The 123,673-nt window shown below is 56.3% G+C and overlaps 5 protein-coding genes across 16 annotated transcripts; 4 read left to right on the forward strand and 1 right to left on the reverse strand.

The window, feature by feature from the left end:
* Positions 1 to 3,432: 3,432 nt before the first annotated feature.
* PFKL (phosphofructokinase, liver type) lies at positions 3,433 to 31,056 on the forward strand. The gene is made up of 22 exons (XM_027961052.2): positions 3,433 to 3,568; positions 8,853 to 8,926; positions 10,915 to 10,992; positions 13,705 to 13,894; positions 14,528 to 14,693; positions 15,259 to 15,303; positions 15,561 to 15,669; positions 17,386 to 17,481; positions 20,462 to 20,554; positions 21,767 to 21,892; positions 22,906 to 22,970; positions 23,581 to 23,644; positions 25,485 to 25,631; positions 25,990 to 26,060; positions 26,493 to 26,580; positions 27,044 to 27,196; positions 28,223 to 28,387; positions 28,843 to 28,904; positions 29,112 to 29,223; positions 29,794 to 29,893; positions 29,981 to 30,086; positions 30,464 to 31,056. Exons 1-22 carry the CDS (start codon positions 3,484 to 3,486, stop codon positions 30,609 to 30,611), a joined length of 2,343 nt encoding a protein of 780 aa, XP_027816853.1. The 5' UTR covers positions 3,433 to 3,483; the 3' UTR covers positions 30,612 to 31,056.
* Positions 31,057 to 31,162: 106 nt separating this feature from the next.
* Positions 31,163 to 40,996, forward strand: LOC132658595 (uncharacterized). Its single transcript, XM_060406128.1, has 2 exons — positions 31,163 to 36,148; positions 37,801 to 40,996. The coding sequence occupies exon 2, from the start codon at positions 38,837 to 38,839 to the stop codon at positions 40,340 to 40,342; it is 1,506 nt and encodes a 501-aa protein (XP_060262111.1). The 5' UTR covers positions 31,163 to 36,148; positions 37,801 to 38,836; the 3' UTR covers positions 40,343 to 40,996.
* A 10,886-nt stretch (positions 40,997 to 51,882) lies between these two features.
* Positions 51,883 to 62,494, reverse strand: CFAP410 (cilia and flagella associated protein 410). 4 transcript variants are annotated; one of them, XM_027961062.2, is made up of 7 exons: positions 62,334 to 62,494; positions 60,525 to 60,543; positions 59,208 to 59,254; positions 56,436 to 56,665; positions 56,093 to 56,264; positions 55,128 to 55,218; positions 51,883 to 53,026 (listed from the first exon to the last, which is right to left on the reverse strand). In XM_027961062.2, exons 1-7 carry the CDS (start codon positions 62,408 to 62,410, stop codon positions 52,895 to 52,897), a joined length of 768 nt encoding a protein of 255 aa, XP_027816863.1. In that variant the 5' UTR covers positions 62,411 to 62,494; the 3' UTR covers positions 51,883 to 52,894. The 4 variants fall into 4 exon arrangements, with proteins under 4 accessions (XP_027816863.1, XP_060262134.1, XP_027816858.1 ...); XM_060406151.1 differs by having other exon boundaries at positions 51,883 to 54,267; XM_027961057.2 differs by having other exon boundaries at positions 55,128 to 55,221.
* Positions 62,495 to 62,679: 185 nt separating this feature from the next.
* Positions 62,680 to 64,133, forward strand: LOC106990810 (UDP-N-acetylglucosamine transferase subunit ALG13 homolog). The gene is made up of 2 exons (XM_042244045.2): positions 62,680 to 62,839; positions 63,601 to 64,133. The coding sequence occupies exons 1-2, from the start codon at positions 62,680 to 62,682 to the stop codon at positions 64,095 to 64,097; spliced, it is 657 nt and encodes a 218-aa protein (XP_042099979.1). The 3' UTR covers positions 64,098 to 64,133.
* A 5,974-nt stretch (positions 64,134 to 70,107) lies between these two features.
* TRPM2 (transient receptor potential cation channel subfamily M member 2) lies at positions 70,108 to 121,586 on the forward strand. Of its 9 annotated transcripts, none has more exons than XM_027961066.3 (33): positions 70,108 to 70,301; positions 80,729 to 80,988; positions 81,655 to 81,743; positions 86,219 to 86,375; positions 87,514 to 87,694; positions 88,216 to 88,376; positions 89,904 to 90,084; positions 90,612 to 90,673; positions 92,565 to 92,765; positions 96,688 to 96,790; positions 98,633 to 98,754; positions 98,925 to 99,260; positions 102,368 to 102,505; positions 103,765 to 103,894; positions 104,063 to 104,208; positions 105,031 to 105,143; positions 105,517 to 105,730; positions 106,211 to 106,329; positions 107,384 to 107,516; positions 107,977 to 108,148; positions 110,115 to 110,298; positions 111,340 to 111,521; positions 111,742 to 111,874; positions 112,554 to 112,641; positions 112,803 to 112,890; positions 113,495 to 113,652; positions 114,262 to 114,338; positions 114,522 to 114,623; positions 116,255 to 116,341; positions 116,772 to 116,877; positions 118,282 to 118,383; positions 119,548 to 119,664; positions 120,312 to 121,586. In XM_027961066.3, the coding sequence occupies exons 2-33, from the start codon at positions 80,815 to 80,817 to the stop codon at positions 120,435 to 120,437; spliced, it is 4,482 nt and encodes a 1,493-aa protein (XP_027816867.1). In that variant the 5' UTR covers positions 70,108 to 70,301; positions 80,729 to 80,814; the 3' UTR covers positions 120,438 to 121,586. The 9 variants fall into 9 exon arrangements, 8 of the variants coding, with proteins under 8 accessions (XP_027816867.1, XP_042093593.1, XP_060262164.1 ...); XM_042237659.2 differs by lacking the exon at positions 70,108 to 70,301 and adding an exon at positions 70,787 to 70,908; XM_060406181.1 differs by lacking the exon at positions 70,108 to 70,301 and having other exon boundaries at positions 70,787 to 80,988; positions 92,694 to 92,765.
* The last annotated feature ends 2,087 nt before the right edge of the window (positions 121,587 to 123,673 follow it).

Here is a 123,673-nt window from a genome sequence, read left to right on the forward strand (position 1 = left end):
TTTACCATCTGAGCCACCAGGGAAGCCCCCCCCCGCCCCCCGCCGCCAAATATACTATATGTACATATTTATTTTTTCCCAGCGCTAAGTCAAATTCTTTACTTCTTTGGTTCCCATTAGTGATGGCTAAATGGAGGAAGGAGAGGGCAAGAAGAGGAAGACAGACAGAGGGAGGTGATGGGAAGGGAGGGGACAGTAAACCACTGTTCTGTGAAGTCTCAGGAGGCCAGTGCTCAGGGTGAGAAAGAGACCTGGAGAACTGTCCGCAGCTTCAGGGAGCATCGCGGTTTCCTTCTGTGCATAAGTCCTTGGGCTGCCACTGCACCAGGCAGGGAGGCGGTCCCTTCGCCAGGGGCCGATCACTTACCCTCGTTGCCACACTGGTGCACTGGTGGACTTTGTACTTTATTGCCTCTGCCATGCACTTGGCCCAGGCTTCACCTCTACATGTTAATACCTCATCTTCCGTCTTCTACTTCTTGGCTACTCCCCCCAGATGAAAAAAATTTTTTTGACATGTACACACTGCTATATTATATTTTTGGCTGTGCTAGGTCTCTGTGGCTGCACGCAGGCTTTCTCTAGTTGCGTTGAGCGGGGGCTACTCTCTAGTTGAGGTGTGAGGCTTCTCATTGTGGCGGCTTCTTTTGTCGCTGAGCACGGGCTCTAAGGCGAGCAGGCTTCAGTAGTTGCAGCTCAGGGGCTCAGTGGTTGTGGCATACGGGCACAGCTGCTCCTCGGCCTGTGGGATCTTCCTGGACCAGGGATTGAACCCCTGCCTCCTGCAGTGGCTGGTGGACTCTTATCCACTGCGCCACCAGGGACGTCTGCTCTTCCTGTCTTGAGGGCTAGTTTGTCCCCATCTCTGTGCTTGCCCACGGAGCTCAGTGTAGGGCCCGGGCCCCACTTCCTCTTCGGATCCCCAGGCCTGTTGGTGGTGGTCGGCTGTTCCGGTTGCTACTGTGGGCCTGGACAGCCCCTCCGGCCTCTGGTGCTGCTCCTCCACCTTCCGAGTGAACAACTCCGGGAAGCTGAAGTTACTGGAGAGCAAGTTCATGCCCCCCCAACACGGGACTCGAACCAGCACCAGACACTTCATCATCCCTGCTCTTGGTCAGTGTTCAGGTCCCGACTCAGCCCCATTGCCTCCCGGCCCGGAGGCCCAGAGTATATGTATTTAGATGTGTATATGTATGTGTGTACATATGTGCATAGATACAGACACGTGTGTGTATAGAGGGAAACGCTGGAAGATGAAACTGAAAAGATGGAGACAGTTGCGTGAAAAGGCGAGTATAGAGATTTTTCCTTTGTAAACTATCCTGTCACCCTGATTAATTTTTAGATAACTTAAAAAGTACGATTTACAAAAGGCACAGCCGCTCCCCGTGTGTCCTCGCGTCCCAACCTACATGGGCTGGTGCTACAGGTGGCCAGGCTGTGCTCTCTGTGACTGGGTAGTGGCCCCCCATCCCCGCCCCCGCCCTGAGCCCAGGCTGCCCAGCTCTGGCTCCACGGTTCCCTGCCCAGTGGATGCATGAAAGCCAAGGGCTTCCTCCTCCCATGTGTTGAAGGGCAGCGCGCTCTCCTGTGGAGGCAGAGCTCCTGGGGCCTTGTTCCCTGTGAACAGCTGTCATCCCAGGGCAGCGGACATTACTTTGAGGGGTGATCGAGGGCAGCCCTGGGATGCGACAGGAGGGGCAGTGTGCTGCCAGAGCAAAAGGGGTGCCTGGGAGGGCAGAGCACCCGGGGAAGAGGATCTCCAGCCCTGGCTGCCCCTCCATTCTGCAACCCCCTCCTCAGCCCCACCCATGCCCAAACTCTCCTGCTGAACCACCCTCCCTCCCCAGACATCTCACAGACCGGTCCCCTCTCCACTGGAATAGCCGTCACTGCTCTGGCCCCTAAACACTCCCCTCCTTCCATCTTCCACCCAGAGTCATTTTTCTGAAGTGTGGACACTGTCCTGAATGGACCCTTGGAGGGGGAGGGGCTGGAGAGAGGGGCTTGGGACCATCTTACTGCTCTCTCAACCCAGGGGCACGGTTGGATCCTCCACAGCAAAATGGAAGAGCAAGCCAACAAAACCCAGACCACAGACCTTCGAGGCTCTCCCTAGATGCCAAGGGATGATTGGAACACTTACTCTGCTCCAGACAGGTCTGCCCTGCCTCCGTGCCTGGAGGAGCCAACCTGAGCATTCACAGTCAATGCCCCCCCACCTCCCCAGGGCAGTGACCCCCTCACCTCCCAGGGCGGCGGCCCCCTCACCTCCTGGAGCAGCACCCCCTCACCTCCCAGGGCAGCCCTCCCTTCTGGGGCAGACACCCCCACCTCCCCAGGGCAGGGCCCCCACCACCTCCCAAGGGCAGTGCCCCCTTATCTCCCAGGGCAGTGCTCCCCAGTGCCCCCCTCCACTTCCCGGAGCACTGCCCTCTCCACCTCCCTGGGGCAGTAAGCCCCTCATCTCTAGGGGCAGTGCTCCCCACCTTCTGGTGCAGACACCCCCACACCTCTCTAGGGCAGTGCCCCCCCCACCTTCCCAGACAGGGGCCCCTCCCCACCTCTCTTTCCAACTCTGTACCTCATGTTCAGCACCTATGTGACCTGGGCCCACAGACCATGAGCCTGGAGCAGGCAGACAAGGCTTGTGGTGGGAGCCCCGGGTGTCCCCGTGGTTGATGCGCCAGGGTCTAGGGGTGCGGACAACCAGTCTGGGCCAGTTCAGGACGGGCAGGGGTCCAGTCTGTTCTGGTGACTGGCTGGATCCCCACCCTGGGGGGAAAGGCTGGATCAGGGGAGGGGCTTCGTGGCTCCCAAGGTGGAGTCCACTGTCCTGACCCATGAAAGTGCTGCCTGGGGTGCAAGTTTTCCAAGGGTCCAGCTAACATTTCCTGTAACTGGATAGGTGAATGAATGAACGCTGGCCGGTTTTCCTCTTAATTCTCCGCGCCTTAGGCTTGTTCCCCTCCAAGTGGGGGCGTGCCCTTAGGTGGGGTAGGACTCTCTCGACTCCTGCAATGAACAAACTTGAAACAGACGGGCGCCCAGAATTACAAATTCCTGTGAGAAGCAGGGCAGGCAGCGATTAGCAAAAGGACACGTGGGGCTTCCCTCAACGTGCTTGACCAGCTTTGCCGCAGGTGGTGAGCAACAGATCTGGACGGCCACCGTCCGCCCCCCGTCCGCCCCCCTCAATAAACGCGCTCGGTGTTAGACTGAACAGGTTTAAAACTTGATCGGAAAAGACACCCGTCGCTCCGCCCGGACTAGGGGTGGTGCAGAGCGCGCCGGGACCGGAGACATCCGCACGGGCACGTCGGCCCCGCCCCCGCCTCGACCGCCCCGCCCCCCTCCCCGGCCGGGCCCGGCGTGGACTGCGGTGACCTCACACGGCGCGGGGCGGAGCGCAGGGCGCGGGGCGGGCTCGGCGACAGCGGCGGCGCGGGGCAGGAGAGTGAGCGCGGCAGAGTCGGCGCCACCATGGCCAGCGTGGATCTGGAGAAGCTGCGGACCTCCGGGGCCGGCAAGGCCATCGGCGTGCTGACCAGCGGCGGCGATGCGCAAGGTGGGCGCGGGCCCACGGCGGGTCGCTGGCGGGCGGGGATTCTGCTGTCCCCGGATCCCTGCGGCGTGCCCGCCACCTCGGCCCGGATCTGCTGCGTGCGGTCGGCAGGTCCCCCCAGCCCAGATCCCTGTCCCTGTCCTGGATCTCCCCCGGCGCGCCGGGTACCCGCGTACGTGCCGCCCACCACGGCATCTGCGCCCCACCCGCCTGCCCCCGCCCCCGGGGGCGTGTCTGCGCGGCCGGCTGTGGCCGGCGACCCGGAGCTCTCCCCGCTCTCTCCGCCCCAGGCGGTCCCGGCACCCCTTCCCGTTCACGTGTGTCAGGAGCCCCATTTCCTGGAATGCACGCTGAGCGGAGGCGGCCGAGGGCAGGGCAGTCACCGCAGGCCTGGAGAACCCGTCTCTTCCTGGTTCTGAAACACGACCCGAGGGCTCAGCGCTTCCCCCAAACACCACTTTCAGGGCGGGTCTGGGGCATTTCTTTAGTGCAGGCCTGTCCTCAACGCCGCGTATCTAAGACGGTGGCCTTCCTGGGGGACCTGCCCAGCATCCCGCAGCCAGGACCTGGCAGAGCCAGGCTATTGCCCTTCCTGGGGGTCTATCTTGGCAGCCCCCTCCTGGCACCCTGGTCCTGTCCTGACGGCTGCTCTGCAGGACCAATGGCTTGGGATGGCTAGTCCTGTGGGGCTTGGCCACTTGGCTACACCACACGCCTTGAACCCCAGGAGAGACTTTAAGTGGCCCAGGAAGCGGGAGGGATGGAGCCAGCACCCTCAGGCTGCACAGTGAGCCTGGTGTGCCTCCTTCTGGATCAGAAAGTCTAGACACTTAATTTGTCTCTGCCTCAGACCCCTGACTCCTGGCTCCCCGGTCAGACAGACGCAGGGGAGAGCACGGAGGAGGGGAGGAGGGGCCTTTCATGAGGGAGCCAGATCAGGTCGGCAGAGGGATCAGCGGCTGTCTGCACCCCCGCCTGCACAGGCCTTTCGCGGGTTTGGCTGAGCCCTCCATTTCTGAACTGGTGGCGGGCAGTGTGCTCTGCTGCACGTCTGCAGCCCTGCGTGGCCAGAGCGGTTGCCTGTTGCTGGGCAGTGGCAGCTGGCGCCCTCTTAGAGCAAGGCTGGTGGGCTGGGGCCGGGCAGGAGAGTGGGCTTGAAGGGTGGTCTTGGGGAAGCATCATCCTGTGAGACTGGACCACGGGAAGGGCCAGGTGTGTGGAGGGCAGACACATCGCCAGAGGGCTGACCCTTCCTCTGTGAGGTCTGGTGCCGGTGCGGGGGTCTCCACCCAGGCTCCTGTTGCACCGTGGTGACAGCGGCACTGCAGGGAGGGCTGGGGAGGATAAATGAGGTACACTAAGGCAGGGGAGCTGAGCTCGGCGGCTGCACAGACAAAATAGGACGTGGGGCTGGAAGGAAGGGACCCTGGCAGAAGGGTGCTGCTGGCCCGGGCAGGCAGGCCGGCCAACTGAGGGCAAAGCCCGTTTGACTGAAGGTCTCCTCTTGGCCAGTCCAGCCCTGGTGCCCCACACGTAACGGGGAGTGCTCCCTGAATGCCCTGGAGTGTAGCCACCCGTGCGCCGCTGGCCAGGCTGACCGTTGGCCCCTCACCTCATGCCCTATCCTCACTCTCCTAGACGCCTTGCTGTGACATGGTTTTATGGTTGAGGCTGTGAGAGGGCTTTCCGCAGACTTCCCTGATTAGGGCTCAGGCTGATGCCCGGGGGAGGATGTGGGCCAGCTGGCTCTCTGCAGGGCAGAGCCTTTCTGCTCTGTAAGTTCTGGGAGCCCGCCCAGGGCTGTCTGCCTGAGGCTGCTCCTTCTTGCTAGCGCTGCTCCAGAGAACTGGCTTTAGGCAGTGGCTCCTCAGTTTTCCCTTGGGGACCCCTACCACTGCCTTCCAAACAGAGGCTGACCTCTGGGGACCTGATGGTGTCACTTGGCCCTCCCCACGTGCCCTCCCGTGTGGGGTAGGGCTGACAGCCACATGGAGAACGGGCCTCCACCCTGACCTGCATTTGACTCCTAGATGCTTAAGTCTGCTCTTGTTGGGGTGAATGGAGGCCAGCCTTGCGATGGGGAGCCAGCCTTGACCAGCTCTGTGACTTGACCGGAGCCCAACCCTGGGGCCTCAGTTTCCCTCAGCTGTTCAGTCCAGCTCCTTATCCTCACATCGACTGATAAATAAACATGGGTCCGCTGGGCCCCGTGTTCCCCCAGGATCAGATCACCTCTTTCTTGTACATTTTGTTTTTCTGGAAGCTAATTATGATGAAAAGTCACCTTCGGAACAGATGCTTTCACCTCTGACATCAGTTTGGTTGGTGTCCATTTCCTCCAATAGGAAGTGATCGGTAGCAGTCTCCCTGGCCCTCTCTAGGGTGGAGGGTGGGGGAGGTTGGGGTGAAAGGTCAAGCAAGGGTCCAGGGCTGGCTCATCAGCAGTGGATGCAGCTGCTCTCCTTGCTTCTCTGACCCTGGGGCTCGTGGCTGCCATCCTTGGTTTATTTTGAGAAAGAAAAGCAGCTTAAAGAGCAATTAAAAAGGCCCTCTTAGGAAGGCAGTTTACTGTGAGATTTACAGGGAAGCCCACACCCTTGGGCCTCCGTCTCCATGGCAGCTGGCACAATCCCATTTGAAGAGTCAAGAGTTTTCCTGTAATAGGTCATTTGTTCTCCTCTGCAAGACTGAGAACAGTACTCTAAGAATGGGGTCTTTTGCAGTCCCTTGGGGTGCAGATAAGCCCACCAGGCTGGCTAGGGAGATGCCCATGACCTCTGAGTTGGATGGTGGCCTGGTTTCCAGCCACTGCCCTCCCCCCAGCCCCAATCCAGAACTGCTGGTCTCCCTCCTGCCACCAGAGGTGGGGCTTGGACCTTGAGCCTGCAGCGAGGCCACAGTGGGCTTACCCCAGCGGGGGTGACCAGGGAGGCAGATGCCTGAGAGTGGAAAGCCTGGGCTGGCTGAGGCCCCAGAGGCGGCCAAGCGCTTCTGCAGGACCTAGGGCCTGCTGGGGGCAGGCGGGGCAGCTTTGCAGCTGTCTGAGCTCCCTCCCCACCTCCACCAGCCCCACAGCTCGCAGCCCTTGGCCTCCAGCAGCAGGCCTGTTGGCCTTCATATCCGGTTCCTGGAGCAGCCTGGGTGTGTGTGTGGTGGGGGGCTACGCTCCCTGGGCTCCTATTGCTAACTTCACTGTCACCACTTCCATACATTACAGGAAAGTGTGACTTACGATTTCTTTAGGAACGGAGTTCTCTTGATAAAGGCAGGTGTGTAAACCATGATTGTGGCTGGTTCAGGGCTGCCTGGCCTCTGTGCCCTGCCGGCTGTGATGTCCAAGCACCCCTGCCTGGGGAGTCCCTCCGGTCATCAGATAGCAGAAGCTTCAGCAGCTGGGTGGGGATGGGGCAGCTTGCTGTGCCCAAGGTGGGGGTTACAGGGTGTCTCCAGGCACTGCCCGCACCAGCAAGGGTCCCAGCAGTCCCCCTCCCTTCCTCTGGGACCCCAGCTTACCATCTGGAGAGTGACCTTTGTGCTGACCTCCTCCGAGCCCAGTGCCAGGGCAGGCTCTGCCCACAAGGCTCTTCCTGAGGTACTGTATGCTGTCTAAGCCTCATGGTCCTCCCACAAGATTCCCAAGCTGATGGGCACTGCCCCTCCACCAGCTCTTGGGCCTGGAGGGCAGAGCTCCTGGGCCCTCAGTCACATTCCAGCTGGTGCCCCGCCTTTCCAGGAAAAAGCTTTCACAGCCTAGGGACAGATCACGGGATGTGCATGTGCTCTGAGCCAGGACCACCAGGAAGAAGGCCGGGGAAGCAGGGGTGGTCCTGGGGTCAGACCCGGCGTCACCTTTGTGACCCGGTCCCCAGACCCAGTGTCACAGGCTGGAACCCAGGGCAAGTGACTGGCCAATTTTCTTCCTCTCCAAGGACGTGGGGCCACCCCGCCTGTTCCCAATGCTGATATCTTTTGTGACAGGCAAGAAGGTTTGAGGCAAATTGCCTACAGCCACTGATTCCAGGCTCCTGCTCCCAAGCCCCGAGCACGGAGCCCATCAGCCGTCCGTGTGCCCCAGCCCTGGCTACCGCCAGGTGGCAGTCAGTGTGGGGGCTGGGCCCTCCCTGGGTGCCTACACAGGGCCACGGACCCGGTACCTGACCTGACCTGTCCAGGCCTGCAACAGCTGCAGCCCTGCCACTGGGCCACTTGGAGGCCTGCTCCCTGGGCGGGGCCGCGTCCCACCCTCAGACAGCAGCAGGGCCACCACCTGGGGCCACTGCTGGTGCTCAAGCCTCTCGGGGGCTCCCTCAAGTCGTGCTAGTGAACCTGACTGTGTATGAGACCCCAGGAAGACAGTGAGCGGTCCTCCATGGAAGAACCTTAGGGCCACGATGAGTCCCCACAGGGACCTCAGGGACCCCTTTGCCTTCTGTGGGTCTCAGTCTCAGGACTGACCGTGAGGGAAGGGGACCGGGGTTCCTCTGAGATCCTCTGAGCATTTCCTACGAGCTGTCTGCTCCTCCTCCCCATGAACATCTGTCTTTCCATGAAGTCGGTGCTGCAGGGTAGCTGCTGTAGACAGGGGTGAGGGGATGGGAGACTGGGGGGTTGGGCCTGGGGGACAGGGAAGAGAGGTGATCCGCCGAGCCTGGTGGTCCCGGTGTGCAGTGCAGGTTGGGGGCAGAGGCATCAGCCGAGTTAGCTACACTGCCTGAGGCCCCCCAGACCCCCAATAGCCAGACCTTGACTCTCGGGGGCACTGCCCGCCTCTCCTGGCTCACAGAGGCCCCTATGGGCCTCATGGCCCCAGGGCCACAGGCACGGAGCTTTGTGTGGTGGTCTGAGACCCTGGCAGAGGATGACAGAGTTTGAAAGATGGTTGTCTTCTGTCCCACCAGCCCCTTCTTTCATCTTGGGGCCAAGTCCCCAATCTGCTGAGATTCCCCCAGGTCAGAGCCTTGAGGGCCAGGGAGAGGGCTGTGCCGAGCAGCAGAGGCTGCAGGTGAGCACTGGGTGAGGATGTGGCCGGAAAGGATGTGGCTGGTCTGCAGGTGCCCGTGCAGAGTCAGGAGTGCAGGCTCAGGAGTTGGCCCGGTGGGGGCCTTCCCGGCGTAACTCTGGGGGTGGCATATTTCCAGATGCGAAGCTGAAACAACCTTAGCGGTTCACCCCGGGCTGGGCGTGAACCAGATGCTTGGCTGGGCTCCCTGAGATGTGGGGAGGGGTGGTCCCGGGTTCCCCCACACTCTGTGTCTCCACTGATAGGCGTCTCCCTGACCCCTTGCAGGCATGAATGCCGCTGTCAGAGCCGTGACTCGTATGGGCATTTACGTGGGGGCCAAGGTCTTCCTCATCTACGAGGTAAGGTGCAGGGTTTCTTGCCCCAAACTCTGGTGGGTGGGCCCTGTGCTCTGGCGGGCGGGGAACATTGTGGGGAGGGGGAAGGGAGGAGGGATGCAGGAGCCTGTTCTGTCAGGGTCACTGGTCCTTGTTCAGCCTCTGAGGGCCAGGCCCAGAGAGAGGCTGGTCAGGACAGTGGATGGGGCGGGGCCCCGGCTCTGAGCTGTGGGTGGGGAGCCTGCCTTCAGGCTGGGTTCTTGGGCGCGGGTGTGTCCTTTGAGAGAGAGGAGGGCATGAAGCTGTGGTCCTCCTCTGAGGCCAAGACCTCACCCCACCGTCCTCTGACCCCCAGCTCTCCTGCACCCTCCTCGCCTAACCTGAGCTTGAGTCACCCTAGCAAACAGCCTCCCTGTGCAAAGCAACAGAGAATCATTGTTCTGCTTTGCTCTGGCAGAAGCTGGGGCTCCCCTTTGTTCCACCCTCCCCATTCCTATCCCCCTGAGTCCCCGTTTCAGAGACACAGACACATGTGGGCAGCCCTGGAATTCCCTCACACCGTGTTAGTTTGTTTTCACTCTTTACTAGGATGCAGGAACCCCTGCCTGCTCTGCTCTCCCCAGAGCTTCCTCCTCCCACCTTGGGCCTGTCTGCGTCCCTGTCCCTTCGCCCTGACCCAGGTCAGGCCTGACTTCCCAGCCTTGGCTGTACGGGGCCATCTGAATGGACACATGGGCAGGCACTTCTGCAGGCCTGTCCCTCCTGTGGGATCCGGACCCTCAGACCAGGCTCAGAGTCCTCAAAGTCTTCAGTCATGCCTGGGGAGACATCTCCTCAGGGCATCAGGGGCCTGTGGCCTCAGGAGCTGGGCAGGTGGGACCCACGCCCTGATAATGGTCTAGAACCTTCCAAAGAGCAGGGTGAGACTCTTTAGGGAGTGGCCAAGTTTTGTGGACAAGTGCTCTCCAATCAGGGTGGGGTGGGTCCAAGGCCAGGCTCCCTGAGGCTGTACACATGGTGCTTGGTGGTGCTTTGTCTTCTCACCGTTTGTGAAAGCACATGGCCTGGTCCCGACTGTATAGAGCTCCTGCTAATGAGAAGGGCCGACTGTCCAGGCAGCCAGTGGCTTATGAGAAATAACATGGATCGTCAGCGGGTTTTTCAGCAGAGCTCAGAGGAGAACCCACATCAGGGGCCACATGCAGCGTCCGGGATGGAGACCAGCACAGTTTGGCACTGGGGGAGAGGCGCCCAGAGGCCCGCCCTGTCCATGTTGCTGACAGATGAGGTGGCCACAGCATGTGGGGCATTGTGTAGCAGTGCCGTCAGAGGCTGGCCGCACACCTAGTGATACGCAAACATGTTCTTAGCAGCATTATGTCCAATAGTCCCAAACTGGATCCCTCTGGAGGTCCACAAATGGTGAACAGGTCATACCCTGTGGGCCTGCTAGGGGGACTCCCGCATGGCAGTGAGCACAGTCACAGCTGCACATGGTCCTGTGGGGCCACACGGTCACCCAGCTGAGAGAAGGAGGCCAGACAGAGTGGACGCTGTGCCTGTCATTTCTGAATCTAGTTGGCATCCCTGGGAGGCACGGCGGTGGTCACCTCTGGAGGAGAGGGTCCTGGCAGGGCAGAGGGGCCACAGGGTGCTGACTGGTTCTGGTTCTGACCCAAGCGGGTGACCCAGGTGCAGCTCATGGACATGCATCAGAAGGTGTACCTGTGACAGGAGCACTTTGCCGAGCGAGTCACGCTCTGTAATACGCCAGCCTGCAGGCCCTACAGAGGGTGCTGCCAACCCCAGCTTTGTCCCATAACACCCCTGACCCCAGCCGACTCAGCTTCATCCCCCAAGGCCCTGGGAGTGGAGGGGCCTCTGCAGTCAGGACCCCTGGGCCTGCTTCCTGCCAGATGGGGTTTTGGCCGAGGTTCCATGCGTCTTGCTCCTGTGGGCAGTGTTCTCTGCGGCCATGGGCACCCATCTCATGCCTATCCCCTTCCTTTCAGGGCTATGAAGGCCTCGTGGAGGGAGGCGAGAACATCAGGCAGGCCAACTGGCTCAGCGTCTCCAACATCATCCAGCTGGTGAGCCTGTGACCCTCCCTGCTGTGAGCGCATGTGCACGCCGGGACGTGCACACAGGCACATGGAGGAACAATAAGGAGATACACAGGTGCACACACACAGACACACACAGAGACAGACACGCACAGTGACAGACACACACAGGGACAGACACACACAGAGACACACAGCCACACACAGGGGGATACACAGGTGCACACACACGGACACACACACAGACAGACACACACAGAGACACACAGCCACACACAGGGGGATACACAGGTGCACACACACAGACACACACAGAGACAGACACACACAGGGACAGACACACACAGGGACAGACACACACAGGGACAGACACACACAGAGACACACAGCCACACACAGGGGGATACACAGGTGCACACACACAGACACACACAGAGACACACAGACACACACAGAGACAGACACACACAGAGACAGACACACACAGAGACACACAGCCACACACAGGGGGATACACAGGTGCACACACACAGACACACACAGAGACAGACACACACAGGGACAGACACACACAGGGACAGACACACACAGAGACACACAGCCACACACAGGGGGATACACAGGTGCACACACACAGACACACACAGAGACACACAGATACACACAGAGACACAGAGACAGACACACACAGTGACAGACACACACAGAGACAGACACACACAGAGACACACAGCCACACACAGGGGGATACACAGGTGCACACACACAGACACACACACAGACAGACACACACAGAGACACACAGCCACACACAGGGGGATACACAGGTGCACACACACAGACACACACACAGACAGACACACACAGAGACACACAGCCACACACAGGGGGATACACAGGTGCACACACAGACACACACAGTGACAGACACACACAGAGACAGACACACACAGGGACAGACACACACAGGGGGATACACAGGTGCACACACAGACACACAGTGACAGACACACACAGAGACAGACACACACAGAGACACAGGGGGATACACAGGGGGATACACAGGTGCATAGAGACAGACACACACAGAGACAGACACATACAGACACAGACACACACAGAGACACAGAGACACACACAGACACACACAGAGACAGACACACACAGAGACAGACACAGAGACACATAGGCACACAGGGGGACATGCACACTTAGGGACACAGGCTACACACATCCTTCAGGGGATTGGCTCCAGGCTGACTGTGCCATCCAGTCGCCTTGGGGTCGCGGGAGTGGGAGGTCATGGCTTTAAGAGGTCACAGTGGTGGGATGGCCCCAGATGTCTCAGCTTCCAGCTGCGGGCTGAAGAGAGCCCCCTGGAGGAGGCTTACATGGCCTCAGCCTCTCGGTGCCTCCTCCGCCTTCCCCTTCATCATCCTACTTAGTGAGGGCGGGGATTGAGCAGCTCAACGCCCCCCTGGGGTCAGGGATTCCTAGGCAAGGGGGTCTTTAGACCAGGGGTCTATGGGGAGACCCTAGTCCTCCTAAAGAGCAGGGACCTTTGTGGGCGCCTGTCACCTCTGTATCCTGGGCCACCAGCTGACACCTGCTCATTGACCTGCTGTCATCACGAGCCTCACATGGGTCAGCAGAGCAGTGGGTGATGGGCCTGGACCCAGGGTCATCCAGGCATGGCCACCCTGAGGTGCTACCACCCCCTCCTGCCCAGGGTGGACATTCCCAGGGGACTGTGCTCTGTAGGCACCCTTGGGAATGAGCTGGTTTATCAAGGTCTGGTGGGTCCAGCGGGGCACAGGCAAGCCCTGTTCTTGGGCCTCGTCAGACCCCTGTCCCCTGTTCCCCTGCTCTGGAGCCGTGCTCCCTGACCCATCATGGGTGGGGCTGTGGCGGCCTGGGTACCTCGTCCTCCACCCCAGGGGTCCAAGAAGGACAGCCGTCCTGCTTCAGGCCTGGGTCCAGCTGTTGCTCTGCTCCAACCCTGTGTCTGAGGATGGCCGTCCTTCTGTCCTGAGAGAGCACCCAGGGAAGGGGTGTTAGGCCAAGTGTTAGCTGGGAAGTGAAGCTACATGAAAGGTGGGCACTGAGGATGTGGGAGGAGCTGGTATTTGGGGAGGAGTGAGGAGCTGCACAGAGCACAGGGGGTGAGGGGGAGGTGGGAGCAAGGGGAAGGGGGCGCTGACTCGCATTTTCCACGAAGTCTGAAACCAGCCTCATGGTCTTGGGAGCAGCATGGCGTGGCCCGGGCACATTGTCCTCTCCACCTGGCTGAGAGCAGGGGATCCACAGGTGTTCTCGTGGGACAGTCTGGGGAGCCCCGGCCAAGGCTGAGCAGGGAGGGGCCACGTGGATGCTGGCGTGAGCTGCCCAGGCAGGTCCCTGTGTTGGCTCCCCACGTATCCACCAGAGTACACGCATGTGGGTGTGACTGTGCATGGTGCACATGTGCGCATGCGTGTGTGCACGTGTGTGTCCGTGTGCACCTCACAGATCTCGGAGCCTGCTCACCCGTTGCCTTGTTGAGCTCCCTGAGCCTGGTGGTGGACAGCCTCCTCCTCGCACACATGAGGAGACATGCCAGGGAGCAGGGGGACACCTGCCCAGGCTTCTGAGGGAACCCTGGCCTCAGCCCTCTCAGTTCTTTGGGGTCCCCAGATCCCCTGCCCAGTGCCCAGGCTCACGTCATGCCCCATTGGCTCAGGCTCCCCCTCCTCCGTGCAGGGTGGCACCGTCATCGGCAGTGCCCGCTGCAAGGCCTTCACCACTCGGGAGGGGCGCCGGGCGGCCGCCTACAACCTGGTCCAGCGCGGCATCACCAACCTGTGCGTCATTGGTGGGGACGGCAGCCTCACTGGCGCCAACATCTTCCGCAGCGAGTGGGGCAGCCTCCTGGAGGAGCTGGTGAGCGAAGGTGGGTTGCAGCCCAGCCCGGACACAGCAGCTCGAGGGCAGGGAGTGGGCAAGACCAGAGGAGGTGAGAGGCCACCTGGCTGCTGGCCGGGAGGAGGGGCCTGGATGCTCCAGGAGGTGCGGGCCAGGGTGGGGATGCTCCGAGTTTGGCCAGTAGTGAGGCCTCCTGGGGCTGGACGGCAGTTCCCAGGCTGACTTACTTGCGCTTTGAGGTTTGTTCCTGGATGTTGGTTATGGGCTTGTGCTAGTTTGCAGAAACATGGTAGTTAAAATCTGGTAACATAAGATGTAAAGTCCTGGGGATCCCCGATTGGAAAGTGGCCTATTGGAGCTCTGTTGGTTCTGTGCCACTCATGGGGACATGGAAGTGAGGGGTGCACCTTCCAGGATTTCCCTGAGGGTCTCTGGGTAGGGGATGAGTCTGTACTCGATTCTAGTGGTCCAGCCACTGCTCCCCTCCACGCACCTGGGACCCCTGCTGTAGGACCTGGGGAGGGGGAAGCCGAGCCTGAGGGCCTGATCAGGTTGCACTGCAGGTGGGCTGAGGGAGGTGATAGGGATCACTCCCATGTAGTGGCCGCGGGAGCTGGGTGGAGGCACAGAGGCTGCAGCCGGACTGGCCCCTTCTTCCCAGGCAAGATCTCAGAGGGCACGGCTCAGACCTATTCGCACCTGAACATCGCGGGGCTGGTGGGCTCCATCGACAACGACTTCTGCGGCACTGACATGACCATCGGCACAGACTCGGCGCTGCACCGCATCATGGAAGTCATCGATGCCATCACCACCACTGCCCAGAGGTGAGCGAGGCCTCCACCCAGCCAGGCCACAGGGCAAGCAAGCTCGGGATTCCGTCCCCCAGCCAGGGGCGGAGGTGGCTGCTCTGCAGAGTCAACGGCTTGTCAGTGTGATTCCGTCCCTACGGGTCTGTGCTGGCTGCCCTCAGCCCCCAGTTGGAGGGAGATTCACAGTGGGGTGAGCAAAAAGGCCTTTGGGTCTGGTCCCTACCCCTCCAGGTTCCCATACAGGGCTCCTGTGGCCCTGGGCAATGGTGTGTTCCGCAGGCGTCCTCAGCTGCTAGCTAAGATAGCCAAGCCCAGGCCAGGCAAATGGCCTTTAGCCTCAGGAACAGAAGATCAGTGAAAACCTGTCTTACACCGGGCATGAGCCCGACAGAGGTGACTCAGTGCAGACTTGGCTGCCCTGGGAAAGACAAAGGCTGTCCGTCCTTGGCCTGCCCCCGTGTTTTCTGTGTCTCCCAGGCGTGCTCTTGGCTGAGCTGGGGCTGTGGGTGGCGGGACACAGGAGTCCAGGCTGCTCCGCGAGCCTTGGCACTGATACCCTCTGTCCTCTCTGTGCCCACAGCCACCAGAGGACCTTCGTGCTGGAGGTGATGGGACGGCACTGCGGGTAAGGGGCGGTCCCGGTCAGCGGGGGTCCGGGGCTCCTGGGGAGCGGGAGTGGGACGCGAGGCCTCCTCGGTGCCCTGCCCGTGGCGGGTGCTCCCTCAATGCTCTGGGTGTGAGAGCCGGGGTGGGGCCGGGGAGCCCTGACTCTGGGGCTGGCTGCCTCTCGGAGCTGTACCTGCCCTGTAACCCCAGGCCCAGGGTCCGGGATGCTGGGTGGGGGTCCACCCACTGCAGCCCCTCGCCCTCCTGCCCGTGCAGGTACCTGGCCCTGGTGTCTGCCCTGGCCTCGGGGGCTGACTGGCTGTTCATCCCCGAGGCGCCACCTGAGGACGGCTGGGAGAACTTCATGTGTGAGCGGCTCGGGGAGGTGAGCAGCTGAGGGTATTCTCCCAGGGTCCCTGCTGTGAGCACAGCAGGAGCAGGGACACGGTCAAGCTGGCTTCCTGGGGGCCCTGACAGCTGAGCCCAAGTTAGGGGCACAGCCTTGTGAAGACGGCACACAGGGACGTGTGGCAGGGGCTCATGGGGGTGGGAGCAGCAGGGCTGAGGCCTCATCCAGGAGGGGTGAGCAGGGGCGCCTGAGCCGGGGTGCCCAGACGCAGCTCTCTGGCCCCTCAAGATGAAGTTGGGGCCTCTGGCACAGAACAGGCAGATACTCTGGCCTAGGAAGGGATCCCCAAAGCCCCCAACTGGGATAAGCTGGCCGCTTGGCTAGGCCAGGGCTCAGTGGTGGACAGGAGGGCTAGGACAGGGGTGGGAGGTGCCCTTCCATGAGGTGGTGCTCAAGGGCTGTGGTCTGGGTTCAAAACCAGGGAGCCCCTGAGACTGTGCTCCCAGGTTCACCCTCAGGCCCCGTCTGGGACCCTAACGGGCTGTGTCCACCCACAATGTCCTCTGCAAACTGGCCCAAGGGCAGGACGAGCGTGGAGGCTGCCCGGGGCTGGGCCTGCTGTTCCGGCGTCCTGGGGGTGGTCAGAGCCAGGCCCTATGCTTCCCACGTGTCCCTGTCCCCATGTGACCAAGGAGGCGGCCTCACTCCCATCCACTGGTGAATACTCCCCCGCCCCCCCACCCCCACCACCCAGGGCTTTGTGTCCCTGCCCAGGACAGTGGGCGGGGCTGAGGGTCATGATTGCCTTCTGGAACCTTCCCCAGGGAAGGCAAGGGTGGGACTGAACTGAGCCTGGCAGTGAGGCTGGCCAGAGGCCAGTGTCCTTTCCTTGGGTGGAGTCCTTATACCCCCAAGTGGCCGCGTAGCCTCGATGGGTGGAGCACGGCTCTGGGGGTGATGGTCCCTGGCTGACCTTAGCCTTGCCCTTGACCTGCTCGCTGAGAACTGGGGGCTGGTCTTCCTGGAAGTGGCCTGGACTCAGGCTCACACACCCTGCTGCTTTCCTGCTGAGTAAGGCCCTCAGCCTCACCCCAGCCCCATCCCCCAGGGCTTCCCCGAGCCTCAGTTTCCCTACCTGTTACATACAGGTGTCACCCTCTGCCCTGCCCACCTCCTGGGCTGCAGTGAGTGAGGCAGGGAGGTGTGGGCCCTTCTGGCGGCTTCACGTCACGGCACCGCCACCACCTCTGGGCAGCCCTCCATGCCTGGCTCCCCGTCCCCTCTGCACCTATGCCTCGCAGGAGCTACATGCCTGGCTCCCCATCCCCTCTGCACCTGTGCCTCGCAGGAGCTACTCCGATCCTGTCTTTGTCACTTTCTTCTAGTGCTGTGGGGCCAACAGGGGCTGGTGGATCAGAGTGACTCTTACAAATGTTTGTTGAGGAAATAGGTGAAAACCACTTTTAAATACCCCAAGACACTCTCTTTTGCAACAATGAGTGATGCTAATTCATCCTCACCAGCTGAGGCAGGAAGGCTTCCCTCAGCCTGGGGAGTGGGAGGTGGGCAGGAATCCTCCAGTCCCCTAGCCCCCTGCAAGCTCCTCCTCCCTGACCCCCAACCCCAGGTGGGACAGCAGGGTCCTGGTTTGCCCACATGAACCCTGAGGCATGGACCCCAAGGAGGGTTCCAGGTGTCTGGGGACAGGTGTCTGCAGGCTGGTGGCTGAGCCCTGTGGTGTCTCTGACCCAGACTCGGAGCCGAGGATCCCGCCTGAACATCATCATCATTGCTGAGGGCGCCATCGACCGCAACGGGAAGTCCATCTCATCCCGCTACGTGAAGGATGTGAGTGAACCCCTGGGTCATGTGGGATCGGCAGGGCCTCGGGCAGGGGGCTCCCCTTTATCTCCAGTCCCCACGTACTCTTGCTGGGGCCCCAATCCCGGCCCCTGGAGGGAGTGTCCTTGGCCTCAGTGATTGTTAGATGTGGGGTGGGCATGGCTGAGACCCCCTGAGAAGCCCTGGGACCCCAGGCTGAAGTGTGGCCCCACCTGGGAGCCCTGCACCTTCTGGCTTCCAGTCTTCATTCAGCACAGCCCCTCCTCCTAGGAGCCCCGTCCAGTCCCCCAACAGTGTCCTGGTGGCTGAGTCCAGCCCCTGCCAGCCCCTCAGTGACAGAGTGCCCATCGCCCATCCATATCAGATTCATAACAGAACAGCTGGGGCCTTCAGGAATCTTTCCTACCTGTGACCCACACCCACCTGCCTGGTTCTACCCCAGGGCCCTGGGCTCCCATGCTCCAGTGGGGCACAGCCCCTGGGAGCCTCCACGCCCCTCACTTTGGCCACCCACCCTGTCCTCAAGTCCCCAGTCAGGTGCTGCTGGGAACTGGCCCGTCTGCCACTTCAGTGTGCTCCGTGCTTCCCGCTAGTGTCTGACGGGGCCTGACCCACAGGGGCTGGAGGCCATGATGAACTCCTACAACCCGGCATGCATGCGGGAACACACAGAGACACAGCCATGGTGACAGAGACACACGCCTGCACGGTGACACAGAGACACACACAGTCATGGCGACACGGAGACACGCCCCCATGGTGACATGGAGACACAGTCATGGTGACATGGAGACTCGACCCCATGGTGACATGGAGACACATGCCTGCACAGTGACACGGAGACACACACAGTCATGGTGACATGGAGACACGCTCCCATGGTGACATGGAGACACAGCCATGGTGACACGGAGACACATGCCTGCACAGTGACACGGAGACACACACAGTCATGGTGACATGGAGACACGCTCCCATGGTGACATGGAGACACAGCCATGGTGACACGAAGACACACGCCCGCACAGTGACACAGAGACACGCCCACACAGTGACACAGAGACACAGCCATGGTGACATGGAGACACGCCCCCCATGGTGACATGGAGACACGCCCCCCATGGTGACATGGAGACATGCCCACACGGTGACATGGAGACATAGCCACGGTGACACGGAGACACAGCCATGGTGACATGGAGACACGGCCCCATGGTGACATGGAGACATGCCCACACAGTGACACGGAGACACACACAGCCATGGTGACACAGAGACACAGCCATGGTGACATGGAGACATGGCCCCATGGTGACATGGAGACACAGCCATGGTGACACAGAGATACAGCCATGGTGACACAGAGACACGCCCACATGGTGACATGGAGACACACACAGCCGTGGTGACACAGACACATACCCTCATGGTGACACAGAGACACGCCCGCATGGTGACATGGAGACACACACAGCCATGGTGACATGGAGACATGCTCGCACAGTGACACAGAGACACATGCCCCCCCATGGTGACATGGAGACACAGCCATGGTGACACGGAGACACGCCCACATGGTGACATGGAGACACACACAGCCATGGTGACATGGAGACACACCCACACGGTGACATGGAGACACAGCCATGGTGACACGGAGACACACCCACACGGTGACACAGAGATACAGCCATGGTGACATGGAGACACACGCCTGCACAGAGACACGCCCACACAGTGACAGAGACACACACAGCCATGGTGACATGGAGACACGCCCTCATGGTGACATGGAGACACAGCCATGGTGACACAGACACACACGCCTGCACAGTGACATGGAGACACATGCCCCCATGGTGACACGGAGATACACACAGCCATGGTGACACAGAGACACGCCCACATGGTGACACGGAGACACAGCCATGGTGACATGGAGACACACCCACACGGTGACATGGAGACACACACAGCCATGGTGACACAGAGACACGCCCACATGGTGACATGGAGACACACACAGCCATGGTGACATGGAGACACACCCACACGGTGACACGGAGACACACACAGCCATGGTGACATGGAGACACAGCCATGGTGACATGGAGACACGCCCACACGGTGACACGGAGACACACGGCCATGGTGACATGGAGACACACGCCTGCATGGTGACACGGAGACACGCCCCCATGGTGACACAGAGATACAGCCGTGGTGACACAGACACATACCCTCATGGCGACACAGAGACACGCCCGCGTGGTGACATGGAGACACACACAGCCGTGGTGACATGGAGACACACACAGCCGTGGTGACATGGAGACACACACAGCCATAGTGACATGGAGACACACGCCCGCATGGTGACACGGAGACACAGCCATGGTGACATGGAGACACACACAGCCATAGTGACATGGAGACACACCCCCATGGTGACACGGAGACACGCCCGCACGGTGACACAGAGACACACGCCCGCATGGTGACACGGAGACACACGCCCCCCCATGGTGACATGGAGACACAGCCATGGTGACATGGAGACACACGCCCCCCCCCCCATGGTGACATGGAGACACAGCCATGTTGACACAGAGACACACGCCCCCCCCCATGGTGACACAGACACACGCCTGCACAGTGACACGGAGACACACGCCCCCCCCCCATGGTGACATGGAGACACAGCCATGGTGACGCAGACACACGCCCCCACGGTGACACAGATACACACCCACACACACAGGAGCATGCATCCACACACACACATGGAAACAGCCCCCTGCACACTCAGGCTGTAGGAGTGAGCCCGGGGCCAGCTCTGTAGGGTGGCTGGGCTTCTGACACCCTGAAACCCCTGAGGCAGGTGGGGGGCGGGGGAGGGAAGAGCACTGGGGCCATGAGGTGGCCCTGCCCAGTGGGGAAGGTGTGACAAATCCAAGGGCCCCAACTTCTCTGTCCCCACGAGCAGCTGGTGGTCCAGAGGCTGGGCTTCGACACACGTGTGACTGTGCTGGGCCACGTGCAGAGGGGAGGGACCCCCTCGGCGTTCGACCGCATCCTGGTAGGTGGGGCATCACCCTGGTGCTGGGTGTGTGCGCACGGGTGGCGTGGTGTGTGTGCATGCACGGGTGCACGTGTTTTCACTGCCGCCAGTGTTCAGAGTGCGACCGAGGCCTGGCAGCCCAGGCTCCCCAGCCTCCTGGTGATGACTTTGATGGGACCTTGGGGAGGAGGGCTGGGGGAGCAGCGGGTCTGATGTCTGGTTGTTCTGAGTCTGGCCAGTGGCCTGGGTGCCTCAGCCCCAGGGCTCAGGCGCTGGGTCCTGCCCCAAGGGTCATCGGTGTCCTGATCGTTGCTGGTCCTGCCTCACCCTCTACAGGGCGGGAACCCTGCTGCAGCCACAGGGGGACAGGGACTCAGTCAGGGAGGCCCCTGGGTGGTAAAGCACCTGCCTGTGAGGCCCTGGTCACCCTGGGGAGGGGCTGGAGGCCGCAGGGCAGGTGGGAGCTGTGCCTGGGCCTCCAGTTCTACGGATGCTGGTGGAGACACAGGATGCCTGGGAGGGAGCCAAAGGAGGAGCAGCTTGGTGCTGGTCCCCAAGCTCAGGCCCACAGCGGGTTACAGCAGGGGGGCCGGCTTACAGTGCTCCCGAGGGATGCGGGGCCTTCCTTTCCTCCGAGGCTGTTCCTGACACTCACCCGGCCAGTGTGGCAGGCCCGGCGTGGTGCACGCAGGGACATGCTGTTTCACCCAGTGGAGCCACAGGCTTTGCTCCCGACACACTTGTGTGTTCCCGCTGTCTGTGCTGGGACCCAAGTTTGTGGTGTGTCCCCACGGAGGGCAGTCCCTACCTGTTTTAGCTGGTCCAGCCCTCCAGACCACGCCCCCGTTTGCACCCACATCAGAACAGCTTTGACAAATGAGCTGGAAATGAGTAACCTCATCATAGTGGAAAGAATCCCAGAAACCCAGGTCCAGCCCTGCCGCTGTAACCTGGAGTGCAGGGCCCACAGCCTCTAGCAGGGCTGCTGAGACCCGAGAAACGGCGCCGGTGGAGGTGAAAGATGACCACAGGAGTCAGCGTTTCTAGAATAAATGGTGTCACTTATTCTAGAAGCTTCTAGTACACATGTGCGTGCAGGCGTGTGTGTGTGTGTGGTGGGCAGGCTCTGAGGGCTGAGGCCTTGTGGGTCTGCCGAGGGACGTGTGTGGCGTGGGGCTGGCTCCCTCCCAGCTGCACCTGTCTGAGCTTTACCACCCTCTCCCCGTTCAGAGCAGCAAGATGGGCATGGAGGCAGTGATGGCGCTGCTGGAGGCCACGCCCGACACGCCGGCCTGCGTGGTCAGCCTCTCAGGGAACCAGTCCGTGCGGCTGCCCCTCATGGAGTGTGTGCAGATGGTGAGCACTGGCCTGCCCAGGGTGCCCAGGGTGAGGAGTGCCCGGGGCCTTCGTGCTTTGCTGGGCTCTGCTGTGCTCCCCACCACAACCCGGAGCTGCCTGCCCTTCCAGGCCTTTCAGGGCCCAGCCAGCAGGCCTGCTGTGAGGGCCCCCAGCCCGTCCCTCTCGGGGTCCTGCTGCTCCCCCACGTGTGTGCCAGGGAGCAGGCGGTTCATGCAGCACCACCTCCTGGTGGTGCCCACCCCGGTGCGTTGCTGCCCACCTCAGCAGGCCTCAGGGTGTCCAAGGCCTGCAGTCATCCAGGGGGAGGGAGGTGTCAGCTGGTGCCTCAGGTGAGACAAGTCCCAAGAGAGGCGTGGGGGCTGCAGGGAGCCGGGGAGCCTGTGGGGGTCCGGTGAGCTGGAGTTTGCACCACCGTGGGGGGAGCCAAGGTCACTTAGCCTCCCTGAGCCAGTGGCCTGGGACAGGTCTTGCACTGGGCAGGGTGGGGATGAGAGGGTGAAGGGGAAGTGAGAGGCCCAAACCACTGGGACATCTTGTGTTGTCAGAGAAGGCGCCACTGTGGGAGGGGGAGCGGGAGGTGAGGGCAGGAGAGGCTGGGAGGCTGGTGGAAACGTGGGTGCTGGCTCCCCTTCTGCAGCTGGGGGCGGGGTGGGGCCCACCCAGGGGAGGCAGGCTGGAGGCAGAGAGGGGCTGCCCCTGAGCTTCTCCTGGAACACTCTCCTGCAGTGACCTCATGAGGCCTCGCTTTGGGGCAGGCTGGTCATCGGTAGTGTGAGCCTGGGGGCCAGAACTGCCTTGCCTTTCATTCCTAGACCCTGGCTGGCGAGGAGGAGCGAGGCCCAGGTGCCCCTTCCAGGGAGGGGAAGACCCAGCAGGCCGGGTGGGGTCCCCTTGCCCTTAGACCTCCCGATTGCTAGCAATGACGGCTGCCCGGCAAGTCTGGGCCAGGCCCCTCTCAGCTGAGTGTGCCAGACCCCTGCCTCCAGCCTGTGCTTCTTGTTTGCTTTAAGACCAAGGAGGTGCAGAAGGCCATGGACGAGAAGAGGTTTGACGAGGCCATCCAGCTCCGAGGCAGGTGAGGGCCTGGCGGGCCCCACACTGGGCAGTGGTCTGTTCTGTGGGGCCCCCAGCAGACTCTTAGCCGCTCGCCCATGGCCACCCCCTGCCCCTGACACGCGGACCTGCAGAGGTGGCGCTCTGAGCCCCCCTCCTAGGGCGTGCATCATGCAGGAGATGGGGCGTGACGGTCCCTGTGGCCGGGAAGCAGGCAGGCAGCCTGCAAGGCTGGGGGGTATGTGGAACACAGCACAGGTAGGGTCAGGAAGGGGCCTGGGGAGGGGGCAGGGGAAGGGGAGACCGCAGCAGGAAGCGTGGGGGCGGGCCCGGGGCCAGGTCAACTGGACTCACAGGTCTGTTTCCTCCGGGTCCCTTGGCCTTGGAGCTGCAGAGACCATGCCGGCTGAACGCGGGACTTGCTTTGCTGAGGTGGCATTGGGAGCGCGTGTTTAGAGGGGTCTCTGCCGCCCGGCGATGGCACCCAGCCAGGCTCCATGGCGACAAGAGTGGGGAAGTGGGCCATGCCTGTGTGCGGCCCCTTGGAGGCTGCGTGCTGGGCTGGGCTGTGGCTGTGCTGGGCCAGGCTGCTCGGCTGTGGCTGTGCCGTGCATGACCCGCTTCCTTTCCAGGAGCTTTGAGAACAACTGGAACATTTACAAGCTGCTTGCCCACCAGAAGATCTCCAAGGAGAAGGTGAGAGTGGGCTGCGGAGCCCATGCCTGGCTGTGCCTGCGGCCTCCACCTGCCAGCTACCCCCCAACCCAGCTCAGGGAGTAGGGAGCCGCCCCTGCTCAGGGAACTGGGACCCTCCCTCCTATCTGGGGTCTGAACTGCGGGCTGAGAGGGCAGGCTCGGCCTCTGCTTGACCAATAGGTCCCAACAGCCTGTGTCTGGGCCTGGGGATCACACTGGCCTGTCACTTATCAAATGGCTGAAGGTTAAGTCAGGCCCACAGGTTTACCTTGGAGAGCAGGGCTCCAGTGTTAACGTTGTTGTTCAGTTGCTCAGTTGTGTCTGACTCTTTGAGACCCGATGGACAGTAGCACTCCAGGCTTCCCTGTCTTCCACCATCTCCTGGAGTTTGCTCAGATTCATGTCCATTGAGTTGGTGATGCCATCCAACCATCTCATTCTCTGCCGCCCCCTTCACTTTTGCCTTCAGTCTTTCCCAGCATCAGGGTTTTTTCCAGTGAGTCAGCTCTTTGCATCAGGTGGCCAAAGTATTAGAGCTTCAGCTTCAGCATCAGTCCTTCCAATGAATGTTCAGGACTGATTTTCTTTAGAATTGACTGGTTTGATCTTGCTGTCCAAGGGACTCTCAAGAGTATTAAGACATGTTCCCAAACAGCTAAAAACTTCAGGAAATGGTCTCTCTTCCAAATAAGGACAACAGGAGGATCCATCTCTGAAATCATGGGACAAAGAAAGGGTCACACCAAGACAATCTTGGACGGTGGGGTCCTGCGCGCCACTCCCCGCCCCCCCCAACTTATCCCAAGAGCTGGTTGGGGGTGGGCAGCATTCCCAGGCAAGGCAGAGTGGTGTCCACATCTCCTTCCAGAACCCTCTGGGTCATGACCACCTCTGGGGCATCAGGCTGGTGTTACTAGGACCCACCAGAGCCACACAGCCCAGCAGAACCAGTGGCCACACATGGCTGCTGAGTGCTGGGAACGTGGCTGTCCCTAGTGGGGTGCCTGCGTGCCCCCCAGGTGTAGGGTCTGAGGAGCAGCAGGGGAAATGGGTGTGAAAGACCCAATTTCTTACATTGATTCCGAGTTGAGGCAATGATACATTGGTTCTACCAGGTTAAAGCAACCATTGTACCACTATTATTAATATTAAAGGGCTTCCTTGGTGGCTCAGTTGGTAAAGAATCCGCCTGCAATGCAGGAGACTCAGATTCGATTTTTGGGTCAGGAAGATCCCCTGGAGAAGGAAATGGTAACCCACTCCAGTATTCTTGCCTGGGAAATCGCATGGACAGACAAGCCTGGCAGGCTACGGTCCATGCGGTTGCAGAGAGTCAGACATGACTTAGCGACTACACCACCATTAATACGAAATTGGCGTTGCCTGCTTCTTTGCACTTTGTTGTGGCTGCGGTGGCCCCCTTCTCTCCGTGTACCCGTGCTGCTCACCAAGGATATTCTGGGGCGCTGAGCCCTGAGTGCGGGGTGACTGCCACTGGCAGGCACTGACTGTGATCCGAGCTGCACTTGGCTGACAGGGGCTGGAGTCCTGCGCCTGCCTTTGGCCCAGGACTGTGCGGGTTGTAGGTGGGGCTTGCACGGTAGCTCAGGTGGTCTTGAGCTGAGCATCAGGAGGCATCAGCGGGACACAGACCCTCCTGTTATGGCACCAGGAGGACAGGTGTTTGTCATGCCCGGGGGAGTCCAGTCCCTGGATGGTGTCCAGGCTGGCCCGAGGACCAGGACCCCTTCTCTGGAAGCTGCTGTCTGCTGACTTCCGTCTGGGTCAGCGGTCCCCCCAGCCCTGTGCTCACGTGTTTGTCTCTCCCTCTTCTCTGAAGACCAACTTTTCCCTGGCCATCCTGAACGTGGGGGCCCCAGCAGCCGGCATGAACGCGGCAGTGCGCTCAGCGGTGCGTTCTGGCATCTCCCAGGGCCACACGGTATATGTCGTGCACGATGGCTTTGAAGGCCTGGCCAAGAATCAGGTAGGTGCGGCCATGCCCAAGGCTGGGGGGGGACCCAGCCTGTGGTGGTGGGCCTGTTTGCCTTTGGTCAGCTTAGGCTACGTCCCCGGCTGACTTAAAAACACACAAGGACCGAAGGACTCACGATGTGGGTACAAGGGAAAGACTGGGCCTGCTCCCCGGTTGGAGGGGGCACAGCTGAATCCACCTCAGCCTAGACCAGTCCCCGAGACCCTGCTCCGACCTGCGGCTGGAGGGGCAGTCCCTGGCCTGGCCTCTATCCGCCCAAGGACGTGCACTTCTGAGCACAGGCCTGTCATCTGTAGAGAAGTGGGCAGGTGGCCTGGCCTGCTCCCTGAAGCTGTGCCTTCCCCGACAGGTGCAAGAAGTGAGCTGGCATGACGTGGCCGGCTGGCTGGGGCGTGGTGGCTCCATGCTGGGGACAAAGAGGTGAGCAGCTGGCCACCGTGGGCAGTGGGGGGGATGTCAGGGAAACCAGCCCCATGGCCACAGGCTAGATCCTCCCTGGCTGGTGGCCTGTCCAGAGTGGGACACAGACCCTGCTGCCTGGGGCTTCCCTGAGGGCTCCATTGTAGAGGATGGCTATTCAGGTGACCCAGCCTGCAGGAGGCACTCCCTTGGGCAGGAAGTGAGGCTTACAGCCCAGGTGTGGGGAGGGCAGGTGCCAGGCCACCTGTCCTGCTGGTGGTCCCTTCACCCCCACCCACCCATGCCTCACCTCTGCCTCCACCTCTAATGGGGAATAATCGCATCACCAGGTCCCAGGCCCGCCTTCTCCAGCAGTCAGACCGTGTGGACCTGTGTCCCTCCAGCCTGGCATTCTGTGCAAACTCGCGTATCCATCTGATTTATCTTCTGCAGGACGCTGCCCAAGGGCTACATGGAGCAAATTGTGGAAAGCATCCGCCTTCACAACATCCACGCCCTGCTGGTCATCGGGGGCTTTGAGGTGAGGGGGCTGCAGGGGAGCGTGCGGGGGCAGCCTGGGCAGGAGGGCCAAGTGGCTGAGGGCCTCAGTCTCCTGCTGGCGAGGGGCCAGTCCAGAGGGCTCTCAGTGGAGCTCTGAGTAGTGGGGGCATGTCCCTGTGATGCTGGTGCTCGGTTAGCCCCCCTACATGACAGGCATCGACTCCTACCCTCTCCTGGAGGAACCTGAGCGCCTGCAGAATGGGTGGAGTGGGTCGGGGTCAAGGCAGCTGGCCTCCTTCCTGCCCTCCTTGGAGTCCAGTTTCCCTGGGGACGGTGGCTGCAGAGCTCCTGGGTGGGGCCCACCTGGTCTCGGCCCTGAGGGTGGGGGCAGGTGGGCTCAGGTGCCCAGCCCCGCACACATGGCGGGGAGCAGGACCCAGGGGCCCCTTCTCTGGCCTTGGCCAGCCTCTCCAGGGCCGGGCCTGAGCCCCCCACCCCCACAGGCCTACGAGGGGGTGCTGCAGCTGGTGGAGGCCCGTGGGCGCTACGAGGAGCTGTGCATCGTCATGTGCGTCATCCCCGCCACCATCAGCAACAACGTGCCAGGCACTGACTTCAGCCTGGGCTCCGACACGGCCGTCAACGCCGCCATGGAGGTGCGGGCTGGGTGCGGGCGGGGGCTGGCTGGGAGTGGGGAGTGCGCAGAGGGGCTGCCGAGCAGGTGGGACAGGTACGGGTTCCCACCGAGGCTGGTGGCCTGTGTGGGGAGTGGGCAGGACCCGGCTGCCCCCCAAGGCCTCGGGGGGAGTGGCTGTGGGGTGACAGGGTGTGAGGATGATGGTGGGTAGGGCTGCAGCCGATCTAACTGAGCTGCTGTACTGGTGTGGACACCCCGCCATGGTTCTGTCTGGTGAAGCAGCCACATGTGGCTCGGGGGGGTACCCAGGGCTCTGGCTGGGACGTGGGAGGTGGGAGCCTTGTTCCGGGGTTGGGGAGGGTCCCAGCAGCCTTGCCCCACTGAGCTCCCCAAGGGCATCCCCCTGACTCTCTCTCTGCAGACCTTTCCCACCCTATTACTGCTCATGAGCTCGGCTCCCCTGAGGGTCCAGCACCTCCCTTTGGGGGATCAGAGGCTGGAAATGCTGCATGTTATTAGATGAAGAAGAAAACACCAGTGGACTTACTTATCTGTTTGGTTCTCTTTCCTAAGTTCTTTATCCAATACTCTAATTTCCTTGAACCATTCAGAGCTAGGATTGTTATCAGGTGTCACGTTATTGTCAGTGTGTGCAAAGCCCTTACTTCATGTGTTGTCTGGGCCCCTGTTTATGACCTGACATGGCAGGCATGTCTCCCCCTTTGCCAGATTAAGGCCCAGTATGTCCCTGGCCTGAGGTCAGGGAGAGCCTCCTAGCAGCGCCCCTGGCCTCCACCCACCACACACTAGTGACCGCCCCCTCGTCCTGGGGGCAGAATTGCCCAGACTGGGAGTTCAATTCAGTGTGGCCAAGAGGAGGGTTCATGATGAGGGCTGCCAGCACCCTGGCACACAGGGCAGGCACTGTCCCAGCCCCTCCCTGCCTCAGCCTTGGTCCTCAGCTTGGGCCAGAGACCTGAGTCCCTATAGCGTCGTGGGTCCCTGCAGCCTGAAGGGAGGTCTCTGACCGCCCCCTGATCCCCAGAGTTGTGACCGCATCAAGCAGTCGGCCTCCGGGACCAAGCGCCGTGTGTTCATCGTGGAGACCATGGGTGGCTACTGCGGCTACCTGGCCACTGTGACTGGCATTGCTGTGGGGGCCGATGCTGCCTATGTCTTCGAGGATCCCTTCAACATCCAAGACTTAAAGGTGAGCGGAGCCCCCGCCCTTCTCCTGCTGCAGGCCACATGGAGAGGCTGGGACTCCAGCCAAGGAGCCACGGCCCAGCAGGCTGGGGACTCACCACCTTCAAGGGGACCCAGGCCATGATCCCCTGCACTGCTTCCCCCACAGTGCGGTCCCCTCACCTCCACTCTGTGCAGCCCCCCCACCCCCTCGCCCCCACCTCCATGCACGCCCCCTTCCCTGCCCTGTGGCTTTCCCACCCGGCCTCACTGTCCAGCCACGGGCCACACCTGCACCAGCCCTCCTAGTCCTTCAGGGCCTGCAGGACTGGCCTGCCCCCAAAGGCGGACCTGGGTCATGTTGGCCCTGCCTGTCGGGTATTCTGGAACATTCCTTCCTGGACAGCCCTTGCTGGAGGGGGTGGGCAGTGGTGGCTGCTGCACCGACCTCACTCACTGTGGTTGGTCCTCCCTCTGCAGGCCAACGTGGAGCACATGACCGAGAAAATGAAGACGGAAATCCAGCGGGGCCTGGTACTCCGGTAAGGCTGCGGGCGAGCCCACAGGGCCCGGGGCGGGGGGGCTTCCTGACCCCTGGGCTGCAGGTCAGGGCTGCTGAGGGGCAGCTGGGCAGAGAGAGGATGGGGGCTTGGGCAGTGGTGGTGGGGTGGAGCTTTCCTTCGAGCCTGTGGGCCAGCCCAGAGGGGCTCAGCATCCCGCAAGACTCAGGTCCCACATTCCTCTTCCAGGAACGAGAAGTGCCACGAGCACTACACCACCGAGTTCCTGTACAACCTCTACTCCTCCGAGGGCAAGGGCGTGTTTGACTGCAGGACCAACGTCCTGGGCCACCTGCAGCAGGTGTGGGGCGTGGGGACGTGGATTCCGGAAGGCTGCTCCCTGACACCTGTGCCCACGGTCCCAGGGGGCTGCAGCAGAACGAGGACACTTCTCTGTGCCCCTCCTCATGGGGCACCGGGCTGTAGGGGCCACTTCGTCTGCACACCCCTGACCTGAGTGCTCATCACCCACTGCACAGGCAGGAGACCCAGGCTGTGTCTTGGTGAGACCCATGCTGTGGGTTCCCAGCCAGACGTGAGAGCTGTGTGCACCCACAAGGCACCCCTTCCCCAGGGGTCTTTGCCCACTAGTGGTGGGACCTGTCTGCTAGATGCAGGGGCTCACAGAAGCCCCCCAGTTGATGAGTTGGCGAGCCACTACCCGGCCTCTGGAGGTGGCTTTTGGGCCAGATATGGGATGGAGAAAGGGGCTGGGTTGCTGTAGGCCGAGGGGATGGGGTGTCAGAACTCTCCGGGAGGGCTCATGTAGGTCATGGCCAGGCCAGGATGCTGGGCTCAGGCCAGGGCTGGGCTGCCTGTGGCCCCACGGCTCCCCAGGGCCAGAATCTGGCCTCACCCGCTGTGTTTCCAGGGTGGAGCTCCCACCCCCTTTGATCGGAACTATGGTACCAAGCTTGGGGTGAAAGCCATACTCTGGATGTCAGAGAAGCTGCGTGCAGTCTATCGCAACGGTAAGTGGGGGGAGGCAGCAGCCAGCCCAACCTGCCCTCCACTGGCATCCCTGGTGTGGGGCTGCCATCACGCGCCTATGTCCACAGGGCGGGTGTTCGCCAACGCCCCTGACTCGGCCTGCGTGATCGGCCTGCAGAAGAAAGTGGTGGCCTTCAGCCCTGTCACCGAGCTCAAGAAGGACACCGACTTTGAGTGAGTCCCTCCAAAGAGAGGGTGGACCGCAGGGCCCAGACCTGCCTGGGGTGAATGTGCTGGGAGAGGGGTGTGGCCACACTCAGCCCTGACCCCACAGGGTTTGCCCTGTCCACCACCAACAGGGTAGAGGGTGAGGGTGAGAGGGTAGAGGTCAGCGATGGTCAGGTCTGAGGGTGTACTTGGTCTGCTGAGCCCTCCTGGGTGTGGGCCCCAGAGGGACAGGACCCCAACACAGCAGCCAGGTGTCCTGAGGGGACACGCCTGGGAGCTGCCCCTCCCCTGCCTCTGCCCCCTGACCCTGAGCCGGGCTGCTGCAGGCACTGCCGGTCCCGCCCCTGACCCCGCCCTCTGACACTGACCCTGTGCCGCCCCAGGCACCGCATGCCCCGGGAGCAGTGGTGGCTGAACCTGCGGCTCATGCTGAAGATGCTGGCACACTACCGCATCAGCATGGCCGACTACGTGTCCGGGGAGCTGGAGCACGTCACCCGCCGCACCCTCAGCATCGAGACGGGCTTCTGAAGCCGTGTCCACGCCCCGCTCACCCTGCACCCACCGCCCCTGGCTCCACGGGGCCGGGCTGCTGGACCCTGCGGGCGTGCAGGCAGGGGCTGTGGGCCACGGGGCCGTGCAGGCTCCAGGCTTCTCACTGCCCCACTTCCTTCCTGCCACCCTCTTGGCTCTCTCCCGGGACAGAGAACCCTGGGCACCCCCTTCCAGTGCAGGGGCATGTGCTGGCATCGGTGTTTGGACACGGCTGCCCCTCTGCCTCAGCACCCCGTGTGCCCTGGAGCCTCTCTCCTCGGCGGCCCTGCACCCTCACCTGCCCTGGGCCCAAGGCGGTGGGAGGGCATACCCTGTGGACCTCACTGTGACCCTGCTGCTGTTCCTGCTTCTGTGTGCACTGGCCGCCGGGGCTGAGCAGAGCTTGTCACCTTTTCTAGGAATAAAATCACCTGACTGTGGAGTGCTGTCAATCTCTGGAAACCTGGGGAGGGTGGGCGGGCTGGTCGTTGGTCATCCCCCCACGTGTACGCATGAGTCTGAGGTCCTCCTTTGGCCCCTGGGCTGAGGCTGTCTCAGGGACATGCATCCTCTGGGGCCACACCCCTTCCCTGAACCAACAGCCCCTCACCCCTGTCTATGTGGTGACCTGACCCCCATGCCAGTCTTGGAAGGACTTCTGAGTCTGACCTGGAACGTTCCCCAGACTCTGCCTGGGCTGGGGTCTCAGAAGCAGAGCCAAGGACCCTGGGACAGGTGGTGGGGGGTTTGGGGGGCTGAGAGGCAGCTAAACAATTGTCACCACTGGGGACTATGAGTGGGCTGACCCCTGGAAGTCCCTGACTTGTGGGAGTGCCTGGCTCCACAGCAGATGCCGGCACCGAGGTGCCGACAGGAGGACAAGCTGGATGTGGACCACACGGCTGTGCTTGGTGGGTCCCTGTCACCTCTGAGCAGGCTGCCTATCCATATGCTTCCACAGCGGTCACCTGGGCACTTCATCCAGGGCTGCTCTGCCTGCGCTCTTGCCCTTGGCACCCACAGAGGTCAGATGAGGTTTTTTTGGGGAGGCCCTAACCTTGGAAAATTCTGAAAGAGATGGGAATACAGACCACCTGACCTGCCTCTTGAGAAATCTGGATGCAGGTCAGGAAGCAACAGTTAGAACTGGACATGGAACAACAGACTGGTTCCAAATAGGAAAAGGAGTACATCAAGGCTGTATATTGTCACCCTGCTTATTTAACTTATATGCAGAGTACATCATGAGAAACGCTGGACTGGAAGAAGCACAAGCTGGAATCAAGATTGCCAGGAGAAATATCAATAACCTCAGATATGCAGATGACACCACCCTTATGGCAGAAAGTGAAGAGGAACTAAAAAGCCTCTTGATGAAAGTTAAAGAGGAGAGCGAAAAAGTTGGCTTAAAGCTCAACATTCAGAAAATGAAGATCATGGCATCCAGTCCCATCACTTCATGGGAAATAGATGGGAAACAGTGGAAACAGTGGCAGACTTTATTTTTTTGGGCTCCAAAATCACTGCAGATGGTGATTGCAGCCATGAAATTAAAAGACGCTTACTCCTTGAAAGAAAAGTTATGACCAACCTAGACAGCATATTCAAAAGCAGAGACATTACTTTGCCAACTAAGGTCCATCTAGTCAAGGCTATGGTTTTTCCTGTGGTCATGTATGGATGTGAGAGTTGGACTGTGAAGAAGGCTGAGCACTGAAGAATTGATGTATTTGAACTATGGTGTTGGAGAAGACTCTTGAGAGTCCCTTGGACTGCAAGGATATCCAACCAGTCCATCCTAAAGATCAGTCCTGGGTGTTCATTGGAAGGACTGATGTTGAAGCTGAAACTCCAGTACTTTGGCCACCTGATGGAAAGAACTGACTCATTGGAAAAGACCCTGATGCTGGGAGAGATTGGGGGCAGGAAGAGAAGGGGATGACAAAGAATGAGATGGTTGAATGGCATCACCGACTTGATGGACATGGGTTTGGGTGGACTCTGGGAGTTGGTGATGGACAGGGAGGCCTGGCATGCTGCAGTTTATGGGGTCACAAAGAGTCGGACATGACTGAGCGACTGAACTGAACCATTAATTTCGTTCCATTTTATAACCTCAGTCTCTCTGCGCTCAGTCTCTCAGTTGTGTCTGACTCTCTGCCACCCTCTGGTCTGTAGTCCCACCAGGATCCTCTTCCACGGGATTCTCCAGGCAAGAATACTGCACTGGGTTGCCATTACAGTTTATTGTAGTTGATGTATTAGGTATTTGTTCATTTACTAGATTTATATTTTTTACTCTATATGTCCTACACAACTTTTCTCAAATTTATCTTAGTATTTTATGTTTTTGGATAATAAAATTTTTATTGTTAACTATTATATAAAAATATATAGAAGTCTATACATGTCCACACACATACATTTATGTGTATTGGTGTTTGCATCTACTGCCTGTCTCTCTATCCATATCTACCATCTATCCATCTGGATCATCCATCTGGTGTGAGTACCGTTTCTCTGAATTGGCTACATTATAATCCTCAGTTCATGGAGGCTCCATCATCAGCCGTGCTTGGCAGGTATGTTTCATGCACACACACATATGAGTGTACGCTTAGTAACGCAGGAGCCCCTTTAATGTCCCCCATAACGACAGCTTCACTAGTCATCATTTGTGCCCATGCCCTCTCCCCAAGACCTCTTGCTCCCCCTTACTCATAGAACATCATCCTAAACCTACCTCTGAGTTGACTGAATTGTCCCTTTGTGTTTGGACCATCAGTAACATTTCTAGGTTTCTGCTACAACAAGTAATTCTGTAAAATTTCTTTTTTGGTATATCTAGTCCAAAGACTGATTATGTTCCTGGGGAGTGTTCTTATAACTAGAATTTTTATGTTATCAACATCGACGTTCCACGGTCTACAATTCATCTTCCAATATCCACAGTCACTTTCCACCATCCCCCAGTCAATTCCCAAAGCCCACCACCTCTCTCTTCTGCATCCACCATTCACAATTTACTCCTCACTATTCTTTAGCAACCATCAGTCACCACCATCTGCTTTCCACCATCAACATTCCACCTTTCACCACCTCCCACCCATCACCCATGATTCACTTTCTTCATCCCATCCTCCACCACTGGCCATTTGCTTTCCACTTTCAACATTCCGCACTCCACCACACTCGTTTCCCCAGTTACCACCCACCACCCACCCTCCAAAACCCACCACACACCATCTGCCAGCCTCCGTCCACCTCTGACAGTCCACCTTTCACCCACCTTTCACCTCACACATCCACCACCCAACAGCCACCATTCATTTACCACCCAACATCCTCTATCCACAATAGGTCATCCACCTAAAACCCTGTAACCTCACCATCCGTGTCCCACTGTCCACTTCCCACCATCACATACCATTAGTCAAATCCCAGTCTCTCCTATCCTTCCACCACCACCCTTCCACCCTTACTTCACTTTCCACCACCCATCTCCCCTTCCCTACCATCCCCATTCGCCACCTTCTACTGTTGATTTTTCACCTTCCACTGTCCTCCAATGTCCACTCACCTCTCACCACCCACACTTACCACCCACTAGCCACCACACATCACCTAGCACTCACCACCCCAAACTCACTGTACACCATCCAACTATCCACCTGCCACCACTCACCCTGAGCCATCCACCTTCCACTTGTCACCTACAGTCTCAACCTTCCATTGCCCATCTTCCACCTTCCAAAACCCATATTTCACTGTCCATCACATGATACCCACTACTCACATCCACATACGTTTTCAGCTTCACTCAGAAGAATCACCTTCCACTCACTGTATACCTGCCACCAACCCTGCACCAACGCCCTCCACCTTCCACACTTTACCATCCACCTGCCTCCTGTCACCTTCCACCATTCACCTGCCATCAAACACCACTATTTTCCATCACCCCCACCAGCCACTTTCTACCACACACCGTCCACCATGGACCTATTGCATCCCCCCATCCACCTTCTACCATCGGCCAGCCACCACCATCACCCATGGTCCATTCTACCTCCTCCACTCCACCGTGCTCCTCGACTGCTCACAACCCACTTTCCTCTCTTTGGCTTTCCAGCATCTTTTATCCTCTTTGCCTATCCTTCCTTTTCATTTCTTTGTGATTACCAGATTTTACTTATTAATAATATCTCTTGGATTTGTATGTCTTTTTAAATACTCTCAGTTGACAATTATTCAAACCACATAAATGCATACTGGAGAAGGGAAAGGCAACCCACTCCAGTATTCTTGCCTTGAGAATTCCATGGACAGAGGAGCCTGGGGGGGTGACATAACAACACCGATAGGCAACTGATACACAAGAGTGAAAAAACAGGCTTGAAACTCAAAACCTCAACATTCAAAACACTAAGATCATGGCATCCAGTCCCACCACTCCATGGCAAATAGATGGAGAAACAATGGAAACAGTGACAGACTTTACCTTCTTGGGTTCCAAAATCACTCCAGATGGTGACTGCAGCCATGAAATTAAAAGACGTTTCCTCCTTGGAAGAAAAGCTATGACCAACCTAGAAAGCATATTAAAAAGCAGAGATGTTACTTTGCCAACAAAGGTCCATCTAGTCAAGGCTATGGTTTTTCCAGTGGTCATGTATGGATGTGAGAGTTGGACTATAGAGAAACCTAAGCACAGAATTGATGCTTTTGAACTGTGCTGTTGGAGAAGACTCTTGAGAGTACCTTGGACTGCAAGGAGATCCAACCAGTCCATCCTAAAGGAGATCAGTCCTGGGTGTTCATTGGAAGGACTGATGCTGAAGCTGAAACTCCAATATTTTGGTCACCTCATGCAAAGAGTTGACTCATTGGAAAAGACTCTGATGCTGGGAGGGATTGGGGGCAGGAGGAGAAGGGGATGACAGAGAATGAGATGGCTGGATGGCATCACCAACTTGATGGACATGAGTTTGGGTAAACTCCGGGAGTTAGTGATAGACAGGGAGGCCTGGCGTGCTACATGGGGTCGCAGAGTCAGATGTAACTAAGTGACTGAACTGAACTGAAGGGACCGGATGCCATGATCTTAGTTATCTGAATGTTGAGCTTTAAGCCAGCTTTTTCACCCTCCTCTTTCACCTTCATCAAGAGGCTCTAGAGTTCCTCTTCACTTATCTGTCATAAGGGTGGAAGTGAAGTGAAGTGAAGTCGCTCAGTTGTGTCCAACTCTTTGCGACCCCATGGATTGTAGCCCACCAGGCTCCTCGGTCCATGGGAATTTCCAGGCATGAATATTGGAGTGGGTTGCCGTTTCCTTCTCCAGGGGATCTTCCTGACCCAGGGATCGAACCTGGGTCTCTCGCATTGTAGGCTGATGCTTTACCGTCTGAGCTACCAGGGAAGCCCCATGAGGGTGGTGTCATCTGCATATCTGAGGTTATTGATATTTCTCCCTGCAATCTTTATTCCAGCTTGTGCTTCATCCAGTTCGGCATTTCACGTGATGTACTCTACACGTAAGTTAAATAAGCAGCGTGACAAGATACAGCCCTGACGTACTGCTTTCCCGATTTTGAAAGTTTTCAATGTCCGGTTCTACCAGGGTCCAGCCCCAGTGGATCCAGGGAATTTGAAGGTGGGGACAGCATCGGCGTCTTTGGAAAAATACATATTTATACAGATATAGGGAGAGATTAGAAACGGATAGTGTAGTAGGAGATAGTGTAGTGGAGAAAAGGAGGCTGAATCCAGATGGGAATTCAGCCAGAGGAACGGGAGCAAGAAAGAAGCGACATGGAGGAATCAGTCTTTCTGGAAACTGATCCATTTTCTTTATTTTTAGGTTTGCTTATATACCTTTTGTTACACATAGGGATGAATACAGAGTCACGCGGGGGTCAGCAGTCCTGACCTTTATCAGAATCAGGTGCTTCACATAAAAAGGTCTTAGGGATTTTATGATCCTTTCTTTCTGATAACCAAAAAGCTTATTTTTTCCAAGGGTGTTTTTTCTTAAACCAGGCACCACCCTCCAAATAAAGTTACATTCCTATAGGGTGAGGGTGTAGTGAGTTACAATCAAGAAAGGAATTTATTTAACCCAAGGTTAACATGATTAATCTTAAAGGTTAATGCTTATTTCTCCTATATGCTAGTTATATTCATTATAAGGGTAGGGAACATGGAGATTTAGCAGCAAACATCAGCCCAACAAATGAAAATCCTTTCACCAATGCTCCCCTTAAGATCTATTTAGTCTTAAGATAGTGATAAACTTACATTTTTACATAACAAGGACACAGTGATTTATAATAAAGTACAGTGATCTATTACAAAAGAGAAAATTCATTAACTCAAAAAGTCTAGTATTGCTAACCTTAAAAACTACTATATTTCCTTTTCTGTATTCCAAATACATTGATTAATATATTCCCAGGTGCCTAAGTATATGGAGGCCTGGCGGCAATCATTGACTCAACAAGAAGAAAAAGCCCTGTGCTAATTAAGACTTTCAAAATACTCCAAAACTCTCTGTGCTGTTTATGATTGAGAGGTAGTAAACAATCATGTGGCAGGAGTATGGATAATCCTGTCACACAAGCTAGTCTGTCAGCAGAGAGGTTTGACCTGAGACACCCTTGTCCCACCCAGGGAAGGGAATTAGCAGCAATTATTGACACAACAAATGAAAAACCCTTCACCAATATAATTCCTAACCAACCCACTATACTAATAATTTCTAACTCCCCAAAAGAATTTGCCTTTAGTAAGTCTAAAACATCTCGTGCCTCTCAGGTTGGGAGGCTGTAAACAATCACATGTGGCTGGACGAACCTATACAGGCGGGCTAGATAACCTTCAGAGGAGTCCGTAAGCTGAAACACTCTTGTCACGCCCAAGAATTTTTATTGCCTTGGAGCTGCACGTTTATTCCTTCTCCGAGAGAAACGGTTATAGGGAAGAGCCCCCCCGTAAAGTCAGAGGTGTAGGTGAGAGCATAAAACAGACTCTGGTTTTGGGGTTAGATGCTCGGGAACAGGGGGTTTCCTGAGGCTTGATCACGCCTTTGCGTATGCAAGCCTCCTTCCTCATGACCTTTGCCATGGGCGGAGTTCCTCACGCTGGCCCCCGGCACGGTTCTAACTGTTGCTTCCTGACCTTCACACAGGTTTCACAGGAGGCAAGGTGGTCTGGCATTCCCATCTTAAGATTTTCCACAGTTTGGTATGATCCAAACAGTGAAAGCCTTTAGCATCATCAATGAAGCAGATGTTTTTCCGGAACTCTCTTGCTTTTTCTCTGATCCAGCGGATGTTGGCAATATGATCTCTGGTTCCTCTGCCTTTTCTAAGTCCAGCTGAGCAATGGGAGTTCTTGATTCACATACTGTTGAGCCTAGCTTGGATAATTTTGAGCAGTGTCTCCTCATATACTTTACTTCATGACTAAATTTCGGATCACAGGCATTCCCACTCTGGGTCCTGCCTGGGACATTGTGCCCCTGACTTTCAGGCAGACTCGTCCTGCCTCAGACAGCAGCACCAGTGTCTCTCCTGGCGGGAGCCTGTCACCCTGCCCGACAGCTGGTGGATGAGTCCTCAGAGCAGAAGGGACCATCTCTCCCCTGGTTCCTGTTACCCGATCTTCCGCTCCCTAGAGCTGGACCTCTGGGTCCCCTGGCCCATGCACCTGGCTGACCTCTTCATCCTTGGATCCAAGACCCAGGACAATCCTGGGGACACTGGAGGAGCCCCGAGAGGTTAACTGAACAGACAGATGGAAATAACGGCGAACACCCCCAGCCCAAACATAAACTCAGGATTCAGGATACTCAGTGCAACGCTCACTCCAACACACCTGTAGGGATCGTTTGCAGGTGGCTCTGCCCCAAGGCTGCCCTCTGGCCACCTCCCCAGGGCCTGTACCTGATCCAGGGTTTGCTGCGATCCTGGGTGGGACACACTGCCTTCCCCCACGGCCACCTCCCCCAGCCTGGACACGAGCGATCCCTTTCTAATTCAGAGCCTCTCCTGAGAACTGTCTCTTCAACCTGGCGGGCCTCCCCTCCCCAACCTCAGTGACCAGCCCTGGGGGTCAGGCACCTATTCCCCTTGGAGACAGAACACTCCCCAAGGTTCTGAGCGGTTGGTCGTGGCCCAGAGGACACTGGCCCTCGGAGGCAGAGCTGCGGAGCCCTCCCTGCCATGGAGGGCCCCCTGCCTGCGCCTGGGGCCCACAGCCAGCTCACCCTGGAGCCGCTAGGGGGCGCTCTGCTGCTGGCTTCTGAGAGCTTGCCCCGGGTCCCAGGCCTCCCTCTGTTGCCCTGGGGGGCCCTGGTTTGTGTTGTCTGGCTGCGTTGGGTCCTGAGGAGACGGCACATCGTCCGCAGAGGGAAGGTGCCGCGCAGGAGGTGTCCTGCCTGCGATGAGGTCTGTGGACAAAGTAGGGAGACAGGTGGTTCCCCCACGGCACCGGCCGACGGAGCCCCTGGACCGCCCGGCGGGGAACCCGGCCCACCCGTGCGCCACACGCTGTGCCCATCGGCACTGAGCACACACCTGAGTGGGTCCTCTCATCAGGACACCGGGGACTTGGTGGAGAAGGCACTGGGGAGCCGGGAACCTCAACGCCCCCGAGTGACCCATGACAGACCCGGCCGGGGAGCATCCGAGAAGAGTGGAGGGCAGCGCTGCCCGAAAGCTGTGAGCGATTTGAATGAAAACACCCTTGTTGCCGAGTGTCCAGGGCTGCTGGCCCCGGAACTTGTGAGATGGAAGCAGAGAGTCCAGGAGGAGGAGGAGGAAGCGAGGCTGCGGGAGGCGAGCGCACCGCGGCAGCAGGAGCTGGAAGCCCAGGTCTGCCAGGCAGAGGCCCTGGCTGGGCCACTGCTGGGGGTCTTCCCGGTCCCTGGCCTCTCTGGGGGCCTTGGGGGTGATGGGGACGTCGAGCCGGCTGGCCGTGCCCCGGTCCAGCAGCCAAAAGGTGTCCTAAAGAAGGTGGGCGCTGGCGGGGACTTGTGCGTGTCCCTCCCGGGCCTGGAGCCCCAGCCTCAGGGAAGAGCCAGACAGGAGCTGGAAGAAAAGCTGCGCTTCACGAGGCTCATGGGGGAGAAGGTGCGTCTGCAGCGAGAGCACGTGGCCCTGTGGGGAGCAGCCTTTCAGCTGGAGCACGACGTGCAGCTGCTGAAGCACAAGCTGCAGGTGCTGCCGGGACAGCACGCTCGGCTCTTGGCGGAGCTGCAGGAGAGGGAGCTGGAGGCGGAGGCGCGCTGCCTGGAGCTGGAGAGGAGGGTGCCCGCCATGCTGGAGGACATGGCCGCCCAGCAGGAGGCCCGCAGCATCTACCGCGAGATGGCCGAGCACCTGGGCCGTGAGCTGGAGGTCAGCGTCACCTTCCATCGCAAGCAGACCCTCTTCCAGGAGAGGATGGTGTGGGAGAGCTGGATGGCTGCCGAGAAGACCTGGAGGAAGGTCCAGGAGCTCAGGAGCTACAACGCACGCCTCAGGCAGGAGCTGGCCGCTGACCTGGCCCCCTCCCGGCCCTGCTCCAGGAAACCCGGAGCGCCAGCCACTGGCCCAGAGGCTCCCTGGCTGATCGGACCCCCTAGGAGTGGCAGGCTCGGGGGTCCCGGTAGGCAGGCAGGTCTTGACTCGGCTCCAGCATCCAGCCTAACCGCCAGCTCCACACCCAAGACCCACGTGTGTCTGTGAAGGAATCTTCCTTCCTCTCCACACACAGCTCCCATGACTAAACAGATGCCCCAGTGACTCCACATCCCATCATGACTTCTCATGATGATGAAATTCCCCCAGGGAGCCTTAAGAAGTATATTCTATAAGTCATGTGGTTTTGTTTCAATGAGATGCCCACTGTGATCGTGAGCCTCTTCTGTGTGGGCCTTGGTAGAAATGTTTCAGATGATTAGAACTCTTCTGTGACTGGGGCCAGGCCTCAAATTGACCGGAATAAGTTTTCACTGGTTTCTAAAACAGAAGCAGGAAGGCAAACAAGACAAGAAAACCTTAAGGAAAAGCAAACTCCTGGCAGACTACTTATATTTGTATTAGTTTAGTCTTCACTCATAATTTACTCCTACTTCACAGATTAGAAAAAGCTAAGATTTTGCAGCCGCTGTTTCATGCCTAATTTCTTTTTAATCTTTGTTGCTTTAAGATCATATTTTCATTCAACTTTTCTGAATATATGCACTCAAATTCACAAAGTTTATTTTGACGCCATCCTCACGCACACACACACTTCACAAGACAGGTATTAGACCCTGTTCGGTGTGTCACGTACCTGAAAAATGTAAAAGAAAACTTTCGAAAAGTATTTAAAATAAATATGTGTCTGGGAAGAATCGATGACGCATGTGTCATTTCTAGAAATCAGGCCCATCTCGGGTATGCAGAGGGAGGGGTGGATTCCCTGAGACTGTGAGCAGGTTCCAGCGGGACAGCTCCCCACGTGGAGTGCATGAGACCCTGAGCTGAGGCTGTGTCCTGAGCGGTGGCAGGAGGAAGGGAAGGACCAAGGACAGGCCTCCAGGGCTCAACAGGGGAGATGTCCCTGCCCTGGGCATGGTGGGAGGAGGGGAAGAGCTGTGGCTTGATCTGGGGAGGGGCTTGTCAGGAGCATGGAAAGGGCCCCCACCTGGGTGCTGTCCCCACACTGATGCAGGAGCAGTGGATGGTGCCCTAGACCTGGCTGGTGCCGGCAGAGGGGAGCCTTGGCGCAGGCCAGGCCACAGTGGATGCCAGGAGGTGGCGCGGGGAGTGAGCCCCACACTGCAGTGTCCTGGATCAGAGTGTGTGTTTGGGCTGCGGGTGTTCTTTATCCGTCTGTCTGTTCAGTTAACATTCCTGGGCTCCTCCGGTGTCCCCAACACTGTCCTGGGTGTTGGATCGGGGCACAAAAACGTCACCCAGGTGCATGGTCCAGGGGACCAAGGGTCTAGCTCTTGGGAGGAAAGGAACCAGGGGAGAGACGGTCCCATCTGTTCCCCGACTCGTCCACCGGCTGCCCAGCGGGGTGACAAGCTCCCACCAGCGGACTTTGGTGCTGCTGTCCGTCTGAGGCAGGGCGAGGCTGCCTGGAAGTCAGGGGCACAGTGTCCCAGGCAGGCTGCAGGAGTGGGAATGCCTGTGATTCGGTGTCTGGGGCCAGAAATGTGGCAAAGGTGACCTGGGTTAGGGGCAAGCAGGGCCTCTTGCTTCCAGGCAAATCCTCTAGGGCTGAGACCCCACAATGGAGGGGCAGCCCTGGGCAGGGAGTTGAGGGAAGTGGGGTGATGGCTGTTCCCTGCAGACCCCTATGGGGGTGGAAAGAGTGGAATGTAGGGGCAGGAGTGGGGGGAGAGCCCTCTTGGGTCTGCAGGGAATTGCTGGGTGGCCCTTGGGTGGGCATCACGGGATGGAGGAGGAGGCCGGCAGGCGTTGTTGTGTCAGAGGGGAACGGGATGACCCAGAGCTTTCTAAGGGCCCTGTTGTGGGAGGCCTTGGGAAGCCCTGGAGAAGGAGGGGAGGCCCGTGAGAGCTCTTCCTGGGGACAGAGGACAGTGAGCTGGATCTGCCCATCTGGACTCATGGGGCTCCTGCCACCCCGCATCCTGCCATCAGGTCTCACCTCCCAGGACCTCCCACATGGGGCCTCCCAGGGTAGGAGCAGGGGCTGGATGCAGGTGAGGCCTCTGGAGGGGGTTCCCCTGCCCGCTGAGTGCAGCCTGTGTGGCGCTCCTCAGGGTCCAGGGTGGACCAGGCTTCCTCCTGCACTTGCACAGCCTCGGAGCAGACAGACCCAGGCACCCAAGTGTCCTCGAGTGGGCCTGTACCCTTACTGCTGGAACTGCCTGGTTCTTCACCTGTCTGGGCAGTGAAATGGAGGGAGGATTCAGGGAGGGCTCCCTGGAGGGGCTGGCCCGAGCTAGGTAGTGATGGAGGAGCTAGAGTTCTCTGCAGTGCTTACTGCACCGTAGGCCACAGGGACCCCTGGAGAGCTTGTTGCCAAGCAGGTCCTGATTCCCAGGTTCTGGTCTGGGTCTGACCTTTCACTTCTCCCTGGAGACCCTCAGTTTGGGACCAGGCAGGAATAACATGATCTTTAGAAGATAATGGAGCAGGAAGAGGGAATGATGGGCAGGGACATTTCTCCTCAAGGGCAGCCACAAACAGACTGGAGGCAGGAGGAGCCTGGCAGAGCTGGTGTACAAGATGTGCAGGTCAGCCAACCAATATTTCCTCCCAGAATCTCTGCTCTCCCCTGGACCCACATAGTCCCGAGGACACAGCCCATCTCAGAGCAGCATCAGGACTCTGGGATGCGTAGTCATCCTTGGGGAAGCTGGCCTTGGACACTCACTTCTCTCCTGGTGTCTGTGACCAGCAGATGGCTTGGTTTATTTCTGGTTTCTATTGATTCTGTTGATCCCTTTTTTGTCTGTTCTTTTAAACTAACACAGTGCTGTTGTTACTACCATAGCTTTGCATTAAACCTGGAGGTCAGTTAATGTATTATAATTTCTCCAGGTTTGTTCCTTATTAAATTCTATTGGCTATTCTAGGGATTTTGAATTTAATACAATTTTTCAGAAGCTTGTTTGGTGCTTGAGGGTGGCATTCCTTCTACAGGTAAATTTGAAGCAAACTGACATCACAAAAATGTTGTGTCCAATCCTGTAAACTCTAAAGTTCAGTCGCTCAGTCATGTCCAACTCTTTGCGACCCCACGGGCTGCAGCACACCAGGCTTCCCTGTCCTTCACCGGCTCCCGGAGCTTATTCCAAAATTCATGTCCATCAGGTCGGTTATGCCATCCAACCATCTCATCCTGTCGACCCTTCTCTTCCTGAGTTCAATCTTTCTAAGATCAGGGTCTTTTCCAATTAGTTAGTTCTTCACAACAGGTGGCAAAGTATTGGAGCTTCAGCTTCACTTCAGCATAAGTCCTTCCAATGAATACTCCCGGTTAATTTCCTTTGGGACTGACTGGTTTGATCTCCTTGCTGTTCAAGGGACTCTTAAGAGTCTTCTCCAATACTACAATTCAAAAGCGTCGATTTGTAGGTGCTCAGCTTTCTTTATGGCCCAACTCTCACATCCATACAAGACGACTGGAAAAACCATAGCTTTAACTATATGGACCCTTATCAGTAAAGTAATGTTTCTGCTTTTTAATATGCTGTCTAGGTTGGTCATAGGTTTTCTTCCAAGGAGTATGCATCTTTCAATTTAATGGCTGCACTCACCATCTGCAGTGATTTTGGAGCCCAAGAAAATAAAGTCTCTCACTGTTTCCATGGTTTCCCCATCTATTTGCCATGAAGTGATGGGACTGGATACTATGATCTTAGCTTTTTGAATGTTGAGTTTTAAGCCAGCTTTTTCACTCTCCTCTTTCACCTTCATCAAGAGGCTCTTTAGTTCCTCTTTGCTTTCCATCAGAAGGGTGGTGTCATCTGGGTATCTGAGGTTTTGCTATTTCTCCCAGCAATCTTAATTCCAGCTTGTGATTCATCCAGTACGGAATTTCACATGAGGTACTCTGCACAGGAATTAAATATGCAACGTGACAGTATACAGCCTAGATGTATTCCTTTCCCAATTAGGAACCAGTCTGTTGTTCCACATCCCTTCTGTTGATTCTTGATCTGCATACAGACTTCTCAGGAGGCAGATAAGGTGGTCTGGTAGTCCCATCTCTTGAAGAATTTTCCACAGTTTCTTGTGATCCACACAGCTAAAGGCTTTAGCCGAGTCAATGAAACGGAAATGGATGTTTTTCTGGCATTCTCTTACTTTTTCTACTGTCTAGCAGAGGTTGGTAATTTGATCTCTGGTTCCTCTGCCTTTCCTAAATCCAGCTTGAACATCTGGAAGTTCTCAGTTCACGTACTGTTAAAACCTCGCTTGGAGAATTCTGAACATTACTTTGCTAGTGTGTGAGATGTGTGCAATTCTTGGTAGCTTGAAAATTGTTTGGCATTGCCTTTCTTTGGGATTGGAATGAAAACTGACCTTTTCTAGACCTGTTGCCACTGCTGACTTTTCCAAGTTTGCTGGCCTATCGAATGCGGCACTTTAACAGCATCATCTTTTAGGGTTTGCAATAGCTCAGCTGGAATTCCATCACCTCTACTAGCTTTGTTTGTAGTGATGCTTCCTGAGACCCACTACACTTCACACTCGAGGATGTCTGGACATATCTGAATGACCACAACACTGTGGTCATCCACGTCATTAAGATATTTTCTGTATAGTTTTTCTGTGTATTCTTGCCACCTCTTCTTAATATCCTCTGCTTTGGTTAGGTTTATACCATTTCTTTCTTTACTGTGCCCATCTTTGCATGAAATGTTCCCTTGGTATCTCTGGTTTTCTGGAGGAGATTTCTAGTCTTTCCCATTCCATTGTTTTCTTCTATTTCATTGCATTGATCACTTTGGAAGGCTTTCTTATCTTTCCTTGCTGTTCTTTGGAACTCTGCATTCAGATGGATATATCCTTCCTTTTCTCCTTTGCCTTTCACTTCTCTTGTTTTCTCTTATTTGTAAGGCCTCCTCAGAAAACCATTTTGCCTTTTTGCATTTCTTCTTCTTGGGGATGGTTTGGATCACCACCTTGTGTACAATGTTACAAACTGTCCATAGTTCTTCAGGACACTCTATCTATCAGATCTAATCCGTTGAATATATTGTCACTTCCACTGTATAATCGTAAGGGATTTGATTTATGTCATACCTGGTCTAGAGGTTTTCCCTGATCTTCAATTTAATTCTGAATTTTGCAATACGGAGTTCATGATGTAAATACTGTAGATTCCCATTAATGTGGGTCCATTTTATAACCTCAGTCTCTCTGCGCTCAGTCTCCCAGTTGTGTCTGGCTCTCTGCCACCCTCTGGTCTGTAGTCCCGCCAGGCTCCTCTTCCATGGGATTCTCCAGGCAGGAATACTGCACTGGGTTGCCATTACAGTTTATTGTAATTAATGCATTAGGTATTTGTTCATTGACTAGATTCATATTTTTTACTCTATATGCCCTATACAACTTTTCTTAAATTTATCTAAGTACTTTATGTTTTTGGATAATATTATAAAGGGTATTTAAAATTTTTATTGTTAACTATTATATAAAAACATATAGAAGTCTATACATGTCCACACACATACATTTATGTGTATTGGTGTTTGCATCTAGTGCCTGTCTCTCTATCCATATCTACCATCTATCCATCTGGATCATCCGTCTGACGTGAGTACCGTTTCTCTGAATTGGCTACATTATGATCCTCAGTTCATGGAGGTTCCATCATCAGCCGTGCTTGGCAGGTATGTTTCATGCACACACACATATGAGTGTACGCTTAGTAACGCAAGGAGCCCCTTTAATGTCTCCCATAATGACAGCTTCACTAGTCATCATTTGTGCCCATGCCCTCTCCCCAAGACCTCTTGCTCCCCCTTACTCATAGAACATCATCCTAAACCTACCTCTGAATTGACTGAATTGTCCCTTTGTGTTTGGACCTTCGTAACATTTCTAGGTTTCTGCTACAACAAGTAATTCTGTAATAAATATTCTTTTTTGGTATATCTAGTCCAAAGACTGATTATGTTCCTGGGATGTGTTCTTATAACTAGAATTTTTATGTTATCAACATCGACGTCCCACGGTCTACAATTCATCTTCCAATATCCACAGTCACTTTCCACCATCCCCCAGTCAATTCCCAAAGCCCACCACCTCTCACTCTTCTGCATCCACCATCCACAATTTACTCCTTACTATTCTTTAGATTTCAAATCCTGAAAATGATGCTGTGCAAGCGCTGCACTCAATATGCCAGCAAATTTGGAAAACTCAGCAGTGGCCACAGGACTGGAAAAGTCAGTTTTCATTCCAATCCCAAAGAAAGGCAATGCCAAAGAATGCTCAAACTACTGCACAATTGCACTCATCTCACATGCTAGTAAAGTAATGCTCAAAATTCTTCAAGCCAGGCTTCAGCAATACATAAACCGTGAAGTTCCTGATGTTCAAGCTGGTTTTAGAAAAGGCAGAGGAACCAGAGATCAAATTGCCAACATCCGCTGGATCATGAAAAAGCAAGAGAATTCCAGAAAAACATCTATTTCTGTTTTATTGACCATGCCAAAGCCTTTGACTGTGTGGATCACAATAAACTGTGGAGAATGCTGAAAGAGATGGGAATACCAGACCACCTGACCTGCCTCTTGAGAAATTTGTATTCAGGTCAGGAAGCAACAGTTAGAACTGGACATGGAACAACAGACTGGTTCCAAATAGGAAAAGGAGTATGTCAAGGCTGTATATTGTCACCCTGCTTATTTAACTTATATGCAGAGCACATCATGAGAAACGCTGGACTGGAAGAAGCACAAGCTGGAATCAAGATTGCCGGGAGAAATATCAATAACCTCAGATATGCAGATGACACCACCCTTATGACAGAAAGTGAAGAGGAGCTAAAAAGCCTCTTGATGAAAGTGAAAGAGGAGAGTGAAAAAGCTGGCTTAAAGCTCAACATTCAGAAAACGAAGATCATGGCATCCAGTCCCATCACTTCATGGGAAATAGATGGGGAAACAGTGGAAACAGTGGCAGACTTTATTTTGGGGGGCTCCAAAATCACTGCAGATGATGGTTGCAGCCATGAAATTAAAAGACGCTTACTCCTTGGAAGAAAAGTTATGACCAACCTAGATAGCATATTCAAAAGCAGAGACATTACTTTGCTCACTAAGGTCTGTCTAGTCAAGGCTGTGGTTTTTCCAGTAGTCATGTATGGATGTGAGTTGGACTGTGAAGAAAGCTGAACGCCAAAGAATTGATGCTTTTGAACTGTGGTGTTGGAGAAGACTCTTGAGAGTCCCTTGGACTGCAAGGAGATCCAACTAGTCCATTCTGAAGGAGATCAGCCCTGGGATTTCTTTGGAAGGAATGATGCTAAAGCTGAAACTCCAGTACTTTGGCCACCTCATGGGAAGAGTTGACTCATTGGAAAAGACTGTGATGCTGGGAGGGATTGGGGGCAGGAGGAGAAGAGGACGACAGAGGATGAGATGGCTGGATGGCATCACTGACTTGATGGATGTGAGTCTGAGTGAACTCTGGGAGTTGGTGATGGACAGGGAGGCCTGGCGTGCTGTGATTCATGGGGTCGCAAAGAGTCGGACACGACTGAGCGACTGAACTGAACTGAACTGATCTTGGAGGGTCCACAGGCCCAACTGGGAGTCCCCAGGTTGGGGAGCCTCCTGGTCAGGTCTCGACTGGCTGACTGGCTCTAAGGCCGAGGCTGCGGGCCACCTTCTCTGGTTCCTTCATGTCCGCACAGACCCTGGGTTTTTCCAGGGTTTTCGGCTTGGTTTTGCTTAAATGTGCAGTTTGCAGATGCTGGTAAAACCCTGGAATATTGGCCTCACAGGCTCTTTCTCGCTTCTCCACGCTGGGCACTGGGTGTCCTGGGGTGGCCCGGCCACTATCACTGCAGGGGTCAAGGGAAGCTGGGCGGGGGTGAGGCTAACACTGGGCAGTGCCTGGACCAGTGTGGCGTCTTGGCAGGCAGCAGTTGCCTCAGCAGCAGGGGAGGACCCGGCCCCATGCTGGCCTCTGCCAGCTAGGACACTTCCTCCAGGCCTGCCACCTGCCTCCTTGGAGCTGCTCAGCCTCCCTCCCTGGGGCGTGCCAGTGCGAGGCACATAGGGAGCTGCCTCCCAGGCTGAAGGACATCAGCGGTGCCGCTGGCCACCTGACGTGCAGCCGGGAAGCAGAGAGTGAGACTGCAGCAGCCGCAGGAGAGCCTAAGGGTCTGGCCCAACCGCTACTCTGCTCCTCCCCGTCACCCCCTTTCCCCCTCTCAGCCAGCCCTGGGCTCCCCAAGCAAAGGGGCCTCCCTGTTTGGCCATGTGTGGTCTCCCCAGGACCTCAGTGAGCTGCCTGTTGACAGAATTCCAGTGTTTACTGCTCCTGAGCTCAGGGAGGGAGGGACCACAGCCTTCTTAGCCCTGATTTGAGGATGCCTGTCAGGGGGACTGAGGTCACCTGATCAGGGCAAGCCCACCAGGACACTCCCTTTCATTAAGGCAGAGTCACCTGATGAGGAGCTTCCCTGGTGGCTGAGCTGGTAAAGAATCTGCCTGCAATGCAGGAGACCTGGGTTTAATTCCCAGGTTGAGAAGATCCCCTGGAGGAGGGAAAGGCTACCCACTCCAGTATTCTGGCCTGGAGAATCCCATAGACTATATAGTCCATGGGGTCACAAAGAGTTGGACATGACTGAGTGACTCTCACTTTTCACTTTCACCTGATGAGGGCCTTCACTACAGCTGTGAACCTCTTCACCTCGGCCATATAAGGCAGCATATCCACACTCAGACTGCCCTCCCACTTAGGGGTGGGGTCTTGTCTGGCGGACACACCAGGGGTCAGGACCTTGGGGCACCTGAGAATCCCGCCCCCTCCCCCAGACAACAAGCATGGGCCTCACTTGCAGGGGAGTGTGTGTGCTGCAGTTCCTCAGAACAGGGTGGGGTGGTGTGTACGGCCAAGGACACGCCGCAGGGGACACAGCTGATGGAGGAGCTGCGGGCCCAGGAGCAGGGTGAGCCAGAGGTCACGCATCACCCTCTGGCTGCCTGAGGCTGAGGAGGGGCCTGGGAGGGGCTGAGTGAGGTCTGCTGCACGCAGGGGTTCTAGGCAGGTGTCCACGTGGTCCAGAGAGCAGGGGCAATCACCCTACCTGCCTTGGGAAGCAGCCTGAACCCCCGGTGCCCACAACTCCTGCTCAGCCCCCTTGGTCTAGGGCCACCCTGCTGGGAAGGGAGGGGAGCGTTTGAACCCAGAGCCCCTCTCAACACTCACAGCTGCCCCCAGGCCCAGGGCAGCTCTCCACAAGCCACATCCCCTCCCTGAGCCTGGTGCCCACTGGGGACCCCAAGTGCATCGTTTTTCTCTCTCAGCGGTCTCGAACTCTTTCTTACGATGTGAAGACTAGTATTTCAGGCCCTACCAAACCGTGCTATTTCCACGAGGCTTCCAGGGAAGGCAGCCCATGAGTCATTCTTGCGGGGGTGATGGAAATTTGAACAGCATCCACCGAAGTAGACATTTGTGCAGCAAGTTTAACTGGAGCCCTTCTCTGTAATTCTGCCTGAGGCAGGCTCAGCAGGTGCTGGAGCGTTTCTGGATGATCGTTCCAGAGGCTTCTGTGCAGGTGCACTCTGACGGGGCAGTGGGAGGAACCTCCCCTGAGGGCCTAAGTGCAGGGGGCGGGGGAGGCCCTCAGACTCTGTTGCAGGCTCCGGAGAGTCTGGCCAGGGGACATAAAGGCCACAGGCAGTGTCTGCCTCGGTCTGATGGTGGAGTTGGGGTACCCACCAGTCGGGGTCCGCATCTGTCAGCAGTCCCGCCCACTGGGTGTGCGGGGGTGGTGAGTGATAGTCTTGGCTTTCCTACTTGTTGACATCTTGAGGAAGTGTTGATGTAGACACTACACCCCTGGCCTGGCCAAGGTTCACAGGTTTGTCTCTTCAACCCTGCCCCACCCAGCAGTCCCTGAGGAGGGGGAGGGGTATCTGTGGGGCTCCTCAGGCCGAGCCGTGGCCGCCCACCTTTCTTGCATGATGCTGTGATGGGCAGCTTTGCCTTTATGCAGAAACAGTGCTTTTTCCTAAATGTCAAAAGTGACAGTCCTGCAGAAGCAGAAAGACACCGACTTCCCAGGGAGCAGGCCCCTTGTTGAACAAGCATGAAGACTCTCGGGTTGGTGACAGCAGAGTGCAAACCCAGCTCGGGGTCCCACGTGCCCATGTGCCCCAGCTGAGGAGCACAGGGCAGGCGCGACTCTCATACTGGCAGTACTGTTGGCCTCACTCAACCAGGCCACCGTGCACTGCCACTCCCAGCTGGGCTGGCACTCTTCTTGGCCCAAGAAGATGCCACGGTCGCATCTTGCCTGCACGGCATACCCAGGTCCTCCCAGGCTTTGGCGGGTCCCTTTGGAACCACAGGCTTCCCAGGAACACCCTGGAGCCCGTGTCCATTCACAGCACCCTGGAGAACCACTGTCCTGGGAGGATGCTGGCAGCAGGGCCTCTTGTTTCTTGTCTGGTTTCCCAGACAAGATGGGACCTGTGAGTATCCCACAGGCTCAGGGACGGAGGCATCCATGAATGCTGCCTCAGGGAACGACTATCAGAGGGTGGCCCAGCGTCCTCCTGCAAACAGAACAGCTCTGGGCTTGGGGACATGGTGGGTCAGTGGCCCCTGGAAGGCTTGTTCCCTCCTGCTCCTTCTGGAAGGTGCCCCCAGTCAACACGATCAGAGGGCACCCTAAGAGTGTCTCCCCAGAACTCAGAGCTCCCCTTCTGACTTACTGTGGGGGTGGGGCAGGGTAGAGGGAGGGGCTGCAGCTCAAAACTGTGCTGTAGGGGCTCTCGGGGTCCCCACCCACCTGGCAGTCTGAGATGCGGTCCCCTCCATGTGGGAGGCTTTGGTGGGGGGACACCAGCCATCCCCTGGCTCTGGCTGCACTGTGGCCTGGCCCAGTCAGTGCCTTAGCCAGGTCAGGCCCAGGCCCCAGCGGTCCTGCCAGATGAGTGTTGGGCCCTCCATGCAGCATGCTAGCAACTGGCTTGGTGGACCCCGAGGTGGGGTCTGAGATAGTGACTGCCCTCATTCCTCCGCAGCAGCTCACAGGGAGTGCATGGTGTGTGGCTGACCTCCAGCGACACTGACGAGCACTCCAGATGAACGTGCCCTCTTGGGTCTCAGCCCTCCCCTCCATAACTGGGACCCCCAGGATACACACACAGGGTGTAATGCCAACACCTGCTTTGCTCAGAAACCCTGCTCTCAGTGTCACCTGGGGACAAACTCAGAGTAGGGGCTGTGACGTGAACATTACAGATCGGAGGCCTGGAGTCCAGGCCAGGGGTAGAAGCGCTTTGTCCTCAGTCCAGCCTGAGGGCTTCAAAAGGGCACTGAGTAGGCAGGTGGCTGTGAGTGGGACCCAGCGAACTGACGGGAGGCCCTGACTAGGGAGTCAGAGAAGGTGGGATGTGGGGGTGACGAAGAGTCAAGGGGCTGAGGCAGGTATTCATTCCAACCATGGTGCAAGTCAAGGGCCCCCTACTGAGGTGGACCAGGGCGTGGGGCTGGGGTGGTGGGTGTGAGCACTGCTCAGTGGGTGGGAAGAGGGAGGGTGTTAATATCACACAAACACACCCAGCTTGTTCTCACCAGGATGGACTTTATTGGGAGCATCCAACATCTCATAATTATAAGAGAAGCCACATGCACAGCAGAGGCCATCCGTTCTGGATGCCCCCACGTGGTGAGTCCCCACTTCCCAAGGCCAGAGCCCACCCCTGCCCTGAGAACTACAGGGAGCCCCACAGATAAACCACGCCTTCCCCAGGGCTCCCAGGGGAGACGAAGCCTCAGCGGGTGCAGCTCCCTCTTCCCAGAGTCAGGGGTCTTCCAGGTGCTCAGCCAACCCCCCTTGGGTCTGTGCACCCTCAACTCCCACTGGACGCCAGCACCTGCCACTTCCACCCCAGGAAGAACAGGCAGGTGCTCCCTAACAGCTCAGACGGCCCCTCCTCCCCCTGCACTGTGGCCCCAGGACAGCCCCCGGGACTGCGGCTTCCCTGCCAGCGACGCTTCCCAACGGAAGAAAACCTAAGGCGTGGTTTCCAGAAGCTGTCCCTTCCCATACAGCTGCTGCTTCTGACCGGGTCCCCGTCGTCCAGCCCCTCATGCAGGGGCAGCACAGACCCGTGTCGTGTGGGGCTCTCGACAAGGGGCACAAAGTGCTCTGCAGACAAAACGTCCTGGAGGTGGCAGGCGGCCTGTCCCTATGGCTGCCTTCATTCTGGAAGTTCGCTGCGGTTGACAGAAATCCATCCCATGACCGAGTCACAACTGGCATGGAGAAAACACGTGAGCAATGCTGCCACCTTAACAAGAGTGAACCTGTCATGGAGGACACGCCTGCTCCCACACCAGACTTCGGGAGAGCATTTATTAGGAGGACGGCTGCAAAGCCCACCCCGAGGAGGAGCCACACCAAGGTGGTCCTGGGAGACAGGAGGCACCCAGCCACGACTCTCCCAGCAGAGGCACAGGGCGGTCTGCCCGGCAGCCTTTCCTGCCCCTGCTGGGCGCCGTCTGCAACAAGAGTCCGGCTTCCCAAGGATGCAGCCCTGTGCCTGGGCTCAGCAGGGTCCCACTGGACTGGGGTCACTCCATGTCCTCCTGCAGCTCCTGCTTGTGCAGGGCCTGGAGCCGGCTGACCACAGTCTGGTGGACAGCCTCTAGTCCCTCAATGTCCAGCTCTCGCAGCAGCATCAGGATGGCCGTCAGGATGTTGCTCTGGGGACACAGAGAGTCACTGCCTGAGCGCCACACCTGTGACGCTGGGCCACCCACACCACACACACACATATACACATATACACACACACACACAGACACACACAGACACACAGACACACACACACACCCCCACCACCAGAGCACAGCCTTCAGGGGGCAGCCTTCTAGACAGACCTGGGCGGATGGAAGCTGTGGCCATGGCTGGGGTACAGCGCTCGCCGCCTGCAGGGACTTCCTACGAACTCACTCACCTCCTGCTCACAGCCCTGAGGCCCAGAGAGGCTGAGTAAGGGGCCCTCATCACACAGCTGGTCAGCGATGGAGCAGAGACCAGAAGCAGGTGCTCAGGAATGTGTGTTCAAACGCACATGGGCGTAGTGTGTGATGCGCACACACGTCCACACGACCACACCCGAGTCCCATCCGCATTTGAGCAGAGAAACGCCATGTCTACTGGGAAAATCCAGGAAGGATTGTACACGAAGGGGCTATTTGAGCTGAAACTTCTTGTGGGATGACTGGAGGGATGGCCACAAGCCAGAGCACGTGGCCCATGTGGGCACGCTTGGGATGCTGGCCCCCGGCCTCTGCAATGCCCTAAGGCTCCTGCTCCCTCAAATCTCGCTAGCTCCCTGTGTCCCCAGGTCTTCCTGGCCACCGGCACCTGCACTCAGAAGCTTGTGGGGGGCTGGATGCCTCAGGGTCACCCAGCCTGGGTGACCACAGGGACCCCTGGAAGCAGGGCCAGACCCTTCTGTCCGCTGCTCTCAGAGCAAGCATCCTGTTTGAGCAGGTGTGATAGTCTTTTGTATGTATCTGTGGCAGGCACGGAGTTGAACCAGTACCTTCAGTCCCTGGTCCACTCTCCTCGGCAGAGGCCCTGCCATGGGGGTGGGGTGGGAGCTCCTGGCCTCAGCGCAGCCGCTGGGCAGACCTGCCACCGGCGACAGTACACACCTTGGGCTCCTCCTGAAACGTGTGGAAGGTGTGTGCAGGGACCCGGAGCTGTCCCACACAGCTTGCGGAAGAGCAGGCTGTGGTCCCAGGGGGCAGTGGCCCACTGGGGTGGGGCCAGGTGAGGGAGACTGGCCACAGGCCCACTGACTGCTCTCTGGACCGGCCTTCGGCCCGCAGTCACACCTACCGCAGCCTTTGGGGGACGCCTTCTGGTGGGGACAGGGCCTCAGTGTGTTCACCTCTGTACCTCTGGTGAACTCTGCGCCCATTTCAAGTTGTCACTGCACAAATGAGGGAGGGAGGCCCTGCTGTGGCTTCGGGCAGCCCTGCTTGGACGTGGCGCCAGCCTTTGTGAGCCCACCACACCCTATGGCATGGGTCAGGCCGATCAAGGGCTGGAGCAGGTGCCAGGGGGTCTGCACCCCCACAGACCCCAGTCCTGTTCAGACAGCTCCCTCCCCCTGTGCTCAGGTGGCGAGGTCCCCTCCAAGTTCTCCCTGCCAAAGACTGGGTCAGGGGAGGGGGCACACAGGGAAGCTGCTGTGCCAGCCAGAGGACACAGAGGGACAGATGGCTCCGCCCTTTGGGGGTAGGGCGGCCCGTGAGCAGGGACGAGCCCAGGCCCAAGCCACAGTGACTCGAGCAGCAGATGGAGGAGACCCTGGAAGGAGCTGGTCTTCACTGATGTAACCCTGCCGCCCACGTGGCCTGTGTTCAGCCAACACCCATGATCCTCACAGGGAAGCCCACACAGGGACACTGCCCTGCCCCGGCCCCTGTGCCTGCTGGAACATCCCCACTTCTGACAGCAGGCAGGAGGGCTCTTCCCAAGCAGCAATCTCTCCGGGTTGAGCACTGCCACAGTGACCTTCCCAGCCACCAGGACCACCCTCAGCACAGGCCCCCGTGCTGGGGACCCCACCGCCCACACAGGCACCCGCTCTCTGCTTGCCATGTCCTACCAGCTTAGACCTGGACGTGACACTGGACCCAGATGGCTGGCTTCCTGCCCCCTGGGGCCTGGCTATGTGCTTCACTGCAGTGTCTCCAGCCCTGTCCCTCAGCTCTCAGCCCCCAGTGTCCACACTCTGGTGAGGGGGAACCGGGGCCACCTCCCACCAGGCGGCCTCATCACACTCACCCTGCTGGTGCGACTGCTTGCAGCCTCCCGCTGTGAGAACGGAGGAAACCGGTCCCGGGAGGTGGGCTTCAGGCCAAGCTGCCCCTGGTCACTGCTGGCAGGAGGAGGACAGCGGGGCATGAGGCCTGAGGCGACTGGAGCCCAGCCCTCGCTATTCACACATCTGTGGGTCTGGGCCTGGCGCCCCAGGGCACAGGGAGGAAAAGACTCCTAAAAGCAGACCCTACCCATCTGCAGGGAAACCGCCACTCCAGACTGTGCTTCTCGGGGCCGGGAGCAGGGGACAGGGGCGTGGGGCAGCACGACTTCTCTCAGCCCCGGAGTCACCTCCCTCCCCCTGGAGCTCACACAGGATGAGGGCACTGACACACACCACATGAGAGCCCGCACATGGAGGGGGGCCTGTAGCTGGCCCTGCCAGTCGACAGCCACGCGCCCTCTCCCCATGCCGAGGGACAGCCACGCCGCCCTCCCACCACGCCACAGGACAGCCACGTGCCCTCCTCCCATGCTGCCGGAGAGCCAGCAGGTGGCCCTCATTTGCGGGTGGATGTCTGGCCTGGACGCCACTGAGAACAATGGTCTTCACCATGTTCCTTACGTCCAGTTTCTGCCCTCAAACATCCATCAGCTGAGGTACCCTGTGGGTCAGAAAGGGCCTTTCCTCGGTCTGCACGCCCTGCCATACCCAGGACTCGTGACCAGTGGCTCACGTAGCCAGGGCCACAGGGCTTCCCTCCCGCGCAGCTGGCCCCATACCTCCACCAGCGCACCACCTGAGTCCACTGCTCCCCAGGAGGGCTGGTCTTGCACTTGGCATGAGCTCCCTGCCCTGGGCCTTCTCTCAGCCATGCGGCTGACACCAGGCTGGGGCCCAGAGACAGACCAGAAACAAGCACACACACCCCCACCCCCAGTCCCAGAAGCGCAGTCACGGGAGGGCTGGGGAGGCCCACGAACCACACCTGGCCTCCCCCTCGCCGAGGCTGAGAGGATCCTGTGTCGTCTCAGTGGCGGCGTCCACAGCACTCAGGGTGTAGGACAGCTCGGGTGGGCCGTTCCCCAAGTCCTCTCTGCTGGGGGCTGTGACCTCCTCTCCCTCCATCAGCGCCCGGGACACCTCTTCCTCTGTCACAGCTGGGGGGGTGGTGCAGACGCATCAGTGCCCTCACTGCACATGAGCCCACCCGGCCCAGCCTGGCTGTCCCCTCGGCTCAGCCTGGTCCCCTTCGGAGAGGTGGCTCAGCCCTCAGGAGGCTGGCCTCTCGGGCACCTGTGATGGGGCGGGGGGGATGTAAGGGCACCCACCCTGGTTGTCCAGCTTCTGCAGCTGCGGCAGGGTGCGCAGGACAGTCATGCGGTAGAGGTGGGGACAGGTGCCACAGCAGGGGTTCTCGGCCAGCCAGAGCACTCGCAGGCGTGGGAGGCCCTTCAGGTGGACGAGCTCTGCGAGGCTGGGGATGCGGTTCTTGCGCAGGTACAGCTCGCTCAGCTGCCGGCAGCAGCTCACGGGCTCCAGGCTGGAGATGCTGTTGACGCTGTGTGGATGTGGCTGTCAGCACCGGTCCGGGGCCCCCACCTCACCATGCAGACAAGTGCTGCCGGCTGGTGCCCATCTGCCCTCGCCTTAGGGTGGAGAGCAAGGGAGCCCCCAGGCCCAAGAGAAAGTTTCACCCTCCAGCTGCAGTGGGAGCGGCAGCCCCTACTCTGCTGAGGCTGTGAGATGTCCATGTCGGGGTGGGTGTCCATGTCGGGGTCGGAGTCCTCCCCCCGACAGGACAAGGGACTGAGGACTCCGTGGGACAGGCCAGTGAGCCCAAAATGGGCAGTAGCCAGGAAAACCCACGATGAACCTAAGCAAGCCCACTCAAACCCCACACGACCAAGACCTGAGCACTGAACTTCCAAACCCCATGTTCACGAAAGAATTAACTACAGAATTGAACTGAGTGAACCGGAAAGAGGCAATCATCCAGACACCAGGCAGAGACCTGCAGGTTTGAGCTTACAGAGCAGGGTCACCTCCTGCACACCCAGATGGACCAGCCATGAATGCAGGCTCAGTTTGAGGCGGTGGCTGACCATAAGCCTCAGGCCAGGGGGGGACCTGCCCATCCTGCCAGACTGTCTGGACCACTCTCTGTTGGATGCTGGGCTGGGCTGGGCAGGGCAGGGACGTCCTCACTCATCCCTAGGGTCACTCCCACCACACCCGACACTGTCACTGAAGCAGCGGGACAAGGGTGCCACCGTCTCAGCACAAGTGAACCCAGGCTCTGGGATCCTCGCGATGGGGGAGCCACACAGGCTGTTGGGGTGGAGGCTTGAGGTCGAGGGCTTGAGCTGGCAGGGGCCGAGAGACCCTTCCTTGACCACTAGGCTGTGGCTGCCATTGCTACAGACCGACTGTGTCCCCAGATCCACATGTTGGGATCCTGACCCCCAGTGTGGTGGTGTGAGGAGGCGGGGCCCCCATGAGTGGGGCCAGCGCCCTTATGAAACGGACCCCCAGAGCTGTCCGAACCTTCTGCCAGGTGAGGACACAGGGCGCCCTCACCAGACACTGGTCTTGGACTTGTGGCCTCCGAACTGAGGGACAAATGCCTGTGAAATCTCGTTAGAGCAGCCAGATCTAACTAAGCCTTCCCATCCACAGGCACTGAGACCAAACCAAAACGATGTCATTGCACAGGACTGCCACCCAGCGGCCTGGGGTCAGTGGCTTAGCCGCGGGGGCCCCAGTTCCAGAAAGGCTAGGAGTCCAGGCCACAGCCCTGGGCACCGTCCCTCTTCGGGCTGCAGCGATGAGAACCCCTGCAGTATGAGGGGCCTTGGGCTCAGAGGCTGGGGACTTGCCCCAGAGCCCTCAGATAGCGCTCGGCAGAGATGGGGTTAAGTCCACGCCTGCTCCAAGTTTCCTACTATTTGGGGACTGAAAGGTAAGGCCTTTTTTGTCAGGTAAGGCCTTCTAGACGCACATCCCCGACAGCTTCACTGACAATCATGACAGGTAAGTGATAGCAGATGCCAGGCGCTTGCACACACTGGCTGCTCCGCCTTCCCCACTGCATCCATTCCTCCTCGACCCCACCTCTACACTGTCTTATAGCCGGGGGAGCTGAGGCACAAGGGCCGGGTTGGGCCCAGGCGGGGGGGGGGGGGGTGGTGCTCCGGGCCCACTCCTTCATTCATTCCTTTATCCTGCAAGCAGGTGCCAGCCCCAGCCTGTCGGGTCAGGGCTGGGCGTGGGTGAGCACAAGGTGGGTGGCAGAAGGCACGCAGGGTGACTGACGAAGGCACAAAGAACAAGCGGGTCAGGAAGGACAGGGTGGCCAGTGTGACGAGGAAGTTAAGTCTCAGGACCTGCATGGGACCCAGGGCCTGCAACCCCACACAACCTCACATGCAGGGCGAGTCCTGAGACCTTCTGAGCTGCCAAGCAAGGAGTTAGGCTTCATTGCAGCGCTTTAATCTCCACAAAGTTTACACATAGGGACCTGCAGAAAGCACTCCAACATCTGCAGGGGCAGCCTCCTCCCCAGACCCAGAGTGGGTGGGTCAGAGTTCAGGTGGGGAGAGACTTCCTCCTTCCCTCACCTTCCAAATGCCCCCACCCCACCCGGAGCCCAGAGCCTCAAAGGCAGCATTTGGCTCATTCAAGGTTTCCTTAGTCTGTTAAAAGGTGTATGACCCTGGAAGAGTAACTATTATCAAGGACAGACCATGCAGTGCAGGGAGTTGGCAGAGCTCCGGGCACTGATGGAACCAGGAGGGAGACAAGGCTGACACTGGGGGCGCTGGGACAGACACAGCCAACCTGGGGTGGCACCCCATGACCCAGGGATGGGTGGGGCAAGCTCCAGGGGAGGCCTGGGTGCTCTCCAGGAAGGAGGGCAGAGCTAAGGAGTAGCCAAGCCCTGGTGCTACCTTGGTGTGGCCTGCAGAAGCAGGTCTCCCAGACCACGGTTGGGAGTTATCAAAGGATAATCAGTTATTCAGGTTATTGACCAGCCCTGATCTGGACACTCTCATCTTCCAGCTCCGGTGACTTAGGAGGGGTGGCTAGCCAGGGTTCGGTACCTGAGGGTGATCACTTCCAGGCTGGGCATTTCCCGGCATATGGAGATCTATGAAGGAAAAGAACATGACTGCAAACATCACAGGATGCTGGCATGTGACATCACATCTCTCCAGCAGCCGAAAGAACCCAGGGGGAGCTGCTGCCCACCCCCTGACAAGGGCCCAAGCGGAGGAGCCTCCCCCTTCCCCTGACTAGGAACACACAGGGCCACAAAATGCTGCCAGCCATCGAGATGGGGCATTCCTAATTGTAGATATCCTCAAAGGACCTCAGTGAGGAGACCTCAATGGACAGAAAGCCTTTCTCTCTACTGTCCCTGACATCCAAGGAGAGGACAGAAACCCCTTCTTACCAACAGAGCTGTTCTGATACGGAGACAGGCTCAAAACTAGACCCGAGAACACGTTAACACTGACTTAGGGGAAAGGGGCAGTGGGGCACAAACTGGTCCATGAAGACCCGTAACCTGTAAGGCTGTTGAGCAGTGGAGCCCCGAACATGTTTGTGTCTGTCTGCCAGACAGTGGGCATGGGGCCAGAGGGGGATCCTGACATCAACAAGCTGTCTGGTCAGAATGCTTCACATTTGCACTGGATCTGTTTTCTGTTACAGTAGTGTTTTTGCTGCTACAGAATCAGGCGCAACAGGCTTTTCTGGAGGGCTCCGACACTCAGCATGTCCAACTGTGCTTTTCAGGATAGGTACAGTTCAAGTTCCAAAACAGAAGTTGATAAGAACCAACTGCTGGGGACCCCACTCTGTGTGAGCTGGAGACATTCACCCAGGACTCCGGGGTAGGGTGGAGGGTGGAACTGGGAAGAAACCGAGTCACAGACACTCAGCTCCACCCAGCTCCTCTCTCTGCCCCTGCCCAGCCCTCATCTCTTCCTGCCACGGGAATAGAGAGTGAAGATGGATCTGACCAGGGAAAGGGCTAAAGTGAGGAACCTCCTTAGGGAGATGAAGTCCAAGAATCTATTAAAAAGTTTTTAAAAAGACCCCTCCCGCCAAGCCAAGTGCACTGTTCCTTAAAGTCAACCAAGCCCGTGGGGCCCTTCCTCAGGTGAGAGTGGTCTGCATCCGGGAATCAGGCCCCTCCTCCGTGGGGCCTGCTACTCATCCGCAGGAGGATGTGTGAAGGGACTTCGGAATTAACTTGGGGTTACAGAACTTCTTTTCACACATGGTTCTTCCTTACTAAAGCTGCTAAAGGAACAAATGGACGGGGGCCTGGATGGGGATGGGTGTGGGTCTGTCTACTTAACCCTCCTCCCAGGGATCAGGGAGCATTTGGAGATGACCAGCATGGTACTTACATCAGTGAGACGGCTGCCCCTGGAGAGAGAAAAGACATACGTACTTTTAGTTTGTCGAAGATGAATAAAAAAACTAAAAACAAAAATTAACGACAAACGTCTACAAACTTTAAGAGTTTACAACTTTGGACTCCCCTGGTGGTACAGTGGATAAGAATCCGCCTGCCAGTGCCGGCAACATGACTTCCATCCTGGTCCGGGAAGATTCCACATGTAACTAAGCTTGTGCACCACAACTAAAGGGCCTGTGCTCTAGAGCCTGTAAGCTGCAGCCCATGCGCCTACAGCTCGTGCTCCGCAACAAGTGAAAGCACCGCGATGAGAAAAGCCCGCGAACTGCAACTGGCGTATGGCCCCCGCTTGCCACAGCTAGAGAAAAAACCTGCATGTAGCAACAAAGGCGCAGCGCAGCCAAAAATTAAATACCTGAGTTTTTTAAAAAGAATCTATACGTGAGGGAAAAAAAAAAAAAAAAAAGGTCTACGATTTCAACGACAAAGTAAAAGAAAACTTTCCCAGATAACTGACAAATCTGCCCCAAATCATTTCCTGGTTGATCTCGGACAAAACGATTTGATGCTGGTGGCTGCTCTTCAGACTAAGCAGTGGCAGAGGCTGCCCCGTCTGAAGGACACAAAGACTTACTCCTTCTCAAGGCTGCTGTGCCCAGGGATAATTCTCTAACATATATAAACAAGGGAGTCTCTGCAACAGGACAAGTTCAAAGGCTGAACTCATGACTTATGAAACACACTCCAGAAAGCCTGAAACTCGGTCGTTGTGCCTCCCTCCCGAGGGGAAGGCTGATTGCTCAGGGAAAACAAAGGCATGCATTGTTGAAAACAAATGACAGGAATGCTGTGGCCAAAATACCAGATGTGCGGGGCAAAGAGAAAGGCTTCTAATGAGCAGGCAGATCTCACTGCAGTCAATCTGCTTGACACCAGCAGGAGGATTGTCCGCTTCTAGCTGAGTGCCACCTAAACTGTCCAGGGCACGGAGGCGCTCGGAACCCTGCTTGGAGTCTCCAGTGAACACGGGCAGACCTTTCAGGAGCTCCAGGAGCACTTCTGGTCCTTCCTTGGCTCAGCTAGCCCTGGCCGCCCTGTCTTTGAGGCTGCACTGCCCCCATGACGCCTGTATCTCTAACCATTACCTCCTAGACAGTGAGTCCCCTGGGGACAACGCATCCCTACCCAGGGCTCAATTACAACAGTGTTTACTGGAGCATCACTTTGGAGCCTCAGTTTCCTTTCTTTGCCCTAGAAAGGGTGTTAACCATCTTGATCTCCCATCTCATCAGCAGGCTTGGCTCCCAGGGCTGCTGGCAATTTCAGAAAAGACACCTCTCTACAGAGGACTGTCTGCCCCACCACAGCCATCTAGAAGCCCAAGGGCCAGTCTTCAAGGGAATTCCAATTGTCCTGTGCAAGGAGGGCAGGTTTGGAGTGGTGTGTGAAACACCATCCGGTCAGGAGGGACGAAAATTCTGGAATGGTCTTGCCAAAGGCCCCCTGAGCGTATGCAACACCTCCGAGAGGCTGGGCGGACCAGACAGGAGCCAAGAAGGTGAGGCCCAGATGCCCCTACTAGATTCCAAACCCCTCTGCATCCTCCGCAGGCCCTTGCAGGCCCCGCTCCAGATAAGAGGTGGCGGGCAGGGGTCCCCGCTCCAGGGCGGAGGTTCTGGAGAGGGGTCTCCATTTCTAGAAAGCTCTTCCCAGCCATGCCCCAGGGCGGGAGTCCGGGGAAGAGTTGCCGGGCAGCGGGGAGGACGTGCGGGGACGGGCTCTGGCCTCTGGTCCTCACCAGCAGTTGAGCTTCCTCACGCTGTGAAGCTCCGAGGCCTTGGCCCGGGACAGGACCATCTTCCGCGTCAGCTTCATGGCGGCGAGCCGCCAGGACTCGAGACCCGAGCAAAGCTCTCAAATCTCTCGCTACCTCGGCGGATGTTGGCCAGGCCTGAGCGCGTCTCCAAGGGGCGGAGCCCGCGTCGTTAGGTGCGCGTCCTGAGAGCCCATTGGCCCTCTCTGAGGGGACGGGCCGGCGCGAGTGCAGCGGGGCCGCATGGGCTTCCGCCTCGCGTCTTGGGTCCTCCCCCACCTGCTCCGACCAGCCTTTGGAGCCGCTCGCCCAGTCCTGCGCGTGCGCAGTGATGGTGACCCAGGGCTCTGACGTAGCTCTGCAGCGACCGGATTGGAGGCGCCAGTCGGCTACGAGAGACCTCACCCGAGTCCCAGATCCTAAGCCGGGTCCCCATGCCTACCCCGAACCCCGAACTCCAACCCCGGGTCCCCGTCCTGGCCCCGAGGCTGGTGAGTTAGAAGTGATGGTCTCTTTCAGTTCAGTCGCTCAGTCGTGTCCGACTCTTTGCTACCCCATGAACCGCAGCACGCCAGGCCTCCCTGTCTATCACCAACTCTCTTAACTGCCTTGAATTAGGAAGATTTGAAGTGTTGAAACGAGAAATCTAGAAGAGTTCTAGGGCTGCGCTGATTCCTCTTCCTCTCAGCGTTTAAGGAAAGAAGGCAGGTGTCAAAGGAACAGAGCCCTCACAGGTAGTCAAACATTTTAGAAATCAAAGGGTTGCTTGGGCTGCAAAGTACCTTAAAACAGGTGTCCGTGATCTCAGACCTAAGAGGTGACAAGACCAAACTCAGCCTCCTCTCGGACGCCTTTCCCACTGGACCCTGGTCCTGTGTTTGGCTTGTCCAGCCCAGTCTCAGCAAAGATCCTGTTGTTATCCCCACCCTGATCTCTGCGCACCCTCATTGTCTGATTTTGTTCCTCTTCCCTCCCTCACAAGTGGTATGTAATATTCTTGGCCTGTCGTTTGTAAGATCCTCTGCCCTTGAGGTCTCCTCAGTTCAGTTCAGTTCAGTCGCTTAGTCGTGTCTGACTCTTTGCGACCCTATGGACTGCAGCACACCAGGCCTCCCTGTCCATCACCAACTCCCGGAGTTTACTCAAACTCATGTCCATTGAGTCAGTGGTGCCATCCAACCATCTCATCCTCTCTTGTCCCCTTCTCCTCCTGCCTTCAGTCTTTCCCAGCATCAAGGTCTTTTCAGATGAGTCAGCTCGGTTTTTGTTACTGTAGGGACCACCAGCTTTGACGACCTCATTGCGTGTGTATTGGCACACGACAGTCTGCAAATAATCCAGAGCCTCGGTTACAACCGACTTGTCCTACAAATAGGTAGAGGAAAGGTGGTACCTGAACCATTCAGTACTGAGTCATTCACTCTGGATGTTTACAAGTATAAGGATTCACTGAAGGAAGACCTTCAGAAAGCAGATCTTGTTATTAGTCACGCAGGTGCAGGAAGCTGTTTGGAGACTTTGGAGAAAAGAAAGCCACTTACAGTGGTTATAAATGAAAGGTTGATGAACAATCATCAACTGGAATTGGCAAAGCAGCCGCACAAAGACGGGCATCTCTTCTACTGTACCTGCAGCATGCTTCCTGGGCTGTTACAGTCAATGGACTTATCAACACTGAAATGTTTTCCTCCTGGCCAGCCAGAAAAATTTTCTGCATTTTTGGATAAAGTTGTTGGATTACAAAAATAAACACTAAACTCTCAACACTTTAAAACACCCCTCAAATTCAACCCCTGGAATGTGGTTAAATCAAGTTTAATATAGAGTATATGTTTATAGAATAATATAAATTAATAAATCTCCTACATCTATAGAATGTATAGAAAATTTTATTTGTGAATGTTAGCATTTGGGTCCAAATTCTAATTGCAGTTTCACAAGTTTATTAGATTTTTTCCTAATCTTCATATTTTAGTAAAAGAAATATGTAGTGGGCATTCACATAGTTTATCCTTGAATCCCAAAGGACTTGGAATCATGAAAAAAAGAACTAAATCTGAAAGCTTTGACAAAAACCTCAAATGTAGTTACTTTATGTTCCTTAGAGTAAACAATGAAACAGTAACAGACTTGTAAAAAAACATTTGAGTCAGAATCTTTAGCTTCATACTCCAAGAAACCAAATTAAAACAAAACAAAAATGATGGGTTGTGTTCTGTGAAATAAATTATTTATATAAGCTCAGTAATTACCTTAAAAAGATTAACTTTCGAGTCAGTTGATCTATTATACTTCAAGAAACTATTATCCTGAAGAATAGAGTGGAGTGGATGTATTCATTTTGTTCCTATAAAGTATAAATAGAAAGTGACAATTAAATGTCAAGAAAAACAAACAAACAAACAAATGAGTCAGCTCTTCACATCAGGTGGCCAAAGTATTGGAGTTTCAGCTTCAACATCAATCCTTCCAATGAACATTCAGGACTGATTTCTTTTAGGATGGACTGGTTGGCTCTCCTTGCAGTCCAAGGGACTCTCAAGAGTCTTCTCCAACACCACAGTTCAAAAGCATCAATTCTTCGGCTCTCAGATTTCTTTATAGTCCAACTCTCACATCCATACATGACTACTGGAAAAATCATAGCCTTGACTAGATGGACCTTTGTTGGCAAAGTCTCTGCTTTTTAATATGCTCTCTAGGTTGGACTCCTAGTAACTTTCCATCCACTGGTGCCTCATTGCTCTTTTTCTGTAAATCCCCCTAGTCCTTGTTGAATTTGGAGTTGAGCCCAGTCTATCTCTAAGTGCAATGGTCTTGAATAAAGTCTTCCTTACCCTTTTAACAAGTGTCAGGATAATTTTTTTTCTTTCACAAGGGTCAGAGGTGGCTTCGCCAAGGTGTCATGACAATATTGGAAGCCCAGGGCCCTGGAGACTGGTGGAGGACCTGCCTGTACGAGGGACTCCTGGCACAACCAGGGGCCGTGATTCAGTGTGGAAGAGTGGAATTTTGCTGTAGCCCCGCTAGTTTTATTATAAAGACAATACAGGGGATTCTAAAAGAGAAAAGCATCCCCACAGTAGTTTAACTGCTGCATTTCCTGTATTCCGTCCAGTGTGCTGTATTTTGCAGGGACATGTGGTGTTGTGAAGGGTTTACCAGTCAAGTCTTGGCCCGAGCCCCCTCATCCATGCCTGGGTTCTGCTGTACAGTGGGTGGGCCCAGCAACAGTCTTGAGTGAGTAGAAACGGTGTGAAGGGTTCATGCAGAGAGCACGGCCAGCTGGAGTACAGGTGTCCCAGACCCACATGCCACCTGCCCTGGTTTACTAGCCCGTGTGGCCGCACGGGGGCTCCTCTGATCAGCTGGTGAAGGATGGCTGGCTCGGTGCTAGCTGCAGAATGTCTCCCTCTGGTGGTCCCGGAAGATTCACGAAGGCCAATGCCTGCAACAGGCAGCACTCTGAGCAGGGCGCTGGCCTGGGATTTGGTTTGATCCCGCTGAAGGTGTTGGTCACTCAGTCCAGACTCTTTGCGACCCCATAGATTGTAACCTGCCCTGGGCTCCTCTGTCCATGGGGTTCTCCAGGCAAGAATACTGGACTGGGTTGCCAGTCCCTTCTTCCCAACCCAGGGATTGAACCTGGTCTCATGTGCTGCAGGCAGATTCTTTACCGTCTGAGTCGCCAGGGAAGCCCTTGATCCCTCTAGCAGGCTAGTGAGTCAGCCTGTTACTCCTTTGTGAGTGCTGGCAGGAGACTACATCTCCTGGGTCAGAGGCAAAGGACGGTTTATTCCTCGTGGCACGGACACATATGCATCAGCGCCCCCACGCCCGAATTTCACAGGAGCGACTTGGGGGGCTCCGTGGATACTCACTGCCTGTGCCGTGGGCACACATGGTACTGAGAAGAATCAGGGGGCTGCGGATCCACCACTTTTCCAGCCAGTAGTGAGCGGTCCCCATCTTGGTCCGGGGTGACGACCCTCATGTCTCAAGGTTACCAGGTGTAGGAACAATGAAACAGCCTTGCCACCTTGGCACACCAGCAAGACCTGTAGGTGAGCAAGAGGTCCAGGGGCCTGGCCGCCACGTGGAGCGCCTGTCCCTCTGCTCTGCATGGAGGGCAGTGTGCTGATGTTGGATTGTGCGTGGACTCACAGACAGGTAGGGACAGCCTGACCTTCTGGTGGTGGGGGGACCAAAAGGAGAGAGATGGAGAATCAGGGGCAGGGAGGTCTGGAAGGGACGGTAGGTGTGGGCTGCTGGGTGGAGATACTCATACCCCACTGTGAGGCCGCTGGGCACCCACCATGGATGAGGCACTGGACAGCAGGGAGACAGCCCACTGATGGCCGTCAGTCTCTTTCCTCAGCCAGCCTGGTGCTGGCTGGTGGGCGAGACGGTGTGGCCAGGGTGGCTAGGATGGAGGCTGAACATGGCATCGTCCCTCGGAGAGACTGGGCAGTGATGTGCTCCAGCAGGATGGACACGTTCCGGGTCTGGGCTCAGCTTCCTGCCTGTGGGGACTCAGCCAGTACCACAGTCTTGGGGCTCACTGTGGTTTGATCCACCAGCACAGGATCGGTCCCACACATTGCATCAGACCAGGGGACCCACTTCAGGGGCCCCAAGGCCCTGCGTGATACGCCCCACCCTCTCCCCTCATCTTGTGGCACACTCCCCTGGCGCACTTCCTGATGGTCGTCAAACATATGACTTGAGTTCACCTCAGGGCCTTTGCACCTGCTCTTCCCTGGATCCAGATGTCTTTCATTGATTGCTGTGGCTTGATCCATCACTTCCTCAGAAAGTGGATCACTTCTTCTATCCACCCTGTTGAGAAAGGCCTTCCCAGCTACTTCCATGAACCCTGTGACCTCCAGTTCCTGCCCTGCTGACCTCAATGTTTTTCATGTCCCCTCTGCTTTATGCCATTCTCCCCCTGGATTACGGGCCTGGGCTCTTCTGCCTGGAGACCCAGCACCTAGACATGGTCTCCCTGTAGCAAGGCTTACGGAGATGCCCATGGGCTGGCTGACTGATGAGCATGCAGGGTCTGCAGGTGCCTTTGATGCCAGCTCTGGCAGGTTCCAAGTCACTGCTCCCTCATCATCCACTGGGGGTGAAAAGATTTCCTCCCACACTGGATCACGAAGTCTGCAAACAGATGTGGGAACTTAGCATGGTGCTTAGTGTGGGGGAGGGGGGCCCAGGCTGAGTGATCGAGCCTTTCTGCCCTCCTCCGCTGACAGTGACCCTGGCCAGTGCAGAAAGCCATCGAGATGGACAGATGGACTCTGTGGCAAAGCACAGAAAGGACTTGTAGAGAGAAGAGTGGCCTGTGTTTATTCATTTTATTCCATGTCCTGACTGTCTGGGTCATTTCTACCTCCATTCTCATCACTGTCACTGCAGAATGTATGGGCAATCTGGTAGAACTTTCTGGAATGGCACTCAGCCACTAGGATGTCCACAGTCTTTACCCTCCTGGGCAGCACACTACACCCACTTACTTCCATGGGCAGTCTTTTCTGATTAGACATTTCTAGGGTGGAGACCATCTGTTGACCTCATCGATGAAGGAATGAAGGAAAACAATGTTGTCCCCCAGCATTAGGCCCACTACTCTTCATCCTCTCCCTCGACCAGGGTTCAGCAACCTACAGCCCACAGGCCAGATCCAGCCACTGCCTGTTTTTGTAGATAAAGTTTTATTGGCACATAGCCAGGCCCTCTGCTTGTTCTTGTAAATAAAGTTTTATTGGCACACAGTCAGACCTACCTGTTTGTGTTTTGCCAATGGCTGCTCTCTGGCTGCAAGGACAGAGTTGAGTAGTTCAAATGGAGGTGCAAAACCTAATGATTTACCATCTGGCCCCCTATAAAAAAAAGTCTGTAGCCCCTCTCTAGGCTTCTCATGAAACCTCAGCACAGACAGACCAGGTCCAGGGACTGGGACTCCCAGCCCCCGGACTCTCCCTGCCTTCCTCTGCCAACCCTCCCCAGCTCCTCCTCCAAGGAGCCAACAGCCTTGCCTGTCTATTTCAATGTGTTATTCACAAGCGCACGCCATGCTAGTAACTTTTTCAGTGACTGTGGTTTTCTCTGGCTGGCAGAGGAAGGGGCTTTATGTTTTTGGCATGATGTCTGTGCTGGAACAAAGTCCTCTACCTTGCATTTCCTTTATCTGAACTTGAAACACCCCTCAGTCAGGATCAGTACTTGATGATCTTGTACTCTATGGTTCCTGCTTTTTATTTTTATGGAAAAGATGTTTCATAATTGCTTTTGCAGTGGTATCTGGCCCCAATGGAGCATGACCTGCTTGTGAAATATGTGGCTTTCTAGAAGGCAAGGAACCCCACAGGGGTCACTATGGGCACAAATGTTTTGTCAGAAGCCTGGTTCATGAGATACTCGGCCTTAAGTGATGTTCCCATGGAGGCCCTGGGATATATGGAAATGAAAGCGAGCCTGTCCGACAGCTCTGCAGTTACTGCTGTGTCATGAAATATTAACTTCCCTTTAGTATGCTTTTAGACGTGACATGACTCTCGGGCCAGAGGGCATCGGGGAAGGAGCCCTGGGTGAGAGTGTGGACAGAGCTGCTGACAAGCAGCTGTGGACACGGGTGGGTCTCCACTTCCTTCACCTGTTGACTAGGGTCTGAGATGCCTCTTAGGGGTTGTGGCTGTCCATGTAGCAGGATAACTTCTGTGATGGCCACTCACTGAGCTCCTGCTGCTCTGAGGATGCAGCTGTGGTGGGTGGAGTCTGTGCCCCTGCAGTGTGAAGTCCTGCAGACCAGAGCTGCAGTCTTGTGGACCAGCCATGATGCCTAGGCGCTGTGCCCCTGCAGTGGGCAGCCCTGCAGACGAGAGCTGTTGGGTAACAGCCATCATTGCTGGTGTCAACCACCTTGAAAGAGAGACTCCAGTCATCTTCAAAGTACCTTGAGAAAACAATCGAGTGCTGTACAAGGAGCTCTGATGGGTTCTGACACTTACTCCAAGCTGCTTGGAAACCTCTGGGTGGCGGGCGAGTGAGACAGGGGCCAGCCATTGGCCAGTGCACCTGGGGCACTTTGGTCAACGCACCTGGCAGCTTTGCAGAGAGGCAGAGGCAGATGGGGGTGAAAGGCCCTCCAGAGGAGGATGCTCTAGGCAGGAGTCTGGACACTATGTCCATGCACCCAGAGGAGGAAATGAGGGTCAGCTGGCAGCCACTGGCCCTGCAATCAGAGGAGGCACAGGACCCTGTTCACTTCCCTAGATCATGAGGCCGCACTGGGGTGGCAGCCAGGAAGGAGAGGGCCGAGGGCCGCTGTGGGGTGAGAGATTTGTGGTGAGAGAATTTGGGGTTGTAGGAAAAGCTTCGATCAGTTTTTCGGGAGTCAGCATTCAGTCCTCTCTGTGCTCCAGTCAGGGGGACTGGGAAGGTGCAGCCAGGGTGGAGATGAGGCACCTGTGGGTCCAGGGCAGCAGCTGCTGGGTGAACCCTGTGCTGAGCTCCTCCTGGTGCCTTGGATCCTGCCTTACAGGGAATGGGCTCCTGGCTTGGGGCCCCTAGGAAGATGGGGGAGGGCAGGAGCAGACCAGTAGAGGAAGTGGTTCACCCGGTCTCCGGCCCCTATTCTTCGACACAGCCCCATCCAGTCCTACGCCCCACCTCACTGCGGTTAGGACTTGATGAGAATCGCTTCCTCCTCTTCCTCCGGGTTCACCCTTAGCGCCAGCCTCTTGGGAGGGGGCCTGGGGAGGTGGACCGCGCTCCAGAGGGCTAGTCTCTCCTCCTGGGCTCTGGTCTGGAGTGGGGGACCGGGCGGACTGCGCTCTCCGAAGCCGTGACGCGGAGCACGCTGCGGGGGCCCCGCGGGGCCAGGGCTGCGGTCCTGCTCAGCGGCGGCGGCGGCGCGAGTGACACGGGAGCGCTGGCCTCTCTCAGCGGGTGGGTACGCACGCCTGCCCGGGGTGGAGGGAACCGAGGAGCTGCGGAGGCGCGTATCAAGGGGAGGATGCCCCAGGATCCAGGGGGAGGGTTGGCCGGCACAAGGGCCGGCACAGGCTGGGGTGCTTGGGCAAAGGGATGCGGCTGGGTCCGGGCGCGGGGGCGGGAGCTGGGGGTCGGGGAAGACTGCAAGCTCCAAAGTGTGAGTGCGCCGGGGTGCAGAGGACTGGGCGCGGCTCGGGCTGCGGTGCGGGGCTGCAGCGGGGGTGCGGGGCTGCAGCGGGGGTGCGGGACTGCTGCGGCAGGCGCTGCGACACGGCTGGGCGCGGTCTGTCCGGAGGCGCCGTGTCGCGACTAGGGGACGTCTGGGACTTGGCCATCTCAGGCTCTTCCTCTGACCCCCGCCCCCAAGACCTCCCGGCCCAGTTCCCTTTGCCCCTCACCCGCGTGTGGCTATTTTTCGTCTTGGAAGTGCTGTCACAGCCAGGATTTCAAAGGATGCTGGAGGAGGAGCGCAGGGAGCAGCTACAGGGTTAGCGGAGTGGAGAGGGGGCGCACAGAGGGCCGCGGCCAGTGTGCCCAGACCAGCACGTGGTTCTGTTTACCCGTGAGTCTTCTGGGATGCGGAGGGCGGCGTACCAGGAGGAGCCCTGTCTGAGTGAGTCCTCATGGCAGCGTTCGCCCCATGCTCCCGTCAGCCCCCCACTCCTCTCTAGGGCCGCAGCTTCACGTTTTGTCAGTGTTCTGTGCTGGATGACAATTGTAGGTGTGCGTGTTGTTACTATATTCAGGCCTAGTGGTCAGATTCTCTCTCTTCTGGGAAGTCATTTATTTTTAGAGTTTTCTCTAAATCCCTACTATTCATTTCAAAATTTGCTGGGCCTGTGAGGGAAAATACTCAAACTGACCTTTGGTCTTTTTCCTAATAGTTTCAATATGTTGAACACTACCAAAAAATCATTTGTCAACAGAGGCCTTGTAAAGTGCAGTAGATTGGGGTCTGCAGAAAATTTTTGGATTGAACTGAAGGCACTGAAAATGGAGGGTTATAACTGAGATGTCAGCAAATATGACCTTAACAATTCTAGTTGATGCTCTTGGAATATTAAATATCCCTGTTAAGTACATTTTTCCTTTTCAATATATGAATTTTAATATCTCTATCACTCTATCGCTCCAGCCATATTTCCTATATCAACAGTCGCCTGTGGCAACTTTATTTTTGAATACAGACCATTCTTGTTCAATATTTGTGTAGTGATAATGGCAACGGAGCCTGGTGGGCTGCCATCTATGGGGTAGCACAGAGTCAGACACGACTGAAGCGACTTAGCAGCAGCAGCATTGAATTTTATTCTGTAAATAACAGCCTTAGTACCCTAAACTACAGCCCAGCATAACTTTACCATTTGTAAGAACTACAGTGTTTTATATTCTAAATAGCAATTTAAATGTTTTATTCATTACACTAAACAAATGCAGAATGCAATGAGGAAACTGTTGATTACTGTAGAATGAGCAGATTTGTTGTGTGAGGTGGGTGCCCTCTCTCCACTGGGCTGACAAACCTGAACTGCTGAAATGCGGTGTGTTCCAGGAGCCTTCCTGAACGTTTGGACAGTGTGAATTATATTTGGATTAGCCACCTAAGAAGCCCAGAGATTCCCCCAAACTCCAAACTATGAAAGAATTATTGAAAATCTTACTGTGCTCAGAGCGCATTTAAGGGGTTCTTAATGGCAACCCACTCCAGTACCTATGCCTGGAAACTCCCATGGACGGAGGAGCCCAGTAGGCTACAGTCCACAGGGTCGCAAAGAGTCGGACACGACTGAGCGATTCCACTTTCACTTGTCCTCTCTGAGGGTTGCCCAATCACTTACTCTTCAGACTTTTTCTTAGAAAAGGACAGTCATTCCACGTATGTGGCTGAATGTAGCCTGCTGCAAGCGGTGGATTTATTCTGACTCTCTTGTTTTATGTTAAATCATGTGATTTTTGAACTGTGTGCATAATATACTCAGTTGGCTTTAATACAGTTCCTCCAAAAACAAAACAAAACAAATTCAAAGTGAAATTGATACTTTTCTTAAAAATACTGTATTTTATTATGAGAATTTACATTCTTCCTGGAACACTGTTGCAAAGGCCCAGAGAAATCTAGGGCCTCTGTAGTTTGTAATTTCCTTGGCTTCCTAGATATTTTGAATCTGAAGGTCAGAAGTGTACAGAACATATCATGAACTGACTCATGAGTAGATGGTGTTTGTTTGTTTGTTTTCCAGTATGGCAGTACTGTTTTTACAGGAGATCTCATAAGCGGGCATCAGAGAAGGCAATAGCACCCCACTCCAGTACTCTTGCCTGGAAAATCCCACGGATGGAGGAGCCTGGTAGGCTGAAGTCCATGGGGTCGCGAAGAGTTGGACATGACTGAGCAACTTCACATTCACTTTTCACTTTCGTGTATTGGAGAAGGAAATGGCAACCCACTCCAGTGTTCTTGCCTGGAGAATCCCGGGGACGGCAGAGCCTGGTGGGCTGCTGTCTATGGGGTCGTAGAGTCGGACATGACTGAAGCGACTTCGCAGCAGCAGCAGCAAAAATCTGTGCTAATTGTTGTTGTTCCATCCCTAAATCATGTTCAACTCTTTGTGACCCCACGGACTGCAGCACACCAGGCTTCCCTGTCCTTCACCATCTCCCAGAGCTTGCTCAAACTCATGTCCATTGAGTTGGTTAAGCCCTCCAACCATCTCATCCTCTGTTGCCCCCTTCTCCTCCTGCCCTCAATCTTTCTCAGCATCAGAGTCTTTTCTAATGAGTTGGCTCTTTGAATCAGGTGGCCTAAGTACTAGAGCTTCAGCTTCAGCACCAGTCCTTCCAATGAATATTTTGGATTGACTTCCTTTAGGATTGACTGGTTTAATCTCCTTGCAATCCAAGGGACTCTCAAGAGTCTTCTCTAACATCACAGTTCAGTTCAGTTCAGCTCAGTCACTCAGTTGTGTCTGACTCTTTGCGACCCCATGAATCACAGCACGCCAGGCCTCCCTGTCCATCACCAACTCCCGGAGTTCACTCAGACTCACATTCATCGAGTCGGTGATGCCATCCAGCCATCTCATCCTCTGTCATCCCCTTCTCCTCCTGGCTCCAATCCCTCCCAGCATCAGAGTCTTTTCCAATGAGTCAACTCTTCACATGAGGTGGCCAAAGTACTGGAGTTTCAGCTTTAGCATCATTCCTTCCAAAGAAATCCCAGGGCTGATCTCCTTCAGAATGGACTGGTTGGATCTCCTTGCAGTCCAAGGGACTCTCAAGAGTCTTCTCCAACACCACAGTTCAAAAGCATCAATTCTTTGGCACTCAGCCTTCTTCACAGTCCAACTCTCACAGCCATACATGACCACAGGAAAAACCATAGCCTTGACTAGACGGACCTTAGTCGGCAAAGTAATGTCTCTGCCTTTGAATATGCTATCTAGGTTGGTCATAACTTTTCTTCCAAGGCGTAAATGTCTTTTAATTTAATGGCTGCAGTCACCATCTGCAGTGATTTTGGAGCCCCCAAAAATAAAGTCTGACACTGTTTCCACTGTTTCCCAATCTATTCCCCATGAAGTGATGGGACCAGATGCCATGATCTTTGTTTTCTGAATGTTGAGCTTTAAGCCAGCTTTTTCACTCTCCTCTTTCACTTTCATCAAGAGGCTTTTAGCTCCTCTTCACTTTCTGCCATAAGGGTGGTGTCATCTGCATACCTGAGGTTATTGATATTTCTCCCGGCAATCTTGATTCCAGCTTGTGTTTCTTCCAGTCCAGCGTTTCTCATGATGTACTCTGCATAGAAGTTAAATAAGCAGGGTGACAATATACAGCCTTGATGTACTCCTTTTCCTATTTGGAACCAGTCTGTTGTTCCATGTCCAGTTCTAACTGTTGCTTCCTGACCTGCATCCAGATTTCTCAAGAGGCAGGTCAGGTGGTCTGGTATTCCCATCTCTTTCAGAATTTTCCACAGTTTATTGTGATCCACACAGTCAAAGGCTTTGGCATAGTCAATAAAGCAGAAATAGATGAACATCACAGTTCAAAATCATCAATTCTTCCTCACTCAGCCGTCTTTGTGGTTCAACTCTCACAGCTGTTCATGACTACTAGAAAAATCATAGCTTTGACCATACGGAACTTTGTCGGCAAAGTTGTATCTCTGCTTTTTATACACTGTCTAGGTTTGTGATAGCTTTTCTTCCAAGGAACAAGTGTCTTTAATTTCATAGCTGCAGTCACTGTCTGCAGTGATTTTGGAGCCTGAGACAATAAAATCTGTCACTGTTTCCATTGTTTCCCCATCTATTTGCCATGAAGTGATGGGACTGGGTGCCATGATCTTCGCTTTTTGAATGTTGAATTTTAAGCCAGCTTTTCCACTCTCCTCTTTCACCCTCATCAAGATGCTCTTTAGTTCCTTTTCAATGTCTGTCATTATGGTGTCATCTGCATATCTGAGGTTGTTAATTGCTCATGGATAATTTTTGCTATGAAACAGGGTGGCCAAATTTGCTTTTAGGTGATATGTGAAGAGAGCAACTGATGGTTTGATTCTGGGGAGAAGAACCCCAGAGATGGTTTGATGCAGGGGTTGTAAGTTCATTGTCAGCCTGGTTTTCTGGACTCTCCCAGGGCCTAGACTGTTGGGCAAGGGTCTGGGTGTGGTGTGGGGGGTGTGGGTAGAGGGGAGGAAGTGGGGGTCATGCCGGACTCTCCCTGCAGCTGGGCATGGGAATGGTTACACATGGCTTTGCCCTTCAAAATCTGATGAGTGGTGGGTGTAAAGAATGGTGTTTGATACATTTCCTAGGGACCTGTTGGCAGCTGGGATTGAGAAGATGTGCACAAGCCTCTAGTGAGTGTGCTGAGATGGGCATCTGTGAATCCGAAAACTGTGAATCTGGGCAAACGCACTTGAGTTTCTTGAGACCAGGTCCTTTATTGCTCCTTCTGTCACTTGTCCCGTAGAACAGTGATCCCCAACCTTTTGGCACCAGGGACCAATTTCGTGGAAGATAATTTCCCCACAGACTGGGATGGGGCAATGTTTTTGGAATGATTCAAGTGCATTACTTTTATTGTGCCCTCTGTCTCTATTATTATTACATCAGCTCCACCTCTGATCACCAGACAGGAGATCCTGGAGGCTGGGGACCCTGGCTGCAGGACTGAGCCCTGGAGAGTCCCGGTTCCCTTACAGATTAGCTGCCTAGTTGTGAGATTCTCAGAGCCTTTTCCTCTTGTGTCACCTGGAACATTTCTTGCTGATCTGCTCCCCTGAGAAGCTGATTGTGAGGCCCGGCAAGCTGCCGGCTAGGACAGCAGGTGGCTCTGTAAAGGCCACTCGAGCGTAAGCCCCCTTTGCCACGAGTGGTGTGCCAGGTGGCTCCTGAGGACCGCCAGGCCAGCGCCGCTCACTGCCTGTCTCAGTGCATCCTGCCTGCTATATGAGACCACGTTCAGTGGCTCATAAGCAGCAGATATTTATTTCTCACAGTTCTGGAGGCTGGCCATCCAAGACTGTGTGGTTGGTGGTTCTGGAGACTGGATATCTAAGACTGCGTGGTCAGTGAGGGCCCACTTTGGGAGCAGACTCCTGTGTTCTCATGTGAAGGAAGGGGCTGGGGGCTCTCTGGGGTCTCTTTTACAAGGGCATTGATCCCATTCATGTAGACTCCACCCTCCTGACCCAACCACCTCCTAAATGCCCCATAGGAATTTTAGGGGAACACAGACCATCCCATTCTGGCCCCCTAAAATTATGCCCTTCTCACATGCAAAATATACTCACTCCATCTCAACAGCCCCCAAATCTTAACTCACTCCAGCATCCACTCCAAAGTCTCCCCTAAATCAGATGTGGGGAGACCTGAGGTGGATTCACCCTGGGACATAGTCCTCTCCAGCCGTGAGCCTGGGGAACCAGACAGTCAGTGGCACTGAGCTCCAGTTCATGTGCTCGATGGACACACAGGAGGCCAAAGGAACCGAAACGTCGGCATTGGAGCAGAGAAAGGTTTACCGCAGGGCTGAACAAGGAGAGATGGGTAGTTTGTGCCCCCCCAAATCTGGAACCCCTGAAGGCTTCAGCAAAGCATTTTTAAAACCCAGGCCATTGGGGCAGGGGGGCAGTGATCACAGAGTATGTGATCAGCTCGTGCACGGCTCTCTGACCTCTCACTGGTTGATGGCAACAGGGCAGGGTCTCAGGGGCTAACGTCATCAGTCCTCAGGCTCCAGTAGGTCTGTGGGCTACATGCTTAAGATCATCAAGTAATTAACATCTTCCATCTGGTGGAAGTGGGGCTTTCACATGTGTAAAACCACTCAGGAAATGTACAACAGAGGATGTCGGCAACACACCTGCCCTGGGAAGGCCCCCTTATAGGGTCCTGCTTGGTTGCAATGAGCTGTGTGCTTCCAGAACAGAGTGGAAGGCCAGGCAGAGGGTGAATATTCCCATTCTGAAAGGGGAAGTGGGAAAGAAGGCAGGGTGACAGGTCCTAAGTGAGCCCAAAGCCTTAAGGCCCACTGGGGGATGGTCCTGCCCCGAGGCTTTGCTGTGCAGAGCCCACTGCACCCTCCTGGGCTGGAATCGCAGGCCAGGGGCTCTTCTGGTCTGGGGCAGCCCCTCCCCAACACATTGCCCTCTGCCACAGGCTTTGGGCACCTCCATCCTTCAACTCTGAGTGGAAGTAGCCATGTGTAATCTCCTGCCCCCAGCCCTGGGTGTATGCACATCCCTGGTCAGAGACAGCACTGGTCAGAGTGCAGGCCGTCATACAGGGTCACCCCGTGCCACACCAGGCCACCCCTGGGGCTGCTGAGGAGGCCAAGATGGGAGGGGCGCAGGGCAGCTGGGCCCCCAGGAGAGCATTCTGCCCTGTGTGCCCTTTCCCTCTGGGCCTGTGCTGGGAGAGCTGCCCCCTGAGCCGTGAGATGCCTTGGGGCCCATCCTCCCTTGTCACAGAGGCAAATCCCGGCCTATGTTGACTCTGTTGAGATGCTGTCTAGTCTCCCTGCTGGATGAAAACAGCCAGCCCACCTCCATCCCGAGCAAGTCCAGCCATACCCTCTGTGTTCTTCCCTGAATAAGCTTTCTCAACCCTTTCCATGCCAATAGGCTGAGCATCTCCCAACTCTCTAAGCCCTGAATTCTTTGTGATCAGAAGTCTGTCTTTAGGTCATTTCTCTCTTCTTGCATTTTGCTGTAAGTACTCAAGAGAAGCTTTGCTGCACTTTCAACACTTGGCCTACATGTTTCCTTGGTCAGATTTCATCACTCACAAGTTATGTCTCCCACAAAACACCAGGAAAGAAGCAGCTCACCAAGCTCTTTACCTCTTTATAACACAATTGCCTTTCCTTCAGTTTGCAATAAGATGGTTCCTGTTTCCATCTGAGACTCATCAGAATGGCCTTGCCCATCCCTCTTTCTACTAACATCTGCTGGTGACCACGTAGGTTTCTTGAAGGAGGCTGGGGCACTCCCTACAGCTCCCCTGTCCCGAGCTGTCACCGCACTCATTCTGTCTGTCTGTGGTGATGGAGGCTTTTTCTAGCACTCCTCTGGACTCTTCCACTCTGCACGTTGCTCAGTTCCAAAGCTGCCTGGGCATCTGTAGGTGTCTGTAGCATCAGCACCCACTCCTGGAAACAATGTCCTGTGTTGTCGTGGTGCCTCCACGGGAGGGAGGTTTGGCTCCCTTCCTCTCTGCAGGTATGGGCACGTCTGGGAGTGACCCTGGCCCGGAAGCAAGGGGGCAGGAGCTGCCCAGGGGGAGGAGTGAGGACAAAGAAGTGAGAGGTGGCCTGAACCCTGACCCCAAGTGCCCCAAGTGCCCAGCACTGAACTGAATGGCCCAGAAGAGGGTGGGCCAGGGAGGCCAGGTGATGGCAGGTGCCTCACTCCCTGGCAGATCCCAGCCCCCCTCCACCAGAGCACAGTGACCACTTGTCGAAGCTAGATGAAAAGTGTTGGGAGGGGAAACTTCGTCTGCTGCCTGTCTTGGGTTCTTATGGCTGAACTAATAATAATAGTAAAACTGACACAAGACTGATTAGCAGGAGAAAAAGAAACATTTAATTTCATGCACCTGGAGGTCCCATAGGAATGGGACCTAAGAAGTGGGCAAAGCAGGCAGCTTTTATACTATTTAGAAAAAAAAAATACACTAGTAAAGAATTGACAGGGCAGTGAAACTTGAGTTTGGGGTACCCAGTGAGTGAAGGATCTAAAGAGTTTGGGCTTTAGTCAATGAAAGAAGTCGCGAGGTTGGTTTACACAGGCTTCTTGGCCCCGAGTCGGCATCTCTGGTGATAGGGTCCCTCTGTCTCTGGGTGCAGGGGTGCACCTCTCACAGGAGAGGTTTATGCCCTGCTCCCAAGGAGACAGAAGGGAGGGTAAGAGTGGCCCTCTTTTGTTGGTTGTCTCTTAAGGAATTTTTGTCGTTGTTCAGTTGCTAAGTAGCATCCAACTTTGTGACCCCATAGACTGCAGCACACCAGGCTTCCCTGTCTTTTGCCGTCTCCTGGAGTTTGCTTAAGTTCATGTCCATTGAGTCAGTGATGCTATCTAACATCTCATCCTTAAAATTCATTCAGTTCAGTTGCTCAGTCGTGTCTGACTCTTCACGACCCCATGGACTGCAATATGCCAGGCTTTCCTGTCCATCACCAACTCCTGGAACTTGTTCAAACTCATGTCCATTGAGTCAGTGGTGTCACCCAACCATCTCATCCTCTGTCATCCCCTTCTCCTCCTGCCTTCAGTCTTTCCCAGCATAAGGGTATTTTCCAATTAGTCAGTTCTTCTTAAATTTTTAAATTCAAAATAATCATATGTCTCTGAGGCACATTTTGGGGCCACCTATGCTGGACACCACAATGGGCAGAGAAAGGACTATCAATGACCGTCAGTGACCGTCTTGTATGGGGGAGGGTGACGTGGCCAGAAAGGGCTTCGGGGTGGGAGAGGGAGGGAGACCTCCTGACCTGTCCTCTGCCTCTGTTCACACCCTTGGAGCAGCCCGTGGCAGTGGGGCCCTCCCTGGATGACACCTTGGGTGATATGGGTGATGTCATGAGATGTCACTGTGGGCATCGTGTCTCCAGGGAAACTCGTGGAGTCTGCACGTATTTATTTTCACATTCGTGACCTGAGGGAAGTAGTCATACTGCTTACCGAGGCCCCAGTGATGGAGACCGGGTCAGAGCAAGGGTTTCAGAAAACAGGATCTGTTCTGCTTGGAGGGGCCGTGTCACAGAGTGCAAGTCCACTCCCAAAACGAGCTCTGTGGGCAGTGGGGGCTTTTCTTCTTCTGGAAAAACAGAAGAAGTGACCCATGACTGAAAGCAGGAGGCTGGGACCCCATCGTGAGCACTGCGTGTGAGGACTGGGTGGTTTCTCCCCTGGTCTTGGGCTCCTGGGCATCACCGGGCATACAGGAGCAGTGGGGATGGGCATGGTGCTCTTTCTCTGGCCCTTGGTGACCCAAGAGGATGAATGGGCTCCTGGGCCCCGTGGCTGTACACGTGCCTCCAGACTGCTCACACCTGATGAGGCCAGAGCTGGGGCAGTCAGAAAAATGTGCAAACCAGAAGGCAATGGGGCCCCACAGGAAGAAACGCCTGACTCATCTCCCCTGGCCCACTGCAGCAGCCCGGGGGCTGGCTTCTCAACTTGAGTGGTCTCGGGGTGTGACAGCTTCAAGTGGGATCTCATTCCCTGACCGGGGATGGAACCTGGGTTGTGACGATGAGTGCACTGAATCCTAACCACTGGACCACCAGGGACCAGTGGCTAGAGTCAGTAGCTAGTGGTTCGGTTCTCGACTATTTTGAAGAAAGAAATCAGCAAAGAGATGAAAAGCAGTGGGAGAAGTAAAGTGTGTATTAAGAACAGAATACTTGCAAATAGACACATGGTCAGGTTCACAGAATTGTGTGCAGCAGGGGCAGCTTAGGTCGCTTATATGGGGCCGTTTTCTGGGTCATTGTTTTCCTCTGGCCGATTATCCTACGTTCTGCCCATATCTGGGCCGACTCAGGGCCCTCCCCTATGTGTAGGTGCATCTTCTAGCCAAGACGGATTCCAGCATGAGGGTCTCTGAGAGGTTGACAGGGCATATTATGGGCTAGTGCTCCTTCCTTTTGGACCCCCACCGAACGTTTCTGTGCTTGTGCAGAGGGGTTAGGGGGAGTCTCCTCGACCTCAAGGACGAAAACTGTGGTTGTCTTGTTTTTTTCCATCAGAGCTTAGCTCCTCTCTGCTCCTGCCAAGGTAACTTCTCCTTGAGATGTTAGAAGGAGAATTTCCTCAAAATGTCTAATTGCTCACCTTGGGGCCCACCCACCTCCTACCTCACTTCCAGGCCCCCTGGCTTCGAAAGCCAGAGAGAAGCTTATTTTGAGGTAGCAGGACCAAGCCCGTCCTGCAGAGCCTGAGCCGGGCATCAGGATGGAGTTACTGGTGAAGAGGCGTCATGATCAGGCCAGCTCCAGGGAGGAAGATGGCTTTGGGGTGCAGCCCAGGAGGGTGGCCAACCTGGCCATGGTCCCCAACCTCCGGCAGAGCAGCACCAGCCTCTGCAGGAGCAGGAGGCTGCAGCGCCTCTTCAGCAGCTGTGAAAAGGTAGGTCTGGGGTCACTGGGTCTGCCAGGGCCCTGGTGGGGCACAGTGACCACCTAGTTTTGCGGGGGACCACAACCCAGCAGGGGGGACTTGGAGAGAGCACTGGGGGCCCGGGTCTGTGCCCCTGGGTTGGTTCCTGTCCTGGTTCCAACTGGGAAAGTGCTGGGTAAGCCCCTGTACCCATCCGCCTCGTTGTGCAATGCCTTTGCATCCTTCACCCAACAAGGAAGGCCCCGGGCACCAGCTGAGGCCTGGGTTGACTGCACGGAAAGCCCCAGGCAGGCTTGTGTTGGGGACATTTGAATGTCACACACCACTGGTTGGGTGTGAAGATGGTATCTCACATCTCAGCCTGGTCCCACGGATGTGGTCACCTTTGCATCACACTGCTGTTCCTGAGAAAGGCAGTGCTGACCTACAAACTGTAAAGGGCTGTGGAGTCCCAGGGGCCCGGGAGGAGCGGTTCCCCAGGTCCCCTCCTCCCTCTGGGGTCGGCATCTGAGGGTCTCCGGCAGGTGGTGGGGGAGGGCTTGGTGTCCTGTCTCTGAAGGAAGACCCTGAAGTGTGTCAGGGCGCACGGGTGGGTCTGAATGAGGTGTGGGGTGTGGTTTTTGGAATGGCACTGACCTAACTGCCTGAGAATCTCTGTGACCTTTTTACCCTCAGCAAGAAAACCTGAGTTCATGGATTCCTGACAACATTAAGAAGAAAGAATGCATATACTTTGTGGAAAGCTCCAAACTGTCTGACGCTGGGTGAGTGGCTTGTTCTGTTCCCACTGGTGGTTCAGACAGTACAGAATCTGCCTGTATTGCAGGAGACCCGGGTTTGATCCCTGGCTTGGGAAGATCCCCTGGAGAAGGGAGTGGTAACCCACTCTAGTATGCTGGCCTGGAGAATTCCAAGGACAGAGGAACCTGGTGGGTTATAGTCCATGGGGTCACAGAGTCAGAAATGACTGACCGACTAACACATTTCTTTCCCTGTTTCCACATGGGGTAGCTGACCAAGGCAGGGCTGACCGAGCCTCAGCAGGGGACAGTTCCAGTGTATATTCCAGCCTGGGGTGTTCAGAGCATTCCCCTCCAGATACACCCTAGTCCTCACTCTGCAGGAAACAGGCCTCACTTCCGCTCCTTTGTCACCTGGTGATGCCACCTCCACCATGGAGCCCTCCTTGACCACACCCAGGATGCAACCCCTCCCTCCACCACACTCTCTATTTGTCTTTGCTGCTGCGCTGCTATTATGTGGCTTTGTGGTTTTCTCGGATGAGTTCTGAGCTCTGACCGTGGCTGAGTCACTTTATTACTTCCCCACTGGACAGATAGCCAGCATCCAGCTCAGACTGTGAACAACACAGAGGGGAGGGGCATGCCGTGTCTGGGTGATGGAAGAGGATGATAATCTGGAGCCAGAGGTGCATGATCACCGACGATGATGCTGTTCCTCCTGGGATGTGCCCAGGATGTTGTCACAAAAAGTGCCCCATTTAGGGGTTCACCCTCCAGCTTGGCTTCTCTTCAGACGACAGCCCCCTTCCTTCTCGGAGGCCATGGGGGACCCCCGCATCAGAGAAGTTTGGCATCGTGATCCAGCTGACAGCCTCAAGGCTGTATTCAGTAGTGATCAGAGTTCAAGTTTAGGCTGATTGCTCTGACCATGTGCAGAGGGCTTTGCACTGAGGTCTCCGATTTTAGTTTTTTAAGTAGGCTTACAACAGTAGCCCCAGGTTTCCTTGCAGGAATCATTGGCTCCAAAACCCTTTGAAGAAGGTTATTGTGGAGCCCGGGTCTGGTTGGTAGAGGTTCAAGGGGTGCCATCTGTCCAACCTCGGCCCCTCCTATCCTCTGAATTCTGAACAAATAGCAGAGAAACATCCACAGGGGTCAGTGAGGGTTGGGGCACAGTTTGTATCTGAGACAGAAATGGGACCACTTCCTTGTTCAGTGTTTCTGTCCCTCTTTGAAGGAATGGTGCTCAGGATATGTTTGGCTCTGAAACTTCTGAAACACCTTTCTTGGTACCAGGACCCATGTGAGGAACAGCCATGGGGGCTGTGTAGGGGTGGGGGGAGGTGGGGCGGGCTGTTACTTGAGTGTGCATAACTCCCCCTGGCAGCTTCTTCCTCGTATGACCCGAGGTGCTGGTGAGGGGAGGGGAAAGGGGGCAGAGCCCTCTTACCCACATGGGCCAAGAGTGCTGTGAAAGTTCTCTGATTATTCAGCTTCTGGGTCAACAATCTGTAGTTTCCTGCTCTGTGTCAGGCTTGGGAACACTCTGTTGATTGAAGACCTAATCTCATTGGGGGATGGTTGAAAGAGAGGAGGGGAGGGTGTGGTCTATTCTAGGCTGTTACAATTTATGAGGAACTTTGGGGTGGCCTTGGGCAAGGACACAAGATGGAGTCCTTGTCCTGGTGGCCCCCTTCCCCACCTTGGACCCAGCTTCCTCCTACCTGAATGGAGGTGCTCACGGGTGGTGCTCAGGGGAGCCCTACAGGTCTAGAAGTGATTTGAGTCCCCTAAGGGGTCATGAGAGCTTCCCAGGCGGTAGTGGTAAACAACCAATTTGCCAATGCAGGAGACGGGAGAGATGCAATTTCGATCCCTACGTCGGAAAGATCCCCTGGAGGAGGGCATGGCAACCCACTCCAGGACTCTTGCCTGGAGAATCCCATGGGCAGAGGAAACTGGCGGGCTATGGTCTGTAAGGTTGTAAGGAATTGGACACAACTGAAGCAGTTTAGCATGCCTACACACAAGGAGTCATAGAAGAAGGTGGGCTTGGAGTTCCTAGTGGCTGGGCCAGTGCTCCCTGGCCTGAGGAGGCCCCGGCCTGAGCAGTGGGACAGGGGTACTGAACCCAGGAGCCCAGGAGACAGAGCACAGGGTGGGTCTTGGCCTCTTGATCCAGCCTTGGTCCTCTGCACTGTTAGTTAACCTGCACAAATTTTGTAAGTTATCTTTCATCTAGAATCTTATTTGGCCCTCACAAATTCTGCAGGTGAGGGGTCAGAGAATGTATATTTTTCCCCCATTTAAATTGAGAAGTTGAGAGTTGGAGCCCCTAAGGCCACATTCCGTAAACTACAGGGAAACCCATTTTCTCTCTCTAGGTCCCGTCGTGTTTTCCCCTGGTGTCGTTGGGCTCAGGTCTCACCTGGTGTCAGATTTTTTGATTTGGCCTCATTTGTATCTTGTCTTCTAGGTCACCTGTTACTAGCTAAAGTAGGACTCTAAAAAAATGTGTAGATTTCCAATTTAACAAGCTGTGAAGAACATAGTTGCTGTCTCCTCTCTCTCCTCCCAAGAACGGCATTAAAGGAGTAAAATGATTTTAACCCACCAAGACAAAGGAGGCAAGGGAGGAGGTGGCAGTTGAAAAGAGATGGTGGGGTGTTCTCTTTGGGGGGCCATGTGCATCCCTCTAGTCCCAGATCTAGATGTTTCTGCTTTGAGCCTATACCGTGTGCTTTTTTGACCTTTTTATTTTGAAATAACTATAGATTTATATGAAATTGTAAAGATACTGCAGATGGACCCCACGGTCCCACCAGCGGTCACTTCTATCCCCACATCCATAACCCCTGGCAATCACTCATCTGCTCTTCCTTCCTGCAACTGTTTCAGGTGCTGAAAGTCATGTAAGAGGAATCCTTCACGAGGTGATGTGTCAAGGCTGGCTTTTGTCTCCCAGTGGAATGCCTCTGTGATCCGTTCGAGTTGTGTGTGTTGGTCCTAAGCTCCTGTTTGCTGCAGAGGAGCCAACTAGCCTAGATCACAGTATTTGTAGGAGGTTCTGGTAGATGACAAATAATTGGATCTTATTATTTTTTTATCCACTTTGCCAATTTCTGGGGCTCCCCTGGTGGCTCAGTGGTCAAGAATCTCCCTGCAATGCAGGAGACACAGGAGATGTGGGTTTGATCTCTGAGTCAGGAAGATCCCCTGGAGGAGGAAATGACAACCCATTCCAATATTCTTGCCTGGAGAATGGACAGAGGAGCCTGGTGTGTTATAGTCCATGAGGGTGCAAAGAGCTGGACACGACTGAGTGACCAGCGCTTTCCCTTTCATTGGTATACGAGGACTTAAGTTTGCCATTGTATCTTTTTGTTTGTTTATATTTCTTTATTTTTTCTTTTCCTGCCTTTCTGTGGGTTACTTGAACTTTTCTTAGAGTTCCATTTGGTTTATCTATGCTATTTTTGCCTATATCTCTTTTATAGCTTTTTAGTGGTTGTTCCAGGCACTACATTATATATATTTAACTTATCACATATTACTGATATGGGCTTCCCTAGTGGCTCAGACTGTAAAGCATCTGTCTGCAATGCAGGAGACCTGGGTTCGAGATATCTGTGTGTATTCGGAACTCATCCTAGTCTCCCGGTGTTGACATTCACCAGTTTGTGGGAAATGTAGAAACATTCCCATCTTTTACAACGCTTTGCCCTTCCCCATTTATATTATAACTGTTTACAAAATTTCCTCCACATGCATATTAGGTCATGGTGCAATGTTGCTTCAACTGTCAAACATACTTCAGAAAATTTAAGAGGAGGAAAACGCGTTTATTCACTCACCCACAGTTTTACTCTTTCCAGTCTTCTTTCTTTGTTTTCAACAAGTTATTGACCGGAGACAGAGCAGCACATCTTAGCATATCTTTCCTCACCTGAACACTGTTGGCTAAAGATGTTTCAATATTCACTTACAGAACAAACAGCCGGCCTATGCGTTAGTGTCTAAAAAAATTTCCCTGCTTGACAACGTGCTAATATTCCAGAATTCCTCCTTTTATCATTTCCTTTGTTTAGAGAACTTCCTCTAGCCATCTTCTTTGGGGAAGTTTGTTGACCAGTTCCCTGATTTTCTTTCCTCTGAGTGTGTCTTGACATCCCTTTCATGTGGAAAGATATTTTTGCTGGATGCAGAATTCTGGGTTGGTAGTTTTCATCTTTAGAAAAATGTTGTGTGGATTCTTCCTTGGCACTGATTTCTGGCTTCTGACTCAAAATCAGTCATGCAATTATTTTCCTCCAACAAGTAAAGTATCATTTCTGACTTTCAAGATTTTTGTCGTTAGATTTTAGAAGTTTGACAATTATGTGTCTCCGCTGACTCCGTGGCTGGGGTGCTAGTCATGACTCCGCTGGGCCTCCTTTATCCCTGCCGAGGAGAGGCGCAGGCATCAGTTGCCCCTGGTGACCCTGCGGCCTTTGCAGGAAGGTGGTGTGTGAGTGCGGCTACCCACGTGAGAAGCACCTGGAGGAGGCCACTTTCCAGGGCCAGGAGTGGGACCCGAAAAAGCATGTCAGAGAGATGCCAACAGATGCCTTCGGTGACATTGTCTTCACGGGCTTGGGCCAGAAAGCAGGAAAGGTTGGTTTCCATGACCCCATTGTTCTTACTATGGACCAGAGCCCACCCTAGTTGACTGCGGTGGCCGGACCTCCTTAGGGAGGGAGTGAGAGCTACAGAACCCACCTGCCCAGTGCTGTGGGTGGGGTGGAGGGCCCTGCATGGCAAATAGAGCTACATGGTGCCCTCAGGGGATTTGTTGCCAAGGCTCCAGGAGAGGTGTGGGCGGGGCACAGTGGCAAGTTCAGGGGGAGGCCTGAATGGCTTTTGTCGCTGCCAGGAGGGAGCAGGGGAGCACACGGCCTGCCGGCGGGGGTGATGGGAGGCCTTGGGGCTGGCAGGGAGAGCCAGTGGTAGAGGTGAGAGCCCTGCAGGTGGTGGAGCAGGGTGGGTCAGGGCCCCAGGCCTGCCTGGGGGCATGGCATGGGGGTGCGTATGGGAACAGCGGGGGTGGGGGGCAAGGCCTGGCCGGCATCTCCCTCTGGTGCTGTGAATCTCAGGGTGGTCACTGGGCCAGCAGCATTGCCAAGCAGACTCGGGCCCCACCCCCACCCTGCTGAATCAGAGTCCCAGCCCCCTGGCTTTAACCCACCTTCTGGAGGGTTCCATGACAGCTCGTGGATAGCTCTGCCCTGAGGGGTCTGATGGGGTCGCTTGTTTCTGTGCTGCAGTTCTGGGACCCCAGCCTCTTATTGGCTGGGTATGACCCTCCTCCTCGATTTCTCAGAGTCGCTGCCCACTTGGCCAAAGAGGCTAAACAAAGCATGTTGTGCAAGGCGAACTTGGCCCCAGAGCCGCCTTCCTCAGCACCAGCTCCAAGCCCCGCCCCTCCATGAGCCGCTGTTGATGCATCACCACATTGCCTTATGGGGAGACTGGAGTCAGGCCGTGGGGCTCAGGCTGGGGCACCCTCAACAGAGAGACCCCGGGGCTGCTCCCCTTCCTCCCCACCAGCGGCCTCTCTTCTCAGCGCTTGCCTCCCCTTTCTCTCAATTGGTGACCTGCTTGGGGGCAGCCACTCTTGCTTCGTCTGGACCCAGTGTGACATCCATCCACCTGCCTGCCTGGGGCTGTCAGGCATGGCTGGGGCAGGGTGGCCAGACTCTGGGGCCTAGGTTGGCCACCCACTGACCCCCGGGGTCTTCTGACCTCCCTGCAGTACGTCCGCCTCTCCCAGGACACTCCCTCCAGCCTGATTTACCAGCTCATGACCCAGGAGTGGGGCCTGGATGCGCCCAACCTGCTCATCTCCGTGACTGGCGGGGCCAAGGACTTCAACATGAAGCCCAGGCTGAAGAGTGTTTTCCGAAGAGGACTCCTCAAGGTGGCCCAGACCTCAGGTACAGCAGGGACAGAGGGACCGAGGCCCAGACCATGGGTGGCGCTCAGGCCTGGGAGTGCTGGGCAAGTGAGAGGACCCCTGGAAGGCAGAGTCAGGACCTCGGACTGGCCAGCCCTTGTGGGTCACCGAGTTGGGCCCAGGCCCGGGCCAGGTGGGGAGTGTCTGATCAGACTCACCCATTTCCTACCACTGTACCTGGCTTGCTCACAGTGTAGACACAGCTCTGGTTGGCTCCCCACTGATGATGCTTCCAAACAGAAGCATTTAGAGAAAGTTCTGAGATGCCGTGTTCCTGAGAGCAGGACAGAGGGAGGCAACAGGGAGGTGGGGGAGAGGGCAGGGCCTACAGTCAGAGACGGGGTCGCCTTCCTGCCCCCACCTAACTGAGCATCGTGGGACATCATGGGTCCTGACTGCCACAGGAAGACCTGATCGTGGTGGGGCTCACACCTGACAATGAGTTTGAAAGCCTTGGAGCAGAGTCTGCACTGTGCCAGGTGTCCCTCTGCTCCTCCCCAGGGGCCTGGGTCATCACCGGGGGGTCCCACACTGGCGTGATGAAGCAGGTGGGCGAGGCAGTGCGGCAGCTGAGTGGCAGCTTCTGCGAAAGGGAAGTGGTCACCATCGGGATCGCCACGTGGGGCACCCTGCACAACCGGGAGAGCCTGATCCACCCCATGGTGAGCTGGAGGCTGCTTCTGGGTGGGTTGGAGCACAGGAGGGAGGTGGTGGGGTAGGATCTTAGCCAGTGCTTAGGTAACAGGCTACCGCTTGGACACCAGGGTAAGTGCAGTGTCACGAGAAGTGGCTGGATAGGGACGTGGGAGACCCGGGCTCAAATCCCCCCAATCCCCCAGACCCTGGTGACCCCAGGAGAGCAAGTGCCTTGCCGGGACTCTGGTTTCCTTCCTCGAGATCATAGGATGGGTCCACATAAGAGTTGCCAGAGCTGCCGCTGGTCTGGGGGCCCTCCTAACACCAGTCTGATGAGAAATGGACTTTGCAAAGGTGTAGCTTGGCTGGGAGCATACAGCCTACCAGCAGCTGGATTTTCAGATCGCAGAGCCTGGCCTTTTAGCCCGGGGCTCAATGGTTCCCTGATTCCCTTCTCATGAGCCTCTCTTCTGAGCTTGAAGACAGAGCCTTCCTGCGTCCATTCACCTGGGTGCAGGCCTGAGAAACAATTGCTTAAATGTAGGGATGTGAATTGGAAAAGAGAACTGATTCATCCAGTAAGATTTTTTGAGGACACAGCAGATTTGGCATAATGAGCACACGGAAGTTTGGAGGGAAACACTGGCCCCCAAATAAAATTCTCCTTGACACACCGAGGAGGTGTGATGACGACTGTCCCACAAGGTTTGACTGATGGACGAGGCTCTGGCCTTCCTGGGGCGGGGGAGATGTGCGTTCACTTCCTGGAGAGGGTGTCTTCTGCAAAGCGACTCCTCATGTCAGTCGCAGACACTAGTCACCAGGCAGCCGGCCCCTCGGCTGCTGTCCTTCCATGTCCACGTCACAGATGTGCTTAGTGGACTGGATGGGCTCTGTCTTAACTGTTGTTACACAGAGTGGAAATTTAAGGCCCAGAGATACTGATTGACTTCCAACATCACGCTTCACTTTTCTCCCCATCTTGAGTTCAGAGGACTTCCGGTGGCACCACCTGCCCTCCTCTGTGGCATCCAGGAGCCGTGTGCACGGGTCCATAGCCGCCTCTCCTGGACCTGTGTCCCAAGAGACCACAGAACTGATGGCTTAAAGCAACCGAAGTGTACTCTCGCATTTCTGAACTCCAGAAGACTGGCACCAGTACCACTTGGCCAGAATTGAGATATGGGCAGGGCCAGGCTCCCTCCAGTGGCTAGAAGCTGAACTGCCTGCCTCCTCCAGCTCTGGTGGATGCCGCTTTCCCGGCTTGTGCCCACATCGCTGCAGCCTCTGCTCTTGGTCACGTGACCTCCTCCTCGTCTAGGCACACTTGTCATGGCATTTAGGACCCACCTGGATGGTCAGTGCTAAGATCCTTAGCTTCATCACGTGACCAAAGGCCGTGTTTCCAGATGACAGAACATTCCCAGCCTCCAGGGTTTAGGACCTGATATCTTGGCGGGGAGTATCACTTATCCCGCCTGCTAGAGCACCCCTTCCTGGCATGAAAGATGCAGAGCTGTCTGTCTGTCCCGCCCATCTCTCTCCATCCCCAGGGTGGCTTCCCTGCTGAGTACATCATGGATGAGGGAGGCCAAGGGAACCTGACCTGCCTGGACAGCAACCACTCCCACTTCATCCTTGTGGATGACGGGACCCACGGCCGCTATGGGGTCGAGATTCCCCTGAGGACAAACCTGGAGAAGTTCATATCGCAGCAGACCAAGGAGAGAGGAGGTGAGTGGGGCCCGCTTTCCAGGGCACTTGGAGGAGACGGGAGTGGGCTGGTTCAGGGGTCTGGGGCTCAGCTGGCTGTAGCCAGGACATTTGGTGGGTGGGGTGCTGGGGCAGCCATCAGAACACACCTGGACATCTGTATACTTGGTCAGGGGGTCATCTTCTCATGCCCCTTTAACAGAGGGAAAGGCCAGGCAGGCACTCAGGACACAGAGCACCCTGTGGTCCCTTCACTACACACATATCTCAGTTTGGAAACCAGAGCGTGAAGGAGTCAAAGCTCAGGCTTTGACCTCATTTCCTCTGTGGCTGGGGTGGGATGGACCCTAGGGACCTGGGAGGTCAAAAACACAGGGTTCTGCACGTGTTTTGCTGGTTGGTTGGACACCTTTGAGCTGAGGTTTTCAAGTTCCGCTGCATACTGGGGTTCCCAGAGTGTTGTTAGGCTGCAGCTGGCAGGAGTGGGGAGGGCCCCAGGGGATGCTTGGAGCCCACGGTCCTCGACTGTGTTCTCTGCTTCGTCCTAGGTGTGGCTATCAAGATCCCAATTGTCTGCGTGGTGCTGGAAGGGGGCCCCGGCACACTGAACGTGAGTCCTACTGGGAATGGGCCTCTTGGGTCAAGTTCTGTGGTGGGTGAGTAACTGCCCAGAGTGCTGTGACCTGCCTCCCAGGGAGGCTGTCGGCAAGAGGGGGCAGAGAGCCTGTCCACTGATGGAGGGAGGTGCGTTCACCATGCGCAGTCTCTCTGGGTGGGTGGGTCGGAGCCTTCTGAGAGGCCCTGCCGTGGGAGGGTCAGCCCTGGGGCTTGACCAGCACAGAGCAAAGAGGGGTTCCAGAGGGACTGCAGCCCTCACCTGCAGGACCCCAGGACAGCCTGTGGGGGGCTTCTAGAGCTCTGCACTCAGGCTCCCAGGAGGGGTCCTCAAAGTACAGCCCTCAGCAACCCCCGCCCCCAGCCCCTTTTCATTTAGCAGCTGAATGTAAAGCAGGCTTTGACACATGGCCACGGAGCTTCATGCTGACCTGCTCTCCAGCAGGGAATGTGCCTGCCTCACGGAACTCGGGCCAAACTGACCTCTGCCATAGGACTGTAGGGTGCTTGCAGCTGCAGGACTGCCCTGGAGAAGCTGGACTCCCTGCCTCCTCCAGCTCTAGTGGATGCCACTTTCTTGCCTTGTGCCTGCATCGCTGCAGCCTCTGCTCTTGGCCACGTAATAGCGGCTATGGGTCCCGTCGTCCACAAGGATGGAGTGGGAGTGGCTGCTGTCCAGGCAGGTCAGGTGCCCTTGGCCTCCCTCATCCATGATGTACTCGGCAGGGAAGCCGCCCTGGGGATGGAGAGAGGTGGGCAGGACAGACAGACAGCTCTGCATCTTTCACGCTAGGAAGGGGTGCTCTAGCAGGCGGGATAAGTGATACTCCCCGCCAAGATGTCAGGCCCTAAACCCTGGAGGCTGGGAATGTTCTGTCATCTGGAAACATGGCCTTTGGTCACGTGATGAAGCTAAGGATCTTAGCACCGACCATCCAGGTGGGTCCTAAACGCCATGGCAATTGTCCCTAGACGAGGAGGAGGTCACGTGACCAAGAGCAGAGGCTGCAGCGATGTGGGCACAAGGCAAGAAAGTGGCATCCACCAGAGCTGGAGGAGGCAGGCAGTTCAGCTTCTAGCCACTGGAGGGAGCCTGGCCCTGCACAAGTCTTGAATTGGGGCAGAGCATGACGTTCTGTTTATGTTTAGTAACCTCAGGGGTTCAGCACAGGTCCTGGGGTACCTCTGCAGGCAGAATGTGTCTGAGTCCCCCTGTTCCCTCTGAGACTCTCCCACAGCAGTGCCCAGAGCAGATCATCCTTCCTGCTGTGGTGGTGCCCATTCCTCATGGTGCTCTCACCCTGATCTCTGGGGGTCTCCCTCCATGTCCTTGTCTCACCCTGGGTCTCAAGGTGGGTGTGGAACTCTGGCCCAGGCAGTGCCCCCTTCTTTCTGGGGATGGCTCTCGTGTCCACACGTTAAGGGGGTGGAAACGTCCCAATCTTTCATGACAGTGGAGTCAAGTGACAGGCCTGAGAGAGGTGGCATGTCGGGTGTGTACCCCATGTATATCAGGATCAGTGCCCGCCCCTCTGAGCAGAGGAACGCACCAAGTAAATGTCTTCAGTAAACTTCCCAGCGGGGCTTTCCTGGTGGCTCAGTGGTAAAGAATCCCCCTGCCAATGCAGGAGATGCAGGTCCGATCCCTGGGTCAGATCCCCTAGAGAAGGAAACGGCAGCCCACTCCAGTATCCTTGCCTGGAGAATCCATGGACAGAGGAGCCTGGCAGGCTACAGTCCACGGGGTCACAAAGAACTGACCACGACTGAGCGACTAAAACAACAAGAACAAACCTTCACAGTAGCCGGACAGCAGGGCTCTCGGAGAACCCTCTGCTTTAGGAGGGGTGGGTGTGGGTGGGCTCATACTGGCCCCTGTGTTGCAGACCATCTACAATGCTATCACCAACGGCACCCCCTGCGTGGTTGTGGAGGGCTCGGGCCGTGTGGCTGACGTCATCGCACAGGTAGCCGGCCTGCCCATCTCTGAGATCACAATCTCCCTGATTCAGCAGAAGCTGAGCATGTTCTTCCAGGGGATGTTTGAGACCTTCACTGAAAGTAAGATCGTGGAGTGGACCAAAAAGGTGAGACTGATGGGTGCGTCAGTCACCAGGTGTGAACCTGCAGCCATAAGTTAGACGCAGTCAGCCTGGCCAGTGGGACCAGGGCACACATAACCAAGACTCAGAAGCCCTGGCCGACCTGGGCGTGGGAGCCATCTGCGGGGGTGAGGGCTATGAGCCGGGCAGGCAGGGAGCTGTTGGCTGAGGCAGCAGGCTGCCCTGCAAGGGAGTATGTGCTGGGCCTCCACCTGTAGAACTCCAGGTGGGCAGGTAATACAGGGCGCGAGGCACAGCCATCCTGGAAGGAGGACCCTGTGCACTGGGTGGGCACAAGGCTGGTGCTGAGGCCCTGGGGGTGGCAGAGGGGTGGGGAGACCAGATTCAGGCAACTGGGGTGCTGCAAGTGACGGCAGTGGGTAGCAGGGTCCACCTTCTAGGGTTGTCAAGGTGCGGAGACATGTAGATGTATCATATGGGGGCCCCCAAGTGGCTCTGGGAACCATGTAGTGATCTGGGGGTGGTTTCACATGCACCCCCAGATAGCGGCATCCGTGGCCCGGCCCATCCTAGGACCAGCATTCCAGAGGGAATCCCGTTGCCAGTGGTTTTGGAGACTAATTCTGGGAGGGAGCTAGTTCCATCCAAAGAGGGGACCCCCACCCCTCCGTGGGAGGAGATGCTGAGTGAAAGCACAGGGAGCTGGGGACAGGACCCTGCGGCTACACGTCCAGCGACAGATCATTCAAAGAGGACTCAGCCTTGCTTCACGTGCCTGCCTGTCCTCTCTCCTTGTTTTGGGACCATTTTAGCTTCTTGGGAAAGAGCACAGGTCGTAGAGGGTTTCTGTTTACTTTCACAGCTCCCTGCTGTTAGTACCCTGCGCAAACCCCGCCCGGGGGGCCAGAACCAAGCAGTCAGCTCTGGTTCATCGCTGTCCACCAGACTCGGGCTGTCCGGATGGTTGGGACCTGAACCATCAGCCTGTTGTCTTCATTGTCTCTTTTATTTCTCTTTCTAGTGTGACATTTTCTAGCTAGCCCACTGGATTCCAAAGATTTTTCTGGAACGTTACCATATGAATTGGATGACAGTGGGCTGCTCTGGTCGAGGGAGTGGGCGGGGGTCTCTGGGACATGGCTTTCTGCCCATCCCCTCAACTCCTGAGCAGTGAGCCTCATGGGTGCCCCCACCCCGAATGGTCTGGCTTGGACCCTTCTCCTGACTCGTGGGGAGAGCATGGCTGTTATAGCCCAGGACCATGATTGCCCTGCATTTCAGTAATTTTGCTGTAAAACGCATTGGTATTTGCTCTTCCATGGCTAGAGTGGGGGATGACACCGGGTACAGGCGGGTGAAGACCTTGCAAGGCTTATTCTGAAAACCTTACAGACAGGCTTCTTGCTGGGCTGGGAGGGGAGGTGGTGCAGGAGTATAAATGGGACGTCTCTCCAAGTCCTGGAAAGAAGGAGCTTCTCTTTCACATCCTTTGAGTTAGTTGGATCATCTGGGGCATTTGGAATGGACCTCAGAATTGGTCAAATCCCCAGTGCAGATTTTGGGGGTCCTGTTGAGCTCTGCAGAGGGACGCATGGCCTGGCCCCAGCCTCCAAAGAGGGAGAAGGTGTGAAGGAGAGTGGCTAGGTGAGCCCTTGACACCCAGGAAGCCTTTGGCTGGTAGAGAGCCACCCCCCCCCCCCCCGCACCGCCGCCCTCCAGCCCCGGTGGTCCTACCAACCCTGCAGTCCGGCTGTGCTCTGAGCCCCCAGGGCCTGGGGTCACCTGTCCTGAGGTCCCCTGACCCCTGTTTCCTGGCAGGATTCTTTGTGGGATGGAGGCAGTCAGGGCCTCTCTGACCCTCGGTTTCCCCAACAGGGAGTTGGGGCTGACAAAGCAGCTGGGGTCTGTGTCTGTCATGTACTCCATAGATGCTAAACCAGGTTGTTGAATCTCCTGGAGGTTCACAGTTTAAGTGCCTGACGTGCTCCTTTCAGGGCAAGTCTGTGAAGCAGCTTGGTTCTAACCACGTCCAATCTCAGGCCTTGTGGACGGTCTGTGCCCACCAGCCAAAGACCAAGCAGAGGGCTGGGGCCCCCGATGGGAGCTGGGTGGGGGGAGGGCAGCAGGCAGCGCAGGGTGAGCAGGACAGGTTCCACGGGCAGCACAGTGACCCTCTCTCGTCTGTCTTCTCATGGCCTCAGCAGACCTCTTAAGGTTCTGGGTGATGTTTTCACTGTGGACGTCAGGTCAGCTCTTCATGGAGCTGGCGGGTATTGGCCGGCAGGCCTTTGGCCTTCCCTCAGTTAGCTTGTAAATTATTCAGGCGATTCTCAGAAGTGGGTCTAATCTGCTGAGGTTTAAAGGAGCTTGTGTTATCAATCCATTGCTGAGTCAAGGCCTGAAAATGGTGTTTCATACATGCCAGTCTTCAGCCAGGGGGCTGCCCGTGATGGTGGCTCCTGTTCAGTGGAGAGGGGTCCCCCAGAGCTGTGATCACTGATTCACTCCACAGGCCTTGGGGCTGCTCTGCCCCATGGTTGGTACATGGGTGCAGCCCCGGGAGGATGCGGATATCTGCCCTGGGGGTCTTCTTGCTGACCCGCAGCCAGCACCACATCGCTGGTGTCAGGAGGAGTGCTGGCCCTCTCTCAGAAGTCCCGCTCTCTTGTCTGCAGATCAGGGGTGATGGGGCTTAGACTCAGAGGATGGAGCAGGGTCACCTGGGAAAGTACTTAATACCGGGTCAATGCACACGTGCAGTAGCTACTCCGTCCTGTGAATCAGGAGTAGGGTTAAATCCGGGAGAGGTTTTGGCTGGAGGATGGGGCGGGGTTGGGAAGAGAGACATTTTGGGCATTTTGGAGTTGACATGAAAGCGGGATCCTGAGGGATGGGGAAGGTTGGGGTCTTAGAGGTGGAGGCAGGGTGTATGAGGGGCCCTCTAGGTGGGAGAAGTCTTTATAGAGGGTACAGAGGCAAGAGCCGTGTCCAGGCTGAGGGGAAGGAGGTGGGGGAAGGCGGGGAAGGCAGGGAAGGCAGGAGGGGCTGGGCATGGTGGCCTGGGAGCTGGGAGTGGAGTCTGAAGCTTTGGGGTGTGAGGAACCAGCCCACCCCCGCCTCAGGGTGAAAGTTCAAGGGAGCAGTGACTGGTGGCAGGTCTTGTCATTCGGTCGTTCAGTCGTGTCCAGCTCTTTGCGACCCCATGGACTGCAGCACGCCAGGCTTCCCTGTCCTTCACCATCTCCCGGAGCTTGCTCAAACTCATGTCCATTGAGTCGGTGATGCCATCCAACCATCTCATCCTCTGTCATCCCCTTTCTTCCTGCCTTCAATCTTTCCCAGCATCAGGGTCTTTTCCAATGAGTTGGCTCTTCCCATCAGGTAGCCAAAGTATTGGAGCTTCAGCTTCAACATCAGTCCTTCCAGTGAACATTCAGGGTTGATTTCCTTTAGGATTGACTGGTTTGATCACCTTGCAGTCCAAGGGACTCTCGAGTCTTCTCCAACTGTGGCAGTTCTGGCAGCAGAGATGATAGGCAGATGAGATGGATGACAGCTAGATAGAGAGGGGACAGGAAATAGAGGATAGATGGATTGGTGATTGATAGGTAGGTAGGCAAGGCCCAGGCAGAGGCCCAGGCAGAGGTCTTCAGTTAAGCGTCGCTGGGTGTCGAACAGATGCCACTGATCACTGAGGTGGAGATTCTACCCCAAAGGCCACTCGGAAACACCATGTGTTTGGTCCTCACGCATCTTCATCTTCATCACCGTCTTCATCATCATCTTCATCTTCATCACCCCAGCGGCGTGGGGATGAGGTGGTGGTCCTGGCCACGTGGCAGGCGGGACTCCTGCCTGGGGCTCCGGTTCTGTGTCCGGGCCCTTGGTTCTGCAGGTGCCCTTTGAAGAGGTGGGGGGAATCTCATGAGGAAAATGCCTGTTGCAGATTCAAGACATCGTCCGGAGGCGGCAGCTGCTCACTGTGTTCCGGGAAGGGAAGGACGGCCAGCAGGACGTGGACGTGCCCATCCTGCAGGCCTTGCTGAAAGGTGAGGGTCAGGTGAGGCGAGGATGTGGGGGAGGAGCCAGAGTCCTCGCCCAGAGGAGCCAGAGATACCACCCATGGGCAGACGTGCTGGTCAGAGAGCAGCCGGACCTCGCCAGGCCACCTCACGCTCCCCCTGGGCAGGTGGTGCCAGTCACTGATGTGGGGGTGTAGGCGCCTTTCTCAACTCACCGTCTTACCTGAAATCTGAGTGCAGCCTGTACTGATCCACCCCTTCACGGTCATCGCAGTTCCTCGTAAAATTCTGGGGTAGGAAGAGCGAGCCTCGGAAGTCTGCTCCTGCCTCCCCATGTTCTGTCTCCTGTCTAACTCCTGTGTCTCCAGTGACAGAGTCCAAGTGCAGGGGAGACTCCAAACTTAGGCATCTGCGAGACCAGCAGCGCTCTTGGCCAACCTCCACCCCTTAGTCTGACTTCTGCCCTTCGGCTTGTTCTCCCGAGACCCACACTTCACTCTTCCTTCCTCTCCCACTTCTGGGGAGAGACCCATGCTTCCCTGTCCTTCCTGCCAGCATGAACCAGGTCATGACATCCCTGGTGCCCAGGAACGTTTGTTCTGAGCTGAATGGCCCCTCACCCTGGAGGGAGGCCAGCCCCAGGCCAGCAGCGATGGCAGAGCGGGAAGCGTTCACGGTAGGGGGTCAGCTGGTTCACTGTTTCTGTGCACTGGTCCCCACGCTGTGGGTGTGGGTCCAGGCTGCTCTGCACCCTCACCCACACTTGGTCCTGTCAGTCCTTGAAGCTGCAGCCCTCCTGGTGGGTGTGAAGCCAGACCGCTGTGTGGGTTGAATTTGTGTCTCCGGGCTTGTTGGCCATTTGCATTTCATCTAGATGAAGTGTCTGTCAGATCTTTTGTCCATGTTTAATTGGTTATTTGTCTCTTTTGTGGAGATTTAAGAGTTCTTGGTATATCCTTGTGCAAATCCTGTGTTGGACCTATATGCTGGGATGTTTTCTCTTGGTTCACGGTCTGCTTTTATATGTCCTCCAAGGGATCTTTAGGGAGCAGAAGGGATATACATGTATCTATTCAATTTTTTTGCCACACTGGGTGGTCTGTGGGATCTTAGTTCCCCAACTGGGATCAAACCCACAACCCTCTGCAGTGGAAGTTTGAAGTCTTAACGCTGGACCACGAGGAAAGTCCCAAAGAAAGCTTATTGGTAACATTTTAGTTTACCAATTTTTTTCCTTCATTATTTATGTTCTTCCCATCCCAAGAGATCTTTCCCTTTCCTGCAGTTGCTAATACTTTCTTCGTAGCCACAGCCTTTACGTGTAGGTTTGTGATTCATGTCACGTTACTTTCTTTGTATGTTGTGAGGTAAAGGTCAGAGTTCTTTTCTCTTCTTCCCTAAATAACAACTCATGTTTTAAAATGTTAGTCCAGAAAGAGCAGAAACTAGCTGGGCAAATAGTTGCACTGAGAACCTAGGTAAGGTGGTGGTTTTGAAAACAAGGCAAAGGGCATGTGCTGGTTTCCATGGTCTAAGCTTTGAAAGTGAATGTTAAGGTGCCTGCCTTCCAGAGAACCGTGTCTCCTCCAAACTTAGGGCAGGGGGCTTGGGCAGGACCTGGGGCCAGGGCTGGGAGTAAGCAAGAGTGGAGACGGAAGCCCAGAGATGGTCAGATGGTACCCTGAAAGGAAAAGTGATTGTATGGAGGCATGTGCGTGGAGGGGGGGGGTGTGTGTTTCTTGACTGAGCACCTCATCTATTCAGCTGAAATGATGGAGACGCTTGCTGACCCCACCCTGACTTTGTTGGGCTTTGAAGTGGCTCTGAAGCCCAGATTGAAGTCCCCAATGCATGTGCTTCTACCTACAGCTTCTCGGAGCCTTGACCACTTTGGCCATGAGAACTGGGACCATCAGCTGAAGCTGGCGGTGGCGTGGAACCGCGTGGACATTGCCCAGAGTGAGATCTTCACTGATGAGCGACAGTGGAAGGTGAGACTGCGGGGAGCTGCCCTGGGGGGGCCTTGCTGGGGCTTGTCCAGACTCCGGCCCTGTCCTTGGTGAGGGTGACCGGCATGCCTCCTCCTCCCTGTCTTGGGGGTACCAAGATTGGGGCCCGAAGGCGGATGACCAAGTACATGGCCCCCATGGCCCCCTCTCAGCCCTCAGAGCTGTACCCCATGATGGTGGCTGCCCTCATCACCAATAAGCCGGAGTTCGTGAAGCTCTTCCTGGAGAACGGGGTGCAGTTGAAGGAGTTCGTCTCCCAGGCCACCCTGTTCTACCTGTACCAGAACCTGGAGCCCACCTGCCTGTTCCACTGCAAGCTGGACAAGGTGCTTGCTGGGGAGCCCGAGCGCCTGGACCCCAGCGTGCTTCTGCAGCATGTGGCCCAGGTGCTCCGGGAGCTCCTCGGAGACTCCACACAGCTGCTGTACTCCCGGCCCCGCTCCAGCAACCAGCAGCGCCTCCTCACAGTGCCCAGCGTCAAAATCAGTGTGAGTGTTGGCCAGCTTTGGAGCTCTGAAACACGAGCTTTCATTGTTATTGGGAAAGTTGGCTCTCGCTGTCATTACACAGATGGGGCAGGTTGCATGGCGGGCATCTTCTTTTCTCTTCTGTGGAGGCTGGAAGTCAAGGTCTGGGTGCTGACAGGTGAGCTTCTGGTGAGGCCTCTCCTCCTGGCCTGCAGAGGGCCGAGCACTCTCTGGCTCCATCCTCAGGGCGTCCAGTGTGGCTTCCTTTCCTCCTAGGCACCGTAAGGCTAGGGTCCTGTTGGATCAGGGCCCCACTTCTATGACCTCCCTTAACTTTAATCATGTGCATAAAGTTGTTGTTCAGTCGCTCAGTTGTGTCCAATTCTTTGCAACCCCATGGACTGCAGCACACCAGGCTTCCCCGTCCTTCACCATCTCTTGGAGCTTACTCAAACTCCTGTCCATTGAGTCGGTAATACCATCCAACAATCTTGTCCTCTGTCATGCCCTTCTCCTACTGCCCTCAATCTTTCCCAGCAGTAGGGTCTTTCCAATGCGTCATCTCTTCATATCAGGTGGCCAAAGTATTGGAGTGAAAGCTTCAGCCTCAGTCCTTCCAATGAATATTCAGGACTGATTTCCTTTAGGATTGACTGGTTGGATCTCCTTGCAGTCCAAGGGACTCTCAAGAGTCCTCAGCACCACAGTTCAAAAGCATCAGTCCTTTGGCACTCTATCTTCTTTATGGTCCAGCTCCCACATCCATACTACGTGAAAAAACCATACTTTGACTATATGTGCCTTTGTCGGCAAAGTAACGTCTCTGCTTTTTAATAAGCTGTCTAGGTTTGTCATAGGTTTTTTCCCAAGAAGCAAGCATCTTTTAATTTCATGGCTGCAGTCACTGTCTGCAGTGATTTCAGAGCCCAAGAAAATAAAGTCTGTCACTGTTTCCACTGTTTCCCTATCTATTTGCCATGAAGTGATGGGAGCAGATGCCATGATCCTAGTTTTTTGAATGTTGGGTTTTAAGCCGGCTTTTTCAGTCTCCTCTTTCACCTTCATCAAGAGGCTCTTTAGTTCTCTTTCTGCCATAAGGGTGATGTTATCTGCATATCTGAGGTTGTTGATATTTCTCCTGGCAGTCTTGATTCCAGCTGTGTTTTATCCAGCCCGTGTGTAAAATCTCATCTCCAAATACAGTCACACTAGGGTTGGGGCTTCAGCATATGAAAGTGGTGGACACAATTCAGTACAGGAGCTCCCTTTCCAAAAACTTCCAACAGTACAAAAAATTATGCAGGAAAATGCTGTCCCTTGTGCCCCTTCCCCTGAGCCCTGCTCACACCATTGGTGTTTGTGTGGCTAGGTCAGCATAGCTCATCTGTGTCTGCGTGAGACGCACATGGGTGGCAATAATAGGGGTTTTCTAGTCTGAATCTTTATTTGATGGGGATCCTGCAGTTTCTAAGCATTAAGTGTAATGCTGGCATCTGTGGTATATTTATGTGAGTGAAACTCCTCTCAAGATTCAATAAGGTTTTACAAATGACACCTCAGGGCTGAACTTTGTCAGATGCCTTCTGAGAAGTTGAAATGCTCTTCTTCTTTCATATGAATTTGGTGAATTATAAGTCATTATTATTTTTTATCCCTATTTTGAATCTCAACTTGATTTCAGAGTAACATGCATTTAATCCGATGCTGGATTCCCAACATTTTTAGGGGTTTGCAGTGGTACTAGTGGTAAAGAGCCCACCGGCCAAAGCAGGAGATGTAAGAAGCGTTGGTTCAACCCCTGCATCTGGAACAGCCCCTAGAGGAGGGCATGGCAACCCACTCTAGTATTGTTGCCTGGGAAATCCCATGGACAGAGAAGCCTGGCAGGCTACAGTTCATGGGGTCGCAAAGAATCAGACATGACTGAAAGGACTTAGTGCGTCAGAATGTTGTCTTTAATTGTAGTTTCATTTGGGGAGAGTTGTATATGTCAGGTTCTGGTATCAATTTTATGCTAGCTTTGTAAGATCATTGGGAAGAGTTTCTTCTTTCTCTGCCCTCTGGGACAGTTTATGTGGCTGAAGTTCACTGCCTCTTACACACTTGGCAGAATCCCCTGGGAGTACAGCAGGGCCCAGTGCCTTTTTGGGTAGTAATTCTGATAACTTTCTCTTTTTCTTTCCTGATGGTCCTGATGTTTAGGTTTTCTGTCTCTTCTCAGATCACAGTGATTTTGTTTTCTTCCTGCTAGAAAATTATGTACTTTCTTCAGGCTTGCAAATCCGTGCATTGTCCTAGGTGAGCTGTGCTGAACCCCTGAGACTGAAGCAGCTGCGGCTTGGTTCTGTACATTCGTGGTTCTAGTTTTCTTGATTCCAGTATATTTACGATGCCTAGTTGGAAAGTGCTTATGAAAGTCCCAAGTGGAAGCTCATATTGAACGATGTCTGTAATTTAAGAAGATGAATTAATTTTTCTTTCTTTCTTTTTTTTTTTTTCATAAAGATGAGCCTTCAGACAATTTCTGAAATCACTTAAAGTGTGGTTTTGTGTGTGATGTGGGAAATGTGTTCTCTGGGAATTGCTTCCAGAAGATGGAATTGTCTGAGGATGTGTTTGTTTACTGATGGGCCAGGAAGCCTGGAATCATTGTAGACTATATCACTGTAGACTGCGTGTGTCTGGGGCTAGGGGCCTCCCACCCACACATGGCTCTGTCTGGTCCTCCTTGCTGGTCTTCTCTGTAGGAGACACTGCAAGTTCCCTTGAAGAGGTCACAGCATGAATCTATTAACAGACTGTCTTAGAATTTTACTTCATAGATGCTATCACATAAGACTAAGGAATGCTGGGATGCCTGGCGAGTAGCAGGGGTCTACATACGATGTAGGTAGTAACTGAGGGTTGCACTTTCTGGGTGTTTCTCCATGTCTCCAGAGTGGTGCTTAAGAGACCCCAGTGTGCATGAGTGTTCATGAGAACCATCTGAGTGTTGTTGGAAAAGTGGCTCTCAGGGCTCATTCTCCGAGGATAGTGGGGCCGAGCTCAGGTCCTGCACCCTCAACAGATGCTCCACCCGCCCCCCGCCCCCCTGCCAGGTGGGGGCACTGACTGTCTGCTGATCACAGGTGCAGAGAGTGAGTCGCCAATCCTCGTGCAAGCGTTCATCAGGCCAAGCTACCTTCACCATAGATCCGGTCCGGGATCTTCTCATTTGGGCCGTCGTGCAGAACCGCCGGGAGCTGGCAGAAATCATCTGGGCTCAGGTCAGCAGACTGCAACTATCAGTGGACCAGTGACAGGGCTCCAGCCCCATGGCTGCCCGGGTCAGTGGACTCTGTAGGCACGTTCCGCCCCTGGAGGGGCTGCTTCTCTTTCCACTGATGGTTGGGGGGCTCAGGCATGATCTGTTACTAAAATGGGCGCTTCCCAGATGCTGTCGCCTGAGGCTGTTGCTGGGCTGTCTGGGAACTCCCACCAGTCAGCTGGGCGGCTCCTGGTAACTGGGCCTGAGTATGGCTTCATTTTCAATGAAGGGGACTGGCCGGGCAGCTCCTGGTCACTGGGCCTGCATGGGACTTTATCACCAATGAAGGGGACTGGCTGGGTGACTACTAGGCATTGGGCCCGCATGGGGCTTTATCACCCATGGCGGGGACTGGCTAGTCGGCTCTCTAAGAAGCAGAACACTGCAGGCCAGGACTCCCCACATGGTTTTCCTTTATTTCAAGCTGGCTTTCCTCTTAATAGGAAAGTAAAGTTTCATAATTTTTCTCAGAGAGGCCTTGCTTTTCTAAGTCAGCATTTCCAGGCTGCTCTGAGAGCTGGCTCCCTCAGGGTCCTGGCAAGGCTCTGGCGACACCACCCCCCCACAACCCTCACCAAGGTTCTTGGAGGTATGCCCTCTCTCAAGGTGCTTGGAGGAGAGGGTAGGCGACAGAGCCGGCCTGACTGTAGCCTCAAGTATGCCCAGTGGGTCTTATTGGCCAGAAAAACCAAACTCAGGTTTCCAGGCTCTGACACCAACCCCTCACCCAGGCCAGTGCTGCCCTCAGAGCCAGGGCCTCTGGACTGAGTATTGAGAGCCTCCTGTGAGATTCTCTTGGCCCCCCTCTGGTGCCTGGGCCTGGGGGGGCCACCGAGGGTGAGGCCCTTGGCCTTGGACAGGGCCGTGTGATGGCCAGGTCCTCGTTTCTCCTCTTTGGCAGCGCTCCTTGCATGGGGTTGACCAGATGCCTGGAGAGCTCTGGGCCTTGTGCCAGCAGGGCTGTTTGAGTGCCTGTGTCCAGTCTATTCTTGGGGAGCAAGGGGGCTGCCTGGCCTGTGCAGGAGCCTGACCACCAGCAGGGCTTGCCTGTGACCTGGGGTGAGCCCAGAGGTTTATGTGGGAGGAGCCACACTGAGTCCTCACCCCGCAGCCTGTGCTGTCTCAGGGCCTCTGTTCTTATCAGCCTGGGTGGTGGCGTGTTGGGGGTCCCGGGGCAGGACCATCCAGAGCCTCATGGTGGCTCCCCCGGGAACCCAGAGCCAGGACTGCATCGCCGCAGCCTTGGCTTGCAGCAAGATCCTAAAGGAGTTGTCCAAGGAGGAGGAGGACACGGACAGCTTGGAGGAGATGCTGGCGCTCGCGGACGAGTATGAACAGAGAGCCATTGGTGAGCTTCTGGGGCCGCAGCCTCAGACCCGGGCCCTCATGGGCGACCCTGGGGTCCTCGCTCCATCCCTGTGCACGCTGTGCTGTCTGGAGGGGCCGCGCTCTGCCGCTGTCTGCAGCTTCCCCTGGTGAGGATCCGGCTGCTGTGACGAGACCTTCTCCCATCCAGGGGTCTTCACTGAGTGCTACCGGAAGGATGAGGAGAGGGCTCAGAAGCTGCTGGTCCGCGTGTCAGAGGCCTGGGGCAAGACCACCTGCCTGCAGCTGGCCCTGGAGGCCAAGGACATGAAGTTCATGTCTCACGGGGGCATCCAGGTGATGTTCTGGGGGCCTCCTTCCGGAAATACCTGCCTTGGTGCTACAGGAGCGGATGCAGCCTCTTGTGCACATGGACAGCACAAGAGGTCACTATGTCAGGTCCTGTGGGGACCCATGGATGGCGCCGACCATCGGTCGCCTGCTGCAGACAGGCACACCCTCTCCTCACTGTTTGCCAAGGAGAGAGCCGATGCTGAGTGAGAGCGCCTGGTTAGTTGTGAAAGCGGTGGCTCACCTCTGCATGTGATGGATGTCCCTACCTGGGAGCCCCCAGCAGGCCTCCAGGGCCAGGCCTTAGCTCCCCTCACCCCTGCTACCTGGGGTCCCAGGAGGGATACATGGAGGTGGCGGGACATCCTCCTGGAGCAGCAAGCACAGGACACTGCGGTGTTGCCTTGGTGATATGAAATGTGTAGAGCACCGGGGGCCCCTCAGAGCCCTGGCGCTTCCTTGGAGCACAGCCTCATCCCGTCACCACATGCTGAGTTGGCTATGCTGGATCCCAGGGGCTTGGTGGGGAGGAGTTCTGCCCATACTGCCCACCCCCAGGGAGAGCTCAGGGGGCCAGCTGGTGAGAGTGGGACAGGGGGACAGAGCCCAGCTCCAGGGAGCCCAGTCCTGCCCCCAGAACCTCTTCCTGGGCTGGCAGACTCAGGACCAGACCAGAGCTGCCCACTGCGCTGCCCATCACCTCACCTGTGGGCCTAGCAGAGTGCCGTGCTTGAGCCTGCAGAGTCGCTCCTCCTTGGGGGTCTCAGGGAACGCAGGGTCAGGGCGGGTGGGGGGCCCATCGCCCTGAAACCCTCCCTCTGTCCGCAGGCCTACCTGACCAAGGTGTGGTGGGGCCAGCTCAGCGTGGACAATGGGCTCTGGCGCGTGGTGCTGAGCATGTTGTTCTTCCCGCTGCTCTACACCGGCCTCGTCTCCTTCAGGTGCCGGCCTGGCTGTGGGGCCGCTGGGGCTTGGGGCCAGACCTCCTTTCCCAAATGCCCCCTCTGGGGGTCTTCACTGCTGCCACCGGTCCCAGGATGGAGGGGATTCACGCTGGGGAGGGGTGAGAACTGCCGTCGCCCAGTATCCACCGGGGGCGAGTCCCACCAAGGCCTGAGGATTTTTGGATAGCCCTAAAGGAACCCGAGGGCCCTTCAAGGACCTCTTTGCAGGGCCGTGTGGCTGAGCCTCTACCACGGCCATGCGTGCAGGGTGGGTGGCCAGCCGCGAGTCCTGGGCCTCCCTTCTGTGGTGCGACCCGTGGCTGAGCTGGCCCTTCACGGCCATGGTCTCCCCTGCCCATGTCTTCCGCAGGAACAAGGGGCAGCAGGCGGAGGGGGGCCTGGCCCGCGTCCGCGCCTTCTTCAGCGCGCCCGTGGTCGTCTTCCACATGAACATCCTGTCCTACTTCGCCTTCCTCTGCCTGTTTGCCTACGTGCTCATGGTGGACTTCCAGCCCCAGCCCTCCGGCTGCGAGTGCCTCATCTACGTCTGGCTCTTCTCCCTGGTGTGCGAGGAGCTGCGGCAGGTGGGCCAGCCCGCTCCCACTCCACCCGCGGACCCTCCTACCCCCAGGAGCATCCTGGCCTCGATCACTTTCTCACGGTGGCCCTCGGCCCCATGCCATGCAGTGAGCCCCACGTGGGCGCTGAGAGCTGGGCGAGGCCTCTTGGAAAGTGTGGCCTTTGCTCTGCTAGCCACTTCCGCCCTTGTTCCTCCTCCACCCGAACCCCTCAAGGCATTGGTTTTTGCTTGAAACTCTCTTATCACCCCAACGGTGACATCACTGAGTGGTGTCCTGGACTTTGTGAGTCCCTGGCTCCCTTGTGAAGGACTCTGCAAAATGTGGGGGCCCCCTCTTGGGAGGGGAGCTGGGCTCAGTGGGGGCCACCTCTCTGGCCAGCAGCCTCTCCCCAACTCTCAGCTTCCCAGGAAGTGGCGCCGGTTTCCTGGTGGGGAACTGAGAAGGATGACCCACAGCCCCGCATGTCTGTGCTCATCCCCCTAGCTCTTCTATGACCCCGACGGGAGCGGGCTGCGGAAGGCGGTGCTCGTGTACTTCAGTGACTTCTGGAACAAGCTGGACGTGTGCGCGATCCTGCTCTTCATTGCGGGGCTGACCTGCCGGTGAGCGGCCTCCCCTCCTGCTGGCCCTCCCATCCTATTAAGGGAGCAGACCCCACAGGGCTGGGCTGGGGTGAGGCTGGGAGCTGGGGCCCCTCACGGTTTCAGCACCTCTCTGGATATGTCTGTGCCGAGGGTGCCCTGCCCACGCGGAGACAGGGAGGAGCCAGGGCAGAGACGCGGGCTCTGTCACCATGGGGAGCTGTCTGGTGGGAGTGCCCGTGTCCCAGCTGAGAGCCCTAACATCTCCACAGCCCATCAAAGCCACATGTCTGCCCTGTGTGACCCCTTCATGAGCAGGAAGGGCTGGGCCAGCCTGCTGCTTCCCAGGGTGCCCACGAGGCCCAGCTTCTCTGCCTGAGGCTGGGCTTCTGGGCCCTCCTGGAGGCTCTGCCCCTGAACTTATACCCAGTTTTAGTGCTTTGGGGTCTGGGGTCACACTGGGGCTGGGGCCAGGCCTGGAGCAGCCAGCTGAGGCCCTGCTCCCCGTCAGGCTGTACATGCGGCCGGGGCAGCTGGGCAGGGGTTTAGGGCCAGGCCTGGAGCAGCCAGCTGAGGCCCTGCTCCCCGTCAGGCTGTACATGGGGCTGGAGCAGCTGCGAAGGGGGTTAGGGCCAGGCCTGGGGCAGCCAGCTGAGGCCCTGCTCCCCGTCAGGCTGTACATGGGGCCAGGCAGCTGGGCAGGGGGCTGGGGCCAGGCCCGGGGTGGCCAGCTGAGGCCCTGGTCCCCGTCAGGCTGTACACGGGGCTGGGGCAGCTGGGCAGGGGGCTGGGGCCAGGCCCGGGGCGGCCAGCTGAGGCCCTGCTCCCCATCAGGCTGTACATGGGGCCAGGCAGCTGGGCAGGGGGCTGGGGCCAGGCCCGGGGTGGCCAGCTGAGGCCCTGGTCCCCGTCAGGCTGTACACGGGGCTGGGGCAGCTGGGCAGGGGGCTGGGGCCAGGCCCGGGGCGGCCAGCTGAGGCCCTGCTCCCCATCAGGCTGTACATGGGGCCAGGGAGCTGGGCAGGGGGCTGGGGCCAGGCCCGGGGCGGCCAGCTGAGGCCCTGCTCCCGTGCAGACTCGTGCCCTCGCTGCTGTACACCGGGCGCATCATCCTCTCCCTGGACTTCACCATGTTCTGCCTGCGGCTCATGCACATCTTCACCATCAGCAAGACGCTGGGGCCCAAGATCATCATTGTGAGGCGGATGGTAAGGGGGGGCCCGAGGCACCCTGGGGAGGATGGTAAGGGGGGGGCTGAGGCACTCCAGGGTGGATGGTAAGGGGGGCTCTGAGGCACCCTGGAGCCATGGTAAGGGGGGCCTGAGGTGCCCCGGGGCACAGCACACCCCACAGGACCCCAAGTCAATACTGCTTCCACACCCTAGCATGCCTGTCTCGGGTCTTGCCTGAATGTTGCCTCTTCCAGGCAGCCTTCCCTGATATCCACAGCTCATTCCTGATCCCTGTTCTTGGGTCATGGTCATGACCCTTCCTACTCCTCATGGGGTGCCCAGCGCCCCTTTAGGCTGTCCCCTGGAGCTCCTGGCTCCATGCAGCCATGCTGTGAGGGTTGATGGAGTCTCGTCCACTGCAGGGCACGTGGGGACCCTCCTGTGGGCAGGGACAGTGTGGGGTGGTGTGGCTGCAACTGGTGCCCCCCTCCCACAGATGAAGGACGTCTTCTTCTTCCTCTTCCTGCTGGCCGTGTGGGTCGTGTCCTTCGGGGTGGCCAAGCAGGCCATCCTCATCCACAACGAGAGGCGGGTGGAGTGGATCTTCCGGGGGGCCGTCTACCACTCGTATCTCACCATCTTTGGGCAGCTCCCAACCTACATTGACGGTAGGAGGGGCCCTGACAGCTGTGGAAAAGGAGGTGCCACCCTTGTGGGGTTCCTCCAGGGTCACAGAAGTTGGAGGAGGGGAGGACTGGGCACATCCCACTCGCTCAGCACTGCCTGGGGCTGTGGCTCCTGAAGGAAGAGATGGGTGCACTTGGGGGCCCATCAGTTGAGTGGGGCAGGCATCAGCTGGCCGCAGCTGGGCTGTACCTTGCAGCTGCAGGGAGGTCAAAGTGGGTCGGGGGTGTGGCCAGGGCATCAGCTGACACCGCCCCCCCCCCATTAAATGCCACCCGATTCCCTCCGTTCCTCCCACTGCAGTCAGACATACGTCTTCCTTTTCTGAGTGGAGAGAACATAGAGTTTGTTCTCTGCCACGGCTTCACTGAGATTAATTCACATACCATAAAACTCGCCTGTAAAAAGTGGCCACTTCCATGGTTTTTAGTATATTTACAGAATCTAATTTTAGAATGCTTGTTCCAAAAGTCACCCCACACCCTTTAGTAGTCACCCCTCCCCCCCAAACGCAGGTGACCTGTCGTCTACTGTCTCTGTCACTGATGGTGTTGTTCAGTAGCAAAGACGTGTCATGATTGTTTTGGCCTCTGGGTCCCTTGGGTCCACATGAGTTTTCAGGTGATCTAATCAATTTCTCCAAAAAAGATATCCAGGATTTTGATTATAAACATGGGGTTTCTTCCACTTATTTAGATCTTTAATTTCTTTCCATAGTATATTTTATTTTTCAGTATGTAAGTTGTACTTCTTTTGTTAAATTTATTCCTAAATGTTTTTATTCTTTTTCATGCTGTTGTAAGTAGAATTGTTTTATTAATTGGATTGTTTACTGTATAGAAAAACACTATATTTTGTATATGGAACTTGTATTCTGAAACCTTGATGAATTTCTTTATTAGTTCTAATAGTTTTTAGGTGCCTTTTGGGGGATTTGCTATGATCATGTCATCTGCAAATACTTGTTCCTTTCCCATCTGGATGTCTTTTTTTAAGTACTTAATTTTGGCTGTGCAGGTCTTCAGTGCTGCGCTGGGTCTTCAGTGCTGTGCTGGGTCTTCAGTGCTGTACTGGGTCTTCAGTGCTGTGCTGGGTCTTCAGTGCTGTGCTGGGTCTTCAGTGCTGTGCTGGGTCTTCAGTGCTGCGCTGGGTCTTCCCCGCTGCACGAGGCTTTCTCTAGACAGAATGAGTGGAGGCTGCTCCCTGGTTGCAGTCTTGGGCTTCTCACTGTGTTGGCTTCCTTCGTTGTGGAGCACGGGCTCTAGGATGTGGGGGCTTCAGTAGTGTTAGTTCACAGGCTTAGTTGTCCCGAGGCATGTGGAATCTTTTTGGACCAGGGATTGAACCCATGTGCCCTGCATTGCAAGGCAGATTACTAACCACTGGACCAGCAGGGCAGGCCTTATCTTACAGATTTTTAAAGGCACTGAGTATATAGTTATGTTTTGTGATATTATGTATCCTTTACTTTTCTGCAAATGTGGAGCTGTGTTTTGGTTTGTAGTCACATGTTCCAACGTTTCTATGTTGCCTCTGCAGCACTTCTCCTTTCTGATGTCTCCCTTTTCTTTAGGACAGTTGTTCATTTTCTCTTTGACGTCTTTTCTGCCACATTCTGCTCCCAGGGTTAGGACCTGTGACTTAGATGACATAGTCTCTCCTGTGGATGACACACCCCCAGGAAGTGCCCTGGTGGGGTGCCTGGATCCCAGGGAGGCATGTGCCAGCCTGGAGTGCAGGTCTGGCTCTTGGGCTTTTCTGGCAGCGGGACTTCCTGCCCGCGAGGATGCTTGGTGTAGATGGTCAGCCCTTTCTGGCTTCCCTCGGGCTTGAGCTGACAGCTGAGGTCACCCAGATGTGTGGGGCTCCAGGCCTGCGAGGTCATTGCCCAAGGGCCCCTGTGACTCCACGTGGCTTTCTGGACTCACTTACCCCCTCATTCCTACCCAGGTGTGAACTTCAGACCAGACCAGTGCAGCCCCGACGGCACGGACCCCTACAAGCCCAAGTGCCCCGAGATCGACCAGGCGCGGCAGGAGCCCGTGTTCCCTGAGTGGCTGACTGTCCTCCTGCTCTGCCTCTACCTACTCTTCGCCAACATCCTGCTGCTCAACCTGCTCATTGCCATGTTCAAGTGAGTGCCACTTGCAGGGTGCAGACCCCACTGCCTGCCCCACCCCCAGGGTGGTGTGGATGGCGTGGAGCCTGGGACCCAGGACCTGGCTCAGCCCAGGCTGACCTGGTGACTGTGGCATCCAATCTGGGCACTACTGCTGGGGGGCAGCCCACGGGCCCTGTGCTCAGAGACCGTGGGCGGGGGCGCTGAAGTCTCACTCTTCCCACCCCAGCAGAGGGAGGTGGATGAGGGGCAGCGATTTGGCTGAGGTCATCTCTGGTGGTGGAGGCGTGCGTGTCACACTTGTTGAGAATCCTGTGAGGCAAGACGACCTGTCTTTGCTCTCCATATAAAGCAGGCGCACAGGGCCGGCCCTGACTGTGGTGCCCAGGAGGCCGGCCCTGTGGCTCAGGGCATCGCCACCCCCTCAGGCTCCTCCCGGCCTCTGCAGAAGAGCCCCTGGGGCCCGTGGCCAGTTTGGGCACTGTTTCTCTTCTCTTCATCAGCTAGGGTGATGAGGTCACCACTTGCTGACTTACCGTGTGCTCTGAACAGTGAGAGACCCTGCCCCGGTGCTGGGCTATGATAGACAGAGGCCAGAGGCCCGACAGGCAGCAGCTGTGTCTCAGCCCTGCCCAGCCTCCCTCCCCGCCTCCGAGGACCTCTGTCAGGGATCCGGGCCAGTTGACCTCTACCTGCACAAGACACAGGATGTGGAGAATGAGCATGTCGGCCTGTTGAAGACACTGTCCCTTCTGTTTGTCAGATTTAGGGGAATCAGACCCTTTTCGGGTCCAGTGCAGGACACCATCCATCTCCCAACACGTGAGGGTCTGTTTTGTTTTCTAGCGAGGTTTATGGGCTCTAAAATCTGGGTCTTCTTTCTTCATTCTCCTCTGGGCCCCCAGGGTGCTCAGCTGCCTTTCCTGTGTCTGAGTTGCCCTCCCTGGTGTGCCTTTGTGGGCTGTCATGGCGCACACTCAGGCAGCGACACAGTTGTGCATAACCCAGCTTGCGTGGCCCGTGCTCGCGGTAACCAGTGCTCCCCACACCCCGCAGCTACACCTTCCAGCAGGTGCAGGAGCACACGGACCAGATCTGGAAGTTCCAGCGCCATGACCTGATCGAGGAGTACCAGGGCAGGCCCCCCGCGCCACCCCCCTTCATCCTCCTCAGCCACCTGCACCTCTTCATCAAGAGGGTCGTGCTGAAGATCCCTGCCAAGCGGCATAAGCAGTTCAGTAAGCTGTCCCTCCCTCATCCCCAGAGCCATGTCTGGGGTGCAGCTGGGATTGGGGGGCAGCTCCTCTGAGCATCCTGGAAGCTCAGGGTTGGGGAGGGGACATGCAGTCCGCTCAGGCTCCCGGACTGCCGCCAGCCCACTGGGGTTGGGCATGGATGGGCTCTTCCGCCCCTCCCTGCGGGGCCCCCGGTGGGTCAGAGGCTCCCCTCCCCGGACAGAGAACAAGCTAGAGAAGAACGAAGAGGCGGCCCTCCTGTCCTGGGAGATCTACCTGAAGGAGAACTACCTGCAGGAACAGCAGCTCCAGCAGAAGCAGAGGCCGGAGCAGAAGATCCAGGACGTCAGTGACAAGTACGGGGCCGGGGATCTCGGCAGGGCTGACGCTGCAGCCCTGTGGTCCCCGAAATGCCTGTCACTTTGTTGTGGAGCAGGAGGCTCTGGGAGAAAGCGGCTTAGAAACGCCGGGGAAAAAGACCAGGGTGTTTGGATGGATGCTTGGCTGTGGAAGTGTTCTTCCTATGAACACAGGCCCACTTGGGTGCAATTCCTACATTGTAGCAAACTAAGACCAAAACCAGCAAACATTTCCCAAACCACAGTGTCCCCTCCTCCTTCCAAAGTCCCCACCGGTGCCCGGAGGCAGTGTCCCCTCCTCTGCCCAGAGGCTGCTCTGTCCTTCCTGAGTTTGTGACTGACAGCCTGTAGGCATATAGAGGTGAGGAACCAGGTGCGTGTGCTCTGCACACCTGCACCTCTGGTCTGGCCACACCCCTGGGCTATCGGGTGGCCCTGTGAGCCTGGGGCATCGCTGGTGGCCCATCTTCCCCCTGGGCCACTAGGCGGTGCTCATTCTCTATGGAACCGTAGAGTGTAAATCCATTCAAATCAAGAGGAAGAGGCCTGCAACTAGAGCCGAAGGAGCCTGCGCTGCTGGATGTGATAAGCTGCCTGCCTGCAAAGGGCACCAGGCTCTCTCCACTCACGCCCAGACCCCTGGCTGGCCGCGGGACTCAGCTGTGTCCTTTTGCAGGGCGGACACCATGGTGCGCCTGCTGGAAACGGCACGTCTGAAGCAGTCGGGCGCCGTGGAGCAGAGACTGGCCTCCCTGGAGGAGCAGGTGGGCTCCGGGCTGGGACCTCTGTTTCTGGGCACGGTTCCGATGGCCCTTCTGGCCAAGCCCCGGGTGTCGGGTGGCTGCCTGGGGGAGAGGGGGTGGGGAGCAGGGCATCCCATGTGCGGGCACCTATTGACCAATCTTGTTTTGAACGTGCGTTCCAGGTGGCCCAGACAGCCACAGCATTGCGCTGGATTGTGAAGGCCCTGAGGGACAGTGGCTTTGGCTCAGAAGAAGGTGTCCCCACTCTGGGTGAGTGGGTGGCTGTGCCAGCGGCTGGTCTCTACCCACCTGCGCTCTCTTGTGTCCGGGTGTCTGTGGAGTGGAGAGGAGCAGCCCCAGCACCTTGGGATGCTTGACCCACCCCACGGCTATATGTGCTGAGCGTGGCCAAGTCCCAAGGCTTGACCAGGCTGGGGAATTCAAGAGGTAGCCTGGCCCAGGCCCCCTGACCTCCCCGTGTGCATCAGGTCCAGCAGACCTGAGACCCAGTCACTTTGACTGGGTGACAGAAAGCACGTCTTTGCTCCCAGATTTGCAGCTGGCCAAGAAATGGTCACAAGCAACCCTCCTGGGCTGTTGCTGGCCCCGAAGGAGACGTCTGCCCTTTCATCCGGGCAGGCTTCTGGAAGGGCTTGTGCATCCTGCTGAAAACTAAGAGCTCTGCTGGGAGCTGCCCCAGGCAACGGGGGCCTGAGCCCAGGCCTTGGTCCTCCTGGGCTGCAGTGATGGGAACCCTGGGGAGGGTGCTCTCTTTGGGGCTGACTTTCAAACTGGGCTCAGGGAGGTGGAGGCGGCCCGGAAGTTTGGGGGAAAGGACCTCAGACGGTGGCCCTGTCCCTGTCTCCATTCCCAGCACCCCAGAAGGCCTCAGTGGGGCGGGACCCTGAGCTGGACAGCGGATCGAAGGCAGAGGACCCAGGTGACACCTACCACGTGAATGCCCGGCACCTGCTCTACCCGAGTTGCTCTGTCCTGAGATTCCCAGTACCCAACGAGAAGGTGCCCTGGGAAGTGAGTGCCTGTCCTGGCCTCACCCACCAGGCTGCAGGGGCCCAGAGTCCTGGGGGGAGTGGTCTGGGCCCCAGGGTGGCTGAGCCCACCACAGCCCCGATGGGCCACGAGGGACAGATGAAGAGGAAAGCGTGGTCCGTGAGACCCGAGGGGTGAAGCTGGGCCATGAACCTGGACACCGGGGCTGCTATCCACACAGGGTCCACTGCCCCGCTTGTCCTCAAGCCCCCGTCCCCAGAGAACAGCCCCTAGCCCCTTTCTGAATGCTGAGGAGGATGGAGGTGGAGAGTGAGAGGGAGCGAAGGAGGAGGCCTGGGGGTGTGCCCCCCACCCCAGGCCTTCTCTCTGGTTTTCCTGGCACATCCCGGCTGTCACTCCTCCCCAGTTTCTGCCAGGGGACTCCTCCCTCTGGAGTCCAGCCCAGCCCAGCCCCCCTTCCTCCCGCCTGGGGAGACCCCCCTTGACCACGGCTGGCCCAGGTGTGTGTGTCCTGAGGTCAGCTCAGCTCGGACTTCCGTGTCCTTTGGGCCCTCCCAGGGCTCTGCAGTCAGCTGTCCTGGGTGACGGCCAGCCTGGGGTGGTGACCGTCTGAGTCCCTGTGTCCCGCAGACGGAGTTCCTTGTGTACAACCCGCCCTTCTACACGGCCGACAGGAAGGACAAGGACCTGGTGGACCCCGTGGGGGAGTGAGTACCCCTGCTTCCTGCCTGGGTGGGCGCCCCATCCTCCCTGGGGGCTGGGACATGCTGGGAGGCATGTGGCGGGGGGCGCCTGTGCCCGGGGAGGAACCTCTGTGTGGACAGGATCACTGTGGCTGCTCTGCCTCCTGCCGTCTCTGTTGGGGATGCAACCTCTCCTCTCCCTTCCAGTGCCCTGGAACCTCTGTCCAGGATCAGCTACAATGCGGTGGATGGACCACTGGATCGGCGCAGCTTCCATGGAGTCTACGCAGTGCGGGACGGGCTCCCTCTGTGAGTGTACCCTCCCCCCGCCCTTCTCCAGCCCTCCTCAGCCACCTCTGCGGTTTCCTCCTGGGGTCAGGCTTCCTCTCCAACAAAGCTGGTGTTTTTCTGATTTGTTGTTCAGTCTCTCAGTCATGTCCAACTCTTTGGGACCCCATGGACTGCAGCATGCCAGGCTTCCCTGTCCTTCATTATCTCCTGGAGTTTGCCCAAACTCACGTCCATTGAGTCAGTGATGCCGTGCAACCGTCTCATCTCTGCTTCCCTTCTCCTCCTTCCCTCGATCTTTCCCAGCATCAGGGTCTTTTCAAGCTCTTTGCATCAAGTGGCCAAAGTATTAGAGCTTCGGCTTCAGCATCAGTCCTTCCAATGAACTTTCAGGGTTGATTAAAATTTTTCTGATAAAAACAAACAAAGTATAGAGGAAAGAAACATCAGCATAAAGTACTTTCTTACCAGCCCCGGAGGCCCACGCTTGGCAGTCTCCCTGGACACGTGTGGAGGGGTGGGGACTATGGGCTGGCCCTGCTGGCCTGGGTACTGTGCCCTGGTTCTCTGACACAACCTTTAGGACCTCCATTCCTGAAGTGTAGAACGTGGACAGGGTAAAACGTGGACCCCATTGTGAGAATAAAGCAGGGACGATGTTAAAGGGCTGCTGGGCTTACATTCCCAGGTCTGTGCTGTAGGGACAGTATGCCCCATGCACAGGTGTGGAATCAACACAGAGATGAAAGGGGACCCGTGGCGTCAGGCCCAGCAGGCGCTTGGTGGATGCCTACTGTGTGCTGGCCTGGGGTCTGAGGGTCGCTGGGGAGGCTGCACCACCAGGCCGGAGGCCGGGGACAGGATCAGTCACCTGGGATTTGGAGACCCCATGGAGCAGGTGGTCGTTGAGGGTAACTGCCTGTGGAAGAGGTGGGTGGTGGGCCTCTGGGAATGTTCTGGAGCAGGGAGGGGTGACCACTGGGGTAGAAGCTGTGGGATGGGGTGGTAGAGATGAGTGGGGCAGGGAAACTGAGGTGACCAGGAGCGTCTCCAGCCCTGGATGGGGGAGGGGATGGGCGGGGGGATACGGTGTGCAGGAAGAGAGCAGGGCCGAGAGTCACAGGCAGAGGAGAGGGCCATCAATGCCAGCCCAAAGGCCGGCTGAGAGTCACAGGCAGAGGAGAGGGCCGTCGATGCCAGCTCACAGGCAAGCCGAGAGTCACAGGCAGAGCAGGGGGCCGTCGATGCTCACAGGCGGCGGAGGCCCTTGGGCACAGTGCCAGAGTCAGTCAGGCGCTCTTTGGAGGGACGTCTGGGTGGGGCTGGTTTCTGCTCCCAGAGGCCCCTTTCCTCTCCAGCCCACCCCAAGGTAGCTGCTGCCCACCCTGGAGCCCCCGAGGGATGGGGTTTGCATTGGACAGGCCCAATGCATGACGCAGTCACCCAGCCTGGTCAAGGGGCCCTTGGGCTCTGGGGTCTGGTCTGGGCCTCCTCCCTGGTCCTGTCCAGGGGAGCTACCTGGGCTCCAAGAACCCTGAGCCAGGGCAGCTTTGGCTAGAGCTGGCACATAGCCCCTGCAGAGCCCCTGCCTGCTGCCCTGGCTGGGGTCTCCAGCCACTGGCAGTGGGCTGAGCTGACCCCTCTCTACCTAGGAACCCCATGGGTCGCACGGGACTGCGTGGCCGTGGGGACCTTAGCTACTTCGGCCCCAATCACACGCTGCAGCCTGTGATCACCCGGTGAGTAGCCCCTGATGAGCACAGTGTCGCCCAGCACCCTACCCCGTGGTGGGGCAGGGGATGAATGTGGGTGCCCCCAGGAGAGCCCAAACCCTTCTTCCCCACAGGCTGCCTCACTTCCCGGTGGGTTCCCTCCTTCAGAGGCCCCTTGGGGAGGACTTTGTCACTATGCAGACAAATATCCATACCAGTTCACCCTTTACTTCCAGAGTGACAGAGCGGGAAGGAATGGGTCCTGGGCATGGGCTTCTTTAAGGCTTTCGGTAGAAAAATACTGTCCAACAAGGCTGACCCGTTCTGGTCAGACTGGAGGTTACGGGAGCAGATGGTTCCTCTCCCCTGGAGCAGGTGCTAGTGGCCTAGCAGGTGGCCTCCCAGGCGGGGGCAGGGGCAGGGGCAGGCTGACCCTTCCCCTCGCATCCTTCTGTAGCTGGAGGCGGAGCCTGGATGGTGCCATCTGCAGGAAGAACGTCAAGAAGATGCTGGAGGTGCTGGTGGTGAAACGTGGCCGCTCCGAGCACTGGATGTTGCCTGGGGTGAGGCCCCCGCTGTCCCAGGCCCTGCACTCGCTTGCCTTCTCTGCCACCGACAGGTCACCAGCCACCAGCGGTCGCTGCCCTGGACAGCTTGGAAGCTGTCCCCATTCTGAATGACAAAGGCTGGTCCTTGCCTTAGAGGGACTGCTCTCTCCCGGCTCTTCATTTGGTGGTTGTGAAGATGGGTTCAGGCGCTCTTCGGAGCGTAAGCACTGACTGAGCACCTGCTGGGCCCAGGCACCAGGCTCAGGGCTGGGGCTGCCCCTGCAGAGTTCAGGGTTGGGGGGCCCATCTTGGACACGCACCTACCCTGGCCCTGGGGCCTGAGCTGAGCCCCAAGGGCAGGACAGTGTTGCTGGGGGCAGGGCAGGGCATACACGTGTCCTCAGCAGCAGCCATTTGCAGGACTGATGGGCTCATGGTGACATAACTGGGACATGTTCTGCTGGGCCTGTCCTGTCCAAGCAGCCCAACCACTCGGATTCTGACCCGTCCATCTGCCTTTTGCTCTCCCAAACCCTGTCATTACTCTGGGGTCGGAACAGACAGGTCCAGACAGGAGGACGGTGCACCCACAGGCCCCAGGCCAGTGTCCTGGTGCAGCTCTGAGGGGCCCCTCCCCTGAGTCTGCCCCTGGAGTCCATAAACTACCCCAGCTCAGCACGAAGCTGCTGGGTTTTCCCGGCATCCACCCGGTGGGGCAGCAAGTTAATGAGTGTGTGTGGGGCAGACCCCCTGAGGGTCTTCAGACCCCAGCCAGGATTCCAGGGCTCTGGATGGTCCGGCTCCTGCAGCCATAACCGCCGTGCCCTCCAGGTGAGGGAAGGTGAGTCCAGGCTGGGCCGTCTCCCTCCGAGGATTCTTCAGCACCCTTCAACCTCCCTCTCCAGTCTCTCTTGACATCTTCCGAGCAATGTCCCCTGAGGGACAGCTGAAGTTCCCGCCACCCCAGGCAGTGCAGGGCAGGGAGTCTCCCAGGCTGGAGCAGTAGATGTGGTGTGGATGAAAGGCGCCCTAGACGGGTGCAGAGGGGAGTACAGGTGCAGGCCCGTGTCCAGGGCAGGGTGCGTCAGGAGTGGCCAGGAGCCCAGGGCACTGGAGCCAAGGCTGGAGGTGGGGTGGGCATGCGCACACACAAGGCGCAGGTGGCAGAGTGGCAGAGTTCAGGGCGCTGGCTCCCTCATGGTGCCCAGTACCCCTCAAAGGCTGTGACACCTGGCCTCATGGGCTGACATGGACAGTGGGCTCTGGGCAATGTCACTCTGGCCCCGAGGCAGCTGCTGCCAGAGGCTCATCTGCCTGAGGCTCCAGGGGGCTGGCCTGCTGCCCATGCCGAGTGGGTGGCCAGAGGACACAGGTCCCAAACCGCCCTGCCCACCTGCCCCCACCTCCCTCTCTGCTCAGGGCTCCCGGGAGCCGGGAGAGATGCTGCCCCGGAAGCTAAAGCAGGTCCTGCGAAGAGAATTCTGGTCTTCCTTTGAGAGACTGCTGACTCAGGGCATGGAGGTGAGGTGGCTCTTCCACTTTGTTCCCACCTGTGCGTCTGGGCCCTGGGGTGTGTGGCCGTGCTGGCTGCTGGGCAGGCTGCAGGAGCCGGGTGGGGAGCCTGCTCCGAGCTCACTGCCCACAGCTCCTGGAGGGAGAACTGGGACCATGTGGCCTGGCTCTGGGCCCCTCGCCTTCCTTCCCTGTCTGGGCTTTCTCCTGAGATCAAGGAGGGCTCTTGGGCCAGGGCAGGCCTGGTGTCTGGCTCACATTCACTCTTGCCCTGAGCACAGCTGGGCACAAACACATAACTTGCTTTTTCAGTGAATTTGCAAAAGCCGTAGTTTTAGGTCTGTATTTCCGAATCCACCTTGCTCTTTTTCACAACCACATAGCACTCCGTGCCGTGATTTATTTAAGCAGTCCTTCAAGTGGGTGTCTGAGTCGCTGGTTCTGCCTCTGTTGCATCTCAGGATAAAGTAGGCAATTGCTGATATTTATGGCTTGACCTACAAACCCAGCAGTTCTGCGTGGTTTGTCCGCTGCAGCCCCTGAGGGAGCATCGCCGTCTCTCTTTTCTCTACTTAGTAAAAAACAATTAAACTTTATTTGTTGAGGTTAAATCTAAATAATATATATGAGCCTTTTTGAAGTGAGCAGTTCAGTGGCATTTGGTGCATAGACAGTTTGGTATGGTCCCCACCTCTGTTTAGCTCAAGAATGTGCTGTCACCCCCAAAAGGGAGCCTGTACCCTTGAGCAGTCACCCCCTCCAGCCCTGGCGCCCACGAGGCTGCCTTCTGTCTCTGTGGATTTGCCTGTTCTGGACATTTATTGTCGGTGGAATCATTTAGCGTGCGGCCTTCAGTATCTGGCTTCTTTCACTTATCCTACTGTCTGGAGGTCCACCCGTCCTTTTTAATCCTTCCAAGAGCAGTCGAGGCAGGTCTGGATGCCAGGCCAAAGACCAAGAGGGTGACAAGCGAGGCTGTGGGCTCCTATGATGGGTCAGTCAAGTTGAAGGCTGTGCTGGGGGCAGAAGGACAAGGCAGGGAGAGGCCAGGTGGGGCTGAGGCATGGTGGACAGCTGTGCTCACAGTGGCCCAGACCCAGAAAAGGCTTGGGGCCCTCCCTCTGGGAGAAAACCAGGGGATCGGAGGTCCATCACACTTTTGCTATCTCCCAGGTATACAAAGGATACATGGATGACCCCAGGAACACGGACAATGCCTGGATCGAGACGGTGGCCGTGAGCATCCACTTCCCAGACCAAAGTGATGTGGAGCTCAAGAGGCTGAACTCTGTATGTGGCCTGGGTTTCAGGCTTGGAGGAACAGGAGCTGGGGTCATCGGTGCTCTGGAGGGGCCCTGGGGCCTGCAGGGAGGGGTCTGAGGGGTTCCCTGGCCTGGGGCCAGAGCTGGCCAGGACCAGAGAAGGGGGCTGTGGGGTTTGAGTTGTACCAGAGGGTCCGTGGGGGCAACCAGGAGAGGCCAGAGGGCAGCAGCAGGTGGGTGGGGCAGAGGGGGACCCTGGGGCCTCCAGGCTCGTGCTCAGGTGAGGCTGGTTCATGCGCTCTTATGGGGATATCGTCCGTGTACTTTGATCCCCCTACAGACCCCAAATCTGGAACTGGGCCAGGAAGTCCCAGGGAACAAAACCCAGGCCTTGTCTGCAAGACAGAAAACTGTAGAATAAGGCTGTACCCACCCACCCCCGATGCTTTTGAAAGTTTCTGGGGCTTCACAAGCATTTTCTGATTTGTGCCTGAAGGGGGTGATCTTAGCACCATTCAGGAGAAGTACAAAGGCAGCGGTCACTAGCCAGTCTGTAGCAGGGCTGGGAGCCAGGCCTTGGGGTCCCCACCACCCTCCTGCCATCTACGGGTTTGGGGTGTGGGGTGAGGGCAGGGCCACTCGGGAGGGACTCAGGACTCACCTTTGTTTCCGCAGCATCTGCACTCTTATGACGAGGGGATGGCCATTCGCTGGCAGGTGGTGGATGAGCGCATCTCCCTGTGTGACAACCACAAGGTCATCCTCCAGAAAGTGGCCGCCTTGTTGGGGGCCTACTACTGACCGGAGACGCAGCCTGTGTCGCCCTGTGGGGGCCGGCGGGGCTGGTCCATCTACGGCCCACTGGGAATGTCTGCCCCTCATGGCCAGCTCATGAACTGGAGGCACTGGGGTACTCTGGGAGAAGAGTTGAGCAGGGCACAGGCAGGCTCCAGCCATGAGGCAGGGCCTCAGGGTCAAGGTGGACACTGGAACTCCGCCAGCCAACACTGCCTCTCCCGAGCCTGCTGGTGGCCTGTGGATGCCCTCCTGGCCACATCCTCTGAGCAGCACGTCCACCACCAGCGGTGCATCTGCCCTAAGCCAGCGCTCCCTGGAGAGTCAGCGCTTCCTGTGGCCTCCTCCTCAGGCCCACGGCCCCAAGAGGGCCTCCACTGTGCCTGAACTCGGACCCTCACCTGGCCTGGGGCAGCCTGGGACTCCAGTTCCCATGTCAGGGCTGAGCCCCGTGGTGGGGCAGGAGGGCAAGCTCCCACCTCCTCCTGAGTTGCAGAGGTCTCTGCCTGTGTGCTGCTCCAGGTCCAGGCGGGGAGGACGCAGAAGCACCGGGGGTAGGACCTCTCCTGCACGTGGTGCCCCCTCCTCCCTCCTCCAGGGAGGAGTGGGTCATGGGTGTGGACTGAGGGGCCCCCCAGGTTAGCATCAGTAACTCACAGACCATCTGCAGCCTTCGGATGCTGTGCAAACCCTGCACCAAACCCACCCTCCCCACCAGCGTCACTGGTCCCTTGTTTGTCCCTCAGATGGAGTTGCAGACATGAGCAGTGGTGGGGGATTGTGTCTGAGTCACAAGACCTCTTCCAGCCAAAGTCAAGCTTCCTGGGGCCCAAGGGGATCTCCCGTGGACACCCTACAGCCCCCAGTCCAAACTCATGACTGCTCCTCCAGTCAACAACCTTCCCAACACACACACACACACACACACACACACACACACACCCCTCCCTTCCCTCTTCCTCATTTTCCTAGGCCCCAGCTCCAGCCTCCAACCTGGGGCTCAACCGCTCATGCCTTCCCCTGCCCCTACCCTGCAGGTGCTCAGGCACTGTGGGGTACTTGTTTGTTTTTTAAATCTAGTATTACAGATCCAGCCAAACTAGCGCTTAAGTGGCAGCACCAAATAAAGACATTTAAAACTCATAGAGAAAGTTACTCGCTCAGTCGTGTCCGACTCTCTGTGACCCCATGGACTGTAACTCACTCTTCCTCTATCCATGGAATTCTCCAGGCAAGAATACGAGAGTGGGTGGCCATGCCCTTCTCCAGGGGATCTTCCCCCTCCCAGGGATCAAACCCGGGTCTCTCGCATTGCAGGCAGATTCTTTACTGTCTGAAACGTGCTTCTCATGCATCCTTTCCGAAAGAACTTGTCAAAGAAGAATTACAGAAAAGCGAAACACACTGTCTTAGTTAGCTTGGGCTGCGTAACAAAGGACCACAGCCGGACCACTCACTTTCCCACAGTTCTAGAGGCTGGGAGTGGAGGTCAGGTGTGGGTAGGGTGGTTCCTGCTGAAGCCTCTGCCTCGGCTTGTCCCTGGCCGCCTCATTCCACCTCCTCATGTGGTCTTTCCTCGGAGTGTGCAGGGAACGAAGGGTCTCTAGTTCTCCTCTTACAGGGGCACTAATGCTGCTATGTCTGGGCCCCACCCTATGACTTCATTTAACCTACTTCCTTAGAGGCCCTTGCTCCAAATACAGCCACATGAGATTAGAGCTTCAACATAGAGATTTGGGGAAGGGATACAAACAGGTGTCCAACACAAACAGGACACAAACATCTGGCTTCCCTGGTGGCTCAATGGTAAAGAATCTGCCTGCAGTGCAAGAGATGTGGGCTTGATCCCTGCGTCAGGAAGATCCCCTGGAGAAGGAAATGCTCACTCCAGTATTCTTGCCTGGGAAATGCCATAGGCGGAGGAGCCTGGTGGGCTGTAGTCCATTGGGGTCACAAAAGAGTTAGATGTGAGTTAGCAACTAAACAACAACACAGACATTTAGTCCATCACACAAACACACACACACACACACGTAATCAAAAGTGGGGTCTAGTTGCTCACTGCTCGAAAAACAATAAAGACGCCAGCTTGGTGGAAAGGAAAGTTTGTTTTATTTTGGATGCTAGCAACAGGGGTGGGGGGAAGGGTGGACACCCGTCCAAAAGCTGACTTCCCCCACGTTACTGACAAGCAGTGGCAAGAGCGTTCATGGACAGAGGGAGGGACTCCACACAGAAACAGCAGTCAGCTCTGACTGTCATCTGATGATTGGTCTTCAGTGGTTTGAGCAGCGTCACCCTGATTGTCTCAAGTACATGAATCTTCAGTTCCAGGGTCGGCTTGTTCCCATTTCCTTGAGGCCAGTTCTTGGAACTGTGGCAGCTTATGTCATAGCTACACTCTGGTCATTATGCATCAATAGTTAACTTCTCCACCTGGTAGGGGTTTCAGTATCTGCAGGACAGCTCACAGGAGATGGCTCAGAATATTCTCTATAGCACTAGAGGAAGAATGAAAGGTCCTTGACTCAGCTTCCTGACTATTTTTGTTTTATCCCATTTGACTGTTTGCCTCTGCTTTTCTATTTTTTCACTTCTCTGATTAAACTTGTTCATGGCTAACGTTTTTCTACAGACAAAAGGCAGGCAGAGAACATGAGAGGGAAGAACCTGTTTCATACATAGACTGAGCTCTGTGGAAGCAAAGAAACTACTAAATGTAGGGCTAAGTTTTACCACTGTTGAGGCATGATGCAAAAAGAAACTTTAATGATCGTTCTTGTAGAAATCCCAGCTTGTGTCCCTGGGAGCTGGCAGAGGAATGAACGCAGCCAATACAAGTAGAGATAAGGTCTCCTCTTGTCACAGGAAGAAACAGATGCTGACCATCACAGTGCTGGGGGAAGGATGCAGGCAGGAAGACCTGCAAATGTATATCACAGCCCAGGTAACCTCCAGAGGATGGAGAGAAAGGAATAACATCAACCACCAGAGGAACCAAGCAGAAACTTAGTCAAAGAGAGAAAATAGCAGTAGAAGATGCCTCACATGGAATAAGATGGCAGAAATAGTCAAAACGTATTAGCAATTATGCCACACACAAAGTGTGAGTCTCATATGGGGATAAAAGATAACGAGAAATTTCTCTTCTTTTCTGTATATTTTCCTCTATCACCCCAAAGAGACATGTTTTAGCTGACAATAGGGAGTCAGCCTACCAAACAGTCTCCAAAGAAAAGGTG

This window comes from Ovis aries, chromosome 1 (assembly GCF_016772045.2).
Source record: "Ovis aries strain OAR_USU_Benz2616 breed Rambouillet chromosome 1, ARS-UI_Ramb_v3.0, whole genome shotgun sequence".
In the NCBI taxonomy this organism is placed as follows: domain Eukaryota; kingdom Metazoa; phylum Chordata; class Mammalia; order Artiodactyla; family Bovidae; genus Ovis; species Ovis aries.

Excerpts from the sequence above, each read along its gene's own strand:
- LOC106990810 (XM_042244045.2), top strand. The coding sequence starts at position 62,680 with ATGGTGACCCAGGGCTCTGACGTAGCTCTGCAGCGACCGGATTGGAGG. Across the intron at positions 62,840-63,600 it reads CCGTCCTGGCCCCGAGGCTG|TCAGCTCGGTTTTTGTTACT; the intron begins GTGAGTTAGAAG and ends TTTTCAGATGAG.
- CFAP410 (XM_027961057.2), bottom strand. The coding sequence starts at position 62,410 with ATGAAGCTGACGCGGAAGATGGTCCTGTCCCGGGCCAAGGCCTCGGAG. Across the intron at positions 55,222-56,092 it reads CTCGGCGAGGGGGAGGCCAG|CAGTGACCAGGGGCAGCTTG; the intron begins GTGTGGTTCGTG and ends TCCTCCTGCCAG. Across the intron at positions 53,027-55,127 it reads CAAGCAGTCGCACCAGCAGG|AGCAACATCCTGACGGCCAT; the intron begins GTGAGTGTGATG and ends CTGTGTCCCCAG.
- LOC132658595 (XM_060406128.1), top strand. The coding sequence starts at position 38,837 with ATGGAGGGCCCCCTGCCTGCGCCTGGGGCCCACAGCCAGCTCACCCTG.
- PFKL (XM_027961052.2), top strand. The coding sequence starts at position 3,484 with ATGGCCAGCGTGGATCTGGAGAAGCTGCGGACCTCCGGGGCCGGCAAG. Across the intron at positions 3,569-8,852 it reads CAGCGGCGGCGATGCGCAAG|GCATGAATGCCGCTGTCAGA; the intron begins GTGGGCGCGGGC and ends GACCCCTTGCAG. Across the intron at positions 28,388-28,842 it reads TCAACATCCAAGACTTAAAG|GCCAACGTGGAGCACATGAC; the intron begins GTGAGCGGAGCC and ends CTCCCTCTGCAG.
- TRPM2 (XM_042237655.2), top strand. The coding sequence starts at position 81,188 with ATGCCTTTGCATCCTTCACCCAACAAGGAAGGCCCCGGGCACCAGCTG. Across the intron at positions 98,755-98,924 it reads CTGATGAGCGACAGTGGAAG|CCCTCAGAGCTGTACCCCAT; the intron begins GTGAGACTGCGG and ends GCCCCCTCTCAG. Across the intron at positions 99,261-102,367 it reads TGCCCAGCGTCAAAATCAGT|GTGCAGAGAGTGAGTCGCCA; the intron begins GTGAGTGTTGGC and ends TGCTGATCACAG.